This window comes from Plectropomus leopardus, chromosome 4 (assembly GCF_026936395.1).
Source record: "Plectropomus leopardus strain MGB_pleo_1.0 chromosome 4, ASM2693639v1, whole genome shotgun sequence".
Lineage (NCBI taxonomy): Eukaryota > Metazoa > Chordata > Actinopteri > Perciformes > Serranidae > Plectropomus > Plectropomus leopardus.
This window is the reverse complement of record NC_142179.1, coordinates 29,464,579-29,582,690: the sequence shown is the minus strand read 5'-3', so window position 1 is coordinate 29,582,690 and position 118,112 is coordinate 29,464,579. Positions and strand designations below refer to the sequence as shown.

At 38.9% G+C, this 118,112-nt stretch overlaps 4 protein-coding genes and 1 long non-coding RNA gene across 7 annotated transcripts; 4 read left to right on the top strand and 1 right to left on the bottom strand.

Annotated features, from left to right (window-relative positions):
- Positions 1 to 1,128: 1,128 nt before the first annotated feature.
- On the top strand, positions 1,129 to 34,553 carry fgfr1a (fibroblast growth factor receptor 1a). 2 transcript variants are annotated; one of them, XM_042488895.2, is made up of 18 exons: positions 1,129 to 1,788; positions 7,336 to 7,516; positions 14,606 to 14,848; positions 15,403 to 15,492; positions 16,952 to 17,124; positions 20,567 to 20,690; positions 21,626 to 21,816; positions 23,402 to 23,546; positions 26,524 to 26,714; positions 27,416 to 27,561; positions 27,918 to 28,039; positions 28,554 to 28,664; positions 29,963 to 30,153; positions 30,350 to 30,472; positions 30,564 to 30,634; positions 30,740 to 30,877; positions 32,962 to 33,067; positions 33,162 to 34,553. In XM_042488895.2, exons 2-18 carry the CDS (start codon positions 7,363 to 7,365, stop codon positions 33,336 to 33,338), a joined length of 2,496 nt encoding a protein of 831 aa, XP_042344829.1. In that variant the 5' UTR covers positions 1,129 to 1,788; positions 7,336 to 7,362; the 3' UTR covers positions 33,339 to 34,553. The 2 variants fall into 2 exon arrangements, with proteins under 2 accessions (XP_042344829.1, XP_042344826.1); XM_042488892.2 differs by lacking the exon at positions 23,402 to 23,546 and adding an exon at positions 22,481 to 22,631.
- Positions 34,554 to 37,311: 2,758 nt separating this feature from the next.
- Positions 37,312 to 39,507, top strand: LOC148189798 (uncharacterized). The gene is made up of 3 exons (XR_015776331.1): positions 37,312 to 37,436; positions 38,050 to 38,190; positions 38,619 to 39,507. It is a non-coding gene; the product is annotated as an uncharacterized LOC148189798 (long non-coding RNA).
- An 11,244-nt stretch (positions 39,508 to 50,751) lies between these two features.
- Positions 50,752 to 59,822, top strand: lgi3 (leucine-rich repeat LGI family, member 3). Its single transcript, XM_042488340.2, has 9 exons — positions 50,752 to 51,417; positions 52,202 to 52,273; positions 53,679 to 53,750; positions 55,356 to 55,427; positions 55,718 to 55,789; positions 56,068 to 56,237; positions 56,318 to 56,482; positions 56,582 to 56,672; positions 58,069 to 59,822. Exons 1-9 carry the CDS (start codon positions 51,221 to 51,223, stop codon positions 58,796 to 58,798), a joined length of 1,641 nt encoding a protein of 546 aa, XP_042344274.2. The 5' UTR covers positions 50,752 to 51,220; the 3' UTR covers positions 58,799 to 59,822.
- A 1,150-nt stretch (positions 59,823 to 60,972) lies between these two features.
- chmp7 (charged multivesicular body protein 7) lies at positions 60,973 to 66,445 on the top strand. Its single transcript, XM_042488166.2, has 10 exons — positions 60,973 to 61,564; positions 62,245 to 62,416; positions 62,798 to 62,983; positions 63,110 to 63,243; positions 63,515 to 63,563; positions 64,228 to 64,347; positions 64,439 to 64,537; positions 64,633 to 64,690; positions 65,427 to 65,660; positions 65,752 to 66,445. The coding sequence occupies exons 1-10, from the start codon at positions 61,302 to 61,304 to the stop codon at positions 65,805 to 65,807; spliced, it is 1,371 nt and encodes a 456-aa protein (XP_042344100.2). The 5' UTR covers positions 60,973 to 61,301; the 3' UTR covers positions 65,808 to 66,445.
- A 2,607-nt stretch (positions 66,446 to 69,052) lies between these two features.
- On the bottom strand, positions 69,053 to 105,722 carry ccdc92 (coiled-coil domain containing 92). Of its 2 annotated transcripts, XM_042488702.2 has the most exons (5): positions 105,687 to 105,706; positions 105,333 to 105,521; positions 102,138 to 102,309; positions 100,842 to 100,883; positions 69,053 to 70,932 (listed from the first exon to the last, which is right to left on the bottom strand). In XM_042488702.2, exons 3-5 carry the CDS (start codon positions 102,271 to 102,273, stop codon positions 70,124 to 70,126), a joined length of 987 nt encoding a protein of 328 aa, XP_042344636.1. In that variant the 5' UTR covers positions 102,274 to 102,309; positions 105,333 to 105,521; positions 105,687 to 105,706; the 3' UTR covers positions 69,053 to 70,123. The 2 variants fall into 2 exon arrangements, with proteins under 2 accessions (XP_042344636.1, XP_087933189.1); XM_088077063.1 differs by lacking the exon at positions 105,333 to 105,521 and having other exon boundaries at positions 105,687 to 105,722.
- Between the last annotated feature and the right edge of the window lie 12,390 nt (positions 105,723 to 118,112).

The window sequence follows — 118,112 nt, the reverse complement described above, 5'->3', positions numbered from 1 at the left end:
GGACATTCAAAATAAAAGCCGCGCTTTCCTTGCAGAAGGAGGAAAGAAAAATCTGCATTTGTGTGGAGCAAAACAACAAACAGAACATTGAAACGGATAATGCATTGAACATGGAGTGTTGTGTGAAAATGTTTAAACTTACAATATGGTGCACGATGTTTCCGGATGAATCGTCCTCCCATCAGATGGGTTTAAAAAACTGTTTTTCATCAAATAACGGTAACACACAGAATAACTTTGGAAAAACAACAAATTAATTCCAATTGAAACTCAGGTGAAAATAAGAAGTAAGAAAAACATGAGAACATTTACATTTCGACAGCTGTTGGTCTTTGACAAATAGTCCCTAAAACAGAGGTAGTGGTTGATCTCTATTTTGATGTAAGCTTACAGTGCTTTTCTTTTTTAACCTATTAAAGCTTATCTTTCCATGTATTGTGTTTAACAAGGCAGTAATTGTAACATACACTGCCCCCCCTACCGCCCCAAATAATGACAATGGGAACATAGGAGAGAAGAAATATAACCACATTGCAGCACAACAAAAGGTGAGGCACAAACAAAAGATCAAATCAATCAATCAAAATCAATTTAACTTGTCTTCTTTAAATCAATTTTATGCCAATGAAAAGAGGTGGGTCTTCAGTAGTGACTTGTAAGGTTTCTATTGTTGGAGCAGTTTTTATTTGTATGGCTAAGATGTCCTCGAGTTGAAGGATGCCACCGCAAAGGCTCGGTCACCACTGGTTTTGTGCTTACTTCTGGTAACATCCACGAGAATCTGATCAGTTGACCTCAGTGCTCTAAATGGAGTACGAAAAAAATCAATCCCAAAACACACACTAGAAGCCAGTGGAGATGCTAGTATTGGAGTTAGGTGGCCCCGGTGTTCAACAAGTTTAACCTTTAGAAGCAGCATAATTACGTGCGGAAGGATAGAGGCTAAAGTTAATGTGTCTCACAGAGCTGAAGTAGGTCAGCTGGGTGACAGCTATGTGTTTAGCCATGATTTGTATTTATTTCAGTCCAGCCAGCTGCTGCTCCTTGTGGCAATTGATGTGGGCTTTTATTTTGTAGTCGTAAAGCGGAAGCGGCGTGTGTGGGTGCGTCAGCGTTGACAGTGGTCCCGGGTATGCGCATATTCTCAGATTTAAGGGGGGAGGTTTGGAGCAGCTCGGACTCTCGTTGTTTAACAGCATTTCTCTGCCAGGAATCGTCAAAATACTTTCCAGGATTCATTCAAGTGCCGCTCTTTTGCCAGAAAATAACACCGAAGAACATTTTGTGTGCGGATATTTGGTTAGAGTGAGTTGAACAACTTCAGGTCTCAGTTTTCGGAGGTGAGCGGACTTCGTTTCATCGCGAGCGAAACGTTTTGGGATAAAGGGACTACCAAGAACCACCGCACAGGCTGCACTCACGTAGTTTCTGTGGGTCTGTTAAGAGTACCTTTAGCTAGGTAAGATTAAAGAAGCTTGTCGGGAAGCCAAACGTTTAAAAAAAACGTAACAATAATTAGGAAGTTTATTCCGCTTCGTTGGTTATTTGGGTTTTTCGGAGCGGGGGATCACATTCTTCTTCTTCTTCTCTGTCGCACAAGTTTTGCAAAAAATATGCGCAAACCTGTTAGCCAAACGTCGGTAGCTTGGAGTTAGTGAGCTTCGTCAACGGACCACACATATAAGTTTGGATATATTGTTTTTTGGGAAGTTTTTCTGCGTCCAATCTCAGCTCCGGAGTCGTCTAATCTGCCCGACACTGGCTGTTTCACAGCCCCCCGCCAGTAAGGTGAGGTGATTTCTTATTATTCTTCACTCTTTGATTTAGCTTCACTACTGTGTGTTTACCTGCTAAAGGAATAAGCCATTGTTCCCTATTGTAATGAATTTTACCGATTGATAAACATCTTGTCCTAAAAAAAAAAAAAAAAAAAAAGTGGGGAAATCGAGATTTGTGGTTCCCTAAATTGACATGCTGTTTTATTTCTGACAACCACCTGTTTTATATTAGAAAATATATTTTGTACTCTGCAAATTAGTCATTTTACGTGTGTATTTTGCTTTTTGTGAGAGTCTCTTTCGTGCATAGTAACCCCTCAGTCTCCTCCATGCTTGGAAATCAAAGGGTACAAACAAGCACAAGGCCTAAATGCTGCCTGCAGTCCTGCTACCAACTTCTGCGTTTTCTGTGAAGTCACAGGCGCCTTTTATCAGATTATATAATTTACGTGAAAAAAATACTGCCCACATCAAAGGTAAAACCTATAAATCAAGTTTTTAAAACAGCACATGATGGCGTGATTTCTTTTCAGATTTCTTTCTTTCGTCTCTGAATTTCTTTATGGTCTCCTGATATATGTTTTCACTATCAGTTGTATTTTTCTCTACAAAAATGATCCTTTTCGCCATAGTTATGTCTGTAGCCCTGTCCCATACATGTCCCAAACAATTCTTTCTTTGAAGTTTCTGGACAAATTACATATTCAGATAGTGAAGTAAGATTTCTGAATTCTCAGAGGAAGGACATCATTATTGCATCTGTCATGAAGTCTGGGTCTGGAGGGGCCAGTCTAATGTTATGTAAAGCCCTAAATGTTATGATATACAGGGAGAGGGAGAAGATGGATGGTTTAGAAAAGCAGCATGTCCACAGGGAGTTCACCAGGAGGAAAAAGAAGTTTTCTCCTGAACCATATAATGGGAAGTGGGGAATAGTCCTGCCCTTTAATTTACTAAGCTGCTCCTTTGGCACACAATTTTTGTCTCTATGAGCTGTGTGATTGTATTTATTATAACTAAACCCATGTAGAAATGTGGTGTGGAATTAAAGGTTTTACTGCAAGCTTAAAGTAAGTGTGATTGTTACTAGTATGCAGGTCGAAATCATCCTTCAGTGAAATGTTTTAGGTGTATTAGGAGGTTTAGAATCTCATTTGATTGTGTGTTTGTTTTGGGATATTCAAGGCTGAATAAATTCAGATACAACATATTCTGTGCTTGTTAGTATTTTCTCCAGGGTTGTTGTTGTTGTGGTTTTTTGTTTAAGCTCTCTTGGGAACACATACACATTCATGCATACTGAGAAAGGACTGGATGTACCGAAAAGCACTTTGGATTTAAGTGTCGACCAAATGGCACAGTGTCGGATGGCTTGACATTGATTGTCTTTACATTTGAGTGTAAACTCATGACACCTGATCTCCCCCCATGGCACGCTGGTGGCGATCCACAGATTCAGACTTTGAGGCTGCAAAGAAAAAACCAGAAGTGTCTGTTTTTGTGAAAACAGTAGCCTGAGGGAGATGGTCCGATGCTCTTGTGTCTGCTGAACTGCAGCCGTGTGCAGACTGGTCTGTTGCTGGCTGGGAGTGCAGAGTTAACTGGGATGGGGGCTCCAGAATTTGGGAGCTGAGGAATTTTATGCATGGATGGCAGTGAACAGTAATTATGGTGCAGGCCATGTTATGGGTTAGGCCTGTAACCTTTGTCTTTGTATAATGAGAGAAACTTAATGTGTCTTGCGTGTTCTAATGTGTTTAGTTTAACCCCTTTTTATATGCCAGATTTTCTGCAAAAACAAGTTTGATTTAACCAAACGTGATATTGTACCGCTTCAGTTATGCAGCAAATATTCTTAATCTCTCAAAATGCAAGTCCTAATTTTCTGAGAAGTCACTGTACATCAGCTGCGGGACATCCTGGGTTTTTCTTGGATTATTAAATCTATTTTGTTTCATACGTTAGTAAACAACATAGCTTCCTGAAAAATGTGAGCAACAAAACTCAAAGTTCATTTTTATATTTAACCATCAGCTATACCAACAAGTAATGAAAGATATCAAAATGAGAAGGTTTTGAAAATGTGAAACAAGAGGGTTTTGCACTAAAAGGATGAATTTAACAGCAAATCTATAGATAGGTGTTGGTTTTTAGCGCTGTTTCATTTTGAGTTTATGGCTGCTTAAAAGTTTAGCCCGTTGCAATCCACCAGAGCCAGTTGATAATATCAGTTGTGGAGTGGCCTCAGCAGAAGGCTGCAGTGTTGGAGAGCTCACAGGTGTGAGACACGTTGGTCTGTAATTTTTCTTTATTTCCTCTCCTGTGTCATTTCTATGAATCAGAATGTGTCCTTAATGTCTTGGCTGGTTAAAAGAAATACTTGGCAGAGATCCCTGCAGTATTCCAGGTTTTGCAAAATATATGTCCCGAGGCAGTTTATTTCACTATTGAGCAATAAGATATGAAAATGACAGCAGGTACTATGTAACAGTAACTTCTGACCAGCACTCCTCAATGAAAATTTAATTATTATAACGGCAACCCAACAAATGCTGGATTTTTGAGGCTAGTATTGATATTTGAGAAACACATTAGACAGCAATCTTAATACAGATCCCTTAGATTTGTTTTTAAAAGTATTGTGACAAATATGAATATACACGCTGAACAGGAAACTTTAAAGTTGGGGAAAATTTAATTATAATTGTTACAAAGTTTCCAAAAAATACTCCTAAAATATACCTATTCCGGCATATCTGTGCTTTTGATAACAGTCATTCGCCGATATATCTGTAAAAAGTTAATTTTGGTCTAATAGCTCTGTGATGTGAGTCCACCAGAAGTCCAATCATTCCTATGAGAACCTAAATGATCTCCAATGTGTTTGCGAAACTCCTTCTGTTTTTTTTTTTTTTTTGTTTAATTTTTGCATCAGATTATGTACAGACCACATGCACTGTGCTACAAGAATTAAGAAAAAAAAGAAAAAAACCCAAACCATAAAAATAAGCTAATAGATTGATTAATGTAGAATGGCTCTATTTATACATTTTTTTTCTAAGTGAAAAGTTTGAAAGTGAAAAGGCATGTTTGGCTAGCTACAATGGTAGCGTGCAAACTGTGTAACATTTTGAGCGAATGCATAATAATGGATGTCACATCTTTAAGTATTCCACCAAACCAGCTACACACCTGACAGACCAACCTACACACTTATTTGTCATTTGTACTACTCCATGTGCATATTGCACAAGATTGTACGCAACAACCACTCAAAACTAAGTTCTCTCAGATTTCTGTGGTGGTGTTTCCATCCATCTGTGAAAAGCTGCATTTCCTTGCGTTGAGCACTAGGGGCATACTCCGTGTACTATATGGAAAATCTGACACAAACTGTGGAAACAAGGTGTAATCAGTGGTAACTATAAATAAAAAAAATGCCGAAAATAAACAAATCTGACAAACTGGGGGTCAGATATATACACAAAATGCAGCCTTAACTTCTTATGTACTGTAATTTTTTTTGTAGATACTAATATCTATAATAAGCCCAAAATACTTGCCTGCTAATGCATCAGTCAGTCTCTGTTCAGAACCACTCACAAGTTCAAGATGAGTGTGCCCTGTGTGTGGATAGTAAGACATACTGTATGTGTAACTCTTGCTCCCAGGGGAGCGGGAAATGACAAAGTGTTGTGTCATACTTTGAAGAAGCTACTTCCTCCTCCCTCAATTATTGACGGTTGTCGTAGTGACGAGGGCCAGGGGAACGTGGTCGGCTGCTCTCTGCGGTTCCTTCTGTCTGGCAGCAGAAGCACTTTCTTGGAGCTTTCCCAAACACTGACTCATTGCTTACGGAGCCGCGATGACCAAGCTTCTTTATCCCCCTCGGACCCCCCTGACCCAGCTCAGCTGCTGGAACACTAGACCATTCTTGGAAAGTGAAATTGAATTGGTTTTGAGGAGAGCACAATGACTGTTTCAGTGATGAACACTCACACAAGCGATTACCTCTTAAAGGAAACCACAGCTGCATCTGAACATGACTTTGTGTGAAAACAAAAACCGAGCTGGGGTTTCTTTGACCCAGATGTTGTGATGCTGCTGTTGTTGTTTTACAGAATAGACTTTGATTTTTTTGGATTAATTTATGACTCTTCATTGAATCTTCATTTATGGGGCCCGCCTTCTTTGGCTTGACTCGACGAAAACACAGCACTTGTTTGACTCTTCCCGGCAATTCGTGGGAGCAAATGGTCGCAGGGGGGTCAGTTTGGGCTTGGGGAGCAAAAACCAACTGTTAGGTGATAGATCTCTCAGTGTGGAAATGATGGCCTGGCGGTCTCTCTATACAAGGGTGTCACATAACGGGGTGTAGTTTTTTTTGGTCTTAAACAAATTCCTCAAGGGGGGTTTTGGGAGTTCGGGGCAAGTGTTAATCTCTGTGGCCAGATGCTGCAGTGGTGATGATGCAAGCAGATGTGCATGAGAGGATCACCCACTCCACTGTGTTTGGAGTGCACTCTTCATCCTTCGAACCCCAACTGTGGTGTCACAGCAAAAACTTAAACATTGGCTGAGCGTTATGACCGTCTCTATGAGTTCATTGTTACTTTGAAGTCTTGGAAACAAAATATTTAATTCTTTAGAACTGAGCAAGATGTATCCAGCGTGTGTGTGCCTGAGCTATCAGAGGAGCCTGGTGCTCTGCAGCTCCTTATCAGTGTACTAGTACAAGCAGGCCTAAACACACGAGTACCTACCCTGAACCTCGTGGACATGCAGAATATTCTCTTCTGTTTTTGGTGAGTGACAAATTTCCTTGTCAACAAAAATATACATTGCCACATAATTTATTTAACTAATTGTTTCATGAACAGCTCAGGGCCATGAACAGCTGTTGGAGGTTTTTCCTCTAGCAGGGTCCAAGCAAGTCTTTCTGTCTCACAAACTTCTACTTAGAGTTTTTGCAATACCCAAACTAGTACCGGAAATGCCTTCAGTACTGCCTAAAATCCTTGACAGGGTATCGGCGAGTGCGCTGATCTGATACTGTATCATCTACTGATGAACTTAAAGTAGGGCTGCACAATATTGGTTTTTGTCAATATTCGATATGTCGACATAAAAACCACAGATGTTCGATACCGATATCTTTATATCGACCTTTATCCCCACCGAGTTTTAGTTATCGTTGAGTCTCTTCACTAGTTGAATTAACAGCATATTATGTATACTCTTACTGTGATGGCCCACCAGCTAATGGAGACATAAAATACAGTGTTTTTCAATTATTTCATATTTATTGATTGTGCAAAATAAGAAAAATACTACTACCGATTAGGGATGATGTTTTGTACATGTTCACTTTGTCAATAAAAAAAAAATCTGTTTTGAATACTGACAGAAATCAGCATGTTTGCTGATTCCGATATTTCATTTTAAAGCCAATATCTGCCATAACCGATGACATGTTGATCATTTTTTGCACAACTACTACTATTACTGCTATCACATGCATTAATTTGTTTGTGTTACTGTTTTTGTTTGTTTTTAGTTAAGCACTGTGAATGACCTGCTGCTGATGCCCCAACGGTCTGAATGGAGTTCCAGTCGCAGAAAAGCCAACAGTTGTAGCTCCCTCAGCAGGATGCTGATGAGGCCAAGTATACTTCTGTGTCTGGTTTTATTCGCCCAAGTTTTAAGGACCCAGTGCCGGCCTGCCAACACTGATGAAGGTAAGACGGCTTTAGAAGTTGAAGATACTCATCCCCCCCACCCCCAGTTTTGGTGGCAGAATTAGCTGTTTGAAACATATTAAGTCGGACTTATCTTGACTTTTGCCTTGAGAATCAGTCCACTGATAATCAGAGCTTTGTTCTTTGTATAGGAATGTAAGCCTAACACACTCCAGGCTATGGTGAGGTCTGTACTCTGTAGCATCTGTGTGTCCTCCGCCACCTCCATTTGAGTCTGATGTTTGAGAGCACGTCACTGCGTCGGATGTAGCACAAGTGTGTTTCTCACCATTAGCAACACCTTCTCTGTTTTTCCTGGCTAACTAAACCGTATTCATGCTCTGAGCTTATTAGAAATGGGGTTTCAACAACTAGTATTGACTCAACTTTTTGTCTAATGACTTTATTCATGTTCTTAAACTGGACCGTGCAACTCTAAGATCCCCAATAAAGAATTTAGCGTGGTCTGGCTGTTACAAAAGTTAACTTCTGAAACAGGGGAAAAGAGGCACTGAAATTGAATCCTTAAAAATGTGTCCCTTGGATGCAGTCCAGCAGTGTAATAGCTGCCTGGACTTGTGGGTAGATGGCTTTGGATGTTTACACTCTGCAGTCGGAAGTGGAGAGCAGCAAAAGAATATGATAAAGCTCAGCATTATAATTAGAGTAATTAAGCAAGAGGGTCTCTCTTGGGCTGTAAGCTCTAAAATAAACTTGGTGTGGCTGTGTTTAAGCCAACAGTGGGACAGGGAGGAGTAAATGACTCCCATGTGTAGCCTGAGGGCAGCCCCACTACCTCGCAGTCCCTGCTCCTCTCCTCCTTTGTAATGAAAAGGTATTTGTTGTCACTGAGAGAGGAGTTAACTGCCAGGGAAACCATAAATTAGCCTGTTTTTTGAAAAAAAAAAGGAAAGAAGATGCTACTTTGAGCCCTCCCTTATCCCTGAGGATAGGGTTTCTGAGGAGAATGTTTGTCTTCTAAGGTGAGCCATAAATTTCCTCCAGGGTGGGGGAAGTCTGATGCATTTACACTCCACCCAGTTCTTAATCATCAAATGGCCAGGTACTATCTATGCGCCTCTGTGCTTTTCCTCCTGCTCCCCCACTGATTTCTTCCTGGGAAAGCTTCACTTTCCCCCCCTGCTCCCCTGCTGGGTGACGGATGGCTTCAGCTGTCGACAAACAATCACAGCAGAAGCATTTGGTTGCATTCCTTTTGTCTTGGTTGGGGAAACAAAATAGTTGTATGGAAATGGTCATGTTTTATGCGTGCTTCTTTGTTTATCTTTTGGGGAGGGTTGCTTTTGTGTTGTTCACATAAGAAAAGAATAATGCCTGAATAAATTCATTTCATTAAATATCTTCAGGGGCCACATGGACAGCCATTCAAATGATCATAGCCTCTCAAAGTTTTTGTCAGTGAGATCATTCACAGCAATTTGTCTTGTGATTTATTTATTTATTTTTTCTTAATCGTTTCAGTGTTTGCACATCTTTTTGGCTGTGACAGTGAGATGTCAGAAAGTTACATATACGGCATTCCCAGAGGATTTGTTTGACTCTTTGCTCTGCTGTCAGTCAAAGCAGATGATCCACTGACCCTTCAGTGAAGGGGTCTTAAAATCCAGAGCTGCCACAGTACTGAGAAAGACTCATTTCAGACAGTGATGGAGGCCCAGAGGAGCAGGCGTCTGCTGACTCCGAGAGTGGACAAAACATTTGAAATGAAACTTAAGAATAACATTCTACTTTTTCCAGCTCGCATTAATTTCCACTCAGTGATAACCAGCTGGTCATTATCTTTCTGTGGAATCATATAAAAAGTGTGTACTGTTGTGACACCAATCAGCTTTAATGCTTTGTTGTTTAAATGTTTAAAGTGTTTCCCCAACGCTCTCATTGATAGAAGTTGAGCAGTGAGGATGATGTCAAAGCTTAATTTGTAGAAAAAGTGAGCAGAATTTGTGAAGCAGTTGAAAACTTGAATATTGCTCTTGAAAGCGGGCTTTGTGATGCAGAATGATGCTTTAAATGGCCGAGCAACCATGCACAGCTTAGAATCAATACAAAGGTTAATCACTTATTCTGATAAATACCTGAAGGGAAAACCAGGTTAGAAAGGACAGCGATGCCTGTGTTGTTTGAGTGAAATGGATTACTTTAGTTTATAGTGCAACATGTGTTTACAAACCATTTAAATGGTATTTTTCAAACTGTGAGTCTGTGCTGTTCCTCAGATAAACCTGCAGTCGAGCAGACAGTTGGGCTTTAAGTTACAGATTTTTTCATTATGAGTTAATCTGACTGTTCTTTTCACAATTAATCGATAAATAGTTTAGTTTAGGAAATGTGAAAAATGGGAGATTTTGCTGCTTGTCTTCTCTTTCCTGATTTCATTCTAAACTAAGTATCTGTAAGTGCTGTTTGGACGAAAGACGTCATCGCTGGGTCACAAACAGTGCCGTTTTTCATAATTGTCTGACATTTTGTAGGTGATTAACTGTGCTTATCACAATTTTTTAGAGCCCAAAGTAGGGTTGCAACAGTATGGTATTTTCACAGACTACAGTAACCACAGTTTCACAGTATAAAGGAATTAAAGGAATGAAAACAGAAGGGTTTTTTTTTGGTTGATCAAATGTTTTATCCCTAGAATTTCAACTTGAAATTTTTTTTTAATGGAAGCGTGTGTAAAAGGTCTCTCATTTGAAAATGACTAAAATAAAGGTGCAATTTTCTATCAGTTGCTTTTTTTTTTAATATCGCAGAAAAGCAAATGTACACAGTAGGATAATCTGCAACTTTAACATAATAGTTTACGAGTATATCACTGCAGCCCTTAAGCCAAAATAACATCTTCAGAATGCTTCTTTCGTTTAATCATCTGTCCTGAATGCAGAGTCTCTCCATTTATTGGCACAATGACCAAGAAAAGCATCAAATTCTCACTTTAAGGAAGCTAGAAACAGCCAGTGTTAGACAGTTTTGCTTGAGAACATGACTGAAACAATTATGAGAATAGCTGGCAATTGATTTTCTTTCCATTGACTGATTAAACAACTACTTTTTTTTGGTCCAGCAGACAGTCCTCTTAACATTATTAACAGACATGGATCAACACAAAGTTTGATTCTTTTTGAAGTCCTGCTTCTCCTGCGTTTGTCCATTAGAGCCATCGTGTAAGGCTAAATGTAGCTGAAGTCATTTGAATGACAGTGGCACAACTTTGCACTGCACAGTAATCCTTGTAGCTCCCAAGTGTTAATCCATGCTGATTGTCAGCGGCTCATTTAGGAATGAAAAGGTCCTCCACTGGAGGGCTTTCAGGAGGGACACTCAGTCAGTGATTTTTTTGGGGGCTTGCTAATAGGCATTGTCCTATTCTTCTGCTTCCTGCCAGTCCTGCCTTTTGTCTCTTATCAATCCCCTCTACACGTCATCCACCCCTTCACTCTGGTGCGGTCAATGCAGCAGAGGAAACTTGCCATAGCCATTTTCCCCCATGTGCCACCGCAGAGCCTCAACCAGCCTGACTTTACGGCATTCAACCATCACTCCAGTGAGAGCAGGAAATCCCAGAAGTCATTCACGCGGCATATTGCTTCCTATCTTGTAGCCAGAGAAGGTTCCATAGACTGGCGCCAACTCTTCCTTTTAGTTGGTCTTGAATTTACAGACTAGTGAGCTTTTTCCCTCCCTCAGTTTAAAACCTCTCAATGATTTCTTCTCTAAAATTCCTTTCATGATTTGTGTCATTAGGCTGATTTTAAACGACGTCAATCAATTTTTCCAAATGGCTGTTAGAACACGTTCCAGATGGGTTGCTTTCTGAAAATATGGTCCTTAATCCATTTTAATCCAATCATAGCGGCAGGGGGATTAACTGAGATGAAACGTCCTCAAATTCAAAGGAAATGCTGGAAAGTTGGCGCTTACCTCAGTGTGAAAGAGTTGAAAATAAATTTGTTGTGAGTGATACAAGCCTGTTGCTATTTGTTAGCATCATATTTCTACACTGAGTTAATCAGAAATCTTTTTTCTCTGACAGTTGTAGGGTTGATTTGACTGTAATGTGTTATATCTCACTCCATTTTAAAGTAGGTGGTCACAGAAGCACAAATGGTCCTGGCTGTGGCCTACAATAAAGCAACAGGCAAATTTTACAGCTTTTATGGGCGTTTTATGATGTCTGCAGTCAGATTAACAGCTGGGATGTTGACACAGTCTTATCAGTGGCATCTACATTTGGAGGGCAGCAGCAGAAACACAGTGGCCCCCACACACAGCGCAGAGCGAGAGAGAGACGCTGCGTTTAAAGGCTGTGTATCCTCGGGTCGGGTCGCTCTAGTCCATCACAAAATGCCTCTTCTGCTTTCCCCCCTTTGGTTTTTGTTTTTGAGGAGAAAGTTGATCCTACCCCCTGGCCCCTTTTCCTGCTGGGATTAAGGGCCTGTCAGACATATGTGATCCAGGAAATACCTTTACTAGGCCCAAGTGGGGTCACCATAGCAACTGGCACTAGAACCTGCCGCTGCAGGCCCTCGCTCGCTCGCTCCTGTGCACATGCTCACTGGGTCGCTCTCCCTGCTCTCTCTTCCCCTTTATTGTTCGGAGGCTTTTGTTGTGATGGTGGGAGGGATTAGTCAGGATCACTGATGTTGTCCCAAGGTTATGCTATATAGATGTGCTTCCTGCTGCGAAGAGGCGCATTTACAAACAAGGTGCGCTTTGGAACAGCTCAGCACGATCTCGTCTTGAGGCACCGGTTATAGCTGTGACATTTGATTATCTTGTTCAATTTCTCTTGATATAATGCCAAAGGGACGGTGTAGAAAATGGGAACAGAGTAAAATGACTCAGATTTGACATTTTAGTGAAAAAAAAAACCAAAAAAAAAAACAGAACTATGTCAAGTAGAGCTTAAAAAAAAGAGTCAGTAGATTGATCAATTAGTCAGTCGACAAGAATTCATCTGCAGCTATTTTGATAGCAAATTAATAATTTAAGTAATTTTTGACGTGCAAAACTTGGGACATTATTTGTTTCCAGCGATTTGCTGCTTTGCTCTTTTTTTTTTTAAAATCATCATAAACTAAATAACAACACAATTTAACAGGTCATCTTGGGCTCTAGATAATTATGTGTCATTTTTCTTTTTTTTAATGTCACTTAAAGGTTAATTAGCAGATGACTCAGGACTGAAAATTATAGTTAACTGAGATTCCGAAAACTTTATGTATCCAAAATTGGCAATTCTGCTTGCCAGCCTTCCTAGTTTGCATAATAGATGAAACTAAAAAGACATAACAAATTAAACTACAAAAATGCTCAGAATAGCAGTAGCACTCCCATCAATATGTCAGTGACAACAGATCAGCATGTGGCTCTCAAGATAAGATCGGCAAACAAACTCTAGGCCCCACAGGTTGCTGCATAATGGCTTATACAAGGAACAAAATTAAAGAGACAAACCTAATTACTGTCAGCATCCTGATAGCAGAAGAAATAAAATCATTTGAGTAGCCGTTTTCCTCAGAGGTGCAAGATACTGCCAGCCTGAGGGCATTAAAGCAGATGCATTGGACATAATATGGACAAGAAAATCCTTTTGCTTTCTTGACTACGTTACCTCCAGATTGAGCACAACACTTTCAACAGGACTCCAATGATCTTGTAGCACACTTTAACAATGCTGTTAAGACTATTCTTGTCCTTCAAAGACAACCCATTGAAACATCCTATGAAAGAAAATGTGAAAAGACGTTCAATAAAAGACTGATTAAAGCTGCATGGAATATTTTTAGAGACGCTGAAAGAGTTCAGCTTCTGCATCAGGTGGATTCTTTGTTGTCCTCGTTTGGCAGTCAACTCTTTGTTTGCATCAAACACTGCTCCTAATTATTTGTATGTGTCCACAATTTGTACTTCTTCAGCATGTATGATGCAAGCTGTTTTTCCTGAGGTCAATGATTAATTCCATAATCACGTTAAGGTCAAGGAAGTTTTTTCACAATTACCATCTAAGGTTACAGCAGTAAAGCGGTTTTAAGGTATACCGTGGTATAAAATTAAATGTAATCATACCATGTAAATTTGCTTTTTACATTGAAAAAAATATGCAATCTGACTGAGAATCTTATGTGCACATCACATCTCCTTCCCCCCTCTACTGCCTGTGAGATTTTTTAAACATACTTCCATTAAAACAGTTTCAGTCAATATAAAGCGATTTATGAACTTAAAAAAACCCTTAATGTGTTTAGGGATTGCTGTGACTGATGATGATAATTGTAATGGTGTAATACCTTTTTCTGTGTTATTGTGAAACTGAGATGTTTCCTGAGACGGTTATCGTACCATGAAAATCTCATGCCGCTAACCCTAATTCTCATCCAAGTCCTAAGGTAAACAAAATCAGATGTCTCCTTAAGTGGAACAGTGTACCTCATGTACCTTTTTAGCATGGATATGTGATCCTAGAGCAAGAATGTCAAGCAAACTGGCCAGTGACGATCTCTACCTTTTGTAAACTAGACAAACAACACTATTGTGATGGACAACGTGTCAGCATAATTGGGTTACCCCCTCCCCCTTGTGGACTATGTAGTCAGTTGGAACAGGGGGGCTCAGGTGTCTAGCTCCGTGACGCCTCCCCTTTCTTCAATCCTCTAATTGAATTTCACCTTCCTTTCCCAAGTAGCTCCTCTCCTGTCTGATGATAGGGCCTTAACTAATTTGGGGTATGATTTAATTTGAGGGAGAGGTTAGGCAGGCAATTTGCCGGGAGGAAATCAAGGAAGGACTTTTCTGCTGTCTCTGGGACCCTGTTTTATGATTGAAGTACTTTTTGGAGTTTCTACAGTACAGATTCAGCTCTGTGTTGTGGGAGAGCTCTCTGATTATTTTAGATACTCTGCCAGTTAGTTACTATTAATATTTAGTCAGAGATATTATGCATCTTATTTGAGTTGGAACTATCCTTGTGGTTGTCCTAGATTATGCCAAAGATATAAACTTTTCTATGTGTTCATGGAGCCATTATTGTGTTTATTATAACCTAAAGTTAAATAAAACTATTTTCCTTGTTAGTGTCTGTGGAAACGCAGATAGAGCTGTTCACGGTCTATCCTGGGGATCGTCTGGATCTGAGTTGCTCTGTGAAAGACTCCCTCCATGCTGTCAACTGGACCAAAGACCATGTGGCAGTGGTCCATGGAGAACACACACACATCCGCAACGGCCAGCTGGAGATCGAGACAGTGGAGCTGACGGATTCTGGTCTGTACGCCTGCACCACCTTCGGCAATCACAGCGTCTTCTTCAACGTCACAGGTAAAGTTGTTCAGTAAGCAGGTGAATTAGAGAAGCCTTCGTAGTTTTAATCATTTTGTTGTTGACTAGTTGCATTCTTTTACTGTTTAAGTAAAAAATCTCATATAGTGGTCATGAAATGGCATCAAAATGTTGCTATCAGAAATACAAAGCTGGCAGAAAAAGAGAATGAAATGTCATTTTTTTTAAAAGAATAATCACCTAAACGGTCCTAATTTAAAACAGTCCTAATTTAAAATTAGCCTTTGTCAATGCACAACATTAACAAACGTGGATTGGTGCCACATTTATTAGACTATTCCAACTAAAAAGCCATTGATTTATAACAACAGTCTGTGCATCACTGAAAGTATGTACTGTACATACTGACCCTTGTCTTCAGTGTGTCTGTACGTTCTCAAGCATTGTGCCCGTACTGGAAGAAGAAAAATAAAACTTTATTCTCTCATACACATCTTAAAAATGTTGAATCACAGACAAAATACTGTGTGGATCACTATAAATGGAGTTGTTTGGCCTCACGCTTCTCTGTTCTGTTCTTTTTGTTTCACTAGTCGATACCCTGGCCTCCTCTGAGGATGACGATGAGGATGAAGAGTCTTCGTCAGAGGAAGCCAAACTGTTGGGCAGTCAAAAACTGCTGCGTAAGTGTGCTGATCTCTTTAATGCCACTGTAACAAATGGTCATTACTCGCTCACCCAGAGTCACAGGCTTATGAGTAATTGTCATGAATGGTCAGTGATTTGAAAGCTTTATGATTCAATTATGGGTGTGCCGTGTGTGTGTGGGTCACACTTGGGTGAGTGATTTAACTCTGAATCAGAGGGTTTTCACTACCTCAGTGACAGCTTTTACATGAGGAATGTCCCTGCGGTGACTAACTGTGGTTAACGTTAGATGTCTTTTCATTTTTTCTCTGGAGTAATTAGGACATTCAGGCTTCATCATCTGACTCCTACTGCCCACTGTGCCCACAACCCAGCAGCTGCCAAGCATGCCGACCTTCAGTTTGTACTCTTACTCCCAGAGCTTTGTACCTTAAGAACACAACATGATGTTACTTAACTAAGGCATTTTTTTTTTCTATTTCAAGAAACTTAAAGTCCTCAGTTGTACTGCCAAGCCCCGAGACTATAATTTAGAATTCTTTCTTGGAGAACATGCATTATGTAATGCATTCATCCATCCAGTTTCTGACATTTAACCAAGACTGGGTTTGCGTGGCAGCATGTTAAGCAAAGTAGTCAGACATAACTCATTGCTCCTTACGCTTTCTCTAAGGGTGAGCCCTACCTCCCTACAATGGAAAACCAATCTGGCCACTTATATCTGCAATCTCACTCTTTGAGTTACTACCCAAGATCAAAGCTGGCTGATAATACAGTGACAAAGTGTGAGGAAAAGTCTTGGCTACCCCTTCACCCAACAGGTACCTTTTACTCAGGGAGGCAGGAGTTTGATTCTGGACCCAGCTATGCCTAGTTGGTAGCGCTCCACCGCCCACACTTTCTCTGGTTCCTCCTCTTCCAAAAAAGTGATGTTCCAACTCCTGACAACCAGTCTGCAGTGCCAGGGCTCAGCGCTCCTAGGTCCCCGCCTTTGCCTGCCGCCCAGCTGACAATGTACTGACCTCAATGCCCATCCTTTTGGGTGGTGGGCTCGTAGGGTGGCAGCTCCATGTAGTTCTTTAGGACTGTGCCCAACTGGGCACCAGACACTCCCGTCCCAGGTCTGGCTCCAGAAGGGGGCCCCTGATATGACCAAGACGCTGCAGATCCTTCTTGGCCTTTTCATGTTGGGGCTGTGAATCACTCTTTGTCTGGCCTGGCCTTTGGAGACCTTTCCAGAAGTTATTGCTCACAACAACACAACTCCAGCGTCACAGGGACGCACACACACCCCCACCAATATAAAGTGGTCATTCTTGTAGGGGTCATTATATAATGTTCTCTTTAAAAATGAGCTTGAGGTTTCGGGTACTTGAAATGAGTTTTAAGCTTTAGTTTTATGTTTTTAGTTTGAGAACGTACGCCAATTATTGCATTTGTATCAGACACATAATTGTATTTGTTACTCATCAGTTTTTCTGCTTTATTTTTTAGCAATGGCCCCACAGTGGGCTCACCCAGAGAAAATGGAGAAAAAGCTTCACGCTGTCCCAGCCAGTAAGACGGTGAAGTTTCGATGTCAGGCCAGCGGCAATCCAACTCCCACTCTGAAATGGTACAAGAATGGCAAGGAGTTCAAGAGAGACCACCGCATTGGAGGCTTCAAGGTTAATAATTAAAACATTTATCAAAAATTGTTTTCCCCTCAGCTTCTTCTTAGCGACACTACACCCTCCTTAGAATTTCTTATTGAATCACTCCGAGCTCATTCACTATGAGTGGAGATGTGTCAGTGATCTCATCTCCACATTAGATCACCTCCGCCTCCCCTGGAGTAACAAACACTTCCTGCGAGTGAAAAGCGGAGGCAAGTTTCACATTTGACCTGAGAAACAATGCGAGATGAAATCCTATGCCACAAAAAGCCATGTTGTGCCATAGTTTTAATACCTTCAGGTGGGCAACCCTAGCCATCCGTTTGGATGAAGGATAATATTGGCTGTCCTCATTACGGGTATCAGTGCATCGTCTTTACTGTAATTACACCCAGGCAGCAGTAAATCCACCATGGGACTTACTGTATCTTTGATATATGATGTGTGCTGTTATGACTCTTCTAGTCACCATCCTCCCACTTCCAGGCAAGCTGTATTCAAATGGGACACTAACTGCTGATGAGCTGCAAGGTTATAATGGGTGATAACACAGTTTACTCTAGTGTCTGGATTTACTTAGTAGAAGTGTAGCAGGTGAGGGGTGTGGATGTACTGTCAATGACATCTCGACCTCTTAGAGACCATAAAATATCTGTTTTTGAAGCTTGGCGTGTCTTTAATGCCGTCTATCACTTCCAGCCTGTCACTGTATTAATCCACAACCGTATGAGCCATAAACTAAACACCAGACTGGACAGGTTTACCAAATTTTATCAGGTGTCCCTCATGATTCAGCAGTCAATCCTAGTGGAACATAATGACACAATGTCTCAACAGAAAACGAGTGTGTAACCATCACATAGCATCGCGTAATGTCCACAATCAAATATGCACTTGTGTTACTTCATGCATACAAATCACGGAGCAATACGCTGTGTGCTAGAGATCAGACCGCAGATGTAAACACTTAGAAGATGGGTGAGTAGCCCACTTGCTATCTTCCTATGTCTGTAACGTTACTTTTTAAATTGGAAAACACACGTTTTGTATTGTGATATTATTTGTAAACTGCATACCAGATAGCCAGCAAGCCCAAGCAATGTTAGCTTAGCTTGTTTTTAGCAGTGGTCGTTTACCTTAGCAGGAACTTCAAGCTTCCTGGTGATCTCCTTCCAGCCAGCTGACACTGTTTAGTTTTTTGCAGTGAAAAAAGCAGGTTTTGTTTAAATTGTTCCTCATTTCAACTTCATGAATCAGTCAGTCCTCATCCACTGTGATGCTTTCAAAGCCAGTGACAGGAATAAATAGAATAGTGTCCAACAAAAGTTCAATTCACAAAAGTGCTTGCAGCCAGTAAGGACAGCTCTTTCGTTGGCTTCAAATCCTATATGTGGTCATAACGGTGGAGTTTCAGTGTTTTAAAGAGACTAACTCCCTAGCGAATAACCCCCCCCCGCTGAAATTTTATCTCCGTTATGTTTAGCAGTAAAACACACATGACCTGTATGACGCTAGTTGCCCCATTAGTAAGTTTTCAAACATTAATCTTGTACGTCGGACCAGCAAACTTAAAACTCAACCCAACTCTAATAAGGAGGCTGTAAATGTTGCGCTATGTGTATCTTTACATTGACTTCTGTGTGAAAAGCTCCATTCAGTGGCAGTTGCCTCACAGGTGTGCGATGGATGTGCATGTTCACAGACTACCCTCCTTCCTCCCTGCATCTGCTCTTCCCATCAAGGTGTAGGCCAGTCCAGCCTTGTCTCGTGCTTCCCCAGCCCATCTCCCTCCCCAGCTGGGACACATTTAGGAGTTTCCTCTCAGCTGCCTGTCCCCCCCCACCTCTGCAAGACCCCCACCCAGCCAGGCTGCACACTTAACCATCTGGCTGCTGTTTTTTTAGTCAAGGTGCAAAGGTCTGCATCAGCGGTCGGGGACGTCTCTCATCCCTCCCACACTCATGCTTTTATGGCCAGGCTTCTATTGTTCATATCGTCTGCATGGAGACGTGCAGGAGGGAGGGAGTAATGTAGACCACATGTATATGAAGCCAAGCACAACACATCTGGCAGCAGGCAGCTGGACTCCCTCATCACGTTTTTAGCTAAATGAGGGAAACCGTATGGCTCAGTCTGTGTATATGCATGTTTGATGTTGCCATTGCCTTAGAGGTCCGTTGGTTAATCACACACTGCCGGTACTGGCAGATTTATGGAAGAAAAACTATAACATGTCTTGGACAAAAAAGAGCCAGACGTCACTTGGCGCTAATAAGACAGGTTGGGGCAGATGTATATAAAACATGAACCCGTTTTCCCTTTGTTAGGTAGGACAAACATCCAACATTTATAACATGGGGTGGTGACACAGGAAGATGGAGTAGTGTGTTATCTTGTTATCATCACATTGCACATCATTGACCTTGTTAGCAGTTGCTTTGGAAATAAAAAGATTTATGACAATTCATATTGGTAGAAAGCAGATGGAGAAAAATTTAGGAGTTCTTTGAAGGTTTTGCCATAAGCATCCATCTCTGTTGCCATGATTGGGTCACTACTGGCCTCATTTTCGTTAAATTTGATTTAAAACATTTGAACTTTACATTCAAGAACTGGTGGTACAATTTTCAAGAACTTTTTAAGTGCTTGTTCTTACCGTTTGTCTCATAGACAAGAACTACATTGATACTACAGTGAGATTTTTTGCATGTAGAACAATTCACAGCCACTAACAAATACATAAATCTGTGCACACAGCTGGAGCATTAGCCTAAAGCCCTGCTCAGACCAAAGATTCACAACAAGACGAGTTGAATCTTGCAGCTACTTGCTGTGCATCTGCAACGTTCTTGAAGCTGCCAGTTTACGCCAATGCAACTATATGAGCGGTGCATCATCTTCATAGCAATGACTCACTGTACTTCCATTCTAACTTACAGCTTTTTAGGTACAATTAACACCAGTACGTTTTCTTCTGAGTTTATGTGTGTACACATAGTGAAGCAGTAGCAGAGACTGACTGTCTGACACTGACACTGTCAGGGCGGAGGCCGAAATACATGTCAACAGCCGCGGAGATGTAAATGAGACGGACTCTGGCTCAGCAGTGTGTCAGAGAATGACACAGTAAGCAACACATCATCTGCTGACAGTTGGCAACTGACTTGACCAGCTAACTTCCTCAGAGTTCCCACAGTCATGGAAAACATAGAAAGTTATTGAATGTCACAATCACATTTTCCAGCACTGGAGAAGTTATTGAATAAGTATATTAATTGTGTGTTTTAAAAAGGTCATGGAATTTATTTTTTATTCATTTATTTTCCTTGTCTGATCTGAACTGGGTTTAACAAATTCAACATAATTCACTATGAGCAGATGTCTTGTCTGAACTTAATGTTTTTTTTGGTAATTAGCCAGCCACTGTAACCTTGTCTTTTTCCCCAATGTTTAGGTCCGTGACCATGTGTGGACCATCATCATGGAATCTGTAGTGCCCTCTGACAAGGGAAACTATACCTGTGTGGTGGAAAACCAGTACGGCAGCATCAATCACACCTACCAACTGGATGTAGTCGGTAAGTGTTAACTGTGATCACGTTGTTGGCATGTTAAACCACAATCAATAAATACTGATTGCATTTTTTCCACCTGTTGAATATTCATGAGGCCTTTCAGTCATGTTGGATCAGTTTCACAAACATCTCATATCAACATCATGATTGCAATTGCACAGGGACACTGTTGGGGCTTTCCTGTAGGGTGAAGTGGATATTTTGTTAAGAATTTGATAAATAAAGTCTGTTTACTTGAGGCTCGAGTGATGGATCCATGTCGAGGGTAGAGGTGATTATCCTCTAGGACCTGCCCTTGTGACTGGCTCTTACACCACTGCTTCAATAAATCACAGTCCCACTTCCTCTGTCATCGTTGTCCCCTGGGCTTCAGCTGACCTCAGCAGAGGCCAATACCCCTGTGAGCAGTGATATCGCTTCAGTAAGGGTTGTCATAAAGGGTTTGCTAAGTGCCTGCGAACGTCTCGGTCAGAAAAGCCTGGACGGTTGACACTCTGCCAGATTCTTGGCTTGTAAGTTTACTTTGGGGAATTATTAGTCATCAAAATGGAGCCGAAAGAACATTTCATTTCACAATAGTGGCTCTAGATAAGATACTTCACTTGCTTGCAGATCTATTGTGGCCAACTTGAAATAATTACACAAGGAGCACACTGCTGAGGAAACAGCCAATTCAGTTCTGCTTATAAGAATTTATAGTGTGTAATTTATACAGTATCAGATCTAATTATACAGGCGACCTTGTTTGCCTTCTGCTCCGGCCATTTCCAGTAACAGCCTTGACGTGACAGAGGTTTTGTTTGGCTTGTGTCTGATAATCAGTCAGCCGTGTGTACTTTTGAATTAATGCAAGTGTTTGTCTTTATTATTGCCTGGTTGCTTCATTGCCCACCAAACTTCTTCCAAGCTGATGTTTGTGTGTTTTGGTTGCGTTGCAGAGCGCTCTCCCCACAGGCCAATCCTGCAGGCTGGACTGCCAGCTAATCGCACTGCGGTGGTGGGCAGCGATGTGGAGTTTGAGTGCAAGGTGTTCAGCGACCCTCAGCCTCATATCCAGTGGCTGAAGCACATTGAACTCAACGGGAGCCGAGTGGGTCCTGATGGTTTACCATATGTCCGTGTCCTCAAGGTAGGAAATTTCTCCCACCAATCCTTTAGCAGAAGGCAATGAAATCTTCTTTTTATAATGCTATGTAGGAAAATGGAGGAATTTGAATAAGGTATTATTCTCTGTTGCTATGTCAATTCTTTTTTTAGACAGCCTGTACAGAGGTTGGGTACAAAACTCTGAATATTAAGGGGTACCAACCTAATTACATCGGTATTATCAAGTTCAATTTCATGGTAAATCCACTGATGCCAAATTTTGGTACCTGAGAGCTCTGTGGATGCTCCATTGGCTTTCAAGTTAGCCAAAAATGTTGCTGCAATGCCCATCTGCAGCTATAGTTATGTCATCTGGTCTACATTCTTTTCTGTATTATTATAGTAATAGCGTGGTATTACTGCTAGAGAAGCAGGCACACACAAGCAGTCGGACAAACAGAGACAGCCAGTTCACTCTGTGTAATTAGAAAAGAGCAGAGGGGCAAAATTGCAGGAGTTCAAATGTGAATGCTACTCAACCCTAGCTGGTACTGTCTGTAAGTGCACATCCTTTTGCAATGTATGAACTTAATCTTGCTAACTTTGAACATAACCCAAACAAATCCAAAACAGCTGTTCCTGAATATGATTTTGTGTCTGCCCTCCTTTTATTTTCTGTGCTGCACATGACATGTCTTTATTTCCAGCATTCTGGGGTCAATAGCTCGGACGCTCAGGTGCTGACCCTCTACAATGTGACTGAGGAGGAGAGCGGAGAGTATATATGTAAAGTGTCCAATTATATAGGAGATGCCAATCAGTCGGCCTGGCTGACTGTCACCAGATATGAGCCCACAGGTAACCACCAAGCAGCCGCACAGAGACGACACAGTGGAGGCGCTTCTAGGACCACCTGGGGAAAAAAAAGCTAGGGCTGTATAACTCTAGACAACCTCAGCTGTTTCTCTCCTCCCTCCCTCCGTTTCTCCCTCTCTCTCTCTCCTGCCTCAGTGCTCCTGACTGTAAATGACGCTATGGAAAATTCCCAGCAGAACAGTTGAAAGTGTTTAGTCTCAGGTTTATGTTGGACCCGTTCTCATTCCTGCCCCATGCCTGTGCTGTGCCCTCCTAATAAGGGCCTCTCTTGCCATCTTCTTCCATTACTCTCGCTCCCTTGCCCTTCAAAGTCCTTCGTGCGCTGCTCACGAGCTCTCTCTCTCCCCTTTGTTTTTTTCCAGCTGTCCTCCTCTGCTTACCTATGTTTCACAGGCCTCCTGTTGTTTGTCTTATGCTCACATAGTTTGCAGAAGTGTGAGTACGTCCTGTTCTGCTGCGGAGTTTTCCATGTTGCCCATCTCTTGCATGTAGAGAGATGAGGCTGAGGTATTTGATGTGGTGATGGGATGGCCCAATGTGGGGTCCAGCAGCTCACAGTCGGCCTAACCAGCTCCTCCACTAACCGATACTGGAGTCCTCTGCAGGGGCTCTCGGTGTACTTTTTGGGCAGATGGTGTTGGATCAAGGAGGAGGACGCTCCTCCATCCCTTTCTCTTTCAGAATCCTTTACTCATGGTTACCTTTCCCCTCTTGGGCCTCTTGTTGGGTCTGCTTCCTTTGTTATTTTCTAGACTGCTGGCCTTAACACCACGGACAAGGAAATGGAAGTCCTCCAACTGAGAAATGTGTCTTTTGATGACGCTGGGGAGTACACCTGCTTGGCGGGCAATTCTATCGGGTTCTCTCATCACTCTGCATGGTTGACCGTTTTTGAAGGTATCAGTGGTTCTGTCTCTCTCCTGTTTTTCCTTAATTTCCCTTTTCCAACTCCAGCCTGGCTATCTGGCTTCACATTTGCCAGAAAAGAGTCTGAAGGACTCTAGTTCTGTCGAAAAATGTGAGAGGAAGCCAGGGCGAGTTACAGGTACTAAAACTCCTCCTCTCCCTGTCCTCAGCATGGCTCCTGCTCCATCTAAACTCTTTAGATGGGAGAGTACGGGCCATGATCTGTTTCTTAAATGAAATCAGGACATGCCAAACAAACCAAGAGCTGTTTGCTACCTGGTCTATCATAAAAGAAGTAACATACTAGTAGTATTTTTAAATCATGATCACATCGAAGTGCACTCAGTGTTCTCAGCCAGGTAGAGCTTCACATTTACAGAGGGGTTGTTTGGCAGCTGACCAGATTTCACTTTGAACTGTCTCTACCGTTCTGCTCTTTAACTGGTGTTTGCATTTGATTTGGTGTAAAGCTGATTTCCTTTGACAAGCGCTACAAATGACATGTACTCCTGATGTCATTTCCTGCTGTGAGCACAGCGGCTGGCTTTGATAATTGGCTCGCTGTAGTGGATGTGTCTCATTCCAGAGGGGTGGAATGAGCATTTTGTCCAATTATCAAGCTGCTTGTCAGTCAGCCTCTTCACACAAGTGCAGCTCACTTGTGTTGCCGGTGTTGGTTAGGGGTGTAACGGTGCACTTCAGTCGGTATGGCACCCTTGGTTTGGGATGCATTGTGTAATTAGGTAGTGCTTCCAGCACAAATTAGTTGTATCATATAACCTCCCACCAACAAAAGGCAACACGATCTCATATGTAATATTTTTAAGTGGTAATATTTCTTGCGACTGTAGAGTTATTATGAGAGCAAATGCGCATCTTTATTAAATTAAAATAAAGAAGTTCTGAAGAAGCAAAAGCTAGCATAACACTTTGCGGAATATACATCTGTTCCTGAAAAAGTTATTAAAGCTATACTATGCAGGAGTTGTATGTTACACAACATTCAAACTTGGCCCTGTCTCCCTGCGCTGTACTGCAACCAGCTGCACTATTGTATAGAGTTGGGGGGAAAAAATCGATACAGCATAGTATTGCAATTTTTTTGCATGGCGATATTGTATCAGTACACAATTATCAAGTCAGTTGATTTGTTTGTATTATAGAAATTATTCATTTTTATAAATTAAACCTTAATTAGCCTACAAAAATAATTAAATCAATAGCTTTTTCAGTCCTCTAGATACACTTTGCAGCAATAACAATGACTGAAGTAATAGAAACAGACTGAAAACTTTTTCTTATTAGATAAAACAGATGTTGACAAAGTGTCTTTTGGGAATGCAATTTGCAATTTAAAAAAAGGTAATAAATCACAACTTATGTTACTGCAATACTCAGTGTATCTCAACATGTCTAAGATTGCAGTAATATTGTATTGTGACTTAAGTATTGTGATAAATATCTGCCTATTGCAATTCCCACCCCTAGTATTGAAAGAGTGTTACCTTTGTTGTAATGGAAAAAGCAATACTTTCGCATTCTAGCTAAGTTAACTGCAGACTCTTACCTGTCTAACAGAAAGCCAGCCAGCTCCATGTAGCTCTTCATTCCTGTCCCCTTCCTCAGCTAACCCCCTGTTCACTTTGTCCAGTCGGTGTTTTGTTTTTATTTTTTTTTGGTGCTGCGTCCACAATTTTCATGGCTCTCTTTTTATTGCGTGCTGCTACTGTTTGATCAGAAAGTTTTGATAAAGTCCTGTCTGCAATGTAATTGTCTGTAATTTGCTGGAGCCTACACACCACCATTTAAATAGGGGGGGGGGGGTCGTCTGGGCCGATAAATACACCGCCTCCAATTGGTCATAATTATGATTTCGAGGATAGTGAAGATAAGGTCCTCATAAGGCATGATGTTCATTTATTCATTGAGGAGTACTTTTAGCATACAGCAGACAGGTCTGAAAGCAGTTTTTTGGCATTGTATCAACTTTTTTTTTTAAATAAAGAAAAGACAATTAACTGCTTTATTTATGACCTCAACAGGATTTAAGACCATAGGTAAACTTATGTTTGAACAAAGACCACTTTCAAACTGATATGCAAGATCTAGCTCCTGCACACAAAGTCAGATCCCAAGCCAAGGTATGCACCGAAGAATCATTTTCATTGAAATATGGAATCCATTACACCCCTAGATCTGGTATGAATAAACGTTGGTGATTTCACTGAGTGGGAGGAAAAAAACAAGATCTGAATTGGATAGTGTCCTTTTAAGTGTTAGAATTTTTTTTCTTATTTTCTCAAAAGATATAGATAGAAAGTAACATTGTATATTGTATTACCAGCACCAACACACAACTCAATTTAAAATTGCATTGCAGTTAGAGTAAGAATTTGATATTTTATTGATCGAGTCAAGCAGTTAAACTACTGTATTGAGCTAATGCTTTATGGTATGCTGCTTTTAGACCTACATGTAGTCATGAGATTCAAGTTAGGCTTTTTGATAAATAAGAAATGATATGTTGAAAAATGCTGTGTGAAGTGATGATACGCTGTATAAAAGTCAGATCCTTTGCACATTTTTATACTCTTGCATGTAAATTTACATAAGTCGGATAACTAAAAAAATGGATTATCTGAATTCAGCAATGTGATGGCTTGTGTAACACAGAATTTGGGTCACTTAAGTTTGTCCCAACTATTTCTCAGTAACTCATGAGACTATCACTGCTGAAACCTTTATGCTACAATACAAGTTTTTGTGATGTCTGTGTCAAAGGCTCTGGTTTTTAGACAGGGCAGATGTGTGTTTGTGTGTGTGTGTGTTTTGCCGTGTACTTGAAAGCATGGGTATGTTTGTTGTGATTGTGTACATAAAGTCAGACCTTTTGTGGTGGTTTCATGGATGACAGCTGACCCCTCCCCTCCCTGCTCCCTGTCACCCTGCGTTCCTCCCCCCTATCTAGCTGTCCCACACTATCCTCCAGCCAACCACACCTACCTGGAGGTGGTCATCTACTGTGTAGGCTTCTTTTTCATCGCTGTCATGATCGCCATCACAATTATCGTCAAGATTCGCACCTCCTCAAAGAAGAGTGACTTCAACAGTCAGCTGGCCGTCCACAAGCTGGCCAAAAGCATCCCGCTGCGCAGACAGGTAACAGAAAGTAGATAGGGGGTTTGGAATATTTATACCTTTTCTTCTCCTCTTTCCTTCTCCTCGCACCATTTGTTATTTTCTAAGTTCAAAGCTTAACAATGTCTTTCAGCTCACAGAGTTTCTGGTTTTGCTAACAGAAAACTAAAAGCATGCATTCAAAGAGCATTTCAGGTTCATTTAAGCCTCCTGAGGTCTTGTACATCAGGTAAGATTTGCTGCATTTCCACAGCTTGGTACGGCTCGACCCACTTTTGGTGCCAGATTTTTTAGATCTGGGTGGAGTGAATTTAAAAAATATCTTGGTCCCTTTTGACGGTTGCTTAGTTATTTAATATGGCAAAAATGGGTCTGAGCAATCTGTTATCTGCAGTGTTCGGCTCCATCCTCTAGTATGAGCTCAGCTCTGTCAAACCTTGAAACTTTGAAATACCAGGAGCTATTCACAGCTTTTACCAATGAAAAACCAAAAAGAGTGAACTGAGGTGAGAAGAGCTGTGCTGTGATGTGGAAATGCGGCAAATGAGTATTCAAGTTTCTGAGTATTTCTCCTCCATGGTTGTGGTACACCTGAGTGGTTTTTACAAGGTCCTATAGTTTAACCTCTAGTTTTCATTTCCTTTTGGTCACTGTTGACTGAGTTCTTGTTACTGGTGTCTGTTCCACTATGAGGGGAGTAATGTCAGTCTTCTTTTCTTCAGGTCTCTGTGGACTCTAGCTCCTCCATCCACTCTGGAGTGATGCTGGTTCGTCCCTCCCGCCTGTCCTCTAGTGGATCTCCAATGCTGTCAGGGGTGTCTGAGTATGAGCTGCCCCAGGATCCCCGCTGGGAGCTTCCCCGGGACAGGTATGTCTTGGATATAACCTTCAGACAGCCTAGAGGCTAGAAAAGTGATGTGAAAGGAAAGTTATTATTTAAAACAGCCAGTCAGCTGCACAAGGAAAGTGAAAGTTTATTTTCACAAAAAACTTATGTTTTGCTGCCCTTATGCAAGGCACTCAAACTGTATTAGAACTATGTGGTTGTACAGGGCAGCAATCCGTATACAGCTAAACTAAAGCTCAAAGCAAAAGTGTCTAACATATTTAAATTAAATTTTTGAATGAACTTGAAGCTAAAAAAAATGAAACCCAAACATCACACAAGTAATACAGAGTTGAACTCCTCTGACTGCTAATGACTGTCTCTTCTCCACCTCACAGACTTGTTCTTGGGAAGCCACTGGGTGAAGGCTGCTTCGGTCAGGTGATGATGGGCGAAGCACTGGGTCTCGACAAAGAGAAGCCAAACCGTGTGACCAAAGTCGCAGTCAAAATGTTGAAATGTAAGTTAGCTGTTCCCAGCTAAAAGTGCAGTCCTGTGTATATACAGTAGACTTGAATTGATTTGCTCTGAAAGTAACGAGATCTGCTGGTTTAAGTCACAGAGTGAAAAGCTCTTGGGTGTATATCAATAGATTCTGCAGAGGCTCCGGGGACGACAGAACTTTAACACCAAAACTGTGAACGGATACTAAGAGACATCTGCCATTGGATCCCAGCCACTGTGCAAATGGGAGAGCAGAGTAAAAATTTATGAGAACCCTTGACATCCCATATAAAACAGTGTTCATTAAACTGCACAGTGGAGTGAGGATGCAGGGAAAGTAGCATTTATTGTCTCCTACTTTAAGTGCCTTTCCCCAGGGAGCATTCAACAAGACAAACTCCAGCAGTACTCAACGAGAGCAGCGATGTCGATGTACATACCTTGTAGGGTGATTATTGTGAGGCCTTTGCGGGCCTTTTCACCAACAGAACATTGACTAATTGCCCTAATATGATTTATTTCCCCTCCAGCTGACGCCACAGAGAAAGACCTGTCAGACCTGATTTCAGAGATGGAGATGATGAAGATCATTGGGAAGCACAAGAACATCATTAATCTGCTGGGAGCCTGCACGCAGGATGGTAGGACCAGACAGTCAGGGGTCTGCTGCTGACCTGCCCAGGCCTGCTCAGGCCAATACACACACACACACACACACATACACACACACACAGCGTTGTCCCTCAGACTACCATGAACCTTACTTTGAGAGATGTGTAGAACAGCATGAGTAAACGCCTCTGACACCAGCTTCCGAGCTCGCAGTTTGAATTGACCACGGCTGCTGCCATTTCCCTCCAATCATCCCTGACAAAAAAATTAGAGTTAAGTAACCTCGAGTGATCCCACGGTGCACACTGCTCTGTTGCTTCCACACAGAAACACAGAGCTCTTTGTTCACTGCACTTTTATCAAGAGTTACCAGCTAATTTTCATTTATCTATTGATCTCAAAGTATTTATAACCTCTGCCAACAAGTGCAGCTTATGCTCATTTACTTGCTTCTAACCACGGGACCTTTACTTTTGAGACCCCATCAGGAAAAGATTTCTGTTTTAAGTATTTCCTGATGTGCTGTAAATGCACAGTTTTCTGTGAATACCACATCCATCATGAAGGTTATTTTGGTGCCCTTCTGACAGATTCCTCAGAGCTTCCATCATTATTATTCTATGAAATTATCCTATGTCTCTGTAGACCGAATCACAATGTTTGATAGAATAGCTTATGGTTAAAAAAAAACCAAACTGTACATATATATTGAACAGCGCTGAGAAAATGCTTCCTCAATTGGTATATGTTTAGCCACCAACAAAAAAGTCCACCTCAGAAATCACTTTCAAAATGTTGCCTGCCAGACAACCTTTTCCAACTGGGAACTGAACGAGGGAGTTGCTGATATACTGCTGCTGTTAGTGTGTACGTTAAGTTGTTAGAATACTCCAAATATAATTTACACTTAGACTGATAATGATTTTTTATATGGGTCTTGTAGATTGCCTCAATACATTTTATTGCAGCCCCCATTCAACAGCAGCACGCTGCTTAGCTTCTGTGCTTGTAGTTTTTGTTTATCAGACATTAGCAAAGCAACACCATAAATAAAATTAACAGAAAACGCCATATTGGTCAGACCACCGTGTTTCACTATATATTTTTAAATGTTATGGTTACGGCTGAAAATGGCATAAGAAATGAACAAGTCTGCTGATTTCACATATCTCCGCAACTGAAATCATTTGACAGTCCACCTGGAAGTGGTTATTGATGTCAGAGTGACATCAGAGTAGTTTGGTCCATTTAAAATTGGAAGTTTCATTGTCTCAGTTCATGGCGATGATTGTATGATTTATTATTGTATTTTGTTCAATTGTTTTAGGTCCTCTGTATGTGATAGTGGAATATGCATCCAAGGGCAACTTGCGGGAATACTTGCGAGCTCGACGCCCACCGGGTATGGAGTACTGCTACAACCCGGACCAGGTCCCCGTGGAGAACATGTCCATCAAAGATCTGGTGTCCTGTGCTTACCAAGTGGCCAGAGGCATGGAGTATTTGGCTTCCAAAAAGGTAAATACAGAATACAATGAAGCTTTTACGCTCTTCCGTATTCACAGAATCGGGTGGAGAAAGACGTCTTTGTAGAAAATGTACATGATTTTTTTTTGACAGTGAATATTCTGGGGAGATTAAGCCTCGTATTTGAGACACAGAATGTTTGAGGACTTTGGTCCAGTTTTAGTAACATCTGTTGTTATTTTTGCAGTGCATCCACAGAGATCTTGCTGCTCGCAATGTTTTAGTAACAGAGGACAACGTGATGAAAATAGCCGACTTCGGCCTGGCAAGAGATATCCACCACATTGATTATTATAAGAAGACCACCAATGTGAGTATTATTTTCATCTGTTTAACACACACACCCATTAGAATAACTTTAACACTGCAGACAGACATAACATGCACAATCTTTTCCTCAGGGGCGTTTACCAGTCAAGTGGATGGCTCCAGAGGCTCTGTTTGATCGGATATACACACACCAAAGTGATGTGTGAGTATCACGTGCCTTCACTTTTACGACTCATTCTCGATGGAATGTGAGAAAACTGTTAGTGGTGCAGAAAATGTAGATGCTCCTGTCTGTTTCTGTCTGCAGCTGGTCATTCGGGGTGCTGCTTTGGGAGATCTTCACTCTGGGGGGCTCTCCGTATCCCGGAGTCCCAGTGGAAGAGCTGTTCAAGCTGCTGAAGGAAGGTCACCGCATGGACAAACCCTCAACGTGCACTCATGAGCTGTGAGTAAAATATTACGTACCCACATCAAACATGTTCCTCATACTCTTTTCTTACTACTTGACCTCCTAGTACCTCTTTTCCAGCATTTCCTTATTTGGTAAGGTAAAACTAATTGGGTAGTATCAAATGTTTCAACATGGCAAGATGAGCTGTAATTATCTGTAAAAAGATCTTCTATTCTCAAAAAATACATTTTTTTTTTAGTACACTTGACACTGAGCCTTTGTTCGCTACATAATCAAAACAGCCCTGTAATTCTGACACAGCTGCATTTTTGTTTGTTGTAATCACTTTGGAGAAATCATGACGATCAGTTTCTAGCAAGTGATGGTTACAGAGTTGCAAATATATTGCCGATCAAGTCCAAATATGTGTCCCATTTTCTCATTCTGGCATATGAACTGAATAAAGTCTTGTCTGTGGTTTTCTGTTTTTGAGCCTGCATGGTCACAACCAGACTCTGAACCAGATGTTGCCTGCATCAATAGTATCACTGTTGAGGGGATGTGTGTTTGGATTGAAACAAACTTTTACTGATTTGACCTGCTAATGCCAAGAGAGTAAGCCAAGTATATGGCATTTAAAAAAAATATATATATAAATTTTGAAAATGACCCACAATCTACGAGGCTCTTGAAGTCACTGCTGCGCCTCATGCTCAGCCCAAACAGTTGGTATTAATATTTACATTACCCATGTTGTTGTATATCAGAAAAAATCCAGGTGCTTAGCAACGTAATAATGATCCCGACCACTGTTTGTGTGACGACCAATAAAATGAGATGCTCACAGGTTGAGTGAGCCTCAAATGGAACATATTGTTCAGCATTGTTTTTTAGACGGTAACCTACAAGGTACAGCTGGATGTCAGGCTTCTGTCCACGCTTACAAGAATTCAACATTCTCTAAAGTTATACGATGCAGGATTCTCCTGAAAAAACAATGCATCATCTCATACAAAAGTAATCGCTCTCAATCATTTCTTTAGACCCACTAGAAGTGTGTGGCGGTGTATTTGTTTGCAGAGACTAGGGGTGTCAGTGGTTAATCATAAGTTGGTTAAACACTAAGAATGTTTTTGACCAGTTACGCATGTGGATTTATGGGTAAATTTTGCAGCTCTTTGGTTGCTGCATTGCGCACCACCAGGGTCTGGTGGGAGCTAGCTTGCAGTGCCACTCATTCATTATCACAAGTAACACTGTCCCAAAACAAAAGCTTTGCTTGTGAAAGCTTTGTACCCATCCTCTGGTCTCTCCCAGGGCTGCTCTGGTGAGTGAAACCCCATTAAGCATTGTTAACTATGTTAGCAGTGTCAGCACGGCTAGTGGTGCTAACATCTTTAACAAAATCAAAAGGGTTTTGAGCCTACAAATGAAGCCGCTTATTCACTGGCTATGAAGGGCACCACTAGCAAGCTGTCACCTGACCCAGGTGGTGTGCAGTGCAGAGCGGCCAACGCTAACGTTGGCCAACCAGTGGAGATTGCAGGGTGAGCGGTGGGAATGTTTCCATATGCTGACAGCAAAGCCGACAGAAAATAAAATAAAAGCCAAGACATTAACGTTATAAAATAAATGAATTGAAAATAAATTTCACCCTCTCTAAATGAATAGTGCTTTGTGTGGGGCTAAAGCTCACTGAGCCAGTGGAACGCCGGACTAAAAGGAAAGGCTGCCTGCATGCATGTCATTTTGCGTTTTCTTTTTTTTCCCCCTCAAAAATTAACAGGTTAGAAACCAGTCAATGGGTATCAGACTATCAAAAACTAACTGAATTAACTGAAACTGATATCCCCAGCACAGAATCTGCAGGCTTTATAAAAAGGCAGCGACTAGGTTCCACACCCAAGCAACATCCAACAGGAAACTACAAAAATTGTAGACACAGCACAGAACAACCAAACAAAAGTCAATCTGGGCTTGGCTTTCACTTTTGCTGGCGATACTGTTTATGAACACTAACTGACAACTCCTGCATAGTAAATCTTCAACACAAGATTTGTCTTTTTGAAATTGCTTCTCAGAGATTAGAGGTAAGATAATCTTGACTGCTTCATTTTTTTATCCCTTTATCTCCGCAGGTATATGATGATGAGGGACTGCTGGCATGCTGTGCCCTCTCAGAGACCAACATTCAAACAGCTGGTAGAGGACTTAGATCGCTGTCTGGCCATGACATCCAACCAGGTCGGTTCTTCTCTCCTCATCATACGAGAAGAGGCAGAAATGTCTGTTTTAGAAGTAACATGACGTTTTTTTTTCCTCCCTTTGTTTCCCACAGGAGTATCTAGAGCTGTCGGTGCCTCTGGACCAATATTCCCCCAGCTACCCAGACACCCGCAGCTCCACCTGCTCCTCGGGGGAGGACTCAGTCTTCTCCCACGATGCCGGAGCCGAGGAGCCCTGCCTGCCAAAGTTTCCTCCCCACTCCAACGGGGCAGCCATTAAGAAACGCTGATACCTCATCTCCATTCAGACAAACATTGACATTTCCTCCGCTCCCTGCCTCATGGGGTTGGACTCTTCCCCACATTCCCAGAGATGAAGCTAAAAAAAACACTGGTGCTCTGTGAGAGAGGAGCTCGGAGAGACACCTCGCAGAACTTGTTGGATCACACGGACTGAGGAGTGCAGCCGTTTCCCAGTTCTCGGTGGCGACGATGTTTATGGGGCACTTTGTATTACCGGGAGTGGCAGTTTGTCACAGTGTCAGAAAAAAAAAAAAACAGCAGACTCCCACTCTTTTTTCACTTTGGGCATTCCACAGGTCAGGAGAATCGTAAGGACTGACTGATCGTCAGGTTTTTGTTTGTTTTGTGTTTTTTTTCCCCTCCATGGTTGTTTCATCAGTAGTGAAGGACAATATTCTGTGTTTCAGACCAAATCCAGAAAATATCTTACCAAGGGACGTGCAGCACCATGGTCCTCTGCATCATTCACTATCTTCTTGTAAATACAGTTAGAAAATTATAAATATGAATATATATTTACATTATACTCTTATTTTTATTACCATAATGATTTATTTTCTTTTGTACAAGGATGCTTTTGTTTGATCCATTTTTTGATATAGTCTGTAGGGGCAGTTGTTACATGAGAATATCTTTAAATTGCTGAGGATTACATGGCCAGTTTTTTCGCTGTATCACAGCTTTGATTCCCCTAAATTTACTGCATAATCATCAATGGAAAAATATATATTGGGTTTTCTATTTTTTAACTGTAAGTGCTTTTCATGACACAACCTGCAATACGGTATAACTCAGTGTTTGGGGATTCTCTCCGTCTAAAGAGACAGATTTATGAGAAATATTTGTTGTGTGTCTGTGTGTGTGTGTGTGTGTGTGTGTGTGTGAGAGTGTGCCTGTGTGCATGCTGGATGTGCGTGTGGAAAATTTTATCTTGTCTCCTTCAAGACTGTTCATTTACTCCAAGGATGGTCACAACTGTAAATATGTTGTACGCCATGATTGTTAAAATCCAGAGTAATCTGCTTCGGTCAACGTCGTGCACTTTCACCGTGCATGCCTTCCATGTGATGAACTTATCTTCTACTGTAAATGCTTTAACAGGAGTTACATTTGCTGCCATATAACTTCTGACGAAGGGTTGCAGAACACGTATGTCATCGTAAAAAGGATTACATTAAATAAAAATGCTATCGAAAAACAAACCGCCGAAGCTTTCAGAGTTTGAACTCGACTCCATAAACGGGTCAATAAATATCCAGAATTTCTTGTTTGTGATGTAAATCATGTTTACAGAGATGGACCGTCGGCCACATCAATCTCCCACCCATTTAACACAGGTTGCTGGGGGCTGATTAGATATGATAATGTGCTGCTGACATCAGAAGAAATGTTGGCGAGCGCGGAGAGCCACAGCCGGCAGTAAACATGTAATTTATGGGCGTGGGAATGGCTTGGCAAGTGCTGGTGCTACACTTCCATCCATCAGCCACACCAACCTTGATGCCCGTGTCTGGCTCTGGCTTCCTGCCATTGGCTGATGCATCACCTGGATTGCAGTCGCCACGCAACAGGCTAAAATCAGCCGCGACTGGCTTTCGACCCTTTTTAAAAGCCAGTTCTTACAGTTTGGGTCAATGCAGTTAGCCTTCTGTGCATACTGTATTACAGCAGCACAGTTTATTTGTTAATAGCGAACACATCCTTGTTACGTTAATATGAATTCAAACTGCTTGGATTTGTAAATGAACACCAACGTACTGTGTCCTCAACAACACATGTCATGGCCTTCCAGGGTACAAGGTCACGTCTGGCTCACTGTAAACGGCCACTTTCAGATTTCAACACACACCTCCAGGATTCAAACAAACATTTGACCTTATTGTTTTTGGGATAAATATCATCCACACCTGGAAACGGGAGGGTAATAAAGCATATCATCTGCGCCGTGGTTGAGGTGATGATGAAGAGCTCTATTTCAGAAAAGAAAGCACAGGAGAGGCTTTATAACCTGCTAATGGTGCAGAGTGAGGAGCACAGGTGCCATTAGGTGCGAGCCTGTTATCACTTCTGACAGATGGCACAGGAAGAGTTTGCTAGAGCAAAGTTCATCAGATATCGTCCAGTATAGTGCAATAGTGGCTGTAATTTACTAACTCAATCAGTGTGTCTTTATTTTGCTGTGGTGGGAAGGTGTTTATTGTCAACAGTTATGACTGAGGAATGTGACGGCATCTAATGAAACAGTTTGTAATCGCTGAGATGAAAGAAGAAGGGACTGCTATGTCCTGTTTTTGTCTCCTCAGAGAAATTACCATCTGATGACTGATTTGGGGAATGGAAATTGTTCTGGGAATACTGGAATTTCATCTCAGCTTTACCCAGTAATTTGTATGTTAAGCTCCAGCAACACCCTTGCTCAGTTCTGGTCAGCCTAATATTATATGTCCCATTATACTGGCTTATTTTTAAGACGTTGGATTCTTAATTGCAGGATGCACATTGAGAAATGTTCCTTCCAACATCGGATGAAAACACTGATGAAAAGTTTTGCGCTGAAATTGAGGAGAGCTCTTGATGTGAAAGTAGCTGAAGTTTTGTGGGCTGGTGTCTGGAAAAATGTACCACATCCTTTCCGTTCAACCCTCCAAAAAATTCAGTTGTCCAAAATGTGGGCGACTGAAGCATCGTTATTACAACTTCTGTAGGCATGAAACAAGGTCGGAGAACTGTGGTTGGAAATTTTAGAACATATTACAGCAAAATAGGCCTCAAATTAACAATACAAATCCGTGTATTATTGTGGTATCTGAATGATTAACCAAAGTAAAAGCTTTTTTTCTTCCAGTCTGAGTAGGACCAAAAATTACTGGCTTTACTTCATGATGCTAACCTGCAGAGTGGATCAGTGAGGCAATTTACTTCAGTATTACTAGGTAGAAGAAGGATTGGACTACATGATTTGTTTTTGTAAGGTTTGTAATGTAATTTTTTTTATCTGTCCATGTTTTAGTCAGATGTCACTGTTTTTAATGTTGTCTGACTAGCAATAGGAGTGTAACTACCCATCAGATAAGAAAAACGGCATTAAAACTCAATACATTTGTCAAGTATTCATATTTCTTTTTACCATACATTGAGGTTTGAACAATTAATTTTGTATTTATTATATATTTGTGGTACTATAAAAGGGGAAAAGTGAACAATAGTTAACTTTTATAATGATAATGCTTTTTAAAAAATGTTTTGACCATAGACTGTATATAAAGATGGATGAGGCATCTCCACTTCCACCGAGCCAATTTTACATAGTGACAGGAAAGTGGAATTACAACAGCAGGGTCAGTCACATGATGCCACGGGGCCCAAAAAGACTTTTCTCCCGTAGACTTACTTTGTGAGAGATGTTTGTAAATCAGATGATACATTTTTTGAGCATCACAACCCCTGTAAAATCCTTCATTTCACCATTAGAATCTGATCTATTCGGTCTGATAATATTAGGAAAGTCTAGAAAAGTCACACAATTAAATCATGCCCCACGATGTGGAAAAATCTGGGTAAATTCATACAGCAGAAATGAAGCTTTTTTGGCATCATGCGTCACCGAACAACTTTCATAGGAATGAACAGGGGCCCACTGCCAACGCTGTATGCAGTGCTCTTTATACATCTGTGATTTGGAGCCAGAGTCTGCTCAGTAGTGATGCATATCAAGTATTAAGGCCTCGCCTATATGCCCACCTAACTAATTAGAACTAAAATTATTAGAAAATGTAACACTTGAACGTTCAAGTTCAAGATAAGAACTAACCAAAATAACAAACCATGTTTGGTTAAAAATATATATATATATATTTGACTTGGATTTTTTCAGTTTGTTGCATTTCCTATTCACTAAAAGGGGGCGGGGTTTATTATCTGTATTTGCAGCCAGCCACGAGGGGGCGATAAACGTTTCGGCTTCACTTTGGTAAACTGACAAGTGTTTATTTACGGTCTCCACAACTTTATTAGAGGACTTCCTCAGACATTCGGCTGCGCTTTATGTCAATTGCCAAATAGCACTGTGGTTTAATGTAAACGAGGTAAGCACTGGGTTTGCTGAACCTAAGTATGTTAACATTGTCATTGTGCGTGTTAGCATGCTAACGCTAGCATTTAGCTTAAAGCACTGCCGAGTATTGAGCATGTAAACAAAATGTGTGTTCCTTGTTCCCCAGCTTTAGAAGTTGAATTGCAATACTAAATGACTGGAGGGGCCCTGTTAACATTTACTTTGATTCATTTTTACAGTTCTTGTTGCTATTTTTAAACAGACTGTCATTCTTGCTTAGGTTTTCATGTCACTGCTGTGGCCTCTTTGGTAAATGAGCCTTCTGGTTTTATTGAAGCTCTTTATTTAAATATCTCAGTTAATTAAATGTCATGAGACAAGGCATTAATGCATGGTCACATCATGCAGGTATAAATTACTAAAAAATCAACATATCACATGCAAACTGTACATCTTTCCTAAAAGTCAGTAATACAAGCAAGATGAGACCCATGCAGGTTTATTGGTGGTCTGTTAGATGAATTGCTTTGTGTTCCTGTTTACCACACATGGTTTGATTTATTCCAGTTTGGGATTATCATCTCCAGGTCTGGAGAAAAGCCTGAGCAGTACCATTAATCTCCACCCTGCGTGTTTCCTTTCAGGGCTGACAGATGACCTGCCCTTCAACTATTTGCCACCCTGTGGAAGAGACATGTCGTCAATCAGAGGATCATTCTCAGCTCCAGTTAGTTGAAGAGGGTCCTGGGAAGGTGACGCAAGTGGTGATGATGGTCCCTGTGATGGTGTGTATTTGTGTGCGTTTCTGCTTATTTTAGCCTCCAGGAAACAAGGAGCGGTGACATCAGCCTGTTGTCATGCACCTCTGTCTCCTCACAAATGAACGGATTATTTATGGGAGCGAGGGAGGAGAGTTTAGTGGAGGGGAGCCGTCAATGCATATGAGGGGACAGAGAGGATGGCAGCAGCAAAGCAATACTGGAACTCATGAATATCATTCTGGCCAGCGTCCATGTGCAAGGTGAAGGAGACATGTCTCTTGTCCTTGCATTCCTCCCTATACCAAGTACATAAAAAAGAGACCTCAGACAGTTCAGACATGATGTGTATGTGGGAGACCGCAGCAGACAGGCTTAGCTCCGGTGCACCATAGATTGCAGATTGCAAAATAGAGGAGGAATTTTAATTTTCTGTTGTTTGCTCCGTGTGACAGATTCCCTGCCCTCGGTTACAAGATGATGAGCAGCTGTTTTGTGTCTAAATGTGGCCACTGTGGTTTTGGGTAAAGTTCACTCCTGAGGACAGAGTTCGAAGAACAAAATACTTGAAATAATATTTTCTAAATGTTTTGTAACCGGATGTCGACGTCTTACTGCTGAACCCCTGTTGGCCTCCCGAAAAAGAAATGACAGACGAAGACAGGCAGTGTCCTCTCTTTGCCTGTGCTCTTTGGTTGTTGATGTGTCTGTCTCCACAGAGGGCCCGGGCCCCTGTTTGTGAGATGGCTGTCTGTATGACAGGGCCACAGCTCCCTGGCTGCTCTGTGGGACAGACATAACAGAGGGGGTGAGCCTAGGGCATTGCCTGTCAGTCATTGTGTGTCTCACTACTGTCTTTGAGTTGTTGCCTTTTTCATTCTTTTCTTCACATCACAAAAACCATAAACAAATAAGTTGGTGGGGAAGTACTTTTTCCTACACAACAAGCATTACTCTGAGCTCAGGGGATTTAATTGGGATAACACTTTAGGTTATAATCTGCAAATTAGAGTGTAATTATTTAGAAATGATTGCTGAACAATGGATTGCTTATAACCCTTATTACAAGCTTTATTAAACTTAATCAGATGACATACAACACAAAGAATACTGTGAAATTTATGTATTAACTAATCACATATTTTTACCAACTTTTTTTTATTAAAGCATGAATTAGGAATTTCAGCTGACTTAATGGATGTTGCTTTTTAATTGTAGTGGACTACGATAAAGAAAAAATGAGGATCTATTTCTATCTAAAAGTGCTAACATTACATTGTAAGTTTGGAGTGTGTTAGCTGTAAGTGGTCCCTTGTTGACCGTTATTTTACTGTAATAATAGTGTAGTTGGTTTGAGTGTAATGAAAGATATAGGCTAAGGATTTTGGTCCCTTTTGTACCCTTTCATTTTTTATTGTACTGTGTAATAGAAAAGAAAAGTAGATAAAGGAACAGTGCATAAGATTTAGGGGGATTTAGTGGCATCTAGTGGTTGCGATTGCAGACTACAACCAGCTGAAACTTCTCCCAGTTAGAATTCTTTCACTGGTCATTGCTCAAGAGGTTTTTACCACTTGCTGAATTAACTGCAGAGGTCTTTTCTTCTCCAAAACAGACCCTGTGATTTAAACTGGTAAAAATACTGACTAAAGCAGTTTCATGTTACAGATCAGTGTCTCTCTGACACTGGCCTGTCTGCAATGAGAATGTGCTCCAAAACTAACTGTAAAAACACAGAATAAAACAGTTTCGTGTTAAAAATCAGTGTTTCTCCAACACTTTTGGCATGTAAGAGACGAGCCACTAGCCCAGCAGCTGCTAATATGTGCTTACCTTTTTTCTTTGATAACGTGAAATCCAGACGTTCAGGAGGATTTAACCGGGAGGTAAATTATTTGCAGAGGTCTCTTCCTCTCCAAAACAAACGGACCTGGAAACACTGGATAAAGCAGTGACACGTCAAAAAATTGGTGTTTTCCAATGCTACTAGTTGCAGAGGGGCTGCTCACTACGCTGCTGATGCAAAAAAACACAAACCGCCCTATCTAAAGCCGGTATTTGATTTGTCCTTGATGGGCTACTGTAGAAACATGGTGGTGCAACAAGACTGAATCAGTAGACAAGGACCTGCTTCCTATGTGGATATAAACGGCTTAATCTTAAGAGAATGAAAACACTACAGTTCTTATTTTCAGGTGATTATACACTTAAGAAATTATAATTATTATATTATATTCCATTTCTGCCAAAAAAAAAACCCCACTAACTTTAAAGGTCAAGCGTGTAGGATTTAGAGGGATATTCTCTAAATCCTACACACTTGACCTTTAAAGTTAGTGTTTTTTTTATTATTTTGGTTCCCCTTAAACACAAGTTTGTTACCTTCTTCCCTGTACTTTTACCTTGCAACCACAGATAAATACCCTGTGTTTCTAGGTACCCAATAAAAATAAAATTATTTGTGGATTGTAAACTAAAACGTTACCAAACTCTGCAAAATTGTCACAGACAAAGACTGAAAATGAGAAAATGTGCAGCAAACGTTTCTGCACATTGTCTGGTGGAGAAATATGTATCTGGCATGATTTATGGAAAGAGTATTTATGGTGTCTGGAGGCACGGGTGTGGTCAGGTAAATGAGATGGGTGAGGGTGTTTGTTTGGTGTCGAGCTAGCAGGGGGGTGGAGATGGGTGGGGGGGTAGTGGTAGTGGTGTCTGCCCGACAAGGTGTGCATTGGCGCCCACACAAAAACTGACGCCTACAGGCATGGCCCCGCCTCTTTCCCACCAGATCGACTTTCTTCAGCGCAGGAATGAGACACAGACACCTCCTCCAGGCTGAGACATATAATCTGGGCCTGTCAGGGCCTTTATCAAACAGGATCAACTGGTGCGCTGGGCCTTTCTCCACAGTCCCCACAGGCAGCAGGATACCTGCACACGCATTCCTTCGACACATCCCTGTCCCAAGAGGCGTATCACCTGTCTTTTATGGCAGCTCAGCTCGAGGATGACAGAGGGGGAGGGCAAGGGTACAGTTGCTCCTCTGCATTGTCCTGATTGAAAAATAAGATAGCAGCATGGCCTTCGCTTTGGACGATTGTCCTGATCCCCTGAGTCCCAAAATGTCAGAATGCTAATCAACAGAAAATCCTGTAGAATAAAATGATTTTGAGCTTGTCACTGCAGCCTGTTGTCATTACACAGATAATGACAATATGACCTGTTGATTGTCAGAGATTAGCACAGGAGGCCTCTGGAGCCCCTTGAGGATAGTGCAGTCCACCTGAGGGAGCCCTCCTTGGCTCAGTTGCTGCAGCTCGTCACTGTGAGTGACCAGATAAGCGCGGATATGAATCAGAGCGGCAGCGTCGTTGTGCACAGAACTCTAATCATATCACGCGCCCCTGAGCCATATGTCTTTGTACTCTCTTTAATTGAATTGAGCCGGGGATGAGATTGGCTGACATACCTTCCAGTGACTGAGCCGCACTTTAGAGAGCGAGGCGAGGAATAAGAGCAATTTGGGGTGGTTGTTTTCTTGGCACAGTTTGGTATAAACTCCTAGAGGTATCTTGCAGTTTCATCTCACAGGTTTCATTGGTCGTACTAGACTTGCCCAAGGCATCAACCTTTATCGTCCGATATGAAATAATTGTGAAATTTATTGGCATGTTTTCAGCCCGACGATCACCTATTAAAGACAGACTCATTAAATGTGACAGGCTTGTAGGGACAAACACTTACCTTATTAAGTTTCTTGGTCACGTGTGAACGCATTACTTGAATCACCAAAGAGGACATATGACGTCAACTTGTCCTCAGACTCGGCCAACTGAATTACCGGCATCTATCAGCCAGTGGCCTCATGAAGACACATGAAGATTAAGTTAATGATTTAATACCTCCGAATCGCCTGTTTATTTGTGCCCTTGTCCACCTCTGTTAATCACTTTGTGTAAAGAACTGCAGAGGAGCTGTGGACATATTGCACGCAATATGGGGACTGTCTCCAACAGTACAGCATCTACAGTATAGAAAGACCATAACGTGTGTGTACATGTCTGACTGACGTCTCAACACCTTTGTGACTCCTGTATGAAAAGACGTAGCCTGGAGCAGCTGGGATTTTCCCTAAAAAAGAACTGAGGTGAAACACATTTGGTCTTTCTTCCTATTTTGTTTTTCCTGCTTCCTGTGCAGCCAGGAGGCTAAACCGTGAAAGCCAAACAGAAATGGAAACAGACAGACAGAGAGGTCTTTTCAGTCTCCTTGGCCCATAATCAGAGTGGGATGTGGGTTTGAAACTGAAGTGAACAAAGTCAGTGTTAAGAGTGGTGGTGACGTAGAGTTAAAGTTGTCCAAACAGAGTTGAAGTGGGGTTGGCCAATGACGAGCTGAACAGCTCTGATTTTAGAATTCATACGTGCCAGACAGCAGAGAATATAATGAGACGGTGAGAGTCTGGCACAAGACACAGAAACACTTTGTGATGTTTGATGACTAATTTTTGCCAAACTTAGCATGGCCAAGTGGTCCTGCTATTGCTGAGCTCTCACAGTGAGTGCTAGCCTGGCTGAACTGCTTTATAACTTGAAAAGTTGATTTGAAGCAAAGCGGCTCAAGATGCACAGCTGTTAATGCTATACACTAACTGACTGTTAGAAACAAACTGAACCCTCAGTGTTTGTTCATAGTGCATTCTTAAAGGGACACTTCACCCCCAAATCAAAAGTACATATTTTGCCTCTTACCTGTAGTGCTATTTATTTATCAAGATTGTTTTGGTGTGAGTCTTGTGAGTTTGAGACATCGACCATAGAGATGTCTGCCTTTTCTTCAATATAGGTGAACTAGATGCCACTGAGCTTGTGTTGCTCAAAAAATACATTTGAAAAAAATCAACAGCGGTGTCTCTTTCCAGAAATCATGACCCAGTTACTCAAGATAATCCACTGTCCTTGTTTTGAGCAGTTTCATGTAAGAACTTTTTTTTTTTTGGACCAAATTACACCCATCAACCAGAAATTACACCCCTCACCAGACGCTATCGATAACTTGCATCACGGCCTCTAAAGCCAAGCAGAATAAGAAGGAAGATGCAAAGAAAGACAAGCCAGCTGCCGAAGCTAACCAGATTAGGCAGGCAAACACCTCGCTCACCGGGCCAGGGCTGCAGCCCTCTCAAGATTGATTCCCAGGATAAAAACACCTCAGGGGACCATTGTCTCTGACCCAAAATTGGTAAATGAGGTTTTACTTAACTTTTATTCCGGCCTTTATTCCTCAGAGTTGCCAGCCTGAACTTGGAGTGGCCACAACCCTCTGGAGATGACTCGGCTAACAACTTAGGAGCCCCAATTTCAACTGCGGACGTACAAGAGGCAATCAAGCTGCTGCAAAATGGTAAAAAACCCCGGCCCTGATGGGTTTATAATACAATTTTACAAAATGTATTCTAATGTAATTTTTCCTCTCTTAGCAAGCGTTTATAATGAATCCTTTATAAATGGTCAATTGCCCTCAACTTTATGCGAAGCCACCATCTGTCTCTTGAATGTAGCAGTTGTAGGCCTATATCTCTTTTGAACGTGGACCAAAAGATAATAGCCAAGGTTTTAGCTTTGCATTTACGACAGGCCCTACCAGCCTTGATTTCATCAGATTAAACTGGTTTCATGATTGGAAGGAACTCCTCATTTAATACCAGAAGGCTATTCAGTATAATCAGCTCCCCCAGCCCTCACACCCAAGGGGTAATACTGACTTTAGACGCTGAAAAAGCGTTTTACAGGGTTGAGTGGAAATACCTCTACTATGTCCTGAAAAAATGGGTTTTAGTGCTGACTTCATAACTTGGATCTAGTTGCTTTACAAATCCCCTGACGCCTGTGTTCTAACCATCAGTGTGCGGTCCCGCCCCTTTGCTCTTAGCCGCCCTCTATCCCCCCCTTCTGTTTGCTATTGCCATTGAACCTCTAGACATTTGGCTTCAAGAGGAGGGGGATTTGAGGGTATCACCGAATTTGGACAACAACCACAAGCTGTCCTTGTACGCGGGAGACCTGTTGATATATGCCGCCAACCTAGTGTCATCCCTCCCAGTTGTAAAAAGCTATTTTAATTCAATTCTGCAAATGCTCTGGATATAAGTTAAATTTTCATAAAAGTGAACTCCTCCCCATCAATGCACCATCTATGACAATTCCACGGATGGTGTTCTCCCCATTCAGAGTTCTTTCTGGAGGTTTTAAATATTTGGGGGTATATATTACAACCTCATTTAATAAACTCCTTTCTAAAAATTTCAACCCTCTTATTGAAAAATGTAGGCTCGACATAACTCGTTGGTCCTCTCTCCCCTTGTCCCTAATTGGGTGTGTAAACCTTACAAAGATGGTATTTCTCCCTAAATTTCTCTACCTGTTTCAACATATCCAAGTATTTTTTGAAAAAGTCCTTTTTCCGTCAGGTAGATCAGTTAGTGTCATCATTTCTGTGGGCTTATAAACCCCCATTTATTAAGAAAGCCATTTTACAGCTCTCTAAAAAGTCAGGTGGCCTGGCATTACCCAGCCTTATCCAGTATTATTGGGCTGGCAGTATTGATAAATTGTGTCATTCGATCAATAGTAGATGTGAGGTATGCCCTTTGTGGGCTCAAATGGAACTAAAGTCATCAATGCTTTCCCTCCCATCCTTAATTACTGCAAAACTTCCCCTTAAAATCCACAGTATTTCCCAAAATCCATTTGTTATCAACTCAATTAAAATCTGGATTCAATTCTGCAAACACTTTGGACTAGACAGTCCCTCTACCTTAGCCCCAATCTTTAAAAAAAATCCTTCATTCCCAAGCTCTATCTCAGACCCCACACTCGTGTTTCAGTGATATTTAAAACACGTGTGAACATTCGCCTGTTCTGCTCGAACTTAACTGATTTCTGGCGTCAAATATTCAACACACTTGGGACAGTTCTCAGCATACCCCTTACCCCTGAACCTCTCACTGCCCTGTTTGGAATCCCACCATCTGTAGCACCACACCTCCCATTGATACAGCAGCTTGTTCTGGCATTTACAATGTAGAAATGTGGATTTCATACAGCGCAGAAGAGCTGTAAATCATTATGACAAAAGAAAATTGAAATTGGAAGATTGATTATGTGACAATCTATAAATTCATTATTAGGTAACTATTTAGTAAAATTAAAGTAAAGTATAATTTATAAAATTGAATTTGAGTTGTTTTAAGACTATGACCGACCTGCAGACACTCTAAGTTCACCACCTGTTCAGCACCAAACTGCAGTTAGCAGTTAGCTGGTGTTCATAGTGGAGCATTTCGCAGCTAAATAATCAAATACTTCTCTTAGGATTTCTCACAAAACGAAAACGGAACCAAGGCTTAAAAAAATGTAAACATATTTAAAAATATATGAAGTAGACTGCATGAATGCTTACAGAATATGGGAAATATTCCATAACACTTTCATGTAGAGAGTTAGATATTAATCTCATTTCTGTACTTTAAACGCAGCCGGTTGGCTTATGTTAGCATAGCATGTTGGATTGGAAACAGGTAGAAACAGCGAGCCTAACTCTGTTCAAAGGTTGAAAAACTCCCTCTACCAGCACATCTAGCCTAAAGCTCATCAATTAATACATTTAAACTTAAATTATTTTTGCAATTTGTTATATATTACTTTGTTAGCATAATGAGATTTGGGTATGCAGACTTTGTTCAAACAGAGCCAGTTAGAGTCAGACTCAGGTTAAAAATCTGATGACTTCAGGCTTGACTTGACAAAATCAGAAACCACTTGGACTTACACTCCAGTGATTTGTGACTTCACTTGAACTTGAGCCTTTTGACTGGAAAATACTTGATACCTTCCCCTCTATTCATCCCCAGCAAGCCAGCAATTAATTTCCCAGATGATCCACTTTGCTTGAACCAAATTTGACAGTATCCATTTAAGAAAAACTTATCTTAATATAATTGTGTTTGTGTACAAAAAGTATGAAGTGATCAAACAAATTGCAGTAACAAACAAATAAATGTGCTGGTCAGAACTTAGAGATGCAACAACTTCCAACAAACTTGTTTTATTACGTTTTTAAAAAACTTGTATTAATTATTAATAATTAATCAGATAATCAATTATTAATCATTGATGATTTTTGTAAATTTAATATATTATTATTATTCTTTCATTTACTCATTGTGTGTAACCGCTTGTCCTGGTAGGGGTCACGGGGGAGCCTATCCCAGCTGTCATTGGGCGAGAGTGAAATACACCTTGGACAGGTCGCCAGACTATCACAGGGCTAACATATTATCACCCTTTTGTTAAAATATATTTGGTGAAGAGCGCATTATGACGTGTTAAGGACTCAAAAATCAAAGTTTAGGACTTGGAACTTGAGTACCAAGACTTTGGACTTACTTGTGACTTGTAAAACATTGACTTGGTCCTACCTCTGTTAGCTTCATAGCAGTACTTCCTACACAGGCATGCAAGTATATGTATCAATCTCTTCAGCGAGCAAGTAGCCTTAATATGTATATTTTCCAAAATGTCCGACTACTCCTTTAATAGACCAAAGTTGTTTTTCTTAAAAAGTATACAACATAGTAGGCCTAGCTTAGGCCTTGACAAGAGTTTGCATTCTTTGATATGAAAACAGATTTAATTCTCACAGCACATTTTCAAAACGGTATTTAGGACCGAAACCTGTGATTTAGTTAAGCATTCTTGTACAGGGAGAATTTTGTGGATTAATCTCAGCAGCATTTCAGATTCCTCACACAGAGCATGTTAAGGTTCCCAGCTGCTGTTTCATGCTCCGTTCTCTGTGCCATGCAATTATGCTGGTTCCCACCGGAGGTTTGGATTGGGTGGAGCTCAGCGAGGAGTAAGCTCAGGCATTAACTGCTCCTCTCTGAGCTTAACTTGCATGAATCCACAAATACAGTTAGAGCAACAAAAAAAAAAAAAAAAAAAGCTAAGACGCACGCAAACACACGGCACCAAAGCACAAAAGAAAATAAACCATAAAAATAGCTGCTGTGCAGGAAATGGCATTCCTTGGGCTAACTGGATAAGGCACGGAGAGACGCCACCCATAATTTTGTAAATGATTCACATGTGAAATCACTCTCTGTAAAAAATGTCTTGTTACTTACAGTACACTTGAGGGATGGACAGATTTTTTACTAGAAACACGAGATGCTTTTCACTGATAGCAATCAAGCTGTCCAGAGGCAAAGAAAACATCTAGCAGATTTCAAATGAAGCCCCTGAAGACATTCTAAGCTTTTCCTCTTTCATCTATCAAGATAATGTTTTTTATTCCATTTCATAGCTTACAAGAGGTGTACATCAGAGAACATGGGCGTATGACAGAAAGAAAGAAAGTAAGAAAGAAAGACAGAAAAAGGGTACATTTAACTATGCTCATATTAAAGTAAATATCAAAAACAAACTCGACTTTGTCTTAAGTTATTGATTGAAAAGTTATAAATGTCTTTAAAAATAAGATCAGATGTAGATAACCACATGCTGTGTCCCTGCTGCCTGTCTAGGCTGTGAACAATGTGCAGAGATCAGGACAGACGGCCTGTCGCAGGGTCTCTTTGCATATGACAACAGAGTTGTTGTGAGGGAAGGCTGGTAACGCCTGGCACTGAGGCTGCAGCCCTGCCACTGCTGCCAGTGGCCATTCTGCCCCTCGGCACAGTCGCCTGCCCTTGATGGACCTCATTTTGTGGTCAGCAACTCCCTCTGGTGTCACTGGAGAGAATTGTTTTGTGTTAGGTGCATCTCTGTTTCGTATCGGCTGTTTGTGCATGAAACATGGATTCTCTTTTAGATGGCATCAAACGTTAAATTGAAGTTTTTAAAAGAGCGTTCCAACAGTCTTGCACTTTAAGAGTCACATGTCACAAGGAGTCAGCATGTAAAAACAGTTCTTCATCCTTATATGGTTCTGACTGAGCTTTTCAAAGTCTCGGTATATAGGATTTAAGGGGATTTATCGGTAAAAATTTAATATAATGTAATTATTCTGCTTTCTTTAGTGTATAATCACTTGAAAATAAGAATCATTGTGTTTTTGTTACCTTAGAATGAGCTGTTTATATCTACTCACAGAGAGAGCCATGTCCATGGAGTCTCCTGTGTTGCACTGCCATGTTTCTACAGTAGGGTCATCAGCCTCATGGCCCTGAAGGCCTACAAGTGTTACTGGAACCCTCAGCATGTTTCTACAGTAGCCCAGAACAAATAAACCAAACACTAATTCTAGATAGGGCCCTTTGGATTTTTTCATTTTTCATCGTCCACCACATTTTGCAGCCAATATGCGATGAGCAGCGTCGGACAACCAAAGATTTTTTCTTTATTCAGTGTTGTACTGGTTTAAATCACCTGGTCGGTTTGTTTGGAGAGGAAGAGACCTCTGCGGATAATTCAGCTCCTGGTAAAAATCTCCTGGATAATGAACATTGAAGGAATTCTAACTGGAAAAACTTTAAACTGGTTGCAGTGTGCAATCCTTACTACTAGATGCCAATACATCTCACTTAAACTTACAAACCAGTAGTATGTAGGATTAAGTGGCTTCCAGCAGCAAAGTTTTAAAAACAAAACTTTTCTGTGTGCAAAGTTTTTAGGAGAACTATGGTGGCTGAAACAAAAACGTGAATAACTAAATCTGGTGCCAGTGTTCGATTTGTCTGTTCTGGGCTACTGTAGAAACAATATAGCGGACTCTGTGGATGAGGTCTGCATGTAGATATAAACGGCTCATTCTACAGTAACTAAAACACACTTCTTGTTCTCAGGTGATAATGTAAACTAATGGAAACAAATATATGAATCTTATATACTATATCTGCCAATATACCCCCCTAAATCTCACATACTAGGCACTTGTCCGATTTTACACATTAAGATTTATGTGTTACTGTGAGTCAGCCTGTGAAAGTATTTAGGCCTTGTGTGGTTCTGATGGAGGATTTTAGAGTCTTAGAAAATAACTTATCTCAGATTGGGTTTCTAATTTTTCATAGAGAACTCATGTTACAAGCTGGAGGCAGAAGTCTGAAAAAGATGGGTGTACCAGGTATGGAAATAGATGTTATTGAGTTGCATTATGGGAATTGTAGGATCCAGTGGAGCTTGACCATTGACTGTATAAATACAGTAGCCACTTTGACTCCACCCACTGATTTATGGACAGCGTTTTGAACCCTGAATTTTGGCGTTCTGGCCATCACTGTCTTGTTTTTTGTGTTTTGAGCCAGAAGTGACCATATTTGAGAGGTTGGAGCTGTGGAGGAGCGAGGGGTGGATCTGACTCATAGACTGTCATGACGCCTCACAGATAGCCTGTCACTTAAGAGGCCTGCCCTTAAATATATGCAACTTTAAGCCTTTCTAAAATATAATCACTTGAATTCTGTAAAAAATTAATTTATCATGAACTGGGAGATTTGGTGTGGAGATGAAAACCATTCATTTGTACCTTGCTGTAAACATATAGTTATTTAAAAGGGACATAGCATATTAATGAACATCAGTATAAAATACAAATGTAAATATGCTGGTGTTAGCATGACTGCTAATTTTCATCTGTAGTCCCTTGGCAGGTATCAGGTAAAAGAAATAGGGAGAGAAAGAAAAGAAACAGAAGATAGGAAAAAAGCATAATTTATACAGAGGACAAAGTGCCTTAAAAGTGACAATGTAAACGGTATGGTATAAAGTGCATGGTATAAGTTGCAATATGCAAAATGCTTTATCTATGTGCAGAGAGTAGAGTTCAACATGTTTATTTCTGCTGTAAAGTTGTGCATTTTAACATGGGGGTCTATGGGGATTTACTTTGTTTTGGCCAAGTAGCAAATGGCCAAGTGTGCGTCAGCGTCATTTTTCAGCCTCCGAGGTTGCCACTTGGTCAAGATGCTGTTGAGCTGCATCATGGGAATTGTAAGACACAGTGGAGTTTTACCTATACAGGTCTAATGCAAACTAAAAGTAAGGATATCTTGGCTCCTGCATTTTTTATTCAGACTATTCCTTTTTAACCTCTTTCTCTCAAGTCCCTCACTCTGATCAGAGTACAATACTACCCTTTAAAGGTATACTTTGTCATCTGAGAGGTAGTGTCTTTAAAATGTAAATGTTAACCCTTTAAAACCTGTATCAACACCAGTTTTCTTGTGCTGCCTATATATATATATATATATATATATATATATTTATCAAAATGAAACCAATTTGCTCCGATGTCAGAGGGTTAAACACTCTAGGTTGGTTTTCTTGGGGTTTTTTTGTACAACCCCCATGTATTTTTTGGTATTCAGATTGACTTCACCAGTGTTTCTTTGTACCATCCTGCTTAGAGAAAGTCTCAGGACTGGTTGCTGTTTAGAAACTACCAGAACACAAGCACCCTCCCACACGCATCCACTGACACATGGATGCATGCACACACATTTTTTTCCTGCATCCTTGATGCCTCCTCGTCTGCTCTCATGACTGCGGCAGCTCGACACGACTTCACACCTGATAAGAGCTCCACATAACATGGCAGTATAATCTTCCATCAGCACCGACCCAACTTCCCCTCCCCTCTCTCCCTCTCCCTCCCTGCTGCTGTTGTTCTGAGGTTTTCTGCGTGTTCGATAGTAAATAATTCATTGTCAGCGACGCTGCCTACAGGTCCTAGTGCGGAGAAAGCAGCCTCGCTCGTCATTCCTGCAGTGTGCACTCTGGCAGCAGCTCTTGAGAGAGACAGAGAGAAAGATTGCACAGATCCAAGGAAGCTGCAGAGCTCCCACACCCACTGAGGATACACAGGACTCCCCTTACTCTCCCTCCTCCCTCCCTACTTCTCTCTCTCTCACTCTCTTTCGTGGTCAACTCTGTGCTCAGCATTATCAGAGCTGCTGGGGCTGTAGGCAGGCTGACCATCGCCTCTCAACAAGACACTTGAGGAGAAACTTCAAGAAGCTCATCCACACGGCTTCCTTTCCTCCTGCCCAAGAATGACGGAGCTCGGACGGAGATGGATGATCTGCTTGTCGCTTCTGTGTCTGTGTCTCTGCCTGCTCAGGGAATCAAACGCCAGGAGAGCCCCCAAGATCCCCCGCTGTCCTGCGACCTGCTCCTGCACCAAAGACAGTGCCTTCTGTGTGGACACCAAGGCAATTCCCAAGAGCTTCCCCCCTGGGATCATCTCTCTGTGAGTCCAACATTTATATGTTTGAAAAGCATCTTTTCCTAACCTGTGCGCAGGCTGGTACAGATGGCTACATCACTGATGTCACCCTCCATTATGTAACCATGCCTGAATCCCTACTTGTCTTTTAATTACCTGCAACCTAAGTTGCCAAGTGATGTTTTCCTGATGCAGTGTGTCTATGCATTAACCGAGAGCTGTACCAGACAGCATTACATCATCATCAAAATAACATTGCCTTACTGTGCCATCTGCCGAACTTAGTTTAGGGAGTACAGCGGTAAAAATCTGTCGAGCTCCAGGGAGGAAAACTAACAATAGACTCCCTCTCTCGCTGCAGGAGACCTGCTTCTCCTCTGAGAGATCTAATCTTGAAGAGAGTCCAGAGATTTGCTCGATAAATGGAGCACGTGTAATGAAATGGAAAGCTTAACACTTGACGGGGGAAGGTTATGTATCGCTAAGAAGGTTACAAGGTGCCCCCTTTTGTGTGATGTCAACCCCCATCGCCCGTGGATTGAATATTGAGTCGAGGGAATTCCAGAGAAGGGCTGGTGGAGGTGCCCTCATTTTTCAATAGAGAAGACGTTAAGAAGTGGAGAAGGAACTTGTGTGTCCTAGTTTTGAAAATATTTAGTCCTGCTTGATATTTAAACTGCAAGGACGACTATGTCCTGAGAGAGGAAATAAAAAATACAGTGATGCTAATAAGACATCTACCCCCACAAAACACATTAAGGCACTTCTCTGCACATGTAATGATAACTTCTGTTGTCTGCCTGAACAGGACGATGGTGAACGCAGCCTTTACGACCATCCCAGAGGGAGCTTTCTCTCACCTTCACCTCCTACAGTTCCTGTGAGTGTCCTGGCACATGACAAAGCACCTTCACAGCTTTTAAATGTTATAACATCTTAATTCTGTAGGCCTAGATTTTGGGGAGGATGCAGGGGACACATACCCCTCAATATTTAGAGCATGTGCGTTTGTCCCCCCATAAAAACTGTCCTGTAAAAACAGGAAAGTAGCCGAGAACTTTTATTTAGAAGAAATTAAAGACATTTACACCATAACTTGATGCAAAACAAGGAAAATCTATGCTCAAATTGCAGAAAATTAGATGTTCAAAATTTCCTGGGGAAAGACCCCAAACCCTCAGTGTTGAAACGAAACTTATGCCCTATCTCATCCCTTTGAAACCTGAGCAAATTTGTCTGATTTCTTTCTAAAACAGGGAAAGAAGGCAATAAGTGAGGAAAGAAGAAATGACCCAAAACGAGGCAAGACTTCAGTAAAAAGTACAAAAAAATAACTTGTAAAATAGTTCTTAAAAAAGCAAACAAAGTAAAAATGGAAATGACCCAATATAATGATTTTGTAGCATAATTTCAAATATGTAATTATGATAATTAGAAATATATATTTTCCCCTTGGTTTTTTTTTTTGCCCTAGACATTTTTCCCTTGCTTTAAAAAACAAATTCTAAATCTAGTTATGTCTCGCCATTTGTGGAACATTTCTTATTGAGTTGCTTGTTTCCTTTTTTCCCTGTATTTTTGAAAGAAATCAAACCAATTTGCTCAGAGTACAAAAAGTTTTAAAAACGTGCAAATTGCATCTGAAAGCAGCACAAGAAAACTGATGTGGCCCTAGGTTTTAAAGAGTTAATTTAGTATCTCTCTCCTACAACCAGTGAGGCCCCTGTTTTAAAATACAGTCCCAACACTTAATGCCACTCGTATGTTTTTATGCAGCCGATACCGTGGTGCACGCAGACAGCTTTTGTCTCGCACTGACAATGAAAGTGACTTCAGCTCGTAGAAAATGAATGCTTATTGAAAACAGTGGGTGACATAGCAGTAATAAGAGTAAAGTGGCTCTGTATCAGTGTCATTGCCAATCACTGACTCCCTTCAGTTCTGCTCTGCCAGACAAAGAGCCGTTTATCTACTCAGATGCAATCATGAGTGTGTGTGGTCACGTCCGTGTGTGTGTTTTTGTGTAGGTCTGCATGTATTTGTGTAAATTCCAAATGTGTTTGTGTTTACATTCGATTATATACCGTGATTGTTTAATGCAATACAGGCTATAAGTATTTCTATAAATGCTTTATTTACTTCTTCAAAAAGCTCTAAATTAGCCCAGCGACAAATAGAAACTTTTCAGATATTAGAGTGGAAGTTGGTTGTTTAGCTATCTAGCTTTAGTTGAGCATCTCCTACATCATCTACACGATTTGATCATGATTGCTTTTTTTTTACAGGCTCTTGAACTCAAACACATTCACCATGATTGCTGATGATGCCTTCGCTGGACTGTCTCACCTGCAGTACCTGTAAGTATCTCACTAACGTGTATACTTCCAAAATAAGTTTGACTCGTCTTTTAACTCGCTTTGTTTTGGTGCACCTCATTTTTGAAACACTGATTTCCAATCCAAATTCCATTTTTAATTCATACATACATTTTCACACTTGAAAAACAGCAACAGTTGACCAAAGTGCTGCACATGAAAAATGAAAAAAAGAGGAAAAAATATCTGAAAACAACAAACCACACAGATGATAGAAAATGAATAAATAAATAAAGATAGTGATAAATAGATAAATAAAAATGTGTTTAAATATAGGATTTAACTGAAAAAAGCATGGTCTCTCCTGTGCTTTGACTGCACTGTACATGTCCTCAAGATTTGCTCAATGAACAGCGAGACTTTGTAACACTTGAAAAAAGAAAAAACTTGCACTGCTTGTTATAAATGGAACGGTAAATTCGTAAGCTGTAAAAAGCACCTTCACTCAGTTCAGTATCTCAGGGCGTTTATCCTCCACAGCCTCACTTGTTCTGGTATGAGGAGTAGGAAATGGTGGCTAATGATAGCAAATTTTGAATAAATACTGCTGAGTCAGATTGTTGGCTTTGACTGACTCTACTAGTTTTCCATCCATTTTTTGCATCATCACTATGCAGTTATTCTTCATCAGAAGTCACATGAGCTAACTTTAAAGCAAAGGTTTTAGCTGACTTTCAATTTTGCACTAATTTCATTTCCATCATGCATTGTTTACGTTTGTGATTAATTACAGTAGGTCTAGGTAGGTTTATTTATCTGCAAAGTGAATAGAATTCGCCTTAAGGCTGCACTTCAGGATTGGATTCTGCAGTATGGCAAAGAACGCCAAAAGTTAAACTGAAAATAAATCCTCCTACGACAGCGAGCACACTGCCTCTGTGCTGTAATAAAGCTGAATATGCCATTCTGTGAATTGATGGGCTTTGGAAAGTAGTTAGCTGATGGCTTGGAGCTTCCGTGATGGCCATGCCTCTCTCTGGCTGCCTGCCGTGTGGCTTTTGGCTGCAGCCCAGCCATCAGGCCTCTCTGCATTACTGCCACTACCGCCATCGCTACCCGCTGTGAATGCTAATAAAGTCATACTTTCATATCCAGCTACCTCCAGAGAGTCTGCACATGCTGCACGTCCTCCACTATCAATAGATGAAACGTAGATGGGATCAAATGATGCTGACACGCAGACCTTTGAAATACTGCTGCAGTCAGTGTCTTTTTTTTTTTTATCACATTAATCAGATGCATGAAATGAGATTTTACCATTGAGTCATTCATTTTTGTTTTAGCTTTTTCTGAGGTCATTGCAATGGTTGTTTTGGACACATAAAATATAAAATAATAGAGATAATACACGACTCTGTATTGTCACATCTTTATTTTTTCAACTCATGCCATTACCTTCTGATTGTAAATCCACCAGATGCAGACTGTACTATTACTGAAATAATTACTGCTTACAGTCGCACTCTTATTGTGTCTTGCACCGACAACACAACCTCCTACCACACAAGCATGACATCCTATAATACTGGCTGGATTTCAGAGGTTGTCCTCACTGTGTGACATGTGAGTGGTTTGTTCTCTCCTCAGGTTCATTGAGAATAATGACATCCAGGCTCTGTCAAAGTATACCTTCCGAGGACTCAAATCCCTGACTCATCTGTAAGTGTTTAGTTGAGCTCATAAAATGAAGAAACTGTCCACCATTTGTCTACTATCTGACTATATAAGCTAAGCTAACTGGCTGTTGGCTGTAGCTACATATTTACTGATGCGAGAGTGGTGTCGATCTTCTCGTCTCTCAGCAAGACTAACTGACTATCTGATGATGCTAAAATATGCACATTGAATAACCAGAGTATTTGAAATAGACTTGGAACAAGTAGGAAGAATTACAAACTGCAAGCAACACATAACGGTGACTCATTTTTTTTTATGTTTTTTTTTTTCAGATCTTTGTCAAACAACAACCTGCAGCAGCTGCCGAGAGATCTCTTCAAACATCTTGACATCCTCACTGATTTGTAAGTGTGCCTTCGCTCAAATAAAAACAGCATGTTGACAACCCGCGAGCTCTGACCCTACAATCTGTCCCGACAAAATACTGGTTTGCTGCTGTTCCCTGGGGGTTTAGTGGAATACCACACTCATCTGCAAAACTGTCTGGCTCGAGCGGGTGGTTTGTGTCTGAGTCAAACCACACTGGTGCACACAGAGACTTTAATCTGCGCTTTCCTTCCTTCTGTCAGGTTTGGAAGATGTTTTTGAGACATATCTTCTCTTTTGCCTGTCTGTTACTCAGAGACCTGCGAGGGAACTCTTTCCGCTGCGACTGTAAAATCAAGTGGCTGGTCGACTGGATGGAGAAGACCAACACTTCTGTTCCTGCTATCTACTGCGCCAGCCCTTTTGAATTCCAGGGACGCAGAATCCACGACCTCGCACCACGAGACTTCAACTGCATCAGCGCAGGTTTCACCTCTTCCAACACTTTGGTGGTGTCGTGGCATAACTTCTTGGCTCATGAGTAATTCTGCGTTGTCTTCCTTCAGATTTCGCTGTTTACGAGACCTTCCCTTTCCACTCTGTGTCGGTGGAGTCCTATGAGTTCAATGAGGATCAGTTTGTGGCCTTCGCTCAGCCTGATTCGGGGTTCTGCACCTTGTATATTTGGGATCACGTGGAGATGGTCTTCAGGAAGTTTCATAACATTACCTGTAAGTTGTCATCTATGAAAGTATGAATATTATAGCATTCTTCGTTTTTTAAAAAAAGAATCTTTATGTCTTTTCTGCCTCTGTTTGTCACTCTTGCAGCTCGCTCTGCTGTCTACTGCAAACCTGTGGTGATAAACAACAGTCTTTACATGGTTGTCGCTCAACTTTTTGGTGGATCTCATATTTACAAGTAAGGCTTGCAGTCCAATCTTGAAGCTATTGTCCTGTTGAAATTCCCTAGCATATTTAAAAACCATAACCTTAAAATTATAGCTTGACACATTTTGGAAATTCAACACCACTCACATATTGGTACGGTAAATAAATGTCTGTCCAAAGGTAATCTGCCTACCAGCACCTCTGAAGTTCACAAATAAACACATATCTTATCTATGGGTGTGTATCATTATGCTAACGAGTCTCCTTGCTTCCTGCACTCGTGTCTCTTTCTCGAGTCTCAGCTCCTCCTAGCGAGGATGCAAGAGAGAGATATGCAAGGAAGAGATGCGTACGAGACACCTTTGTCTCCTGGCTCAAAGCTCCTCCAGAAGCCTCCTCTCTCCTCGTTTCCTCAAGGTGAATTTAAGGGATTGGAAGAATCGATCCTCCATGATGGGAGAGGGGGAACAATTTCTGGGTCACAGGAGGAGAGAGGACGCAAAGCATAAGTTAGCATAAAGAAAAGCACCCTTTTTCTTGGCTGGGACCAGAAACGCTCCTGAGTTTCTGCATGACAGCTGCTCCTCACCAACAAATAGTTACACATAACCACTCGTAAAATGGTCCAGTTTTCAATGGCTTAAACAAAAGACACAGAATGTGTTATTTAGTGCACTTTAGGCTCACTCCCTACTTATCAAATACAGACACTTGGTCAGTGGTCCTTAGAGTCACCCTTTAGCAGCAGTATGGGACACACTGGGTGAATTTCTGATGCTCCAGGCAACTACTGTAGTAAAAGGAGCAAGAAAGTCCACATAGGGTAGATGGGTCAAACAACGTGAGGTTTTATTGAGCTACTAGCACGCTTATATTGAGCCAAACCATTATGTTTTTTTCTTAATCCTGAGGGCTTTTGTTGCCTCAATTCAAGAAAATTAACCTCAAAATCAAGTGTTTTTTCTAAATTTTAAGTTTATTTTGCAGAGAGACTGTAAAGACTGTGTTCAATGAGTGAAAACTTTAAATTTCCTGTGACAACAGAAATTTATTTTGAAAAGACAAAATGCATTTAACAAGTGTAAATTGCCGCTCCAGAGCATTGAAAAATTGACAAAGTCAGGGTACCTAGCGCAACATATTTTGACGTAGGGCATGTGACCAAGCATCGGTATTAGAGGAGTCAGGGTTGAGGCGGTGTTGGATGGTAGTTGGATAGAACCATGATGGCTGTTTCCGCTGGATTCAGTTTCAATGCTAAGCTAAGCTAACTGGCTGTTGGCTGTAGCTACATATTTGCTGATGCGAGAGTGGTGTCGATCTTCTCGTCTCTCAGCAAGACATAAGTAAATATCTCAAAATGTCAAACTACTCCTGATACTGTGAGAAGCTTTAGAAATACAATGAAAACCTTTCTGATATCACAGGTGGGAAGAGGACCCGCAGCGCTTTGTGAAGATCCAAGACATCGACACGACTCGGGTGAGAAAGCCCAACTTCGTGGAGACCTTCCAGATAGACGGAGAGTGGTACTTTGTAGTGGCAGACAGCTCCAAGGCGGGATCCACCAGCATTTATCGCTGGAACAGCAATGGTTTCTACACCCACCAGTCCCTCCACCCTTGGCATCGGGACACCCATGTGGAGTTCCTCGATGTTGCGGGGAAGCCTCACCTCATCCTCTCCAGCGCCTCTCAGCCGCCGGTGGTTTACCAGTGGAACCGAAGCCAGAAGCAGTTTGCTTTCTTCTCCGTAATCACAGAGCTAGCAGATGTGCAGATGGTGAAGCACTTTTGGGTGAGGAAAGTTCTTTACCTTTGCCTCACACGCTTCATAGGTGACTCCAAGATCCTCCGCTGGGAAGGGCAGCGTTTCGTAGAGATCCAGACTCTTCCCTCTCGGGGCTCAATGGCAGTTTATCCCTTCACAGTGGGCCTCCGCCAGTACCTCATCCTGGGAAGCGATTTCTCCTTCTCCAGAGTATACCTGTGGGATGACCTCACTCAGCGCTTCCAGCCCTTCCAGGAGCTCAACATGAGAGCCCCACGGGCGTTCAGCTTGGTGTCTGTCGACAACAAGGACATACTGCTGGCTGCCAGCTTCAAAGGCAACACCCTGGCCTACCAGCACCTGGTGGTGGATCTCAGTGCCAAGTAGACGTGTGGGAGCGAGAGGAGGTGCTTCTGAGCATTTATCAACACGTGCCAAATAAATAAAAGACTGCAAAATGTTTAAGCCATGTAACTTAAGGTCTGCTGTTTCACCTGATGTTTTTAGCGAGGCAACTAATGAAATGGTAGATCTATTTTTATGCACTATCCCTTAACATCTGAATGAAATAATGTGATATTACACAGCATCAGTAACACGCCAACATAACTGCCGCAATACTGCTTCTGTTCTGCCAACTATATATCTAGGCCAATTATTTTTCAAAAGTATTATATTGTATATTGTACTTTACTAATGTAAAAAAAATTATGTGCATGTGCATTGACTGAATTACTCACTGGATGAGACGGGATATTGTAACCGACTGACTAAAGCTATGGAGGTTGTGTAGGTTACACAGTGCAGTTTATCTGTGTAGCATTTTGCATGACACAGTAAAGTGATATAACCATGTAAAGTAAGCAATACTTAACATTGCAATACTTTGAATCCCGTATTGCGTTTATCTTTATATACGAGATACCCTTGAGTTTATTTTGGATTTAATATTTATTCTGCGATAATAAGAAGAGATCAGGCATGAGCAAACTAAGCCAGGGGCCCTGGAATTAATTGAAAACGTGGGCGCATTATTGCTTTTTAAGTTTTTAAAAATGTCATCGTTAATTTTGTCATCGTTCCCAAATCACATAATGTCCTCCCAGTTTACCACAGTTCTGAGAGGTGTTATACAAAATTTGGCAATTTTAGGAGCTATAACAAGATCAGATACAGCTTAATAAAGTAAAAATACATAAATAAAATTATCCTTTCCTGTTTTTCAATGTACAGTCACAAACTGGATTTATTTGTTGCTGTGTACATTTGCACATAGAAGGGTGGGAAAGGGGTGTGATTAAATCTGTATTATGGCCCCCAAAAAGTCTTGTGTCCTGTTTTATGTAGTTAGAATTGCTTTTCAAAAACACGATAACTACTTGTAGTTTCTCTTGTGTCGCAGTGTTGGGACTAACTAGTTATTTTTAATTAAATAACAAAAATGTATTTGTAATCAGTTACGGTTACTAAGAAAAGATTCAATTAAATTACAGTTACTAATCAAAATATTGGTGGTTACAAAAGGGGTTACTTTCACATTTATTCTTGTGGATAAAAAAGTTTATATGTTGATTATAACATTAATTCTGTTGCTTTGCATCTTTTCACAGTTCAGGCATACCCTCTTTTGGCATTGCCTATTTCTGGACATTGATCGGCTTTGTTGCCTAATTGAAATCATTCTTCAGAATCAAAAAGGGATCAGATGTAATTATTTGCATTACTTATTATATTATATAATATATATTATATTATATATTTTTTATCATATTTTATTGCATGTATTCTCATATTTTCTTAATATTTTTCCATTTAGTACTTTAACTGTCAAGATCTGCCTGCTTTATAACTTTTATTCATTTTATTTGCTTTATTCTTGTTGACCTTTTGTATATGCATTTTGTTCTTGCCTTTTTGTTTGACTTTTATAGACCTTTCTGTTTGTTAATGTTTATTTTAATATTCCCTGAGTGCCTGCCTTTACTTTATCTGTCAAATTACTTTGTCAACAACCGTTTTTAAAGGTGCTATTTAAATGAAGTTATTATGATGATGTGATGATTATTATTAAAATAGTCACATCATTTATTACATTTTCAATAGGGTAACTGGTAATCTAATCCTTTTTAATTTCAAATGTAACCACTCCTATACTGTGCAGTGCAAATCAGTTGTACACACAGACTGTACATAGATATACTAAACACAGTCTATGGTCCTAAAGAACTGGTACCATGTTAGCTGTTCAAACTAAACAGTGGTATAAGTCTTTAGTTGTTTGACTTGTGTATACTTAGCCAGTGACAAAGATCATTAAGTTACGCCATTCGCGCGTAAATCAGTTTTTCAATAAAAAAAAAAAAGATACTTCAGCCACATATATTCTGAGAAAAATAAAATCTGCTGCGGGCATGCGCAGAAAGGGCGCAAACTTGACGTTCCTGAGGATAGCTTTACGTGCGCTCGCTTTGTTGTCCAGAGTGTCTGCGTGGGTGGAGTTAAAGCATTTCCTTTACAGACTCGTGACCCCGCCTTTTCGCGCGGTTCTGAATTGTAAAACGCGCGCGGTCCTCTGTTGTTGTTGATATGTGAGACGTTAGCTCGTGTTAGCCAAATTTCAGTGCATCATGGTGAAGTGAGGGTCTGGCGTGATAGCCTGGCAGCGACATGAGAGCCTCAGCTCTGAATCTCCCTTCAGCAGACGGTATTTTAGCCTCCAGGACGTTAACGCTACGCGGGGATATTTGTCTATGGTGAGCGCGAGGGAGGTAACATTAGTGCGTGTTGCTAGCTAACGTAACGTTAACTCGGTGCTAAGCTAACGTTAGCTGCTGCAGCTGTCTCAGGTGGATAAACGGGTGAAGCTAAAGTTTAGACTCAGCTGCAGCAAATGTCTAAGGCCCCAGGAATGACTCTGACGCCGGAATGGGACGACGACGAGCGGATGAATTTTATGTTCTCGGACTTCAGTGAGAACCGAGATGTCAACACGACGGACTGGGACAGTAAGATGGACTTCTGGACGGCTCTGGTTATTAAAGTGTGCAGGGACCGAGGCACCGTGTGTGTCAGCCTGCAGGAGCTCAACAAGACCTTCAGGAGGAAAGAAAAATCCCCGCTGGGCTTAGCGACCGTCATCCAGTCCATGGCCAGGTAACTGATACTGTCTGTCACTGCTGCTGCCAAGGTGCAATGTATGTACATTTACTAAAGTGCAGTACTTAAGTACAAATTTGGCGTACTTGTACTTAACCTGAGTATTTTCTTTTCATGGCTTCACGTTTCATTTATGCTTTTACTTTTTTTCCTGCACTACATTATCAGAATCAGAACGACTTTATTGATCGGGGGGAGGGTCGTTACAATCTGCAATGATTAGTCGATCAATCAATATTCTGACAAACATTTAAGGTTTGTGGAGAGTTTTTTTCTGAGTTTTTTGGATGTATTTTATATTTTCTTTCCTTTTTCACTCTTTAAAAATGTTTTTTTAGTTGTTTGGGTGTTGTGCATAATTTGTTTATTATTGTTTATTTATTTATTTTTTAGTTTTGGGCCCTGTTTTTTTTTTGTTGTTTAAATAATTTTAGAATTTTTAGATTTTTCCGCACTTGGGTCCTTTTATACTCAAAGTACTTTTTCCTGAATACTTACTTATTAACTTTTACTGAAGTCAAATTTTCACTGCAGGACTTTTACTTGTAACAGAGTATTTTTACAGTGTGGTATTAGTACATTTACTTAAGTAAATGACCTGAATACTTCGTCCACCACTGGCTGTTGCTGTCTCTCTGGTCAGCACAGTTACACTGCTTGTCTTTAACTTCTGCCAGATGTGGAAAGATCCAGAGGGAGTCGGAGTTTGCTGCCAATGTGGACTGTGGCTGGCTGTCCTGGGGTGTTGGCCTGCTGCTGGTGAAACCTCTGAAATGGACCTTCTCCACTCTTCTGGGAAGCAGCCGGGTGCCTCTGGAGGAGTCCTTTGTTGTCATTGAACTAGTAAAGGTTTGTCAAACTCAGTTTTTCCTGATGTGATTCAGATTTGATATTATAATGATACTGGAGACACCATGATTGTTGTTGTTTTTATCTGTCCTAGTTGCAGCAAGATGCTGTGCATTACATTTATCTTAATTTACCATACAGTGATTCAGTTTTTACATCAGCTCTCAAATACAGCACTGTGGTTCAAACCAGTCATCTCAATTCAAAGTGGTGTGCATCTGAATCAAAAACTGACACGTACTGTCGTGCCGTGGAGACCTTGAACACATGTCAACCTGCAACCACGCTGAATGCTTTCTCTTTCTCTATCTCTGGTGTTTCAATAGTGCAGTAAAGGTTATGATGGCGGATGCTAGATATGAAGGCTGCTTTCGTTTCCAGGAGAAAGCAGCGGAATTACTCAGGGTGTACCGAAGCAGTGAATATGCAAGCTGCTCCATCCTGTCATTTCAAGAGCTCTGCACTCTCTCCTCTGACGTCTGTGCTGATGAGAGCACCCTGTGCATGGCTCTGCTGCAGCTGCAGAGGGACAAGCAGGTGACCGTTTCATTGCACGAAGGCGAGAAGGTAAACAAACTGCTCGTTCATAATCCTTAGATGCACTTTTTGCAAGGACTCTTTTACATAGAAGCCTGTTTTAGAGACCGTTTACCCTCTGACTTGTTTGATGTTTTGTTTTTTATTTTTTTACAGATTGTTAAGTTTTGTCAGGATGGGCAAGATCATGTTTCTCCAGTCAGTGATGTGGATATGGGCATCTACCAGCTGCAGCGCAGTGAGAAGCTGCTGGGAGAGCGGGTGGAGAAACTGGGCCTCGAGGCTGACAAGTACAGTAACTCAAAAATGATTTTATAGTAGAAGCAGAATAAGTGCTGACTTATGATTCATGATGACAGAGAAGATAGCACATGTTTTAGATATTGACATTTACAGTATGTGATTTAGTCATGACCAGTACCATGTGTGCTACTTGATGCTTTAGCTGCCCTTTTTCCAAATATTGGACTAATAGTCAGAGGAACTGCGTTGCATTTAAATGGTTCTGAAAGACAGAGATTGTTGTGATTAATACTAAAGTTTTGCAATACCTTTGTGCAGGTGCAAAGAGGAAGCAAGGCTGCTGCTGCAGGAAGGCAAAAAATCACAGGTACTAATACAAGTTTCCTGCAGATTCTTAAAAAAAGTCTTCAAAGGCATTTAATTCATTAATCTAAAAAATAAGGCCTTAATTTGTATTAAATCGACTTAAATTAATCTTTCAAAAGTCTAAAAAGGATTTTTTGAAAAGGTTTTCCCTGACGTTGCGTAGTGAAATTTAAAAAGAATTAGTAACATCTAATTTTTTTTCCCAAAATAATTTCACAAATGCCTCTGCTTAAACTCGTCATGATGGGAATCCCAGCAGTGGAATCTCACACGCAGAGCGAGAAGCACAAAATCAGCAAGAAAACCGCCCAGAAACGCCAGATATTTCCCACTTTTGTTGCTAAACCAAATAAATACTTTGATGATAATGTAATATGTTCACCGCTTCCACGTGTTTCACTCTAAAAAGATAATCATAAGTTTTCACTGGACAAGAAAAAGTCATGTTTTATGTTACAATAAATATTTGGGCAAAATGAAATTGTCCTCCAGTTTCAGCTATTAGGAAATTGGTTTAAACTTAATTCTGAGTTGCATTAAAAAAAGTCTTAGGAAGTCTTGAGTTTACCTTGCCTTAAGCTGCAGGAGCCCTGTAATAATTCATAAAAAAAAACATATGCATTCGCCATATTTGTTCAGTGGTAATACTTTCGTCTGTCCTTCAGGCTCTGAGGAGTTTAAGAGGCCGCAAACGGGTAGAAAAGAGAGCCAACAGCTTGTTTGCTAAACTGGAGTCAATCAGAGGAATCCTGGACAGAATCGCTCAGTCACAGACCGATAAGATGGTAAGAAGCAAAAAGAAGAACACTTTGAGTGCCGTTGTTTCTGAATAAGTTTATTATCAGCACTCTAAGTGTGAGCTGAACATGCGTGCAGGTCATACAGGCGTATCAGGCCGGAGTGTCGGCGCTCAGACTCTCTCTGAAGGACGTGACCGTGGAGCGTGCCGAGAGCCTCGTGGATCAGATCCAGGAGGTACGCTGACCGCTCATATTAACACAACAAATTCCGTATTTTATGAGATGAACTGAACCTTTGCATCTTTCTGTGTCTGTGTCTGTGATTAACAGTTATGTGACACTCAAGATGAGGTGAACCAGACTATCTCCAGTGGCGTGACCGGCGCAGGTATGCCATACTGTTGTGCCGCCTTTGTGTGATGTCGGAAGGTCGGAGTTTCCGAATCGGGAAGTTTTCCTTTCGACTTAGCTGCGTTCACGTGCTTTGAGGTGGTACAGTGGGAACAGCATTGAAGCTGCAGAGAAGAAGGGCTGTATCTGAATGCTGAGAGCGTTTAAACGAGGTCAATAGCCGTTTCCAGTTTATTCATGACAGCCAAGAGCAGAAGAAACGGAAACTGTGACGTTAACGTTAACACTATATTACACATAAAACCACCACAATACAGCTCAACAAAACCTGACTTATCAGGGTTTTATGCTAAAGAATGATGTTTCTCACTAATGTAGGTCACACTACAATGACAACATTTAACGCTAATACTATATTATATACATAAATAAACAACTAAAATCTAGCTTTAAATATAGCATTTGCTGACTTGTTATCAGGGTTTATGTTAAAAAACACACAACATTGTTTCTAACTAATGTACATGAACAGCAGGTAACATTAATACCATATTACACTCTACATGACATTTAATATGTGAATTAATAAAAAAAAGTTTCTCATCATTGACCGATCATTGACTTTTGGTCGCCACGTTTATGCATTTATGACGTCAAGTCGGCAATCCAGTGATTTCGACAAATCACATGAACGCAGCATAAGTAGCGCATCTTTAATATGTTGAATAATATATATGATTATCAAGGAGATCTAAGTTTGTATTTTTTTGTAGATGAAGACATGGATGAGTTGGAGAAGGAACTGAAATCTTTGTTGGACGAGTCAAAGCCGGATTCCGTCTCAGGTTTACCCGAAGTTCCAACAAACCGTCTGCGAGCCTCCGAGGAGCCGAGCGTCCCAGGTACCGACCTGCTCAGCTCTCTGCCTGCAGTACCTTACCGCCACCTGGATATTTCTGCTGAGCAGCTGGAGGAAGAACTAAACCAGTTAACACTTACAGATTCAGGTTTGTACTCCAGGATGTCTTTTTTTTTTCTCTTTTGGACGTTAATATAAATGCTTTGGAGTGACATTTGGTCTCTTCTCTGTCTGTCCAGGCGTTCAGCAGAAGAAAATGACATCGCCAGCCAAGAGATTAGAGCCTGCACAGTGAGGCAAGTTTGAAGCTCTGCACCAACATATCAGACTGCATCTCCTAAACGTTTTCTGTGACACAGAGTTCATAGAAGTAAAAAAAAAAAAAAAAAGTACTGAGGAACTACATTAGCAATCGCTAAATCATAATTGTAAGAGTTTTAAAATCAATATCAGGATTAAAAACAAGGCACTTTCCTTCATTAATGAAAAAAAAGCCTTTTCTGTTGTGACATGCCAAAAAAGGATTTTATTTTTTTGTAAGTGAACATGCAGTTAACTTGAGAGCTTTTAGATCTGCTCTGTCATCAGGATCTGAAGGATCTCAAGTCAAAAGTGAGCATTTTATCAGTTTAAAGTATGCTCTTTGGTATGGCGCCAGGAAAGCTTTTAATTTTGTGGTATTTTTGACGATAGTGTGAACAAGTATATTTGTCGTTTGTAGTGTGTGTTTATCGATGGACGGTCCTGTAAAGTGTATTAAGTGGCCTTTTCAACTGTAAATGTGAAACTGAAAGTAAAGAGAATATTATGCCAAATGATTAAATCAATAAGTATATTTAGTCTCAATGCAACATACCTGTGACAACTGAGAAGCCTACCTTAAGTGAGTTTAACCAAATATGTTTCTCAAAAATAAAATTTATTTTAATCACTCCTCTGCAGTTGTATTTATAGGTCAGTGTGTTTAAAGCAGACCTGAAATGAAGGCTATTTTACTCTTTAGTGTTACACCACACCCTGTGAGGTTTGGGGTGAAGTGAAGGAGCGTTATACATCTTTTTTAACCTTCTCTCATAGTCGTACCAGCACCAGAGACTGTAGGCTGTTAGTCTTATGAACACAATGGCAAACATGGCATCATTCCTGACAGGAAACAGACCCAGCAAAGGGATTTTTTTGGGCATTATCATACAAAAAAAGCTTTAAATTACACCCATTAATAACTAATCATTATCCACGATTTAAAAAAGGTATGATAACATGTTTAAATAGAGGTCAACCGTTAGACCTTTTTTTTAATATAATAAAAGACTTCTTTATTCAGAATAACTAAAAATAAAGCAGTGCATGTTTTACTAAAGTATTTACAGGCTTTGGCCACCAGAGGTCACTGCTATTCATATATTTTTCGACTCAACCAGATAAACTGCTTGCAATTAAAAAGCGTTAAAGTAGCTTCACTGATATATATAATTTATGTAATTGAACATCTAGTCTCTAATTTCTAGTTCCACTTGCAAAAAACATTAATATGCGCTGCTATTCAATTATGTCAATGTTTATCAGTCTTTTGACTGTCAGTTTAACCAAAAAGAATACAACAAACACATTGAAAATAAATTCATGTTATCAGTTATTATTAGCAGGCCTGACTGAAGCAGAATCTGACTGGATGTTTGGGTTGAAAGATTCCTGTTAAGAAAAAATATGCTGAGCGCTAATAAAATGATGTCTCTTTCAGATTACTGAATATTTTAATCAAAATGTGCTTTGGAATGATGAAGGTCAGGAATTCAGATTTATTGCCAAATCCATACCAGAGATTATATCATATCAAGACCTTTATTTTGAGATTTGCAGTTTTTGTATCAAATGTCCTGCTTCAAACCAGCGTAGTGCTTCTTTAGCAGTTATTATAATATGTTTACATAAAGACTGTTTTCATATTTGAAGGATCGTGACAGTAGCACTTGTTTTTGTTATCACATAATCAGTCCTGGTTCTGGTAGGCCTATATGAGAGCCCTTTTCAAAGAGTTTATTTATCAATTTATTATCAAGGGGCATTTAATCAGCTTCTATTTTTGTGTCAGTTCAGGAAAATAAATCCACAGATTTAATAATGTATTACTAAAGTTGAGGGTTGATATGTATACGGGTGGTAGTATGTCTCACTTTTCCATTTACTTCCATCGCTCAGCTCTCCCTGTAATTTAAGGATGACACCTAGTGGCCACTCGTTTGAACTGCGTACACATTAATATAAACGGGCTCGCTGCTTTGACTTTTCATGAACATCAGACTCTTTAGAGTCAGAGAGCAGTGATGAAAGAAGTATTATTAGTACTAATGCCACACTATAAAAGTACTCTGTTATTAAGAAAAGTCCTGCACTGAAAATTTTACTTAAGTAAAAGTAAGTAAGTATATTCAGGAAAAAGTAATTAAAGTATTAAAAGTACCTGCAAAAAAAAATGCAAAAAAAAAAATCTAGAAACTATCATTGAAAAAATATAGAAAACATTCTAAAAACTTTTAATAAAGAAATTTATAAAATTAATAAATGAAAAATAAATGATAAAAAGGAAAACACCCAACAAACTAAAAAATGTATTTAAAAAAAGGAAAGAGAACCACCCCCAAAACTCAAAATTATTATAAAAAATAATAATAAATAACGAACACCCCCAAAACAATTATTTTTTAAAAATTCAATAAATAAAAACAGTAAAAAAAATTAACAAAACTCAAAATTATTAAAAAACATAAATAAAGGGCTTACATGTTTAGCAAAAATAGTTGAACATATTTTTTTCTGTCAATTTACTAATTGACTAATTGACCAATCAACTAATCATTTCAGCTATACTTAGTATAACAACACATTATATTTTGTAAACTTTTGTAAAAGTAATTAGAACGTTCAAAGGAATGTAGTGAAGTAAATGACAATAATTCCCGTCTGAAATGTAGTGGAGTAAAAGTAAAAAGAAAACACTCAATTACAAATCTGAGGTACTTGTACTTTACTTAAGTACAGTACATGCCTAAATGTACTTAGTGCACCACCATCAGAGACATTAAAGAAATACTTCATCTGCAACGTGAAAATTTGTTGATTAATTAATCATGCCGTGTGACCTTGAATTCATGAAGAAAACTTTCTTCCTCTCGCATGCCTCCGTGAAAAAAGCCGACGTTTTGATAAAGTTTTGCTGTTGTTAGTTCGTTGTTTTTCATGAGGCATGCGAGAATATTCAAGGTAACATGGCATGAATAACTTATATATAAATGGGTGGGGTTTTTTTTTGATAAAATATTCTTTAAGTTGTTGCTATGCAACACTGTAATGTTACTAAAATGATACTGAATGGTTGTTGGTGTAGACCAATAATCCGTGGTACGTAATGGTCACTCTCCCCCTCTGTGATAACCAGCTCTGAAGTGCACTTTAACAAGACACTTCTTCAACTCATCCAGCTGACCAGCTCACTGATTTGCACGATGCAAATACAATGCAAACAAACAAACAAAAACCAAGTAACCAAACAAAAAAAGCATTGCTTTATTGTATTGATTCATACGTATACTTCAAGGACAAGTGATATTAATGTGAAAAGCAGATTATTAAGTGATTATAATTACCGTCATGTTGGTGGTGCAGTGGCTACTGTCAATATCTGAGGTGCTTTTGTGTTCTCTATTAAACAATAAATTAAAAAAGAATTCATTACAAATGTACAGCCTTTATAAAGTACAGTCAATAATATCACAAAATCCTATTACAGCAGTGTTTTCAAAAATGCCCTTGTATCACAAATAACATCAATGGATACTGTTGAAGCCAAAACTTCATCCTCTCAATGGCCTTCATTGTCTCTCTCTGAAACAGACTTTCTCTCACACACACAAGTACACGCTCTGGTCACCATCGTTTCATACTGCATTTACACAACGCTGCTGTTTTTGCAAGCCAGCAAAGGAAAGGTGAAATTACAGCTCTTTCACCTCGCACCAGCAAATCTAGGTTGCACATTACGCAGCTCGTACTTACAGTACCGTTATCTTCCTGACAACACAAGAAGATGAAAGACATTCGGGGAGTATTAGTTTAATAATTGCAGGCCTATCCTATGCAGCTGCAGATATCTTGTTATATAGTTTGTTGATACTTAACGTCCAGACTGTTTATTGAGAAGATGGAGCAGACAGAGATATGTAAAGATAACTATGAGCCATGACTAAGCTACACAGCTTGTGTATGGTCTATCCGGTCGAGCAGGCACTGATGCAGATATTTGGCTGAAAGTTCGTTGTGTGCACCATGTAAGACAGAATGCAGAGAAAGTTGAAGCAAAGAGTGAAGGTGTGTATAATACAAGATCTCACTGTAAATAAGAAACATTTGGCATGCTTTATAGGAGTCCTTTACTAATGTATATCAAGAAAAACAGAAGTCTTTATGGAATACCATGAACAAAATTATAATTTTGTACTTTTTTATATTGCAGTGTTGCGTAAAAAGCAGGCTACACAGTGGGTCAGGCTCCGTCCTGCTCTTGCAGTGTGTATACAGTAGGTGTGTGTTTATGTGCGTGTTAGCGTTGCACTGTTAAACTGTCCTGTCGGCTCCTGAGCGCTTCCGCACGACCTTCTCCTCACTGACCTGGTCCACTGCCAGTGTCTCCAGCTCTGCTTGCGGTGGGGCCAGAGGAGGGTTGCCATGTGGGATGCGGTGCGCCACGCCTACGTGAGCCCTGTACTGACGGTCCCGAGCGGGGCTGTGACGAGGGCTGGCCGTAGCCCCCAGTGGAACAACAGGAGGGCGCTCAGAGGCGATAGGAGGGATAACCGCTGGCCGTTCTCGCACAACCTGTGGCTCAGGAGAGTCTCTCCCAGCCTGCAGGAAGGGTGTGGGGTCGGGCATTGCCTCTACTGGCTCCCGCAGAACCAGCCGCCTACCGTCCGAGCCGAGGCGGTACACCTCTGTCAGTTCTGGGTGAAGAGGCTGGGAGAGACTCTTCTTCATGCGGCGCCGTGGGGTTTCAGGCTGCCTGTCCTTGGCCGGTGGAGGCGTGGGCTTGTATGACGTGACTGGACTGACATTGGGGCTGGCCTCAGACGAACTGCCGGCTAACAGCTTCTTCTTGGTGGCGTGAAGCTGTGAGGTGAGGTAAGCGATAGTGCTCGCTCTCTGCTCCAGCTCTCCTGACAAAACAGCCAGTTTGTGACTCTTCATCTTGAGCTCCTCCAGATATTTCTTCTCCCTTTCCTTTATGGTGTTTTCCAGGACGGAGATCATGGCGTTCTTCTGCTCAAGGTCCCGCAGCAGTTCTGTGTTCTCCTCCTCCTTCTTCTTCAGCTGCGCCTCCAGCTCCTCACACCTGCGCTGCAGCTCCCTGCAACGGACCTCACTGCTGTCTGCGCACACAAAACATAAAAGGTTACATAAACATGCGTTAATGTAGTAAATAACAGATGTAGACACCCTGCATTTGTCTACTTTTGTCTATCAGGCACTTAGATTACATGCCTTTTAAGACATTTTAAAGATAACTGTGACCAAATTTAAAAAAATAATGTGTTAGTCATAGGGGAAATAGGTCGCATCTATGGTCAGAACTGCACCTAATGCCATAGTATACTATGTTGAAAAAAGTCAAATTTTGACATGTGATAAACATGGCTGGAAATCTCATATTATAGCTTGAAGATTTGCATCATGGCATACAAAGTGGAAACAAAGGCCAAAAAAGATCATAATTAAGCATGTCAGAAAAATGACTGAAAATGCCATAGTATAGTATGTCGAAAAAAGATTGAAGAAAAAATTTTGAATGTCATAAAAATGTCAAATTTTGACATGTCCCAAAAATGGCTAAAAACTGCATATTATAGCTTCTAGAGACGCACTATAGTATACAAAGTGGAAACAAAGGCCAAAAAAGGCCTAAAAAGTCAGAATTTAGCATGTTGAAAAATTGCCAAAAATCGCATACTATACTATGGCAAAAATTTCAAATTTTGATGTGTCCCAAAAATGGCTAAAAATGACAAATTATAGCTTGTAGAGATGCGTCATAGAATACAAAGTGGAAACAAAGACCAAAAAAGGCCTAAAAAGTCATAATTTAGCATGTTGAAAAATGGCCAAAAATCGCATACTATACTATGGCAAAAATGTCAAATTTGGACATGTCCCAAAAATGGCTACAAACAACATATTATAGCTTGTAGAGATGCGTCATAGTGCACAAAGTGGAAACAAAGGCCAAAAAAGGCCCAAAACGTCATAATTTAGCATGTTGAAAAAATGGCCAAAAATCACATACTATACTATGGCAAAAATGTCAAATTTTGACATGTCCCAAAAATGGCTAAAAACGACATATTATAACTTGTAGAAACGCGTCATGTTATACAAAGTGGAAACAAAAGCCGAAAAAATGGCCAAAAATCGCATACTATAGTATGGCAAAAATGTCAAATTTTGACATGTCCCAAAAATGGCTAAAAATGACGAATTATAACTTGTAGAGACGCGTCACAGAAAACAAAGTGGAAACAAAGGCCAAAAAAAAGCCAAAAACATCAAAATTTAGCATGTTTAGAAAATGGCCAAAAATCGCATACGATACTATGGCAAAAATGTCAAATTTTGACATGTCCCAAAAATGGCTACAAATGACATATTATAGCTTGTAGAGATGCATCATAGTGTACAAAGTGGAAACAAAGGCCAAAAAAGGCCAAAAATGTCAGAATTTAGCATGTTTAGAAAAAGGCCAAAAATCGCATACTATAATATGGCAAAAATTTCAAATTTTGACGTGTCCCAAAAATGGCTAAAAATGACAAATTATAGCTTGTAGAGGTGCGTCATAGAATACAAAGTGGAAACAAAGACCAAAAAAAGCCAAAAATGTCTAAATTTAGCATGTTGAAAAAAAGGCCAAAAATCGCATACTATTCTATGGCAAAAATGTCAAATTTTGACATGTCCCAAAAATGGCTAAAAACGACATATTATAACTTGTAGAAACGCGTCATGTTATACAAAGTGGAAACAAAAGCCAAAAAAGGCCTAAAAAGTCAGAATTTAGAATGTTGAGAAAATGGCTAAAAATCGCATACTATACTATGGCAAAAATGTCAAATTTTGACGTGTCCCAAAAATGGCTAAAAACGACATATTATAGCTTGTAGAAACGCGCCATGTTATACAAAGTGGAAACAAAGGCCAAAAAAGGCCTAAAAAGTCAGAATTTAACATGTTGAAAAAATGGCCAAAAATCGCATACTATAGTATGGCAAAAATGTCAAATTTTGACATGTCCCAAAAATGGCTAAAAACGACATATTATAACTTGTAGAAACGCGCCATGTTATACAAAGTGGAAACAAAGGCCAAAAAAGGCCTAAAAAGTCAGAATTTAACATGTTGAAAAAATGGCCAAAAATCGCATACTATAGTATGGCAAAAATGTCAAATTTTGACATGTCCCAAAAATGGCTAAAAACGACATATTATAACTTGTAGAAACGCGTCATGTTATACAAAGTGGAAACAAAAGCCAAAAAAGGCCTAAAAAGTCAGAATTTAGCATGTTGAAAAAATGGCCAAAAAATTGCATACTATAGTATGGCAAAAATGTCAAATTTTGACAGGTCCCAAAAATGGCTAAAAACGACATATTATAGCTTGTAGAAACGCGTCATGTTATACAAAGTGGAAACAAAGGCCAAAAAAAGCCAAAAACATCAAAATTTAGCATGTTGAAAAAATGGCCAAAAATCGCATACTATAGTATGGCAAAAATGTCAAATTTTGACAGGTCCCAAAAATGGCTAAAAACGACATATTATAGCTTGTAGAAACGCGTCATGGGATACAAAGTGGAAACAAAGTCCAAAAAAGGCCTAAAACGTCAGAATTTAGCATGTTGAAAAAATGGCCAAAAATCGCATACTATAGTATGGCAAAAATGTCAAATTTTGACATGTCCCAAAAGTGGCTACAAACAACATATTATAGCTTGTAGAGATGCGTCATAGTGTACAAAGTGGAAACAAAGGCCAAAAAAGACCCAAAACGTCATAATTTAGCATGTTGAAAAAATGGCCAAAAATCGCATACTGTAGTATGGCAAAAATGTCAAATTTTGACATGTCCCAAAAATGGCTAAAAACGACATCTTATAGCTTGTAGAAACGCGTCATGTTATACAAAGTGGAAACAAAGGCCAAAAAAGACCTAAAAAGTCAGAATTTAGCATGTTGAAAAATTGGACAAAAATCGCGTACTATAGTATGGCAAAAATGTCAAATTTTGACATGTCCCAAAAATGGCTAAAAACGACATATTATACCTTGTAGAAACGCGTCATGTTAGACAAAGTGGAAACAAAGGCCAAAAAAGGCCTAAAAAGTCTGAATTTAGCATGTTGAAAAATGGCCAAAAATTGCATACTATAGTATGGCAAAAATGTCAAATTTTGAAATGTTCCAAAAATGGCTAAAAACTGCATATTATAGCTTGTAGAGAAGGACTAATACATACAAAGTCGAAACAAAAGCCACAAAAAGCCAAAAACGTCATAATTTAGCATGTTTAGAAAATGGCCAAAAATCGCATACTATAGTATGGCAAAAATGTCAAATTTTGACATGTTCCAAAAATGGCTAAAAACTGCATATTATAGCTTGTAGAGACGCACTATAGTATACAAAGTGAAAACAAAGGCCAAAAAAGGCCTAAAAAGTCAGAATTTAGCATGTTGAAAAATGGCCAAAAATCGCATACTATACTATGGCAAAAATTTCAAATTTTGATGTGTCCCAAAAATGGCTAAAAACTGCATATTATAGCTTGTAGAGACGCACTATAGTATACAAAGTGAAAACAAAGGCCAAAAAAGGCCTAAAAAGTCAGAATTTAGCATGTTGAAAAATGGCCAAAAATCGCATACTATACTATGGCAAAAATGTCAAATTTGGACATGTCCCAAAAATGGCTACAAACAACATATTATAGCTTGTAGAGATGCGTCATAGTGCACAAAGTGGAAAGAAAGGCCAAAAAAGACCCAAAACGTCATAATTTAGCATGTTGAAAAAATGGCCAAAAATCACATACTATACTATGGCAAAAATGTCAAATTTGGACATGTCCCAAAAATGGCTAAAAATGACAACTTATAGCTTGTAGAGACGTGTCATAGAATACAAAGTGGAAACAAAGGCCAAAAAAAGCCAAATACATCAAAATTTAGCATGTTTAGAAAATGGCTAAAAATCGCATACTATAGTATGGCAAAAATGTCAAATTTTGACATGTCCCAAAAATGGCTAAAAATGACAAATTATAGCTTGTAGACACGCTTCATGTTATACAAAGTGGAAACAAAAGCCAAAAAAGGCCTAAAAAGTCAGAGTTTAGAATGTTAAAAATTGCGAAAAATCGCATACTATACTATGGCAAAAATGTCAAATTTTGATATGTCCCCAAAATGGCTAAAAATGACATATTATAGCTTGTAGAGATGTGTCATAGTGTACAAAGTGGAAACAAAGGCCAAAAAAGGCCTAAAAAGTCAGATATTAGCATGTTGAAAAAATGGCCAAAAATCGCATACTATAGTATGGCAAAAATGTCAAATTTTGACGTGTCCCAAAAATGGCTAAAAATGACATATTATAGCTTGTAGAGATGCATCATAGTGTACAAAGTGGAAACAAAGGCCAAAAAAGGCCAAAAATGTCAGAATTTAGCATGTTTAGAAAAAGGCCAAAAATCGCATACTATAGTATGGCAAAAATTTCAAATTTTGACGTGTCCCAAAAATGGCTAAAAATGACAAATTATAGCTTGTAGAGATGCGTCATAGAATACAAAGTGGAAACAAAGACCAAAAAAAGCCAAAAATGTCTAAATTTAGCATGTTGAAAAAAAGGCCAAAAATCGCATACTATTCTATGGCAAAAATGTCAAATTTTGACATGTCCCAAAAATGGCTAAAAACGACATTATAGCTTGTAGAAACGTGTCATATTATACAAAGTGGAAACAAAAGCCAAAAAAGGCCTAAAAATTCAGAGTTTAGAATGTTTAGAAAATGGCTAAAAATCGCATACTATACTATGGCAAAAATGTCAAATTTTGACGTGTCCCAAAAATGGCTAAAAACGACATATTATAGCTTGTAGAAACGCGCCATGTTATACAAAGTGGAAACAAAGGCCAAAAAAGGCCTAAAAAGTCAGAATTTAACATGTTGAAAAAATGGCCAAAAATCGCATACTATAGTATGGCAAAAATGTCAAATTTTGACATGTCCCAAAAATGGCTAAAAACGACATATTATAACTTGTAGAAACGCGCCATGTTATACAAAGTGGAAACAAAGGCCAAAAAGGCCTAAAAAGTCAGAATTTAGCATGTTGAAAAATGGCCAAAAAATCGCATACTATAGTATGGCAAAAATGTCAAATTTTGACATGTCCCAAAATGGCTAAAATGACATATTATAACTTGTAGAAACGCGTCATGTTATACAAAGTGGAAACAAAAGCCAAAAAAGGCCTAAAAAGTCAGAATTTAGCATGTTGAAAAAATGGCCAAAAATCGCATACTATAGTATGGCAAAAATGTCAAATTTTGACAGGTCCCAAAAATGGCTAAAAACGACATATTATAGCTTGTAGAAACGCGTCATGTTATACAAAGTGGAAACAAAGGCCAAAAAAAGCCAAAAACATCAAAATTTAGCATGTTGAAAAAATGGCCAAAAATCGCATACTATAGTATGGCAAAAATGTCAAATTTTGACAGGTCCCAAAAATGGCTAAAAACGACATATTATAGCTTGTAGAAACGCGTCATGGGATACAAAGTGGAAACAAAGTCCAAAAAAGGCCTAAAACGTCAGAATTTAGCATGTTGAAAAATGGCCAAAATCGCATACTATAGTATGGCAAAAATGTCAAATTTTGACATGTCCCAAAAGTGGCTACAAACAACATATTATAGCTTGTAGAGATGCGTCATAGTGTACAAAGTGGAAACAAAGGCCAAAAAGACCCAAACGTCATAATTTAGCATGTTGAAAAATGGCCAAAAATCGCATACTATAGTATGGCAAAAATGTCAAATTTTGACATGTCCCAAAAATGGCTAAAAACGACATCTTATAGCTTGTAGAAACGCGTCATGTTATACAAAGTGGAAACAAAGGCCAAAAAAGACCTAAAAAGTCAGAATTTAGCATGTTGAAAAATTGGACAAAAATCGCGTACTATAGTATGGCAAAAATGTCAAATTTTGACATGTCCCAAAAATGGCTAAAAACGACATATTATAGCTTGGAGAAACGCGTCATGTTAGACAAAGTGGAAACAAAGACCAAAAAAGGCCTAAAAAGTCTGAATTTAGCATGTTGAAAAATGGCCAAAAATCGCATACTATAGTATGGCAAAAATGTCAAATTTTGACATTTCCCAAAAATGGCTAAAAACTGCATATTATAGCTTGCAGAATAGCACTAATACATACAAAGTCGAAACAAAGGCCAAAAAAGACCCAAAACATCATAATTTAGCATGTTGAAAAAATGGCCAAAAATCGCATACTATAGTATGGAAAAAATGTAAAATTTTGACAGGTCTCAAAAATGGCTAAAAACTGCATATTATAGCTTGTAGAGACGCACTATAGTATACAAAGTGAAAACAAAGGTCAAAAAAGGCCTAAACATCATAATTTAGCATGTTGAAAATGGCCAAAAATCGCATACTATACTATGGCAAAAATTTCAAATTTTGATGTGTCCCAAAAATGGCTAAAAACTGCATATTATAGCTTGTAGAGACGCACTATAGTATACAAAGTGAAAACAAAGGCCAAAAAAGGCCTAAAAAGTCAGAATTTAGCATGTTGAAAAATGGCCAAAAATCGCATACTATACTATGACAAAAATGTCACATTTTGACATGTCACAAAAATGGCCAAAAACAAATTATTATAGCTTGTAGAGATGCGTCATAGTATACAAAGTGCAAACACAGGCCAAAAAAGGCCAAAAAGGTCATAATTTAGCATATTGAAAAAATGGCCATAAATGGCAAAAATGTCAAATTTTGACATGTCCCAAAAATGGCTAAAAATGACATATTATAGCTTGTAGAGACGTGTCATAGCATACCAAGTTGAAACAAAGGCCAAAAAAGGCCCAAAATGTCATAATTAAGCATGCTGAAAAAATGGCCAAAAATCGCATACTATAGTATGGCAAAATGTCAAATTTTGACATGTTCCAAAATGGCTAAAATGACATATTATAGCTTGTAGACACGCTTCATAGTATACAAAGTGGAAACAAAGGCCAAAAAAGGCCTAAAACATCATAATTTAGCATGTTGAAAAATGGCCAAAAAATCGCATACTATAGTATGGCAAAATGTCAAATTTGGACATGTCCCAAAAATGGCTAAAAACTACAAATTATAGCTTCTAGAGACGCACTATAGTATACAAAGTGGAAACAAAGGCCAAAAAAGGCCCCAAACGTCAGATATTAGCATGTTGAAAAAATGGCCAAAAATCACATACTATAGTATGGCAAAAATGACAAATTTTGACATGTCCCAAAAATGGCTAAAAACGACATATTATAGCTTGTAGAAACGCATCATGTTATACAAAGTGGAAACAAAGGCCAAAAAAGGCCTAAAAAGTCAGAATTTAGCATGTTGAAAAAATGGCCAAAAATCGCATACTATAGTATGGCAAAAATGTCAAATTTTGACATGTCCCAAAAATGGCTACAAACGACATATTATAGCTTGTAGAGATGCGTCATAGTGTACAAAGTGGAAACAAAGGCCAAAAAAGACCCAAAACATCATAATTTAGCATGTTGAAAAAAATGGCCAAAAATCGCATACTATAGTATGGCAAAAATGTCAAATTTTGAAATGTTCCAAAAATGGCTAAAAACTGCATATTATAGCTCGTAGAAACGCATCATGTTATACAAAGTGGAAACAAAGGCCAAAAAGGCCTAAAAAGTCAGAATTTAGCATGTTGAAAAAATGGCCAAAAATCGCATACTATAGTATGGCAAAAATGTCAAATTTTGACAGGTCCCAAAAATGGCTAAAAATGACAAATTATAGCTTGTAGAGACGCGTCATAGAATACAAAGTGGAAACAAAGGCCAAAAAAGACCCAAAACATCAAAATTTAGCATGTTTAGAAAATGGCCAAAAATCGCATACTATACTATGGCAAAAATGTCAAATTTTAACATGTCCCAAAAATGGCTAAAAACGACATATTATAGCTTGTAGAAACGCGTCATAGTATACAAAGTGGAAACAAAGGCCAAAAAAGGCCTAAAAAGTCAGAATTTAGCATGTTGAAAAAATGGCCAAAAATCGCATACTATAGTATGGCAAAAATGTCAAATTTTGACATGTCCCAAAAATGGCTCCAAACAACATATTATAGCTTGTAGAGATGCGTCATAGTGTACAAAGTGGAAACAAAGGCCAAAAAAGACCCAAAACATCATAATTTAGCATGTTGAAAAAATGGCCAAAAATCGCATACTATAGTATGGCAAAAATGTCAAATTTTGAAATGTTCCAAAAATGGCTAAAAACTAAATATTATATCTTCTAGAGACGCACTATAGTATACAAAGTGGAAACAAAGGTCAAAAAAGGCCCCAAACGTCATAATTTAGCATGTTGAGAAAATGGCCAAAAATCGCATACTATAGTATGGCAAAAATATCAAATTTTGACGTGTCCCAAAAATGGCTAAAAATGACATATTATAGCTTGTAGAAACGCGTCATGTTAGACAAAGTGGAAACAAAGGCCAAAAAAGGCCTAAAAAGTCAGAATTTAGCATGTTGAAAAAATGGCCAAAAATCGCATACTATACTATGGCAAAAATGTCAAATTTTGACGTGTCCCAAAAATGGCTAAAAACGACATATTATAGCTCGTAGAAACGCGTCATAGTATACAAAGTGGAAACAAAGGCCAAAAAGGCCTAAAAGTCATAATTTAGCATGTTGAAAAAATGGCCAAAAATCGCATACTATACTATGGCAAAAATGTCAAATTTTGACGTGTCCCAAAAATGGCTAAAAACGACATATTATAGCTCGTAGAAACGCGTCATAGTATACAAAGTGGAAACAAAGGCCAAAAAAGGCCTAAAAAGTCAGAATTTAGCATGTTGAAAAAATGGCTAAAAATCGCATACTATACTATGGCAAAAATGTCAAATTTTGACATGTCCCAAAAATGGCTACAAACGACATATTATAGCTTGTAGAGATGCGTCATAGTATACAAAGGGGAAACAAAGGCCAAAAAAGGCCAAAAATGTCATAATTTAGCATGTTGAAAAAATGGCCAAAAATCGCATACTATAGTATGACAAAAATGTCAAATTTTGACGTGTCCCAAAAATGGCTAAAAATGACATATTATAGCTTGTAGAGGTGCGTCATAGAATACAAAGTGGAAACAAAGGCCAAAAAGGCCAAAATGTCTAAATTTAGCATGTTGAAAAAAAGGCCAAAAATCGCATACTATTCTATGGCAAAAATGTCAATTTTGATGTGTCCCAAAAATGGCTAAAAACGACATATTATAGCTTGTAGAAACGCGTCATGTTATACAAAGTGGAAACAAAGGCCAAAAAAAGCCAAAAACGTCATAATTTAGCATGTTTAGAAAACGGCCAAAAATCGCATACTATACTATGGCAAAAATGTCAAATTTTGATATGTCCCCAAAATGGCTAAAAACGACATATCATATTATAGCTTGTAGAAAGCAGCCATGTTATACAAAGTGGAAACAAAGGCCAAAAAAGGCCTAAAAAGTCAGAATTTAACATGTTGAAAAAATGGCCAAAAATCGCATACTATAGTATGGCAAAAATGTCAAATTTTGACAGGTCCCAAAAATGGCTAAAAACGACATATTATAGCTTGTAGAAAGCAGCGTCATGTTAGACAAAGTGGAAACAAAGGCCAAAAAAGGCCTAAAAAGTCAGAATTTAGCATGTTGAAAAATGGCCAAAAATCGCATACTATAGTATGGCAAAAATGTCAAATTTTGACATGTCCCAAAAATGGCTCCAAACAACATATTATAGCTTGTAGAGATGCGTTATAGAATACAAAGTGGAAACAAAGGCCAAAAAAGACCCAAAACGTCATAATTTAGCATGTTGAAAAAATGGCCAAAAATCGCATACTATAGTATGGCAAAAATGTCAAATTTTGACATGTCCCAAAAATGGCTAAAAACGACATATTATAGCTTGTAGAAACGCGTCATGTTATACAAAGTGGAAACAAAGGCCAAAAAGGCCTAAAAATTCATAATTTAGCATGTTGAAAAATTGGACAAAAATCACATTCTATAGTATGTCAAAAATGTGAAATTTTGACATGTTCCAAAAATGGCTAAAAACGACATATTATACCTTGTAGAAACGCGTCATGTTAGACAAAGTGGAAACAAAGGCCAAAAAAGGCCTAAAAAGTCTGAATTTAGCATGTTGAAAAATGGCCAAAAATTGCATACTATAGGCAAAAATGTCAAATTTTGACATGTCCCAAAATGGCTAAAACGACATATATTATAGCTTGTAGAGAAGGACTATAGTTATACAAAGTGGAAACAAAGGCCAAAAAAGGCCTAAAAAGTCATAATTTAGCATGTTGAAAAATGGCCAAAATCGCATACTATAGTATGGCAAAATGTCAAATTTTGACATGTCCCAAAAATGGCTAAAAACTGCATATTATAGCTTGTAGAGACGCACTATAGTAAACAAAGTGGGAAAAAAGGCCAAAAAGGCCTAAAAGTCATAATTTAGCATGTTGAAAAATGGCCAAAAATCGCATACTATAGTATGGCAAAAATTTCAAATTTTGATGTGTCCCAAAAATGGCTAAAAATGACAAATTATAGCTTGTAGAAATGCGTCATAGAATACAAAGTGGAAACAAAGACCAAAAAAGGCCTAAAAAGTCATAATTTAGCATGTTGAAAAATGGCCAAAAATCGCATACTATACTATGGCAAAAATGTCAAATTTGGACATGTCCCAAAAATGGCTACAAACAACATATTATAGCTTGTAGAGATGCGTCATAGTGCACAAAGTGGAAAGAAAGGCCAAAAAAGACCCAAAACGTCATAATTTAGCATGTTGAAAAATGGCCAAAAATCACATACTATAGTATGGCAAAAATGTCAAATTTTGACATGTCCCAAAATGGCTAAAATGACAAATTATAGCTTGTAGAGACGTGTCATAGAATACAAAGTGGAAACAAAGGCCAAAAAAAAAGGCCCCAAAAAGTCATAATTTAGCATGTTTAGAAAATGGCTAAAAATCGCATACTATAGTATGGCAAAAATGTCAAATTTTGACATGTCCCCAAAATGGCTAAAAATGACATATTATAGCTTGTAGAGATGTGTCATAGTGTACAAAGTGGAAACAAAGGCCAAAAAAGGCCTAAAAAGTCAGAATTTAGCATGTTGAAAAAATGGCCAAAAATCGCATACTATAGTATGGCAAAAATGTCAAATTTTGACGTGTCCCAAAAATGGCTAAAAATGACAAATTATAGCTTGTAGAGATGCGTCATAGAATACAAAGTGGAAAGAAAGACCAAAAGAGGCCTAAAAAGTCAGAATTTAGCATGTTGAAAAAATGGCCAAAAATCGCATACTATAGTATGGCAAAAATGTCAAATTTTGACGTGTCCCAAAAATGGCTAAAAATGACAAATTATAGCTTGTAGAAACGCGCCATGTTATACAAAGTGGAAACAAAGGCCAAAAAAAAGCCTAAAGCGTCATAATTTAGCATGTTGAAAAATTGGCCAAAAATCGCATACTATACTATGGCAAAAATGTCAAATTTTGACATGTCCCAAAAATGGCTAAAAATGACAAATTATAGCTTGTAGAGACGCACTATAGTATACAAAGTGGAAACAAAGGCCAAAAAAGGCCCCAAACGTCAGATATTAGCATGTTGAAAAAATGGCCAAAAATCACATACTATAGTATGGCAAAAATGACAAATTTTGACATGTCCCAAAAATGGCTAAAAACGACATATTATAGCTTGTAGAGATGCGTCATAGTGTACAAAGTGGAAACAAAGGCCAAAAAAGACCCAAAACATCATAATTTAGCATGTTGAGAAAATGGCCAAAAATCGCATACTATAGTATGGCAAAAATATCAAATTTTGACGTGTCCCAAAAATGGCTAAAAATGACATATTATAGCTTGTAGAAACGCGTCATGTTAGACAAAGTGGAAACAAAGGCCAAAAAAGGCCTAAAAAGTCAGAATTTAGCATGTTGAAAAAATGGCCAAAAATCGCATACTATAGTATGGCAAAAATGTCAAATTTTGACATGTCCCAAAAATGGCTAAAAATGACAAATTATAGCTTGTAGAGACGCGTCATAGAATACAAAGTGGAAACAAAGGCCAAAAAAAGCCTAAAAAGTCATAATTTAGCATGTTGAAAAATGGCCAAAAATCGCATACTATAGTATGGCAAAAATGTCAAATTTTGACAGGTCCCAAAAATGGCTAAAAATGACAAATTATAGCTTGTAGAGACGCGTCATAGAATACAAAGTGGAAACAAAGGCCAAAAAAGGCCTAAAAAGTCAGAATTTAGCATGTTGAAAAATGGCCAAAAATCGCATACTATAGTATGGCAAAAATGTCAAATTTTGACAGGTCCCAAAAATGGCTAAAAACGACATATTATAGCTTGTAGAAACGCGTCATGTTATACAAAGTGGAAACAAAGGCCAAAAAAGGCCTAAAAAGTCAGAATTTAGCATGTTGAAAAAATGGCCAAAAATCGCATACTATAGTATGGCAAAAATGTCAAATTTTAACATGTTCCAAAAATGGCTAAAAACTGCATATTATAGCTTCTAGAGACGCACTATAGTATACAAAGTGGAAACAAAGGCCAAAAAAGACCCAAAACATCATAATTTAGCATGTTTAGAAAATGGCCAAAAATCGCATACTATAGTATGGCAAAAATGTCAAATTTTGAAATGTTCCAAAAATGGCTAAAAACTGCATATTATATCTTCTAGAGACGCACTATAGTATACAAAGTGGAAACAAAGGTCAAAAAAGGCCCCAAACGTCATAATTTAGCATGTTGAGAAAATGGCCAAAAATCGCATACTATAGTATGGCAAAAATGTCAAATTTTGACGTGTCCCAAAAATGGCTAAAAATGACAAATTATAGCTTGTAGAAACGCGCCATGTTATACAAAGTGGAAACAAAGGCCAAAAAAAGCCTAAAAAGTCATAATTTAGCATGTTGAAAAATGGCCAAAAATCGCATACTATAGTATGGCAAAAATGTCAAATTTTGACGTGTCCCAAAAATGGCTAAAAACGACATATTATAGCTCGTAGAAACGCGTCATAGTATACAAAGTGGAAACAAAGGCCAAAAAAGGCCTAAAAAGTCAGAATTTAGCATGTTGAAAAAATGGCCAAAAATCGCATACTATACTATGGCAAAAATGTGAAATTTGGACATGTCCCAAAAATGGCTCCAAACAACATATTATAGCTTGTAGAGATGCGTTATAGTGTACAAAGTGGAAACAAAGGCCAAAAAAGACCCAAAACATCATAATTTAGCATGTTGAAAAAAATGGCCAAAAATCGCATACTATAGTATGGCAAAAATGTCAAATTTTGAAATGTTCCAAAAATGGCTAAAAACTGCATATTATATCTTCTAGAGACGCACTATAGTATACAAAGTGGAAACAAAGGTCAAAAAAGGCCCCAAACGTCATAATTTAGCATGTTGAGAAAATGGCCAAAAATCGCATACTATAGTATGGCAAAAATATCAAATTTTGACGTGTCCCAAAAATGGCTAAAAATGACATATTATAGCTTGTAGAAACGCGTCATAGTATACAAAGTGGAAACAAAGGCCAAAAAAGGCCTAAAAAGTCAGATATTAGCATGTTGAAAAAATGGCCAAAAATCGCATACTATAGTATGGCAAAAATGTCAAATTTTGACATGTTCTAATGTTACTATGTATTTTTATGATTATGCATTCTCCATACTTTGATCAGGACTCATGTCTACATCAAGGAAATACCTATCTATATACAGCAAAGTTTTAGTGCCTGTAAGTTGACCATGGATGCCTGAGCTGTACCAGTGCCAGTAAATTTAGACAACAATTAAACATGCCTCATTCCTTAAAAGAAGGCTAGTACCTGACATGTTAGTAATTGATACCTACCATATACGTTGCATCATTGTATAAATTTTACTGCTTTTCTATGTGATTGATGTCAGCCAGCTTTCTGTGTTTTGTGTCAGTCTGCAATTAGTCTTGTCTCCATCTGGGCTGATCCGAGCGGTCGTCTTTGTTGTACTTGTCCTCATTTGTCGCCTTCTTTTAGTTGGTCATTGTACTCATCTTCATTTATCCTGTACTTGTTTATTGTACTTATGTTTGTTGTAGTTGTAATGACAATTGTATACTCATACTTTTACTCATATTAAACATGTGCTGGTTGAAGCTTCAACAGGTGTCTCCATCCTTCATAAGTCATAACAGAAAACTCATAGTATCATTTGAAAAGGCAAAAAAAGACACCAAACATCACAATTTAGCATGTTGAGAAAATGGCCAAAAATCGCATACTATAGTATGGCAAAAATGTCAAATTTTGACATGTTCCAAAAATGGCTAAAAACTGCATATTATAGCTTCTAGAGACGCACTATAGTATACAAAGTGGAAACAAAGGCCAAAAAAGGCCCCAAACGTCATAATTTAGCATGTTGAGAAAATGGCCAAAAATCGCATACTATAGTATGGCAAAAATGTCAAATTTTGACGTGTCCCAAAAATGGCTAAAAATGACATATTATAGCTTGTAGAAACGCGTCATGTTATACGAAGTAGAAACAAAGGCCAAAAAGGGCCTAAAAAGTCATAATTTAGCATGTTGAAAAAATGGCCAAAAATCGCATACTATAGTATGGCAAAAATGTCAAATTTTGACATGTCCCAAAAATGGCTAAAAACGACATATTATAGCTTGTAGAAACACATCATGTTATACAAAGTGGAAACAAAGGCCAAAAAAGGCCTAAAAAGTCAGAATTTAGCATGTTGAAAAAATGGGCAAAAATCGCATACTATAGTATGGCAAAAATGTCAAATTTGGACATGTCCCAAAAATGGCTACAAACAACATATTATAGCTTGTAGAGATGCGTCATAGTGTACAAAGTGGAAACAAAGGCCAAAAAAGACCCAAAACGTCATAATTTAGCATGTTGAAAAAATGGCCAAAAATCACATACTATAGTATGGCAAAAATGTCAAATTTTGACGTGTCCCAAAAATGGCTAAAAATGACAAATTATAGCTTGTAGAAACGCGTCATAGAATACAAAGTGGAAACAAAGGCCAAAAAAGGCCTAAAAAGTCAGAATTTAGCATGTTGAGAAAATTGCCAAAAATCGCATACTATAGTATGGCAAAAATGTCAAATTTTGACAAGTCCCAAAAATGGCTAAAAATGACAAATTATAGCTTGTAGAGACGCGTCACAGAATACAAAGTGGAAACAAAGGCCAAAAAAGGCCTAAAAAGTCAGAATTTAGCATGTTGAAAAAATGGGCAAAAATCGCATACTATACTATGGCAAAAATGTGAAATTTGGACATGTCCCAAAAATGGCTACAAACAACATATTATAGCTTGTAGAGATGCGTCATAGTGCACAAAGTGGAAAGAAAGGCCAAAAAAGACCCAAAACGTCATAATTTAGCATGTTGAAAAAATGGGCAAAAATCGCATACTATAGTATGGCAAAAATGTCAAATTTTGACATGTCCCAAAAATGGCTAAAAGCGACATATTATAGCTTGTAGAAACGCGTCATGTTAGACAAAGTGGAAACAAAGGCCAAAAAAGGCCTAAAAAGTCAGAATTTAGCATGTTGAAAAAATGGCCAAAAATCGCATACTATAGTATGCAAAACGATTCAAATTTTGACATGTCTCAAAAATGGCTGAAAACGACATATAGCTTGTAGAAACGCAGCGTCATGTTATAATGAAGTAGAAACAAAGGCCAAAAAGGGCCTAAAAAGTCATAATTTAGCATGTTGAAAAAATGGCCAAAAATCGCATACTATAGTATGGCAAAAATGTCAAATTTTGACATGTCCCAAAAATGGCTAAAAACGACATATTATAGCTTGTAGAAACACATCATGTTATACAAAGTGGAAACAAAGGCCAAAAAAGGCCTAAAAAGTCATAATTTAGCATGTTGAAAAAATGGGCAAAAATCGCATACTATAGCATGGCAAAAATGTCAAATTTGGACATGTCCCAAAAATGGCTAAAAACAACATATTATAGCTTGTAGAGATGCGTCATAGTGCACAAAGTGGAAAGAAAGGCCAAAAAAGACCCAAAACGTCATAATTTAGCATGTTGAAAAAATGGCCAAAAATCACATACTATAGTATGGCAAAAATGTCAAATTTTGACGTGTCCCAAAAATGGCTAAAAATGACAAATTATAGCTTGTAGAAACGCGTCATAGTATACAAAGTGGAAACAAAGGCCAAAAAAGGCCCCAAACGTCATAATTTAGCATGTTGAAAAAATGGCCAAAAATCGCATACTATAGTATGGCAAAAATGTCAAATTTTGACATGTCCCAAAAATGGCTAAAAACGACATATTATAGCTTGTAGAAACGCGTCATGTTATACAAAGTGGAAACAAAGGCCAAAAAGGCCTAAAAATTCATAATTTAGCATGTTGAAAAATTGGGCAAAAATCGCATACTATAGCATGGCAAAAATGTCAAATTTGGACATGTCCCAAAAATGGCTAAAAATGACAAATTATAGCTTGTAGAGACGCACTATAGTATACAAAGTGGAAACAAAGGCCAAAAAAGGCCCCAAACGTCATAATTTAGCATGTTGAAAAAATGACCAAAAATCGCATACTATAGTATGGCAAAAATGTCAAATTTTGACGTGTCCCAAAAATGGCTAAAAATGACATATTATAGCTTGTAGAAACTTGTGATAGTATACAAAGAGGAAAAAAAAGGTCAAAGGCCAAAAATGTCATAATTTAGCATGTTGAAAAAATGGCCAAAAATCGCATACTATAGTATGGCAAAAATGTCAAATTTTGACATGTCCCAAAAATGGCTAAAAATGACATATTATAGCTTGTAGAGACGCGTCATAGTATACAAAGTGGAAACAAAGGCCAAAAAAAGCCTAAAAAGTCATAATTTAGCATGTTGAAAAAATGGCAGAAAATCGCATACTATACTATAGCAAAAATATCAAATTTTGACATGTCCCAACAAAATGGCTATAATCGACATATTATAGCTTGTAGAGACGCATTATAGTATACAAAGTGGAAATAAAGAACAAAAAAGGCCCAAAACGTCATAATTTAGCATGTTGAAAAAATGGGCAAAAATCGCATACTATAGCATGGCAAAAATGTCAAATTTGGACATGTCCCAAAAATGGCTAAAAATGACAAATTATAGCTTGTAGAGACGCACTATAGTATACAAAGTGGAAACAAAGGCCAAAAAAGGCCCCAAACGTCATAATTTAGCATGTTGAAAAAATGGCCAAAAATCACATACTATAGTATGGCAAAAATATCAAATTTTGACGTGTCCCAAAAATGGCTAAAAACGACATATTATAGCTTGTAGAAACGCGTCATGTTAGACAAAGTGGAAACAAAGGCCAAAAAAGGCCTAAAAAGTCATAATTTAGCATGTTGAAAAAATGGCCAAAAATCGCATACTATAGTATGGCAAAAATGTCAAATTTTGACATGTTCCAAAAATGGCTAAAAACTGCATATTATAGCTTGTAGAGACGCACTATAGTATACAAAGTGGAAACAAAGGCCAAAAAAGGCCCAAACGTCATAATTTAGCATGTTGAGAAAATTGCCAAAAATCGCATACTATAGTATGGCAAAAATGTCAAATTTTGACATGTCCCAAAAATGGCTAAAAAAGACATATTATAGCTTGTAGACACGTTACAGTATACAACGTGGAAACAAAGGCCAAAAAAGGCCAAAAAATGTCATAATTTAGCATGTTGAGAAAATTGCCAAAAATCGCATACTATAGTATGGCAAAAATGTCAAATTTTGACAAGTCCCAAAAATGGCTAAAAATGACAAATTATAGCTTGTAAAGATGCGTCATAATGTACAAAGTGGAAACAAAGGCCAAAGAAGGTCAAAAACTTCATAATTTAGCATGTGAAAAAAATGGCCAAAAACACCATACTATAGTATGGCAAAAATGTCAAATTTTGACGTGTCCCAAAAATGGCTAAAAACGACATATTATAGCTTGTAGAAACGCGTCATGTTATACAAAGTGGAAACAAAGGCCAAAAAAGGCCCCAAACGTCATAATTTAGCATGTTGAAAAAATGGCCAAAAATCGCATACTATAGTATGGCAAAAATGTCAAATTTTGACATGTTCCAAAAATGGCTAAAAACTGCATATTATAGCTTCTAGAGACGCACTATAGTATACAAAGTGGAAACAAAGGCCAAAAAAGGCCCCAAACGTCATAATTTAGCATGTTGAGAAAATGGCCAAAAATCGCATACTATAGTATGGCAAAAATGTCAAATTTTGACTTGTTCCAAAATTGGCTACAAACGACATATTATAGCTTGTAGAGATGTGTTGTAGTATACAAAGTGGAAACAAAGGCCAAAAAAGGCCAAACATGTCATGATTTAACATGTTGAAAAAATGGCCAAAAATCGCATACTATAGTATGGCAAAAATGTCAAATTTTGACGTGTCCCAAAAATGGCTAAAAACGACATATTATAGCTTGTAGAAACGCGTCATAGTATACAAAGTGGAAACAAAGGCCAAAAAAGGCCCCAAACGTCATAATTTAGCATGTTGAGAAAATTGCCAAAAATCGCATACTATAGTATGGCAAAAATGTCAAATTTTGACAAGTCCCAAAAATGGCTAAAAACGACATATTATAGCTTGTAGAAACGCGTCATGTTATACAAAGTGGAAACAAAGGCCAAAAAGGCCTAAAAACATCATAATTTAGCATGTTGAAAAATTGGACAAAAATCGCATACTATAGTATGTCAAAAATGTGAAATTTTGACATGTTCCAAAAATGGCTAAAAACTGCATATTATAGCTTCTAGAGACGCACTATAGTATACAAAGTGGAAACAAAGGCCAAAAAAGACCCCAAACGTCATAATTTAGCATGTCGAAAAAATGGCCAAAAATCGCATACTATAGTATGGCAAAAATGTCACATTTTGACATGTCCCAAAAATGGCTAAAAATGACAGATTACAGATGGTAGAGACGCGTTATAGTATACAAAGTAGAAAAAAAGCCAAAAAAAGGTCAAAAACGTCATAATTTAGCATGTTGAAAAAATGGCAGAAAATCGCATACTATACTATAGCAAAAATATCAAATTTTGACATGTCCCAAAATGGCTAAAAATGACATATTATAGCTCAGAGAAAGCGTCATAGTATACAAAGTGGAAACAAAGGCCAAAAAAGGCCTAAAAAGTCAGAATTTAGCATGTTGAAAAAATGGCCAAAAATCGCATACTATAGTATGGCAAAAATGTCAAATTTTGACGTGTCCCAAAAATGGCTAAAAACGACATATTATAGCTTGTAGAAATGTGTCATAGTATACAAAGTGGAAACAAAGGCCAAAAAAAGCCAAAAACGTCAAAATTTAGCATGTCTAGAAAATGGCTAAAAATCGCATACTATACTATGGCAAAAATGTCAAATTTTGACGTGTCCCAAAAATGGCTACAAACGACATATTATAGCTTGTAGAGATGCGTCATAGTGTACAAAGTGGAAACAAAGGCCAAAAAAGGCCTAAAAAGTCAGATATTAGCATGTTGAAAAAATGACCAAAAATTGCATACTATAGTATGGCAAAAATGTCAAATTTTGACATGTCCCAAAAATGGCTAAAAACGACATATTATAGCTTGTAGAAACGCGTCATGTTATACAAAGTGGAAACAAAGGCCAAAAAGGCCTAAAAACATCATAATTTAGCATGTTGAAAAATTGGCCAAAAATCGCATACTATAGTATGTCAAAAATGTGAAATTTTGACATGTTCCAAAAATGGCTAAAAACTGCATATTATAGCTTCTAGAGACGCACTATAGTATACAAAGTGGAAACAAAGGCCAAAAAAGACCCCAAACGTCATAATTTAGCATGTCGAAAAAATGGCCAAAAATCGCATACTATAGTATGGCAAAAATGTCACATTTTGACGTGTCCCCAAAATGGCTACGAATGACATATTATAGCTTGTAGAGATGCGTCATAGTATACAAAGTGGAAACAAAGGCCAAAAAAGGCCAAAAATGTCATAATTTAGCATGTTGAAAAAATGGCCAAAAATCGCATACTATAGTATGGCAAAAATGTCAAATTTTGACAGGTCCCAAAAATGGCTAAAAACGACATATTATAGCTCGTAGAAACGCGTCATAGTATACAAAGTGGAAACAAAGGCCAAAAAAGGCCTAAAAAGTCAGAATTTAGCATGTTGAAAAAATGGCCAAAAATCGCATACTATAGTATGGCAAAAATGTCAAATTTTGACATGTCCCAAAAATGGCTCCAAACAACATATTATAGCTTGTAGAGATGCGTCATAGTGTACAAAGTGGAAACAAAGGCCAAAAAAGACCCAAAACATCATAATTTAGCATGTTGAAAAAAATGTCCAAAAATCGCATACTATAGTATGGCAAAAATGTCAAATTTTGAAATGTTCCAAAAATGGCTAAAAACTGCATATTATATCTTCTAGAGACGCACTATAGTATACAAAGTGGAAACAAAGGTCAAAAAAGGCCCCAAACGTCATAATTTAGCATGTTGAGAAAATGGCCATAAATCGCATACTGTAGTATGGCAAAAATATCAAATTTTGACGTGTCCCAAAAATGGCTAAAAACGACATATTATAGCTTGTAGAAACGCGTCATGTTAGACAAAGTGGAAACAAAGGCCAAAAAAGGCCTAAAAAGTCAGAATTTAGCATGTTGAAAAAATGGCCAAAAATCGCATACTATAGTATAGCAAAAATGTCAAATTTTGAAATGTTCCAAAAATGGCTAAAAACTGCATATTATATCTTCTAGAGACGCACTATAGTATACAAAGTGGAAACAAAGGCCAAAAAAGGCCCCAAACGTCATAATTTAGCATGTTGAGAAAATGGCCAAAAATCGCATACTATAGTATGGCAAAAATATCAAATTTTGACGTGTCCCAAAAATGGCTAAAAACGACATATTATAGCTTGTAGAAACGCGTCATGTTATACAAAGTGGAAACAAAGGCCAAAAAAGGCCTAAAAAGTCAGAATTTAGCATGTTGAAAAATTGGCCAAAAATCGCATACTATATGTATGGCAAAAACGTCAAATTTTGACATGTCCCAAAAATGGCTACAAATAACATATTATAGCTTGTAGAGACGCACTATAGTGTACAAAGCTGAAACAAAGGCCAAAAAAAGCCAAAAACATCAAAATTTAGCATGTTTAGAAAATGGCTAAAAATCGCATACTATACTATGGCAAAAATGTCAAATTTTGACGTGTCCCAAAAATGGCTACAAACGACATATTATAGCTTGTAGAGATGCGTCATAGTGTACAAAGTGGAAACAAAGGCCAAAAAAGGCCTAAAAAGTCAGATATTAGCATGTTAAAAAAATGGCCAAAAATCGCATACTATAGTATAGCAAAAATGTCAAATTTTGACATGTCCCAAAAATGGCTACAAACAACATATTATAGCTTGCAGATATGCGTCATAGTATACAAAGTGGAAACAAAGGCCAAAAAAGGACTAAAAAGTCAGAATTTAGCATGTTGAAAAAATGGCCAAAAATCGCATACTATAGTATGGCAAAAATGTCAAATTTTGACATGTCCCAAAAATGGCTACAAACAACATATTATAGCTTGTAGAGATGCGTCATAGTGTACAAAGTGGAAACAAAGGCCAAAAAAGACCCAAAACGTCATAATTTAGCATGTTGAAAAAATGGCCAAAAATCGCATACTATACTATGGCAAAAATATCAAATTTTGACGTGTCCCAAAAATGGCTACAAACGACATATTAAAGCTTGTAGAAACGTGTCATGTTATACAAAGTGGAAACAAAGGCCAAAAAAGGCCTAAAAAGTCAGAATTTAGCATGTTGAAAAAAATGGCCAAAAATCGCATACTATAGTATGGCAAAAATGTCACATTTTGACATGTCCCAAAAATGGCTAAAAATGACAAATTATAGCTTGTAGAGACGCGTCATAGAATACAAAGTGGAAACAAAGGCCACAAAAAGCCAAAAACGTCAAAATTTAGCATGTTTAGAAAATGGCTAAAAATCGCATACTATACTATGGCAAAAATGTCAAATTTTGACATGTCCCAAAAATGGCTAAAAACAACATATTATAGCTTGTAGAAACGCGTCATAGAATACAAAGTGGAAACAAAGGCCAAAAAGGCCTAAAAAGTCAGAATTTAGCATGTTGAAAAATGGCCAAAAATCGCATACTATAGTATGGCAAAAATGTCACATTTTGACATGTCCCAAAAATGGCAACAAACAACATATTATAGCTTGTAGAGATGGGTCATAGCATACAAAGTCCAAACAAGGGCCAAAAAAGGCCCCAAACGTCAGAATTTAGCATGTTGAAAAAATTGGCAAAAATCGCATACTATAGTATAGCAAAAATGTCACATTTTGACATGTCCCAAAAATGGCTAAAAATGACAAATTATAGCTTGTAGAGACGCGTCATAGAATACAAAGTGGAAACAAAGGCCACAAAAAGCCAAAAACGTCAAAATTTAGCATGTTTAGAAAATGGCTAAAAATCGCATACTATACTATGGCAAAAATGTCAAATTTTGACATGTCCCAAAAATGGCTAAAAACAACATATTATAGCTTGTAGAAACGCGTCATAGAATACAAAGTGGAAACAAAGGCCAAAAAAGGCCTAAAAAGTCAGATATTAGCATGTTGAAAAAATGGCCAAAAATCGCATACTATAGTATGGCAAAAATGTCAAATTTTGAAATGTCCCAAAAATGGCAACAAACAACATATTATAGCTTGTAGAGATGGGTCATAGCATACAAAGTCCAAACAAGGGCCAAAAAAGGCCCCAAACGTCAGAATTTAGCATGTTGGAAAAATTGCCAAAAATCGCATACTATAGTATGGCAAAAATGTCAAATTTGGACATGTCCCAAAAATGGCTACAAACAACATATTATAGCTTGTAGAGATGCGTCATAGTGTACAAAGTGGAAACAAAGGCCAAAAAAGACCCAAAACGTCATAATTTAGCATGTTGAAAAAATGGCCAAAAATCGCATACTATACTATGGCAAAAATATCAAATTTTGACGTGTCCCAAAAATGGCTACAAACGACATATTAAAGCTTGTAGAAACGTGTCATGTTATACAAAGTGGAAACAAAGGCCAAAAAAGGCCTAAAAAGTCAGAATTTAGCATGTTGAAAAAATGGCCAAAAATCGCATACTATAGTATGGCAAAAATGTCAAATTTTGACAGGTCCCAAAAATGGCTAAAAATGACAAATTATAGCTTGTAGAGACGCGTCATAGAATACAAAGTGGAAACAAAGGCCACAAAAAGCCAAAAACGTCAAAATTTAGCATGTTTAGAAAATGGCTAAAAATCGCATACTATACTATGGCAAAAATGTCAAATTTTGACATGTCCCAAAAATGGCTAAAAACAACATATTATAGCTTGTAGAAACGCGTCATAGAATACAAAGTGGAAACAAAGGCCAAAAAAAGCCTAAAAAGTCAGAATTTACCATGTTGAAAAAATGGCCAAAAATCGCATACTATAGTATGGCAAAAATGTCACATTTTGACATGTCCCAAAAATGGCAACAAACAACATATTATAGCTTGTAGAGATGGGTCATAGCATACAAAGTCCAAACAAGGGCCAAAAAAGGCCCCAAACGTCAGAATTTAGCATGTTGAAAAAATTGGCAAAAATCGCATACTATAGTATAGCAAAAATGTCACATTTTGACATGTCCCAAAAATGGCTAAAAATGACAAATTATAGCTTGTAGAGACGCGTCATAGAATACAAAGTGGAAACAAAGGCCAAAAAAAGCCAAAAACGTCAAAATTTAGCATGTTTAGAAAATGGCTAAAAATCGCATACTATACTATGGCAAAAATGTCAAATTTTGACATGTCCCAAAAATGGCTAAAAACAACATATTATAGCTTGTAGAAACGCGTCATAGAATACAAAGTGGAAACAAAGGCCAAAAAAAGCCTAAAAAGTCAGAATTTACCATGTTGAAAAAATGGCCAAAAATCGCATACTATAGTATGGCAAAAATGTCAAATTTTGACATGTCCCAAAAATGGCAACAAACAACATATTATAGCTTGTAGAGATGGGTCATAGCATACAAAGTCCAAACAAGGGCCAAAAAAGGCCCCAAACGTCAGAATTTAGCATGTTGAAAAAATTGGCAAAAATCGCATACTATAGTATAGCAAAAATGTCAAATTTTGACATGTCCCAAAAATGGCTATAAACAACATATTATAGCTTGCAGATATGCGTCATAGTATACAAAGTGGAAACAAAGGCCAAAAAAGGACTAAAAAGTCAGAATTTAGCATGTTGAAAAAATTGCCAAAAATCGCATACTATAGTATGGCAAAAATGTCAAATTTGGACATGTCCCAAAAATGGCTACAAACAACATATTATAGCTTGTAGAGATGCGTCATAGTGTACAAAGTGGAAACAAAGGCCAAAAAAGACCCAAAACGTCATAATTTAGCATGTTGAAAAAATGGCCAAAAATCGCATACTATACTATGGCAAAAATATCAAATTTTGATGTGTCCCAAAAATGGCTACAAACGACATATTAAAGCTTGTAGAAACGTGTCATGTTATACAAAGTGGAAACAAAGGCCAAAAAAGGCCTAAAAAGTCAGAATTTAGCATGTTGAAAAAAATGGCCAAAAATCGCATACTATAGTATGGCAAAAATGTCACATTTTGACATGTCCCAAAAATGGCTAAAAATGACAAATTATAGCTTGTAGAGACGCGTCATAGAATACAAAGTGGAAACAAAGGCCACAAAAAGCCAAAAACGTCAAAATTTAGCATGTTTAGAAAATGGCTAAAAATCGCATACTATACTATGGCAAAAATGTCAAATTTTGACATGTCCCAAAAATGGCTAAAAACAACATATTATAGCTTGTAGAAACGCGTCATAGAATACAAAGTGGAAACAAAGGCCAAAAAAAGCCTAAAAAGTCAGAATTTACCATGTTGAAAAAATGGCCAAAAATCGCATACTATAGTATGGCAAAAATGTCACATTTTGACATGTCCCAAAAATGGCAACAAACAACATATTATAGCTTGTAGAGATGGGTCATAGCATACAAAGTCCAAACAAGGGCCAAAAAAGGCCCCAAACGTCAGAATTTAGCATGTTGAAAAAATTGGCAAAAATCGCATACTATAGTATGGCAAAAATGTCACATTTTGACATGTCCCAAAAATGGCTAAAAATGACAAATTATAGCTTGTAGAGACGCGTCATAGAATACAAAGTGGAAACAAAGGCCACAAAAAGCCTAAAACGTCAAAATTTAGCATGTTTAGAAAATGGCTAAAAATCGCATACTATACTATGGCAAAAATGTCAAATTTTGACATGTCCCAAAAATGGCTAAAAACAACATATTATAGCTTGTAGAAACGCGTCATAGAATACAAAGTGGAAACAAAGGCCAAAAAAGGCCTAAAAAGTCAGATATTAGCATGTTGAAAAAATGGCCAAAAATCGCATACTATAGTATAGCAAAAATGTCACATTTTGACATGTCCCAAAAATGGCAACAAACAACATATTATAGCTTGTAGAGATGGGTCATAGCATACAAAGTCCAAACAAGGGCCAAAAAAGGCCCCAAACGTCAGAATTTAGCATGTTGAAAAAATTGGCAAAAATCGCATACTATAGTATGGCAAAAATGTCAAATTTGGACATGTCCCAAAAATGGCTAAAAATGACAAATTATAGCTTGTAGAGACGCGTCATAGAATACAAAGTGGAAACAAAGGCCAAAAAAAGCCAAAAACGTCAAAATTTAGCATGTCTAGAAAATGGTTAAAAATCGCATACTATACTATGGCAAAAATGTCAAATTTGGACATGTCCCAAAAATGGCTAAAAATGACATATTATAGCTTGTAGAGACACGTCATAGAATACAAAGTGGAAACAAAGGCCAAAAAAAGCCTAAAAAGTCAGAATTTACCATGTTGAAAAAATGGCCAAAAATCGCATACTATAGTATGGCAAAAATGTCAAATTTTGACAGGTCCCAAAAATGGCAACAAACAACATATTATAGCTTGTAGAGACGGGTCATAGCATACAAAGTCCAAACAAGGGCAAAAAAGGCCCCAAACGTCAGAATTTAGCATGTTGAAAAAATTGGCAAAAATCGCATACTATACTATGGCAAAAATGTCACATTTTGACATGTCCCAAAAATGGCTAAAAATGACAAATTATAGCTTGTAGAGACGCGTCATAGAATACAAAGTGGAAACAAAGGCCACAAAAAGCCAAAAACGTCATAATTTAGCATGTTTAGAAAATGGTTAAAAATCGCATACTATAGTATGGCAAAAATGTCAAATTTGGACATGTCCCAAAAATGGCTACAAACAACATATTATAGCTTGTAGAGATGCGTCATAGTGTACAAAGTGGAAACAAAGGCCAAAAAAGGCCTAAAAAGTCATAATTTAGCATGTTGAGAAAATGGCCAAAAATCGCATACTATACTATGGCAAAAATATCAAATTTTGACGTGTCCCAAAAATGGCTACAAACGACATATTAAAGCTTGTAGAAACGTGTCATGTTATACAAAGTGGAAACAAAGGCCAAAAAAGGCCTAAAAAGTCAGAATTTAGCATGTTGAAAAAATGGCCAAAAATCGCATACTATAGTATGGCAAAAATGTCAAATTTTGACATGTCCCAAAAATGGCTAAAAATGACAAATTATAGCTTGTAGAGATGCGTCATAGAATACAAAGTGGAAACAAAGGCCAAAAAAAGCCAAAAACATCCAAATTTAGCATGTTTAGAAAATGGCTAAAAAATCGCATACTATACTATGGCAAAATGTCAAATTTTGACATGTCCCAACAAAATGGCTAAAAACAACATATTATAGCTTGTAGAAACGTCATAGAATACAAAGTGGAAACAAAGGCCAAAAAAGCCTAAAAGTCAGAATTTACCATGTTGAAAAAATGGCCAAAAATCGCATACTATAGTATGGCAAAAATGTCACATTTTGACATGTCCCAAAAATGGCAACAAACAACATATTATAGCTTGTAGAGATGGGTCATAGCATACAAAGTCCAAACAAGGGCCAAAAAAGGCCCCAAACGTCAGAATTTAGCATGTTGAAAAAATTGGCAAAAATCGCATACTATAGTATAGCAAAAATGTCAAATTTTGATATGTCCCCAAAATGGCTAAAAACGACATATCATAGCTTGTAGAGATGTGTCATAGTGTACAAACTGGAAACAAAGGCCAAAAAAGGCCTAAAAAGTCAGATATTAGCATGTTGAAAAAATGGCCAAAAATCACATACTATAGTATGGCAAAAATGTCAAATTTTGACATGTTCTAATGGCTAAAAGTAACATATGTATTTTTATGAGATGCATTCTCCATAGTATACAAAGTGGAAACAAAGGCTAAAAAAGGCCAACAATGTCATAATTTACATTTAGCATGTCAAAAATGTTTTAGTGCCTGTCATAAGTTTGGAAATGACATGATTACAGCTGTACCAGTCTTAAATTTAGACATCTTTGACAAATTATGCCTCATTCCTATATTATGACGTTTTTGGGGGCACTATACTATGACGTGTCTCTAAAAGCTTTCATTGGCTGGTTGGCTGTTTTTGTTAGTGTGGCTTTGTCTTTTTCTGTTGATGTGTTTCTTTGTCCTGGGATGCATGTATGCATTTTTTCTTTTCTATATTAATTCCTGTTTGATTTGATTAAGCTTGGTATGGTGTGTGTTGTATATGTATATGTGTATTTATATGTAGGGGTATGTACATATGTATGTATGTATGTATGTACATGGGTGTATATACTGTATATCCATGTGTATATATGAATGTTTTTTTTGTGTATGAATATACATTTCTGTAAATATAACTATAATATATATATATATACATATACATATATATATATATATATATATATATATATAAATAAAATTGGGAAAAAAATGGGTAGGATTTGATAAATATTTACTTAATCCTCCTCCTTTTCTGATATGAAATACTTATGTTTGTTTACTAAATATGTATTGTGGATATCTGATGTTTTTTTATTGCCCATGTTTTTATTTATTTTTATTTGTTGTCTGATTGTATTTGCCATGTTTGAAATAAAGATCTGTCAAATTATATGTCATTTCCAGTCATTTTTTTTCAATATGCTGTATTATGATGTTTTTGGCCTTTTTTTCAACAGGCTATATATATATGTACAGCAGTGGATCTAACAAATCATACATATTTTAATTTTTATTATTTTCGTGAAATCATATATGGATTCATGACAATAAATATGAGGGGAAGAGAAGAGTGAGTATGAGCAACCATCTTGTGTGACAACATAACGTTAATTGAGCATTCAAATTCATTTGTGTTTACGTATTAACTATGGTATGTAATTACACAAAAGAAATACTGGACCAATCATGAGTACACTGAGGGCAGTAACTTACTATGGACAGTGTGTCAGCTGACAGAATGATCCTGTGGAGACTCATCTGCAGTGGGCAAAGAGCTCCAGTCTCACATTACAGCTCTGGTAGACAGAGAGGGCACCGCTCCTCTCTGACCTTGATCCTTCTGCAGCCACCCTGCCCTGCCCCACCCAGTTATAGCTTCTACAGCCATGTTTGTTTAAGTGCAAATATGCAGAATAAAAGAAAATGGTATATTATTTCCATAAATGTGTGTACATCACAAAGTGCAAGTTTCAAATTCCAGTTTACATGTCCTACATTCAGTCTTCTCTAAAACACAGGGATGGTCATAAAGATGCTTTCCCTGAATTTTTTTGTCGGGGGTGGTAGTAAATTTTTACCCCAGTCAGAGCAGCTGAGCCTTGCTGCACTAAGCAGGTTGCAGGCCGTGCATTAGAGCTGTGACAGATAATCTCATTTCCTGCACTCCAATCTCTGCGATTTCCCACGCTAACATGATAGTGCCTCTAACCAGAGGCTCCTAACAATACTGCTCAGATCTGTCCCAGCCATGTTGAAAAGCCTATAACATATAGAGACCCTAGTGAGACGCAACATGCTTCCTGATCAGTTACACAAATCAATGGGGTCATCAGTAGCATGTAAATAAATTAAACTGTATGTAGCCTGCTGGGGCCTCCCTGACCGCACTCTGCTGTACCTGAACCAGTATAAAGACAGTGGAGCTGTGGCCTGAATTGGACCAGTGTTGTGACTCCGTGCCATGGCCATGGCAACGTGGGGGGAGGGGCAGTTGGCAGTGAGAAGTAGGAGCTTTAATGAACAGCAGGGAGTCCCACATTGTAATGCTTCCTAAGTGGGACTTTTGTTACCAGGAAACCTACAGAGCCCCCTGCTCTCGGGCCTGTCCACTGACCTCTATCTTAGCCAAAACATGGATTTATAGCCTTGACTGTTGTTGAGTTTGTCTGCCGCTGCTGTGCACTTTAACAATTTGAATCACTAGTTTAAAACTAAAACCATACCGTGAGATATAACTAGAATTACTATAGAAATAAAACCAGATAGAAAAGGCACAAGTACCTGAGGCATTTCTAAGTCAAACTAATCTGACAAAGTGCAACGGCAAATTAACAGTTATGGTAACTAATGATACTAGACAATGAATGTTGGTGGCAAAACTCATGTGCATGTGTAGTATACAGTACAATGGAGACTTACCTGAGGGATCAGAGCTTCTCACAGTGAGCTCGTACGTCAGATCTGTGAGAAAAGGAGAGGGTAAACTTACTTACATGTCTGCGTCACATGAGGTTGCAAGAGGACAGGAATCAAACAGCATACTTCTCATAGACTGTCTAGCAGCAATGCATGATTGGGAATGAAATGTCAGTGCTTTCCATATGGCCTGTGGAGCATTCATTTAACAAGATTAGTGAGAGTTCCAAGTCAGCTTTTATTGACAGGTGAGCCAAGGATACGGGAAATGAGGGCTAAAGAACAGTGTCCTGCTTTCCTGGGTGAGCATCTTTATATCCTCCTCCCTTTGAGGAGGAGTATATCTATTTACTGATACTGATGCTTAATGTAGGTTTTGCATCCCTACAGTCCATGGTGCGCACACTAATGCTCGAGTACTTTTTCAAAGTCAGCATATTCTCTCTATAAGGTTTAATAGTGGCACTACAGCATCTTGTTGACTTTTGGTCTCAAATATCTATTTAAGTTATACAGCTGTCCCAGGTATAAATTCAAGGATAGTTGGATCATTATTTGGATTAATTGTTTATTTTATTGTTTTCAAGTATCCCATGTCTTCTCTAAGACAATGTTCCCAGCCTGGGGCTCCCAACCCCCATTGGGGGTCACCAAATCCTCTCAAGAGGCCTTCTTGATTTTTAGCAGCGAAGGAAAACCTTTTACAAAATTACAATAGGCCTGTATCTCAACATTACATGCATTTCTATAAAGAAAACTAAAGCAGATTGTTATTTTTAAAGTTTCAAATATTATTCAAGATATACTTAAGAAAGTTTTGCAACATAAGAGCACAGTGATGACCTGAACTCAAGCTATAATTCACAGAGCCTTCAGTCTCTGTTAAACAGAGTCAGTTAAACAACCAAAAACTACATATTACAGACAAAGAATTGTATTAAAACATTTCTGTATTCTCTCTGATGCAATATTCACAGAAAATGACCTGCTCAAAATTGATCTGTATCTCTCATTTTTCACAAACTGTCTACAATTATTGTTAACTTTGTGGGTTACAGTTTATCACTTCTTTATTATACATTGAATATAATCCATGGAATATGTCACTTGGTCAGGGTTCGTGAGTTCACTCAATTTATTCACAGAAAAGGGGTCCCTTAAGTAAACAGGTTAGGAACCTGTTTACTTAAGAGAACCACTGCTTTAACATGTTCTTTAAGGTGCTGGTTTTACCCATAGACTCTGGTTTTACCCAGCAGCACAAAAAGATAAGAAGTGGCCACTTGTGTCTGCACTCACCTGTGCACTGCTGCTGTAATCTGCGGATCTCTGCGTGAAGCCCCTTCAACGTGTTGGCATGGTCCTGTTGGAGGAAGAGCAGGTTTTTCTGCGCACTGTGCAGCTGATTTTCCAGTGTGACATTTGACGACGCCATGGCTGATTATGTTTGGACACACACTGGCTTTGCAACCTCCAGACACAGGTGACAGAAAACAAGGAGAGACAGAGAAAAAGAGAGAAGACGATAAACAAAAGTTAATGCATCTAGCAAAGAGGCTGTTAATTCTCACCTGTTTGCCTATAAACATCTGGGTTTTGGGATGTGTTCCAACTTTGCTCTGTCTGCCAACTGGCCAAGACAATCTGATTTAGATGACAGAACGAACTAATCACTATTGGATAATGCTATCAAACCCATTCGCAAAGGGAGCCAATTGGCTTTTCAACTAATCAAGCAAGTGAAAAAATTGTAACTTTGCTTGTTGATAAAAAGAGCATACTAAGATAAAGACAGGATGCACATATGTTCAAATGCAGAGCAGGTGCATTGGCTATCATCGTGAATAAGGCTGGGTCAATGCTATGCAGAGAAAGGCTAAGCAACTATAAATAGACACACTCCAATTGTGCTTGCTGTAATTATCGACCAGCAATCACTGACATTAAGCTATTGATTGTGATCTTAGGAGTGAGCAGAGTGAGCCTTTAAAAAATAAGACATCTGAAAGGTAACACTGATTTAAAATACACTCATTTGGTCTATACTGTATAGAAATAATATAGGACATACGGTGAATATACTCTTCCTCAGCACAGAAGATCAGTTACACAATAAAGTTCAAATCTTCTGGAATTAAAGAAGCAAATTAGAAAGTGTAAAAACTATTCTTCAATTGCATAAATAAATAAAGCAGATGGCAGGAATGACATGTCTTTCTGCTTCAAAAGTATTCTCATGTCCATACCATGGTCAACAGTGATAAACACTTAAAAGAAAATCAAAGCTGAACACTTTGACAGACATCGCAATGACACTGGGTGTGGCACAAAGGCTGCCAGTCTCAAGCAGGCCTCCTCCCTCCCTGTCTTACCCCACCTTCCACCTCCCTCCCTTCACTGGATGTCCTTGTTTCCAGAACCAAGCGCACACGAGAGAAAACCATCACTCAATCCCAACATCTCCACCCTCTGCCAGACTGTACTGGGCTGAGAGTTGAGAGCACATTGATCCATGCAATACCCCTCCTGAGTGCAGAGAAAGCCTCTCCCTGCATACATAAGTGTGCTTCAATAAAACATCCCAGAGCTTCTCGCTCTTACATCATCAGCTCACAAACATGAATAATATATCCCATGACACCCCGCTGGACACACTTCCCAGTTTCAACAGTCTTTCATGGCTTACAGAGGAAAAAGTAAAGCATGTGAAAACCAAAACACAGACTAGTAATCACAAATAGAGCCACTGATGTATCATAAAGACTGAGGAGATAATCTATTATTGATGAGTAATGTGGAGTCCTTCCGATAAACCCTGCAGTGCAAGCATATCTCTCATCACAGCTCTTTCCTAGAATAGCTTGGGCAGCTTTCCATTAGCAAAGGCATGACCTCACCTCAAAACATGGCTCATGCCTTTACGTAGAGGTGACAGTCCTATTCTGTACTCCTATACAAAGGTATAGGAGAACAGAACTTATGTGAATTGAAGAGAGACAATATACTGTAGTGTATCTCTTTGTTCAGAGACAAAGTAAGGTGTAAATACATATATTTGTCTACTTTAGGAGGCGGAGGTAAATGTCAGTGACATGTCTGTTTGCTTCCCATTCTCTTCCTAGTACACAAACCAGCATTTCCCCATACAGAGGACATAAATAATCAATGAACTGCAGCAGCATGAAACATTAGCCATTAGCTACCATCCTTAGCTTAACAAGATCTTAGCAGTCACTGGTCTTCCTGTTATGAAGTTTTTTTCTATGCACACACTCTCCATGCTTCAGTTTGGTTTTGACTGTGTGGACTATTGCTTGTCTTTGCATGTCATCTATACATTTTGTTGCCTTTAAGGGAGAACTGCTTTTTAGAATTTAATCATCAACCTATTCCAACCTAACACACGTTTGTGTTTGTGGACCCTTCAACATTTAAACACATGACACCACAACAGTAATATATATATATATATATAAAAAAAAGGGCAAACAGATGAACAACTGAAGGTTAGCCAGTAGACACATTATAAACTCTGCCTACAGGATATAAACTGCGTGTTACCCGGCAGGCATACTTTAAACGGCACTTCCAATTTCAGCACCTGCATTGCGGACAGCACCCCAAACCCACATCTCACATCAAACTGCTGCTGGTCCTAGTTAGCTGCCAAAGGACCATTACTCCACGCAAATGCTATTGTCAACAGACAGCGATATCATTTAGGACATGACCCTCTTTATTATTATCAAACATAACGTCTGTGGTGGTAATCCAGGAGCTGGAGAGAGGTGCCTGCGAACGACTTCGAAACATTTCACTTTCCTCGTTGTTTTATGACCTGATGTGAAGTAGGATGCCATCACTGCATTTCCCCCGGTCATCACAAAGGCTGCCCTTGCAGCTAATGTTATGTACTGCAGCTGTCCAGGGAGGAGCTGTCCAGTTTCAGGAACCGAAAACAAGCTAGCCCCAATAACGTGCTATTCTTCACTGAATGGGAACAACGTCACACTAAACTCCATTCACAATTCGTCACAAAATAATACCCTGTTATACACAAAAGGAAATGCACCAACCCTAGACTATAAACAATGTGTTTGGCGTTCTGGAGGTGTTCTGGTAAATTCGGCAAACGCCGAATCCACCCAACCGAGACCTAATTTCGAGAATAGCCCGGGGTTTAGCAACATTGGGCAGGTGCCACGCTATTATTGACGAATTATGACGATGAAACAACAGACACAACAGGCGAAACCTTTATAAAGGGTTAATATGTCAATGAAGTCAACCTGTTTGGATGAATGCCGAGCGATACCCGTTAACATACGCAATAATAAACTGTACTGCGTTTGCCGATAAGCACAGTGAAAAAAAAATGTCTTTAAATGAAACAGTGTCTCCATACAGAGGAAGTACGTATGAGGCGTTAATTACGTTAGCCTAGCAGCACAGCTAACGAGGCTACAGCAGCACATTATCTGATGGAGGGCTTACCTTATGGCTAAAAATACGCGGACGTCGAATATCCTGTAAAAGGCTGTGAACTGTCGTTGAACAGACAAGCCTCACCGGCTAAGAGCGTTGTGTCTTGCGGGGCATGTCGGTGATGCTGTCAGGGGCTCGCCTCGTTTGGTCGGGTGAGAGGGGAGGGTGGCTGTGTCAGTTTCCTATCATCTCCCTGAGCTACTAGACAAAATAAAGCGATGCATCATGGGAAACCAAGGAAATTATATGTAGCCCAAAGACATTCGGTTATATTCAATCATATCAGTCAACATTAGCAACAAAGATTCCAGCTTTTTTTTTTTTTTAAAGTACAATATAAGCCGTAATGTAAGTGTTACTGACCTTATCTTGACTTGAAATGTTGAGCAACGGTTGTCAGGGACGTGCTACAGTTTTTAGTCACCAGCGTCATCACCATAGCAACAGAATATGTCACCTGTTCCACAGTGATGCTTCCACGCCATCTAGTGACAGAAGCAGGATAAAGCATTACTGTAATAAGTTAGATATGTGACAATTTATCAACGCTTATTAAGCTGTATTTAGGTGTCAGATTCAATGTCCATCATGTGCCAAACTGTCAGAATGTAGTAATGAGATGAAACAGATGGAAGCTGTTGGACAGAGTGGGCCTACAGCTGGTGGACAGCAGAGGGGAGTGTTGCCCAACAGTGGCAGATTAGGGATACTACAATATGATAATGTGATCTCTCATTTTCACACTTCTTTTGTCCATCTTGTTTTTTTTTAATTTATTTTTTACCAGATCTCACAGTGATTGGTTTTATTGTGTTCATTGCTGCGATTTCTTGTACGTTTATGCATTGTCTGACCTTAACTGATTTTTTTCTGTCATATAACTACCAAATGATCAGACAGACAGACAGACAGACAGACAGACAGATAGATAGATGTACTTTATTGATCCAAAACTCAAATTATTTTGTTACGGCAGCAGATTAAAATTTAAAACAGTAAAAACACAGTAATACACATACTACTCTAAAGAGAAAAGAAAAAAGACAAAAATAACTATTTGTATACAACCCCTTTATACATATGCATGTATATAAAGTATCTATAGAATATACAATGTAAAGATATACAATAATACACATTACATATACTAAATACAGTAATATTAATAGTATACAAATACTAAAATATTAGATATATTGATAGGATGACATATCAGTATACATAAAACAAATGTGTGCATTTGCTGAAGTTAGTTTTCAGAATGCATTGAGGGAGAGTAGAAGAATCACATGCAAATTGGCCATGTGCATGGTTACTGGAAAGAAAAATAGTGAAGTTGGTTGGGACAGAAAACAATAAAGCTGACAGTTCTCTGTCAGATACAGGTGAGGTAGGAGAACCGTATGGCCAACATACTTTGTGTACAGCATCAGCATCAAAGATAATTTTGTCAAAATTAGGTGTGGTGCTGCTACTTTAGTGAGAGAAACATGTAAAAACGGGTAAATATTCCAGTTTGTAATTTATCCATTACATTTCAATTTCTACTACAATGTATGTTTGACTCCAGCTAGTGTGTGTGTGTGTGTGTATGTGTGTGTGAGACAGAGACCACAGTTTCTTGTGTATAGTCCGTCTCAGCACCCCCTTTGTTTATATTATATGGATTGGACGCTGAGTGACACATTTATGAAGTTTATTTAATTTCAATCTACACTTCCAGATTTTCTATACTCAGTTTGTTCAAGTATTTAAATGGTCTGTTTTGTATGTTTATTACAGTGTATGCATTTCATTTGATTTATTAGAAAGTATTCATATGAATTGCATTTAATGCTCCCTGTGCACTTCATAGAGCAATAATTAAACTTGATCTAATCTGAAGTGATATCAGCACACTTAACTCAGAGTCTGAGGTATGAAAACTTGGGAAACAGTAGCCTTTTCATTCCGACTCATAATATCCCCTTAAATTATTTCTGGCAACAGAAGTTCCTCAGTGGCATAGCTACTGCGTAAAATGATACAAACCAAAAACAAAAGCATCAGTTTTCATTCTCAACCTAAAAAGGAGTCTCATGTGCAAAAAGAAAATATCTTCTGGAATAAATGGAATTATTGTCCACCTCCAGAAATGTTATTTTTCGGAAGCAGCCTTTAATGTCTCCCTGCTTTTGGCATGTTTGTGATAGGGATTAAATTCTTCTCATTTCTTTATTTTAGTGTTCCTGGCACGCTTCCCAGCTGCCTGGAGAAAGCAACTGGTCAAGGAGAAGGTAAGTTATCCTCGCCACAGGAAAAGCGAGGTGAAAAATAATTCCCCAACAGAGACCTCTACCTTCCTTGTGATTTGTTTTACTTACACACTGCTAGAGTTCTCCATATATCATAACAGGTAGTAAAGTAGCTCAACGAGAGAAATCAACCAAATAAAACAAGCAGGATTGACTTTGGACTCCTGCTGTGACTTTAACCAGCTTACAGTCGTTGTTTTTTTGGCCTTCGCCTACGGGTGATCCGGTGCTGGGATGGATCCAGCTGAGAAATGTCCTTCATACAAACAGGCCAAAGTATCTCTCCCACCTGAGGTGTCCACAAAGGGATTTCCCTTTACAAGGCTCAAGGTTAATTGTTATGATACAATACAGGACTGCGCCACACTGCACACACAAAAAAAAAAAACACATTAATAATCAAATATTTTCAAGGTCCCATATTATGCTCATTTTAAGGTACATACTTGTATTTTGAGTTTCTACTACATGTTTTCATCTTTTAATATTTAAAAGCCACATTATTTTTCTCTCACTTTCTGCCTGAATATACCTGTATTCACCCTCTGTCTGAGACCCCTAAAAAACAGCCTAGTCTACTGATTGGTCACTGTTTCCAGGTCCTCCATATCTGCGCTATTGTGGGACCTTTAAATTAGAATAGAATAGAATAAAACTAGGAAAAAGGTAATAGAACAACGTATATAATTGTAGCACGACTAAACATGTACAAGAAAGATGTACAGTTGCATGTTCATACATATTTATATACATGAGTATGTTTATATACACACATGCATATACGTAGGTAATTGAGGTAGAAGTGGGATATAGTGCAAAGGAAATGGTATGGTAATGTGTATGAAAAGACCAGCAAAACCAGACTAACAATCTGGCAGGCCTAATAAATGTGTGCGTGATTTACAACCCGGTGCGTCTGTAGATTGATATTCTGTTTTAATGAAGAAAGCGAGGAAATATATTCTTTCAAACACTCAAAAATGTTCCAAGTGATGCCATACAGACGGTGGCAAGGGCGCTGGACATAGGCCCAAAACGTCATATGTTATACTGCTGGAAAAGCAATAAGAGCAAATTATTACACTTTTGTTTTTATGCTTTTTGCAACTTTGGGCATCAGTCATACATCAGACTCTCAAGAAACTAATTCATATTATTCTTGAATGTGTCTCATTGATATAGCTGCTGGATCGCGAACAGATAGTGCAGGTTCTTGTCAAAATGAAACCAAGCATATGGCAGCCGGTTTCGAATGGCACTGTTTTACTGCCCCTGCTCTGACGAGCAGCCAATACCAACACTTCTCAGGTTGTAATAGTTTTACAGTTATTATATTGAGGTTGGCAAGGCAAAATGCCTCTACAACTCTGAAAACCTAATTTAATTTTCCGAGACCTTTTTTTTTATCCGTCTCTCCAAAGAAAGTCATAATCACTTGACTATTGAACTGACTGTCGTTTATGTGTAAACTTCAAAGTAAGCCATTGACAGAGCGATGGCATTAACTTACTTAAGTTTTATGATCCTACATTTAATACTGGATATACAATATCATAATGTCAGTTACAATTGGGTGACATTGTAACCTTAGCTAAAAAATACTATTTTAGTTCATTTGTCACCATAACCTTATAACCTTCAAGGCAATAAGTGTACATGCATGTACATACTTACCATGATCACCCTACATACAAACACATGCCTTTTAGGTAGGGCTGCTCCTCGTGTTTTAGACAGATGTTGAGTCTATAACAGACATTTGAATCATCTCCCTAATGGTAAATGGACCCAGAGACTTTTCTATTTTGATTTGCTCTGTGCTTGTGAGGTATGGAAAGTATTTGTCCTCTCAAGTCCTTACACAGTATCTGCAGTATGTTGCCAGTAGCATCTGGACTTTATATGAGGTTGTTTGAAAATAAAGGGGCCAGAATATGTGAAATGAGCACTTAAAGTAAAGGTTATTTCAACAGCAATCAGCTTCTCTGACACAGTTTTGTACCTTCCAATTAATTCATGACAAATTTACGAGCTGACAAAACATAGGTGAACACAGAGAGGAAATTACAGCCAACATGTTACATAGGGCCCACATGGAAAGCCCTGCTGCAGTATGGAATCATTACAACGCCACTGCCAAAATATCTCGGCCTTTATCCTGGTAATGAGGGTGGACTGCAGGAAAGCATGCTTTCTTTGCAACTTTTTTTTCTTTTCCCCCTTTTTTTCACAGTCCAGTGAGAGCAGTGCGCTCCATGCCATTTAAAGTGACACTTTAATTACTAGTGGTTAATGGACCACTAACACCAGACTTTGAAGTGGCTGTAACTCAAGGTGCCCGCACAGCCAGCCTCAGCAGGAAAAATGTGTGCCATGGTATAATCCTTCCAAACATACTGGTACAGGACACGCTGTGATAAGACACATAACTCAGTTGAAATGAGCTAATGAAATAGAAAAACATGAAGGCTCAGGACAAATCAAAGGGAAGCAATTGTGGGAATAAGCTCTGAGTATTCTTTCTGAAAGTCTGGGTATTATGCCAACTAAAATAATAGTTAAGAGAATAAAGCAAGTGCACATGTCAGATAAGACTCTTTATATTTCTTAAGCTAATTTAAGTCCACTCACTGGTACACAATACTGACACTTCTACATTTTATTCTTTAGTGTACTGTGACTTTTTCTTGTGCAGCAGCACTTTTAACAAGGTGTTGGTCCTCTTCTCTGCCCTGTCTACATCAGGTTCTCTGGGTGAGTCATTATGACCCTATATATACTGCGTTACCCTGGGGGCACTGAGGGCACTACGTAGGCTACCAAAGGGGCACTATGTGACGCTCACCTATTCCCCCTCTCCCCTACCTGCTTTATCTGTTGGTGGTTTGTCTAAGTAAGGCTATATTACAATAATGTTGGCCTGGCTGCAAACTGGCAACACAAAGACAGCAGAAATAGAATCAGTCAATAAGAAGTTAAATCATACATAACTAAATGCAAGCCAGGAGCAAAAAGCTAACGTTATTGCCATTAGTGTCATTTATTTGTAAGTGCCAATATACAATATCAAATATTAATTTTCCAAAACAAACAGGACCAAAAATAAGCACATCACACAACATATCAGCAAGATTTAGACAAATCAAAAGTCAGGATATTGGTATACAAGTAATATGATTACATTACATTCGGCTGCATCCACACAGTGTCATCGGCATACATCTGCATTCTATCTCTTGTCACTGTTGTGACATGATGACATGAACAGTCATCCTTGAGGTACACCCACTATATACTTCATATTACTGGAGTTATAAAATGCATCATCAACTTTAACATACTACGTCTTGTTCGATAAATATGAAAACATCTACGCCAATCTGTAAAATTAAATTAAAAGAGCTTGGAAAAGGGAGTAGAATAATCAACTATCTTCTCAGAATTCAGTGGCTTTTGGTCTGATCACAATGAATCCTCTCTGGGTAAGGGACAAAGTAAAATGCTAATCTTATTGTCAAGTGACAGTCAATGACTTCCAAGACTGCAACTCAGCCAATGTTTTCCACATCTCCACACAGATAGTTTACCTTCCGTTCAAATATGATTGATCAATACTACTAGGACTATCAGTACTACAAACCAACCAACCAACCACAAAGAGAAACAAGACACCTCTGATACCAAAATCTTGATGCGTCACCTACAGACCCTGCATAGTTATGCAGATTTCTGTTTATAGAGATCTGACTATCATATAAAAAACAGCACAGACTCCTCCTCCTCGAAGTGTACTGTAGATTTCATTTGTGCTCTTAGGTTTAAGGTAATGGTTTTGGTTGAGGTGTATAGAATATAAGTACACCTTTGTATAGTCTCAAGTGTTATTCTGAACAAACTAATTCTTTGGGCTAACTTGGGTGGTAAGGTTATGTGCAAAGCCTGTTTGTGGTTAGTGGCGGACACTCTCCTCTTGGATTATCACAGTGTGGTCGACAACCAGAAGAGAGGCAGAAGCAGACATGCCTTTCCTGGATTCAGAGCAGTCATAAAATCCTCCAGGCTCCTATTTCGACCACCTCAGCCATCCACTGTGCACCACTATAATCACTGCTCTCAGATACAGCCCAAAGCATCTCTATTTTTCCAGAGAAATAAGAGACTGGTAGTAGATTTTCCCTATTTTCAAATTTCATCCTGATGTCTAGTCACAATAAGAATGGGAATTCTGCTGACTTCTTCATTTCACATGCTCATGTTTATCCATCCTCAAACCACTTGTTTAGTATTCAAAGAAGAAATCTTTGAACACTGGATGGACAAAAGGAGAGCGCATTTGCCAAATTTAGACACCAGCAAAAATGGATGTACCTTACTTTCATGTCAATGTAGTCAATGAAAGGGTTATAGAAGCTCTAAAACAGTTGCTAGTGCTTGCCCATTGCTTGAATTGTCCTTGTGGCTTCTTGTGTCCTTGCAAAGATGGATATACATAAGATCTGTGCTGTATGGCAGGGAATTCTGTGAAACACAGTGCTGTAGCTTTTGCAGAGCATTAAATGCCTCCATAACTCTGTGTCTTTTAAAGTGCACTGAGAGTACTGGAATTTGGCATTTTTCCTGCTGGGAGTCTGAGCCTTCATAATTTAATCCTGTGAGTGATGCAAGCATCTAAACTTGACCCAAACCCAGCACCCATCATTAAGCTCTCCCACTGGCACTTCACTAGGTGATAAGGTCAAAATGCTCCGTGGGGACCCACTATACACATCCTCAGCACCTAGTAATTTGACATTTTTTGAAAATACAACTTGTTTTCTTGCCATGAGAAGATTGGCACAACTCTTGTATCAGTAAATGTAAGGCTACAACTAGCAGTAGGTTAGTTTAAGGCTTACCTTAGCATTATGACTGAATATAGGGCAAAACAGCTAGCTACCAGCATCTCTAAAGCTTACTAATTTTGTATCTTGTTTAATCTATAGAGAAAACAAATGTAAAAACAACAATTCCAAGTTTTGAGTGGACGTTTTTGTGGGTTTCTGTTACTTTTGGATTGAGTCGGGCTCACTGTTCTCTGGCTGTCATGCTAGGCTAAGCTAAATGGCTGCTGGCTGTTGCTTCATGTTTAGTGTACAGATCAAACCCCAGAAAAGCTCTGGGCTTTGAAGCCTTCTTTGTATAATGATCATGTGTGGAATTATAATATGCAGTGGCTGTATTTGGATGAGAGGGTCAAGCTGTTGCTGAGAGTGAAGGAGGGATTGAGAACTGAAAGCTGAGGACACTATCTGCAGACAGCCTGTTACTTAAGCAGCCCCGCCCTTAACTTTAAGCCTTAATAAAGTGTTAACAGTCAAGTTATATAAAAATTCCACCCCTGTACCCCTGTCATAAATGTTGAAATTAGCAATAGAGACCAGGCTGTAGACATGTTTACTTCTGATGTAAAGTTGGGCAGTTGCAACCTCAGAGTCCATGAGGATCCATTGATATGGAGCCAGCCTCAAGTGGCCATTAGATGAACTGCAGTTTTTGGCACTTTGGTGTTGGCTTCATGTCTCAGCCCCAGAGGTTGCTGCTTGGTCAGTTGCTGTAATTTCCAAATCTGCAGTAACACAATATATACTGTTAATTTTTTTTTTTTTTTTGCACAGGCTTTTAAAATGACATTGCACTGACACAAATGAAACTTGCTTCAATTTGTGTTTGCGGTATGTGCTTATTGCCCTTACCCAACACAGGTATCTCAGACTCCAGCTCCTCTTTCCAGAGTGTGAAGCTAGCAAGCATGGGGTACATGCTGAAGGTTCAAATGCTGTAAATAAACACTGGCTGCTCTCACATATGGATTTTAGAGCCTGTGTGATCTCCAAAGGCCTTGGGCCCGCTCCAGTCAAACTGGGCGACTCATCCTTTGGTGCAGGACTCCAAATAAAACAGAGCTGCCTAGCCAAGCAAAACCCACTACAGAGCTATTTTCCACCATCTGTGTGGCCAGGCAAAATACAAGGAAACCATTTCAACCCTGAGGCCTTCACAGATCAAGAAACACTAGATCAGTCACATTGACGAAAAGGCCCAGTCAACACACTGTCAAGGCCCTTCCTAAAGTTGTCCGCTTCCTCTGTGGGGGTAAGTGAAAAGCTTCTCCTAACCTTGCGTCTCTCCCAGCAGGAGAGCTGCTTCACAAGCTCTGCGCACCCCGCCCTGTCTGAGCAACCTTCCTGAACTGAAAACATTTGCTTTCAAACCAGTGTCTTTTATTTCTTCCCACCGTTTGAGTCAGACACATTTCACCCATATTGACAACTTCCTGAGTTCCCACATTGGTTCAAGACCTTCCAAGTCACTTGCCAGATATTCTTCACACTGCTGCTGTGTTCACCTGTTGCCAATGTCTCCCAGAGTCGTCCAGCTGCTCTCTGCCGGCCTGCAACAGGGATGTCTCTCCTCAGAGAGGCTGCAGTGGCAGGGTCCTCAGGGCCTCATGGAGGGACTCGACTTGACTATCCTCTTTCAAAGAGGACTGAAGAGGACCACAAAACACCCTAGCCCAGCTGCTTGGATAGAAACCCAACACCAGCTGGGTTCTGAGAGACCAGTCAGCACAGGAAAGCCACGGATTATGGCCTCCACTGCCACACCATCGTCAGTAACGCCACTGTCGTCCTGCCAGTCCGCCCACCTACTCTGAGGAAGGCCTCCTCTGCAACAAGTCAAAAGTTTCAGATGGAAGAAATGTAAACATTTTTGAACTACACATAATATTTGTTATTCTTCCATCCACAAAACTTTTCCTTTCATGGAGCTGGATAATTGTTGTGCAACTTTTCTCTAATTTTCAGGAACTGCTTTAACAAACCACTCAAACCCAAGACCATGCTGATGATTCCTTCAGTGCATATTCTGCTGTTTAGTGGCAAATGTGATTGAGTTTCATTTCAGGAAATTCTTTCCGTGCTGTATTTTCATTCAGGCAGGGGCACAGCTCTGTCTTGAAACTCTATGACAGGCCTGCTGCAGTGCCCCAGAGTGTGCAATGAAAAGAGTCTTTATCTGCCACTCACTCAAACTCATTACCATGAATGACACCCTGCCAGAAACACTTAGAGTTGACATTACTCAAAAAACAATCAACAATTTCAATGGGGAGTTTATCCACCTGCCGGACTGACAAAATATACGGCATAATATACATAACCTTTTAATTGAGATTTTTCCGTGCATTTTCAACAATGAAACCACTGTGGCATTAAATCAGATGACACCTGCAATAGTTTTCTTATAGACTGGAATTTTGTAATACCATTTTATTTTTTTCCTGGAGCAGTAGCAGTGATAAACGCACATCAACATAAATCACTCCTTTGACCGTTTTGTTTTGGCTCACGAAAGAACAGAGCTCTTAATGAATCGAGTGCTTGGCAGCATTCTCGGTCACATGCTTTGATAACAGCAACACCAATGACACAGTGTTCTGACTTGCACCTCTAAATACCCTGCAGTGATCTAACAGATGCAACACAAGAATTTACCTGGGTGACATTGGTGCACAATCAGATTGAAAGTCCATAAAGGTTGGGCTGACACATGGTGCAAAGACAACAGGACACACCATATGGTGTGAAGTGGCAGTGTGAGACAAACCGTGGACTGTAAAGTACATATAACTCTACAAAAGTCTAAAACTGTCATCATCTGTTACCAAACATCTACTGGTGCGGCACACGATGAAGAAAATTATACTGACAAGAGTGACATGCATGAAATAAATTACACAAACTTGATGGAGGGAAAAATTGGAATTGGGGGTTATGTAAACTAAGCTGCTGTCTGTGCTGTCGACTCACTGCTGAGCGAGCAGCTGGTGAGTTGTCAAGGTGAAGTGAGTAGGGCAGGAACAACAACATACTGCCTACAAAGCTTCTGCCCCCAAAACAGTAATTACTTAATAAGGTGGACAAGGAGATGTTAGACCAAAAGTTTTATATTTTTCAAATAAAAGACCTATATATATATTTTCTGAAAGAATTTCATTAGTTGAGTATTTTTTGGGAGTCATTTAAAGGTAGTGAATGGGGTCTGCTATAAAGAGAAAGCAGGCCCCTAGGAAGTGTGTTTGGCTTGAAAGCCAATTGTCATTGCGTCCAAACAGTGGAAATAACGTTAATGTCAGTTGCGCAATGCCAATGGGTAAGTCGATTTTTTCAGTAGACTTACAGTATGAAATAGGCTTTTATTTATTTTATTTTTTTTACATTGGAGCTTGGAGGCTAGCATAATCATGATCATCCTAAATATAAGGAATGGTAACTACATTTTATTTGAACCAAAATATTCACAATTACATGTTATAACAATGAAAACAAACATTAATTCATTCTTTCATTGAAAACTCTTTCTCTTCTCTTTTTTTTGGTATACAATCATTGCAAAAAGAAAAAAAGAGGCAGCTCACCACATGACCTGGGAAATTTTCTGATCAAATAAAGGACAGATTGAAAATGTGCACGCATTGATATGAGTAAAGCAGATTTTAGAAGGGCCCATTCTCCGGAAATTTTCAGGTTGCTCAGCTATTTCTGTGGGCAAGTCTGGACTTGCAATCTTTTTGTAATTCTTCAGAGAGGTTAACTGTTTTCCCCTGGTTCCACCAGACCCCCAGGAACGCAGCTCAGCCCAGTGGCCACTTACGGTATTACAGCAAAAAAAATCTCCAGCAACCAAAAAGCATTTTCCCCAGAACCCCAGTAATGAGTCCTAAAACTTGGAATTGAATTTGAAAAGGTTTTTGGTTATATATCTCAAATAAGCTCTGTGGTTATAGCACTAACTTAAGAGACTTCCACGTTTTGTTTTATGACATAAAATACGTCAGTAAATTCCCGACTTTGAAGCTTTTTTGTGAATTAAAAACAGTTGTTGCTGGGGCCTCGGGTTCAACTCCCGCTCAAGGCCCTTTGCTGTAGGTCGTTCCCACTCTCTCTCCCCCTTTCACGCTGTTGATCTGTCTAAAATGCAAAAAGAAAAGTGGTTGCTAACAAACAAGTGGCTACATGAGACTACAGAAAGTCATCAAGCAGAACCACGCCAAACACGGCTTTACAGCCTCTTAGTGGTGGCAACATGAAAGTAGTGTAGAGCATTTACAGCCTAATGTTAGCTTTTCACTTCTGGCAGTTGGCATTTAGGCTTCAAAAATCCTGGAAGTGGTGTTCATTTGTGAAGATTATCTTGCAGAACAAGACATTTTTGCCGCTAAACTTATTTTCAGCAAGGAGCCAAACTCCATTGGAAAAATCCAATAGGCTTTTTGATGAGGGCAGCAGGGCGATGCTGGCATTCGGGTTGGCCTACAGAAAAACTTCAACCCTGGGGCACTCTATAGACCACCAATGTGAAAGAGACATCTGTAAAAACACAATGTAAAGTCTGTGAGCTAGACAGGAACATGTGGGCGGGGTCAATACTACTACTCAAATTCAGTTGGCCCCATACTGTGGAAGTAAACACCGAAGCTAGAAACTTTTTAAACAAATGCCATCTTGGGGTCCAGTATCTAGTTATTATTGTACATCTATGGGTTTCAGCCTTAATGCTAACATAACCTGCTGCTGGCTCAAGCAATATTTACCTTACAGGTATAAGTGTGGTCTCAATCTTCTAATTTTACTCTTGGCAAGAAAACAAATAAGAGTATCTCAAAAGATGTCAAATTATTCCTTTAGAACTTTTTGGCAAAATGTGTCCAAAAATAAACATTGCAAATAGTGGTAAAAAATACTTGGGTTTAGGAGTTTTCAGCTTAAAAAATATCAGTTTGCCCCTTTCAAATGTCTGCAAGTTGCAGGTGAGACAGACACACAGAGAAAATGGGAGCACAGATGCTACCTGGCACTGAGGGCAACAGAGAAGCGGTGTGTTTGTGCACATTCCTGGAAGCCGCAGCTCCTGTTGGCAGGTTGTCCTCCTGTGCCTGTTGGCTCTCCCCGCTCCACGTGTTTATGTCTTAGGTTTCTCTCCCTCTCCCTCCCTCTCCAAATATTTTCTAATGCCACTGAAGAATGTTTGAATGTTGTTGAAGTATTGGAGCGGTCATATCCAATGAGCAGGATGGTTGTTTTTTTCTTTCAGCTGATACTTTATGAAGAGGCTGTACTCTCCTTCTTCTCCCAATCCCACTGACAATGAACAAATGTTTGAGTGAGGATTTGCTATTTTTGTCAAATGCAAGATTGTGGCAGAAATGTAAATAAATGCCATGATTTATTTCAGTTCCTCACTAGGAAATATTTGCTTTTGGATTAACTTGAAGGACTTCTTTGTTGAGTTGAAAAATGTTGGCTAAAAATAAAGCTGCGGTGTAATGGAGGGTTTCTGTAGCCCGGTGGGCTCAGAGTGGGTCTGCAGGGCCTCTGGCTCTCTAATTTAGCCCACATATATTCATGCGTTTCTCATACATAAATAAATAGAAACCACACAGGCTGGCCACGAC

What these genes read in the sequence shown, in the direction of transcription:
- fgfr1a (XM_042488892.2), top strand. Translation starts at nt 7,363, where the DNA reads ATGCCCCAACGGTCTGAATGGAGTTCCAGTCGCAGAAAAGCCAACAGT. An exon ending in CATATGTCCGTGTCCTCAAG is followed by an intron (nt 21,817 to 22,480) that starts GTAGGAAATTTC and finishes CTTTATTTCCAG; the next exon opens with CATTCTGGGGTCAATAGCTC. An exon ending in TGGGAGCTTCCCCGGGACAG is followed by an intron (nt 27,562 to 27,917) that starts GTATGTCTTGGA and finishes TCCACCTCACAG; the next exon opens with ACTTGTTCTTGGGAAGCCAC.
- chmp7 (XM_042488166.2), top strand. Translation starts at nt 61,302, where the DNA reads ATGTCTAAGGCCCCAGGAATGACTCTGACGCCGGAATGGGACGACGAC. An exon ending in CAGTGGCGTGACCGGCGCAG is followed by an intron (nt 64,691 to 65,426) that starts GTATGCCATACT and finishes ATTTTTTTGTAG; the next exon opens with ATGAAGACATGGATGAGTTG. An exon ending in GTTAACACTTACAGATTCAG is followed by an intron (nt 65,661 to 65,751) that starts GTTTGTACTCCA and finishes CTGTCTGTCCAG; the next exon opens with GCGTTCAGCAGAAGAAAATG.
- ccdc92 (XM_088077063.1), bottom strand. Translation starts at nt 102,273, where the DNA reads ATGGCGTCGTCAAATGTCACACTGGAAAATCAGCTGCACAGTGCGCAG. An exon ending in ATTACAGCAGCAGTGCACAG is followed by an intron (nt 100,884 to 102,137) that starts GTGAGTGCAGAC and finishes CTTTTCTCACAG; the next exon opens with ATCTGACGTACGAGCTCACT. An exon ending in GAGAAGCTCTGATCCCTCAG is followed by an intron (nt 70,933 to 100,841) that starts GTAAGTCTCCAT and finishes TTGTGTGCGCAG; the next exon opens with ACAGCAGTGAGGTCCGTTGC.
- lgi3 (XM_042488340.2), top strand. Translation starts at nt 51,221, where the DNA reads ATGACGGAGCTCGGACGGAGATGGATGATCTGCTTGTCGCTTCTGTGT. An exon ending in CTGTCTCACCTGCAGTACCT is followed by an intron (nt 53,751 to 55,355) that starts GTAAGTATCTCA and finishes TTCTCTCCTCAG; the next exon opens with GTTCATTGAGAATAATGACA. An exon ending in CTTCAACTGCATCAGCGCAG is followed by an intron (nt 56,238 to 56,317) that starts GTTTCACCTCTT and finishes GTCTTCCTTCAG; the next exon opens with ATTTCGCTGTTTACGAGACC.